We start from the raw sequence: 130913 nt of genomic DNA on the forward strand, positions 1-130913 counted from the left end.
AGCAAGATGTTCACTTACCCCCAAAAACTTCTGTAAAAACTTATGTGGACATACAAGGGAGACTACAGTGGTGCTGCCGGCCTTCACATAGCTGAGCTCAAGAAAGGCGTTGACCTGACAGCAGGTGTGGTACTAGCCAAACCTACACAGCGTCACCTTATTCCCTGGAGGAGGACAGAGGGAGAAAGAGGCTAAATTTAAGGAAGATGAAGCAGGACAATGCTTCAAAGACAGACATAACTGTGGGTGCAGCACACAGAATGTGAGCTGTAATGCAGGTTTATAATGTGTGTTTGTTGAGCCTATATTCTTGCACTTTGATTAGAACTCAAGTAAAGTAGACTACACACATAAGACTGACCAATAAGCACCGTTCAAACTTAGTGGGCATGTTCTGTTTGTGTTCTCACCTTCACAAACACAGAATCAGCGTCATACTTTACAGCATCCCTCTCTCTAACAGGAAGCAGCGATCTTCCCCTCATCGCCCTCCTCCTCTCTGCAGAAACAAAACACTGTGTAAACTCCACCTGTTCGCCGCGTGTATTTCAACTTGTGGTGTTCTTGTGTCTCCGTGGTACCATTTAAATCCATGTTTGTGGCTTAAACATTAAACACACTAATATCTGTTTTCCATTATCAAGACAACAATACATTGACAGATTTTTTTATTATGTGCACAATATCTTTCCAAGGTCATGGAGAAAATGTAGCTAAAGAGGGGCTACAATTTTTCATATATTTTGATTACATTGACGGCCATTTTGATTAAAGTCTTAGAGTTGTATCAATTCAGTGGGCAAGTCCAGCTTTTTTCAGTTGAGACAACTGTCCAAAGTTAAGCCTTTTTTGTCCCGGCATCACTTCGAGATTTTAATCCATGCTTATATCACAGCTCGTTTAGATTACTGCAATGCACTTCATGTTGGTCTTAGCCAGAAGTCATTCACTCAACTACAGCTGGTTCAAAATGCTGCTGCTCGACTTTTAACTGGTACCAAAAAACGAGAGCGCATCACCCCGGTTTTAGCATCTATTCATTGGCTCCCAGTTCGTTTTCGGATTGATTTTAAAGTTCTTCTCTTTGTTTTAAAATGTTTTCATGGTCTTGCCCCTCAGTATCTGTCTGACCTGCTTCAGCCGTACGCTCCCTCACGCTCCCTCAGGTCAGCAGATCAGTTATTGTTAGTCGTCCCAAAGACGAAGAGGAAGTCGAGAGGGGACCGAGCTTTTTCAGTTGCTGCCCCAAAACTCTGGAATGAGTTGCCCTTGCACATTAGGCAGGTCGACTCACTTCCTGTTTTTAAATTTTTTCTCTTTGACTTTTAACTCAGTTTGAGATGCTGGCTTTTATTGTTGTCTTCTATAACTGTTTTGTGTTAATATGTGTGTGTACAGCACTTTGGCCAACTCTGTTGTTTTAAAGTGCTCTATAAATAAAGTTGAGTTGAGTTGAGTTGAGTTGTAGTGAGGCTAATATTAGTAAAATATCCTAAAGCTGCAGCCCTTTATTCTCACAATTATATTAAACAGTAACAAACTACACACCTCGTCTGGTGAATCTGCTGCTGTGGTTTGGGAGTCTGACTAATACAAGGGTCTCCTCGAGGTTTGAGCTCCCTTACAGTCTACTTCCATTCTCCTCAAGTCTTCATCTCGGGACGCACCATCTCTGTTGGATTCTCACTGTTATGGGGCCCTTTAACACAATAATAACAACAAATGTGTAAAAACCCACTTAGAGAAAATTACATGTAGGCTATGTAATTAAATGATATCAATGCTAACACTGGGTCCTATGGTAACCTATTAGTTTTCCTTCGCGGGTTATACAACAGACTGAAATTAATTCTGATTACTCTATATGACCTACAAAAGCAAACCAGACCATTGTATTATATCTAGCCATTCCTCACTGGTGGGCGGTTCTACCTTTAACCATGTTCTTTTGATGTTTTTTTTTACTTGCTGCTAGCAGTATACCAAGTAATGTTTTGTTGTTACTGTTCCAATTTTCCAACAACATATCACCCAGATACACAGTTTCACATTTAAAAGAGATGTTTACACCAAATACGTTCCTTATATGTTTATGGATCTCTTCCCAATAACTTCTAATGACCTGGCAGTTCCAGAAAATATGCACGTGATCGGCTCCATTGGTCCCACAGAGTCACCAGCAGGCATCACCGCCGCCCTGGTGTCGTTTCTGGATGGGTGTAACAAAAAATCTCACAACATTCTTCCAGTAAAACTTGCACCATGTGTTTGACCCTGTTGAAATCCACTGAAGCTGGCATACTCTCTCCCAACTCTCCACAGAAATTACTGCATTTCCTTCTGTTTCCCACCTTTTCTTTACATACTCTGTACTATCATCTTTAGAATGTTGGATGCCATTATACAGTCTGGATTTAATTTTATTGCCTGTTTGGGACTAATAATAGAAATACCTGCAGGAGCCCTGATTCACCTTTTCCCAGACCCTCTTTCAAGTTTTGGTTAAAATAGTGTCTGACTTGCAAATACCTATAGAGGTCATCTTTACCCAACCCATATTCATTCTGTAGACCCTCAAATCTCTGGAATGCCCCCTTGTGGACAAACGAATAGTAATTAGTTAGACCATTTGAGATCCAGGTTTTAAATCTGTCATAATTTTTATTTGGTGCAAAATCTGAATCGTAAGCGCACCACCTCAGAATTTTAGATGAGTCTCCTAATCCGCAAATTATAACTATTTCCTGCCAAGATTGTCAGACATAAGAACATCTGAAACCTTCAGTTTATCTTGCAATTTGTTGTCTGCTAATAAGGCTGTTATTGGTACTCGTTTTATCATCGTGCCTTCCATTTCCTTCCATCCCGCAGTATATGTTGGTGAGCATAGGCAAACTATTGGCCTCAGTTGAGCTGGATAGTAGTAATCTTGTAGACGTGGAAGGCCCATTCCACCCTCTTCTTTTCTCAATTTCTTAATTGAGTTTTATATTTAATTATGGCCCTTTTCCCTTGCCATACATATCTTCGTGGATACTTTTTAAACTCATTTATTTTGTGTTGCAGTTATCTTTACCGGTTTATGTTGTTTATGTTCAGTGTTGTAACAATGTTTAATGCTGACTTCGTGGCCAGGTCTCTCTTGCAATAAAACTTCTACTTGAGTACCCCAAGGTTTTAAGTTTGAAATTTAAAGTATGAGTCCCCAGCATTTAGAAACTATTGGATGCTAACTCGCATATATTGGGCCATTAGCATTATTAGCATAATTAGCATTAATTAGGATAATCACATATACGGACAATATTTCAGCAACTGCTTGGCCGATTTGGACAATACTGAAGTGGTTTTTGGGATTATAAAGGATGCTGAATCCATTTCTGATATTTTCAAAATGGCTGTTTAAGCCAGAAGTGGCCATATTTCAACTCCGGGTGGGCCAATTTTGATGAATGTTTGAGTTGATTTTGAGGTAATTAACAGATATTTATACGTTAGACCTGCATTTCAGGATCAAAAGAGCTCATTTTTGTGAATGTTGAGATGTAATATTTACATTTGTAATATTAAAAAAAAAATTGTTGTGCAACATTGTGTCGTTGACCTGTGTCATTGATGCCGTGGTTACTGCAGCGGACAAAACAGCTTTTTATACATGGATTATCATCTAAATACAAGTAAGTTGATCAAATAACACATAACCATGATTACAGCGTGTATGTAGGGCCTATTTAATAAAAAAAAAAATATATAATATCTCTATACTACTTAACCATAATACTTCTTTCTAGGTTTGGGTTGAATGGCCTGCACAGTCCAGTGCGAACAACAAAAGCAACATTATCTCATGTCTGCTGCTGACGTAAGCCGTCACATTTTACATGCGTTACATCCAGATAAGAGCTTTTTGCATCTTATATGACTAAACAAACCAATGTGACAGTGATAGCAGTAAACTTCAATTTGAATGTGGTGTGAGGACACAGGGAATGGTTGTTTCATGGACACACTGGCCTTTCATTTCATTTCAATATGGGTCAACACAACACAACAGGAACTAAAAGACTCACGAGTTGCTGTTTTTTGACTTGTGTGGATCACAAGCTTCACTAAATTCATGAAAAATTCATGAAACTAAATTCATGAAAAATTCACAAAAATTCAATTCATTAAATTGTTCTGCAACTTTTATTTGAGAAAAGTGGGAAATCAAAACTTATTGTGTTCAATAAAAGGTTTCAAATTATACTGACAAATGGTTTCTCGGGACAACCGTGGTTTACACAGACAAAAACAGTTGAAAACAGAGCTGTTTAAAATTGATTTAGGATGTGCTGTCAGTTAACTTTGGCAACATTTAACATAAATGTAACATTACATGTGCCTTTCCCTTTGTTTCTCTGTCTGATTATGTTCACAGTGCATACCCATCGAACATCTACAATGTACTAAGGCAATGAATTTAGATGCTATACACCATTAAAAGTCATTGATCCCAGATGAGCACCCAGGAGTGGGAGTGTTTCTTTGGTCAAGGGCGGTGGAGGTAAAACACTCTATAAAGAGATGCACTCACATTTCCCCATCCATCCACCTAATACCTGCAGGAGAGCTTTATTTACTTGGTGAGTTTTTATCAGATTAAAAAAACATTAACATAAACTAGAAAGTGTGTATTTGGTGTTTAATCATGTGAACTACTAAACAAAAGGGTTACAATTTTGTCAAATAGATATTTTTAACAGATGAGGAAATATTTTTTTATACAAAATATTTTAAGCTTATCATGAGCTCAATATTTTACATATAAGTCGTATGTTGGTCATGTTAATAAACTTCAAAAACCATGACACTTTAATAATTTTACTTACCTTCTACTGCATTTTGTTGCTGATTGTTTTGAGATCCACAACACAACATACTGAAACAATATTCGCCTGTCAAATCATTATGACACAGACAATCGAGTCTTACAGTCAGTTACTTAAATGTATGCTAAATGTACTGTGCACTTCATAATGCATCACTGTTCTTTCTTTAGCTTTGGGCCATGGCACGCTTCATCCATCTCTCACTGCTGCTGGGTATGTTTCATCCGACTTTCTCTGACTCAGGGATCGCTACTGTGGACCCCAGTGGTAAAGTATAAAATATAATTCTTTTGCAGTATCTTTATTTACCGTAGGATTCAGCTTTCAAAACCACTAATACATTAAAAAAAAAAATCTTTTGAAATATGATAGAGGAAGATAAAAAAAAGGCTCTTAAAGGTGTCCTGTACTTGTCCATGACTTAAAAACCTCTTTAGATTTGAAGGAATAAAAACAGCATCTAAATACGCAAGATATCTGCAGGAATTGCCATTTGGACCAAATGGAGTAGGTTTCATTAATATTTTATTTTATTTGACTCTTACATAATGCTCCCTGATAGTCAAATGCATCATATTTTTGGGCTTCATGTGAAAAAAATTGTTTGAATTTTTATACATTGGGGCAACTTTGTAGAAACTAACGAGAGTGGCAAACAGAGAAGAGGGGTGCAGTTCACGTATCAGCGTCTGTGGATTTTGTTGAAACATGGAACATAGAAAACAGAAGTCAGTTTGTACAGATAGGTCATTACAAGTCAACATGTCTCAACATTAACCTAACCCTAAACCAGAAAACACTATAGACGCTCTGATTTTTTTTATTGTTTTAACCGTTTGGTTCCCTCTCACTGTGTTCCTTCTGTTCTTATTTTGTTTCTTTAGTTGTTTTAATAATGTAAAGTGACTTTGAGTATCAATGAAAAGCGCTATGTAAATAAAATTTACTATAATTATTATTATTATTATTACTGTGCACTCGTATAACTATATATGTACTATTGTGTTGAAGTATGGGGAAATACCTACAGGACCACACTACAAAGGATATGCACACTGCAAAAAGAGCAGTTAGGATAATAAATCATGCAGGGTATCATGAGCATACAAATCTTTGAAATTTATGGACAATGTCCACTTTAAAACTGCACAAACTATGTTTAAAGTAAAAAATAATGCAGTACCAAACAATTTACAAAATTGATATTAGCTAAATTCAGATTGGTTTCTCTAACTACGTTGTTTGTTTACCTTGTTTCTTAAAAATAAACTTTCAGTGTCACCTTTTTTTTGCAAAATGATGCAGGTCTCACGTTCTACTGTGAACCGAAAAGCTGGATTGACGCCCTGGAGCATTGTCACAAAGATAATTTCTCCCTGGTTGAGATCTATAACCAGACTATGCTGGATGAAGTGAAGTGTCTCCTGAAAGGTAAAAATGGAGGGATGAAGGATGGGGTTTGGATCGGTATGGAGCGCTCCATCTTTGGCTGCAACCCGCCCTGGATGTGGATTTCAGGCTTAGAAGTTGGAACATGCCCTAACAAGACAGACAACTTTCCTGTTGACCATCATAACAATCACTGTGGAAAGATCATGCCAGACCAATTCGAATTGCTGGATGCCTGGTGCCATGCCAAGCTGCCCTTCATCTGCCAAAGTCAGCCGATTGATTCAAAACACGATCCGACATGAGACTTTTTTACATTGCATCTTTTTTTTTTCACTTCCAGGTTCTGATGTTCCCAACAAAAAGCCCTGCTGTTATTAAGTTCCTTCTTCTTCTGCAAAAGATGCCACCTGAAAACTGTTTAAGTTTTCCAAGTTTACAACACAAATGTTCTGTTCACTGTATGTCTCTTTTACTCAGCAGATAATACTAAAGACTGAGTGGTGTTCTGGAAACTACGCTAGCCATTCCAATATTTCTTTAAAAGAGGGGGTATTATGCTGTTTCACATTTGAAGACATATATATAATGTTACAATGTTGGATGTCCAAACTAAATGTGGGTGAAGTTTCAAACCTGTAGGTAAAAGTATATTGGAGGAATCCACGGTTAAGAAAGTCTCAGTCTGCAGGCTGCTGTGAACGCTCGCTTTCAGACAGACTTCTTCAGACGATTCTCTTAATGATGTCATAATGTGGAGGACCTCTATATTTGGGCATCTGCCCAAAACACAGCAGAACCTCCTGCCGGACACACCCACCCAGCAGCTCAGTCTGACTAGGACACTTTTTTCACTCCACCACTCACCTCAACGGCTCTGCTCTTTGAGTTGGTTAAAAATGTCTTGGACAAAGTGTTTCTTGGGCTGTGAAGGAAAGATATCAGTGTTTACTTTTCCAAAGGACAAGAGCACCAGCCATTATTTCAAATCGAAAAACTGAAGTTTACTATTTGCTGACAGTTCTGTAACATGGCCTCAGGGTAAATAACACAGAGTTCCGCCCCTCAGCAGGCTTTGGGGAGCTGGCCAATCAGAAGAAAGTTGGATTGTAGGGGCGGGGTTTGTTAAAGGGACAGAGCTGGCTGAGTCGTTTCAGGCAGAGGCTGTATGAGGGCCTGCACAGACAAAGGAGGTTTTTAACTGTAAATTATGCTAAGCTACTCCACAGGTATCACAGAGTGAAATATGAAGCTTGAAATTAGCATAACACCCCACTTTTCAGATCCTTTTTTATTGAATACCGAGCTTTTGTTTTTTGCATTCACTTGTTATTGCTCTTTTTAAAAAATGACTGATTTGCTCTGCTTCACTGTAAAATCAATCTGTATGTTAAAGTGTTGTAAGAAATATAATCCTGTTCCTCTTCTTATTTGGGTTAATGCATGTTTATTTGTCAAAATGTAATAAAAATTCAGACTTGAGGATGTCTCCTCATAATTTCCAAGGAAATTACTGAAAACTATTATATTTGTAGGAGAGCAGGACTACATAGTAGTATAAAGAAATAATAATTCAATCATTGACTTATATATTTCTGCAGTATTAATGGTATTAACATGATAGTTTTACAATATAACTACAAAGAACTGAAGAGCTGAACAGGCGGCTGTGCCTCAGTGGAAGAGTCGGTCCTCTCCCAAATGAATGGTTGGCGGTTCGGTCTAAATGTCGAAGTAGACTGAACCCAAATTTCTTTCGAAGGTGCAGCCATCAGCGAATGAACAAGCATGAAGGGTTTAGTCCTGACTGGAGATTTGCACTTTGCACAGTAGCCTCTGCCAAAAGTGTGTGAAAGGGTGTGAATGTGACACGTAGTGTAAAAGTGCTTTGAGTGGTCAGAAGAAGGCTGGAAAGGCGCTAAATAAGTGCAGTCCATATAATAGACACAAGCACACACGCGCAAACACACAAAGATGGCCTTAATCCCAGTGTCATCTTTTTTACAGATAAAAATCAAGTTCATTGCATGAATTCCAGATGGTGACATGAAAATCTAAAACGGAGACATAAAATCAATTTTGCATTGATGAATTGTTGCAGTAGAGTACAAAAGCACAAATGTAACCAAAGACACATAAACTGCAGAAACAATAAGAGTAAAGCTTCAAAAATAAAGTTTATCATTCACCCATAACGTCACTTTGCACCCTGATGTCTCTTTTTAAACCTTGAATTCAAAGAAGATCAAAAGTACCTCTCACAGCTTTTCACTGACACAATATCACCCATTAAATTGCCGTGTGGGCGCTCCTCTGCCCGGCCTCGCAGGTTGTTTGACGGACCGGATTGGCTCATCTACTTCATACTGAAATACAGTATGAGCTTTAGTCATTATGAGTCAAAGTCAGATTTTTCTTAGTGTGATCTTCCTCAAAATCCTCACATCTAAATAAAAAATCAAAGCTGGACGAACCAAATGTATGTAAACTAAGGCGCTTATTTCAAGACATGAGTAATAATCTAATATTGCAGATTTGCATAAACTCAGCTGTTCCACAATGCATAGAAATAAATGCAATTTATAATGTCTACTAAGTGAAAATGATTGTTGTATCACTTGAAGGAGTTTCTTTCTGGTGAGTGTTTTCAGTTCACTGATCATCACTCGAGTTCTGTTAAGATATAACAGAGCAGGCAGTACTTCATATATAGTGACACTAGTTTCATGATGCAATCCAACCCAAACTCACTCATCCTCCTGGGTCATTTCTCTAAGGCACTCCTTTAAGTTCTCCACCCGGTCTCTATTGTTTTCTTCAGCAGTCTGTATTGTCTGCTCCAGCAGCCGCTGCACAACTTCCAGTCCGCCCACCTTTGGCTCGTTGTGATGGTAGAGATACCGGCTCAGCTGATTGTCATGGCAGTCCGGGGAGAGTAAGCCACACAGAAAGCGCAGGAACATGTCGTAGTGGCCCAGCGGGGAGCTGACGGTTCGCACCACGGCACACTGGACCAGGCCGGCTGCTGATTTAATCTGAACCTTGGATGCGAAGATCTTGGGCATGTGCAACCCCCCGGAGTCCAGAACGTTCTTAGACTCTGTGCGGAACATCGTGAAGACGTACAGAGCCGCCATGAACTCCTGGAGGACAGATGACAAAGAAGAGATTTTTTAGATGTTTTTTATTGAAAACCCGGTGAAATTATTGCTTTACTTAACTTCTATCCTGTTCACTCTTGATATACAGTATATGTCTTTAGTATTGTTATATCAAATTAAATAACTCTCCATCTCTCTAAATTTTTCAAGTACACACCTTAGGGGGGAATTCATTCGGCCGCCGATAGCACCATAAATTGCGCATCATCTGCACCCACTATCTGCTCCGTCTCAAGGTCCGATTCACAAAGCAAATTGCACTAATGATATTCAAGCGCAAACACGCCCATAAGATGACTTGTCTGATTGTGAAGAGAAGCTGTCTGCACCTCCTCTCTCTGCTGCGCGGTGCTGTGCTCTCAGGCATCAGTTGAGCACACTGACGGATCTCAACTCCATAACTCAATATATTATCAACAGATTGTTTTTAAAGACAAATACATTTTTTGATCACACAAATCATGATCATCGGAAACTCTGCTCTAATAATACTGCGCCACAGTTACCACCAACTCTCTGCATGCGGTAATATCTTCTCTCTAACTGCCCGGTGCTGTAAGCGTTGGCATTTTTGAATTAGGTGCTTTTTGCCATGAGGTTCATTTACAGTTGAACAGTTGAATTTGCCTTGAATGTTTGCATAATGACTGATTTAAATACGCGGCAAAAGACGGAACACAGAGACACTGTTAGCTCTGCAGCGCACTTTGGGGTGCATTCAACCCTCTGCGTGCGCTTGGAGAATGAGGCTTTTTGTGTCATTTGCACAGGTTTTGCGGGCACGAAAGCAGCTCAATCCTTTAGTGAATAAGGCCCTGAGTGTATAAAGAAATTATCAAATACCATCTGATTTGGAGCATCTAGCTAAACCTGCCTATAAAATAAAACCACTCTTGATGTCACGGTTTAGAGGGCAAAACTTCCAAAGACTTTAGTTGAGGTCTACTCTCCCGTGTCCTTTTTCCTCCTCATCTACTAACATTGTCAGGGAGGTTCAGGTGGAGGGTCTGGACCACTTCATCATTAAGACCCATCCAATCCTGGGAAGGATTTTAACAGTTTAAAACAACCCAGCACACATATCTAGTTTTATTCTGAAATACATCCCATCAGCGGAGGGAGAAGCTCTCACTTTCATTTCACTGTCATTAAGAGCGGCAAAACTTGTTTTTGTGTAGCTTCATCTGAGCAAGGTTCAAAGTCAGCTCAGGCCAGAGATGACGGGAAATTATAACACTCTTGTTATATTTGAACTGATCACATGGTCACATTACCTGAAAGGTGAGATGTATAAAGCAGAATGTTCTCCTCCCATCTGAGGCTGCAGTGGGGAGCTCAGTGCACAGGCCGGAAAACACTGTCACCTCTGTCAGCTTCAGACCGCACTCCTTCACGTCGTCCTCGAAGAACACACTGGTGTTCCTCTCCAGCATCTTAAAGGCCATCTTCCCCATCTTGGTCAACAGGCTCTTGTCCTCACTCGACCATTTCTGGTTGGAAAGAGGACATAAAATGGAAGACTCGACTTTGAAGTTGTGCTGTTTATTAGTTTTTCTTGAAATGCATATTACTGAAGTTTGACAGGGGGCAAAAATCATAAATTTATTTTGGTACTAAATACAAGTAATTAAGTTAACAAAAAAGCCAAGTTTAAATGGACATTACCAGTTCATTTTCTCCCTTTCCGTAGTAGAACTGCAGCCTGCGATTGGTCTGGACGATCAAAATGCTGACGTAGAATGGTGTCAGCCTGGGCGGGTGCGCCCCATAGCCATGATAACGGAAGCAGCGCTCAAACACGGTGGCCAACATCCAGCAGACGAAGGGTTGGCGAGCGAGCATGCTCAGTGTCGGTAGAAGCTTATAGTGCGCAATGATTTTTGCTGTTAGCTCTGCATTGCTAAAGCGCTTCTTTAGGTAGTCATCTTTCATCTCATCACTGGAGAAAAGAGGGAAAGGGAATGATTTAATTGGACTGAAAATGAAACCGGTTAGAACCATTAAAACGGTGTATAAACAGGATGTGATTGAAGTCGACAAACAAAGCTAAAAACAGTACATGTTCATAAACTTAAACACACACACAAAATTTAACAGGACGGACACAAAGTACACACACACCTAAAGCCTTGGATTTCTGTGACGAAGTCAATGAATTGGGATGGTATTTGTGAGACAGCCGCTCGTCTCCCCAGGATCCACACGCGGGCGCCTCGAAGCACAGTGCCACGGATGATGTTTACTATCAGGACGTCAGGATGTGCTTGGGTGTAATTGTCATCAATTACTGGAGCCTTCTGAAGAGAAAAAACACATAATATAGACAAATATATCACTTTCTTGCCAACAAAAAATGTCTCTTTTTTTATCAGTTACAATTGACTATTATTAAAATTTGAGTTAACTGAGATAGTTCACTGTGGAAGTGCTGTCAACATGTGCAAAGTGAAGATTTTCAACATTATATGGTTGGTTAAATTTGAATTCAGTCTCTCGATGTTTGATGGTTAAAATATGCATGCTCTCTGCAGGTGTGTCTGTGTGCAGATAGCATACCTCCCAGTCCAGAGAAGTTTGGTAACAATCAAATGACTCCATGATGACGAGAAATTTACAGCCATCTTCCTCCAGGAATTTCATGTCTTTGCACTCGGGATAATAATATTCTATCACTTCCGTGATGGACATCATCTGTGGAGGGTCTTTCTTTCGCAGAAGCCAGAAACTTCTGAAGGAAAGCTTGATGACAAACTGTAGATCCTAAGCAAGAACAGGGGGAGAAAAGAGTCGTCATTTGGAGCAGGGCAGGTAGAGTACTTTTGGTTTTGTACGAGTTTTAAACTGACATTAGATTTTTTTTAATCACCTTATTTGCGCGAAGCTCTGCCCAATCCAGGGAGAATTTCCCCACAGACACAGACATGCCAATTCCTGGAATCCCAGTGGTCACCACCGTCCTCACCGGTGTACCATCCTCTTTCTGAAGTCGGAAAAGATTGTTCACGCCAACGAAGGTGTCAGAGCTGGGGACCTGGAGAGGTGACGGAGGATGGAGTCGATACTCGTGGGAGGGGTCGACTCCTCCATAACCACAGGTGGAAATCTGTGGCTCAACGTAGATGGTGTCTAGAAGATTCTGCTTTCCGGCACGAACGACCCCCTCACGGATGACTTGGTGTTTTCTGATCAAGTACTGCTTCAGATGATAACGAATCAAAGCTAATGGAGGAGAAAGAAGAAGAGAAGAGCAAAAAAAGATTTAATAGATCCTTCACTTATATTCTTGAACCAGTTCCTACTGTTCCTAAGTGTTATTTAACACAATGATGACATCTAAATTGTTGCCTAAAAATTTGCATGGTGCATTTGGGACTGCATTATAAGGGCCCGATCAGACAGAACGCATTTTAGCAGATGGGGGCGGCTTTTCTGTCACTGTTTTCATTGCGCTGCTTTTGCGCTGCAGAGTGCCTCGCATTTTTCTGCTCGCGCCTCGCGTTTTTGAGGAAACGCTCCGAGCGACACGAGTTGAAAAACATTCAACTCAAAGCAGAAAAGCACCCGACGTCATGGGCGTTTTTTTTCATTGTCCAATCGGATGAAAGGAGAGGCGGGTCTTCTGTCAGTAGACAATATAACGGTTAATGACAGCTAATGATTCGGGGGTTGCCTTAACAACAGTAGAAAAAAAAGGCGCAGCGAGCTGCTCTTTTTTTAAACCGTAGGCTTCAACAAAAAAGGCAGTGCGGTGTGCCTCACGTTTTACAGCCTGCAAAATGCGCTCTGTCCGATCAGGCCCTAAAACACTTTTTGTTTGGAAGAAAATATATAAACCGATACATTTTGATTAATTTTAGACCAGTTGGAGAAAGCAGTCAATGCCTGTTTAAATGGCGTTTTGTGGAAATAACATGCATATGTAACAAAATGTACATTTTATTTAACTAGCTCAGACTTTTTAGTTTACAGAGTTTACTTGCCTCTCTTGCACTTATTCCGCAGTTCTTCTGCCTCCTCTTTCTTGCCGATACTGTCAAGGGTACTTATCGTATGCAACAGAGAACGATCCACTCCTGCAAAACAACATTTTTAAAATGATTTAGCATTAAATAGCCAGTCCAGCCAGTGCGTCAAGGACTGTAGCCTCTATATATGGGGCACCTGCTCTACCAACTGAGCTAAACCAGCGCCCCAGAAAAAAAGTGACTTTTTAAACCTATCATGGTCACAAAGTGTCCACTTCACAATCTCCAAAGTCACACACTTGGTTCTCTACATGTTGAGCACTAATTGTCCCATCCATACTTTATGTAATATAAGTATGTTTTCTTACCAAGGATCTCAAGGATCCTGTCCACAAAATCAAGAATGTCTCCCTCCATCACCTGCTGCAGGGTTATGCTTGACTCCCATTGATAAAACCACATCTTAAATTTGAACAGCTCTTCCTTGGTGAGGCCTGACACCATATCCTGGATACTCTGCAGACAAAAAAAACACAACTTAACATGCTGTCATGCAGAAATGATGCAGGCACTGTTTGGACTATCATTTTTTTTACCCTTTAAAAAAAAAAAAAGGGGAATGGTATAGGTGATGCATTGTCAGGTCAAAATAGGTCCTGAGTCTAAATCAAGAACTTCTGTGAAGAACAGATAAGAAAACATATGGCAGAACAACTGTGCCGTACCAACCTTGAATATATGGGACAGGTCCTGCTCTGGGTGTAGTCTGCCCGGTTGGCTGTTCTCATCAGTCTGCATTGGGTCATCCAGTTCAACAGGCTCAGGTGGTTCTGGGGAATGAGTTAGCAAAACTTCATCCATATCCTCCACTTCGTCTGCTTCAGAACAATCTTCCAGATCAGTAGAGCTGAAAGACAACGGGAACCCCGGGGGTTAGCTGGGACAGACTGCAAATATCATCCAAGGATCACCATGATGTTTTGTCGCATTTTGACTCATGTTAAACACAATTCTGTATGTACATATAAGCTTCAAATTTAAGACACCCACCTAAAGACTGTTTAAATATAGTACGACACACTAGTGCAAACAATTACACCACATTGTGTGGGTGGCTGTGGCTCAGTGGTAGAGTCGGTTGACTCTCAATAGGAAGGTTGGGGGTTCAATCCGTGACTGCCTTGGGCAAGACACTGGACCCCAAATTGGTCCCGAAGTCATAGCCTTCGTTGTGTGAATGGGCATGTCATGGAATCCTGATTGGAGATTGGCACTTAGGCCTTTGGCATTACATTTTTATGGGTCATCTACGTATATTATGGCATCTATTTTCCTGTCAAAATGTATGATACTAAAGTTTATGACATAAATGGGCACGAACAAAACAGTATAAAATTAACATAGGTATTGCCTCACATAGGTCAGATTTATCACAGACAGTGTATGCATTTATCTGTGTGTGTGTGGGTCCTCCACCTGGTTTCAATGACAACAGCTCCTGGTAGTTTGGTCTGCTGAGTGGTCATGGTGTAGAGGGTCTCTGGAGAATCTGGGCGATTCATCTGCAACCTGGCAAAAAAAGGGACGTTATCTACCTGGTAAGATCTAGTTAACCTGCTATAAGCAATGTCTAAATCATTAAAAGCAACCTCTGACTTAAAAATGGATGCAGTTTAATTAGATGCTTGGAAAACTGGTGAACAAAATCAATAAAAAAACAACAACAGAATATTGTCATTAATCCTTTCCTTATCATGCACCAGTTACAAAAACATCAGCACTAAGAGCGGCAGGTCTTGAAGCTGTCTGTTATGACAATATTGTTAATCTCAAGAGAGAAACCCGACAAACTTGGATATCCCTAACTATGAACTGATTTTACATTTTTCATTAGTAGACCATGGTTCTCTGTGCACAAGCACGCATCTCTAACAGCTTTGAAACTCTACTGAAAATAGACTGTACCCAGTACCCAGACACAGTACCCTGTTGCTTCTTGAGAAGTAAATTGGGGTAGTACGACAGGACAGGGAGACGGGCAGGCCTCAGCAACCTCTTCTTCTTGTTCCACTTCCTCCACATATTTCTCCTCTTCCTCCTCCTCCTGCATCTCATCACTGTCACTCTTCATTGATCCATAGCTGGAGGGAGGCCTCTTCAACTTATTCTTCTCCTCCTCCTCCTCGTCCTCCTCATACTCCTGTCTTAGGATGCTGAGGGAACAAAAAGGTGGTGTTAGTATGCAGGGGGTTTTGATTGTGTATCAATTTGTCTAGTTGTTAAATGATTACCAATAATATTCAACTGAATATGTATATTTAAGAATAAAGATGGACAATTGGATAATTCAGGTAGTTCATCACAGACTGACGGGGTACTTTGACAAGTTACAGTTAATGTGACTCTGGTGCTATACACCTGCATAAGTAATAAGTAGTTAACAGTCGACACAGCTGTCTGAGACAATTGGGTCATTTAAACAACTTTATTAACCGACGGAAGTACGGTAGCTTTGCTTGTCAAAATGTGTACAACGCGTTCTTACAGTGACAGAACTAAAGATGGCAGAACTACTGACTACACCTACCTTTCCACTTCTGTGTCCGGGTTCATGTCTCTGGTTTATGCAGACTCACACACCGTAGCAGTGAAATCGACTTTTAAAGTCTCAATCTTACCTATCGCCGATATGTTACATCCAAAATATGAATCCACAATGCTTACGTTACTTTTAAATACAGGCTGTTACTCTGCGCGGTTAACTTCGTGTTATGCTAACATTAACTACTTCTTAAGATAAACATGATGGCCTAGTGAAATACACGAACGTATTAAATATTAACGTTTCCTAGAAAACAACAGATACAATTTGAACTCATAGATAAAACTATGAATTGTGGAGATTATGATCCCGCTCATCCATCTTGCTCCGTTTTGTTAGCGCCTATCGTACACTTTCGGTTTCGGGTCTGTAGCTTATCGGTCAACAAGCAACAGTACGACTTCCGGACTATCCTTCAGAATAAAATCATAACGTCCACAAATGTAAAGCCTAGTTGTAGACCTTTTTATATGTATACATTAATGGTAATGTAAACATCCACAAGCAGTCGGGAAAACATACATTATGTATCAAAATACCTATCCTTAACTTTGCATCATTGTAGCATTTAAAACAAAAACCAGAACACTTTATCTGTGTTCAATAATCAGCTACATCCTTTTTTAAATGTAATTGCGCATATGAGATATCAAATTACTTTGTCCCAAGAGCTTTATGTTTTTTTACCTACACAGCTAGATATTCAATGTGAGAACAGGTGAGAATGCAGGCAGTTTGAGCATTAATTGTACAAATACAGTAGTTGTTATGCACTTTGATTTGCTGCATTATCAAAACTCCACATTTAATATAATGCACATTATTGTCATCTTTATTATTTACATCAACCAGTAGTCTAGGTTTTGATATGCTAGGCTTAAAGATGAAGTTTACATTCTTTACACTACAAAAACTGAAAAATTAAAAATATTTTATATTTTGAAAGTTTGAGGCGATTACCGGAAGTCCTACGAAGTCCTGAAGTGACATATTTTCACGTGCTGTCTGAACACCAACAGTTTGAAAAGGTCTGGTCTGATATATTTTGCGAAATGGATCAACTCTAACTGTAATGGTATAACTTAATAGGTTATTAAATTTCCTTTCATTTAATAAAATGTATATTACCACTATTTTTGTTTTGGTCTTTGGAGTCAATTCCCAGTGGCTCTTCAGATCTACTGTCAAAGTAGTTTTATAGTGTCGTCCTACATAATAAATATGTTAGCATTAATGTATGTCATTGTAATAAGTGTGTTTATGTGTGGGCCTCTCTTTTGAACAGGTGAGCCCAAAGGAACTTGAACCTTTCTATAACCTACAGTACCATACCATAGAGCCAACTCTGAACAGGTCAAAAGCTCAATTAGCAGGCTTTACCGCAATGTGTCATTTAAATATTTTTTATTGACAAACATGTAAATATAATACAGAGAAAAATAAAGGCAGATTAAAAGAAGATTGTAAAAAGTCCTGATAGACAACAATAAAAATGAAATTGCCTTTGTGAAGGCAAAAAAAAGTTTAAAAAAAAAGTATGATTAAGTACAACTGTAGATGATCAAAACATCAGTCCTCACACCTTCATCCTGCTCATCATCTGTGGACAAAAACAAAACAAAAACAGTTTAAACTTCAATTACATTTCTAAACAACATCAATATGACATTTAGTTTAATAGTTTAAGCTGAAACCACATGCTGCCGAGTTTAGTGTTATATAGAGACATGCAGACACCCTTTGGTTGTAATAAGAATTGAACACATCGTGAGTTATTTTTGCAAAACGTGACAACCACCAGCCAGTCAGTCAGTGTCCAGAAACAAACCCCCCAAAACTAAATTACAATAACTTTTATTAAACAATTGTGACCTTTTAAGACTTCCAGCAAGATTTTTCTCATTTATAGTCACGTGCTTCTGAAAAAACAGTGTCCAAATTCAGCGGTTACAGAGATGAATTGACTGAAAACATTTCAAGTAAGTCCTCTTTCACCTTATTTCTTTTTAAAAGTTAATAAAAGGTACACTTGTGCAATTCTAATTCAATGTAACACAATAATCCTGCAATAAATCCTGCCTTGCATTTTCTTTACTAGGCATTACTAGGGAAGTGGTGCATGATGCAACTGTTAAACCCATTTGTAAAGTCAAAATGTTTATGGAATTGGAGTCCTTGTAATAAAAATGTTTTTAAAGTGGATATGCTTATATTTTATCTACCTTCAGCAAGCAATGAAATGACTGAGCATACATTACTATTAAAATACCCTTTGGAGCTTTGACCATTAACTCAGCTGTATAGAGCTGTATAGGTACAACACATATACACAGTGCAACAATGAGACCTCATGATGTACATGTCTTCAGAGAGATTTTCCATCATACCTGCTGCAACTACACAACAAGCAGCATTCATGCATATGCAGATGATGAAACCTCCACAGCCTACCTTAAAAATCCTTAATTGTGTCCTTTAAAACCCCGAATGGATTTGTCTATGTGTCGGTGTTTACCTTGCGAGCACTTGAAGTCAGTCCAGGAGACTTAGCCGTCCTGCTGGCTGCTCGTGGAGACTTCCTCTGTCCTTTGGTTGACACCTGGGGTGACTTAAAGCTGCCAGGTCTGCCTCCTCGCACCACCCCAGCACGAGAATTTCCAGAAGGTATGTTCTCCTGGCACCGGCGTGCAGATGTCTGAGCAGGCGACTTCTTTGAGCTTTTGCCTGGAGATTTTCGGGTCGAGCTGCGCAGTTTGTTCAGCCCTTTCTTTAGGTAGTTGCTGTTTTTAGGGGTGTTGTCGATGCTGAACATCATTGACTGTCTCCGGTCAGCCTAGGATAATTATTTAAGTAAAAATATTAGAGAAGCACGATATACAAGTGATTCTATTTCTAGAGTGTGTGGAAATTTTACACTCACTGGACTGAGGGCAGGCTGGAGCTGAGAGCTGGAGGGTCCGCTGATAACGTTCCTGTTTTTGGGAGTGAGGGGACGGGGGAAGCAGCTGGCCTTCACCTTTTTCTGTAGGATGGAATCAGGAAAAAATACAAGTTAGAAAAAGTGAAAGAAAAGAAAAGAGTGTATCATATAAGCTGCTAGCCTTCTATCAACATACTTTAGTTAGCAAAAACGAAATTATAAACGCTAAACTTCAATTTTACCATTACAAATAAATTAGATTAAACAAAAAAGTATCAACACAAGATTAAACAAGTATTCCCATGTGTGCTGATGCAAACCAACCTCAGGTGACATTTGATGAACAGACAGAGTAGATGCAGACCGCTTTGAGCCTTTCGGACTTCTCAGCTGGGAGGAGCTGATGGGTTTTGAAGGCAGTTGTCCTGGCATCAAAGACAGACGATGAGAGCGAGTACTGGCTGCAGCACCGGAGTGTCCCACCATGAGGGAGTGCCGATGGGAGGTGAGTGAGTCTTGCAGCTGGCCAGGCATCATGGATGCCCGGCGGATTGTGTCAGATGGGTCACCCGAACGGAGTTCTTCATCTGTGAAACGTAATGTGCCACCGAGGAGAGTCTAGAGGAACAGACAGAGAAACAATTGTCTTAAAAGCTGCTGTTAAAATATTTCAGCATTTCTTGGGCAAGAGACTGAACCCAAAAATCAACTATAAATGAATGTCTCTAATGTGTAAGGGCAACTGCATGCCTGTTCTGTGTGTGAGTGCCCCTCTCCACTAACCTCAGACTCCACAGGGTAGCTGCTCTTTAGATGAGGGAGGCAGGCCTTGTTCCTGGCCTGGAGCTCAGCAATCCTCATCCAGTCATCAGGTCCACCGTCAGGTTCGTTCTCTGTCCCCACACAGAATGTACTCGTGGCTAAAGACAAACAGGCATACAAAAAAAAGAGGAACAAGTTACACTCAAAACCCATCACTATTCCTTATCTACAATTAATTACCATTTTTTTATAACGTATTAGTAAGGTTTCCCCACAAACATTAACAAATCAGCATTCAGTCAAGGCATTCAAGAGTTTAATGTTATTTTTTTTAGGAGAATCACTTCTAGCACAGTCAACTAATTTAGAGGGAATATTTTGGGGTGTTAGCATCTTACTGACCAAAAAATTGATAATGAAAATCATGGTTAGTTGCAGCCCTAGCTTCATGTTACCACCATACAGTGGTGTCTACTTACGCTGTGAGTGGATCGTGCTTCGTCTGTACCCTGGAAGACCGATAAGCTGGTCACTGGCAGTGCCGGTCATTCTGGCAGGCGTGTCAAAAAGCTCTACAGACACAGGTCGTGCAGAGAGGTTTGGTTGGGAGCGAGCCGAAGCCAGACTGTAGAAAGTCTCATCAGCTTCACCGCCGCCTGGGGTTTTCTACAGATCAGAGTTTAACAGTCACTTGTGGTTGGATCATAAAGCATTCGGAGTGTGGATGTTTGGAAAGGGTAAGTTAAAACATTTAGGTTCAGTTTTTTACTGTGCTAAAGGTAACTGAGAGCAGTGCTGGCTGCTTGCAACAACCAGAATAGTACACAGCTTTATAGTAAAAACTGTGTTGATATAACAGTTAAATATTAGACAGACAATGGGCCTCATTTACAAACAGTGCGTACGCACGAATCTGTGCGTGAACTTTGCGTACGCACGATTGACGCACAAATCTTGGATTCATCAATTTGTTCTTACCTACATTTCTTCATACTCTGCGAACAAATTTAGAACTCCCTCAGACCATGCGTACGCAACAAATGATGAAAGAAATGTCCTAGGAAATGTTAACACACACCCTTTTAACTAAATGCATATTATGTTAAAACTTTATTTATTGAAAAAAAAAGGCTTTAATAGACAACAATAATTGAATTTACTAATGTATGGACCTTATATAGAGAAATAGAGGCGTGGCAGTATGCTGATTGCAGATCGCGGACACGCGCCTGTCAATTTAGAATGGTTCTGATTTACTAACATACACACGGTGGTGAGAACAAAATTGGTCGGTACGCACGTGTCATAAATCCGCCAGTGATTTTGCACAACTACTTATTTTATGCGGAGAGTAAGAACATTTCTGCGCAGATATTAGTGAATGAGGCCAATTGTCCTAGTTAAAAAAGACATGTTGATCATTCAAATATAACCATTTCAACTGTGTGTTATTGTGCAAAACATGCAGAAAGTGTGCAAGTGATTTTCCTCCACCTTGGTCATGGTGATGTTAATAACCTGCGTGGTCCTGCGACGCTTGACAGATGAAGTCGGGTTTTTCCGGGCTGAATCCAGTTCCATTTTATGCTCTGTACTGGTCCTGGGGGATGAAATGCATAACAATAATCTCATTTGTAGAGTATGAATAAAAACAGCAATTTATTTAAGACTGTTATAACAGTGTGACAAACCTGTTGATCTGTCTGTTGTTTATTGGCGTAAAGTACAGGGTTTCCAGTGACTCAGCCTGTAGACCACAACGTTTGGCTGCCAAGCGCTCAGAACTGCGAACAAGCGGTGTGCTTGATTCAGGTGCGGAAAGTTTCCTGGAAAAGTTGGGAGACAGAGCATTGTTGGAGATTACAACCATAAGGTATTCCAAATATGCTTTTAATCGATTAACTGTTACTTTTCTGAGATGTGTATTACCTTGTGGTGTTCAGAGAGTCATCCAGAGAGCTCTGGTCCAGGCTGTCCGAGCTCATGGTCCTCTTCACTTCTGCTCTAGTATGAACACTTGACTGTCCACTGGGAACCTCAAAGTGACACGACTCTGTTGCACTTCTCTCATTCCCATAGATCTTGTTCTGTGCCCGCAGGTTACGGTCAGCAAAGGCCAGCTATGGTGAAAAGATACAGTGATGAAGATCAGCGCTACAGTTATGTGTTTATGCTCAGTTCTAGTGTTTCAATAAACAATACCAACCTGTGCTTCCAAACTGGTCACCATGCTCACAAGTTTCTTCTCATTGGTTTGGACCTTTTCCAAATCCAGTTGAAGGATCTTGTTCTCCATGGTAATAGCCTTTACTTCACGCTCTTTAACCTCTAAGGAATTCTGGAGTTCGACAACCTGCTCTTGGCTCTCCTTGAGAAGCTGCTTCTTGCTATTGTAAAAGCTCACTGCCTTCTCCATCTGTTGCATTGTGATAAAACAAATCTCAATTGTTGTTACTGGTCAAGAGTACGAAACAAAACGAAACGAAAGGAATAGATCAGAATCAATCATATGTATGTACAGAGTTACAGGTCGTGAATTGTGTTTGTGGTCACACCAACCTGCGCTTTGTAGTGTTCAGCAGCCTCTGATTTAGCCGAGAGCTGTTCCTGCAGGCCTCTCTTCAGCGTCTCAAATTCAACAGCTTTTTCTTTCTCTTTCAACAGTTTCTCCCTCTCCATTTTCAGCATTTCCAGCTCTTGCTGTAACACTGATTCCAGTTTAAGGGAGGCTACGTTCTCCTTCTCTATGGCTTGTTTGGCTTGAGCAAGTGTCTCCTTTTCAAAGAGTGTGGCTTCAAGTTGTGTCTTAAGAGCTTTCTCATCCATTTCTTGCTGAAATATCCTGGCCACAAGTGCTTCTTTTTCCTGAACAAGAGTCTCCTTTTCCTTAAAAGTAACAACCTGCTGCTCCTGTGCAGCTTGGGTCTCTGTTTTTACTGAGACAAGCTGAATCTGAAGGAGGTCAATCTGCTGGGAAGCCTCGCGCTGAGTTTGAAGTAGCATCTGCTCTTTAGCCAGAAGTTTAAGAGAAATGGTTTCCACCTCTGCTTTCAGATCCTGGATCTCATGTTGAAGAACATCTGTCTGTTTGGAGCTCTCCTCCTTTACCTCGGCCAGCATTTGCTTATTGGCTTCAGCTTCCTCTTTAGCTTTATGAACCAAGCTAGCTTGAGCAGCAACCTCTTCTCTGAGATTGGTCAGATTTTGGTCTTTGTCAGCTACAAGTGTGTTGATGGCAGACAGCTTCTCCTCAGCTGTGAGAAGGAGACTGTCTTTCTCAATCTGAGATTCGTTTAGCTTGTGAATCTCTTCTTCACACAAATTGATCTGTTTTTGCAGAATCTCCACTTGTTTGACCTTCTCCTGTAGGTTTTGAAGTGCCTCCCTCTGCTGAGTATTTTCTTGTTGTTGTTGAGCCAACAGATCTTCTTTGGATCGCATATCCTCCTCAGTCTTCCTCAGTGAGGAGCCAAGAGAGTCCACCTGCGTCTTTAAACTTTTGATCTCTTGATGGAGCAGATCAGACTGCTCTGAGCCGTCAGTCTTCAGCTTTGTCATCTGTTCCTCTTTAGCTCTGATCTCCTCTTTTATCTTCTTCACCTCCTCTTCAGAAGCAGAAAGCTGCTGCTGCAGAAGCTCCTTCTGATGAGCGCTTTCCTTCTCCTGTTTGGATAGCACAGCCAGCTGAGTCTTCATCTGCTCTTCGGCCTTTATGAGAGACTCACCCATATTAGTAAGTTGGTTTTTTAGACATTGTTTCTCTTGCTGAAGCATGTCTGAATGTTTGGAGCCCTCTTGTTTGAGTGTGACCATCTGCTCCTCTTTAGTCTGGATCTGCTCCTTAAGCCCTCTCATTTCCTCTTCAGAGGATGTCATCATGTTTTGAAATTTGCCTTTTTCTTGAGAAATCTCAAATTCTTTCTGAGTCAGCAGGTTTTCTTTAGCCTGAACCTGCTCATTTGTAGTTTTCAAAGATTCACTCAAACGGTTTACTTGGTCCCTCAGAGTTTGGATCTCATTCTGAAGTTCCTGAGACTCCTTGTCACTCTCTGTCTTTAGGTTGTCTACCACAGTCTCTTTAGTTTGGATCTCCACCCTCAGCCGATTAACCTCCCCCTCAAGAACTGCACTGTGCTTTTTAAGTGCCTCAATCTGCAAAGCACTCTCCTGCTCCTGCTTGGCAATCATATCATCTTTGGCCTGAACCTGGTTCTTGGCGATCTCAAGAGAATTGCTCACACTTTTTATTTGTATATTCAGATTTTCAATCTCCTGCTGCAGCCCTTCGGAGTATCTAGAGGACTCAGTCTTCAACAGAATTAACTGTTCCTCCTTTGCACGAATATCCCCATTTAGCCTCTTCGCCTCATCTTGAGATGCTACCATTTGTACCTGGAGTGCCTCCATATCCTGAGTGCTCTGAAGTTGCTTTTCAGCAAACAGATTTTCCCTGGATTGCAAATTTTCCTCAGAATTCCTAAGAGAGGAACTTAGACTCTCAACCTGTTTCTTTAAATTTTGGATCTCTTGATGTAGTAGTTCTGTCTGTTCTGAGCTGTCACTCTTCAACAGAATCAGCTGATCCTCTTTAGCTTGGATCTCCTCTTTCATCTTCCTCACCTCCTCCTCAGAAGCTGACAGCAGCTCCTTCTGATGAGCACACTCTTCCTCCTGTTTCGAAAGCACAGCCAAGTGAGTCTGAACCTGCTCCTCAGCCTTTGTCAGAGACTCACCCATATTAGCTAGTTGTTCTTTCAGACATTTGATCTCTTGCTGTAGCACGTCAGATTGTTTTGAGCCCTCCTGTTTTAATGTAGTTAGATGTTCCTCTTTAGTCTGTATCTGCTCCCTAAGGCTTCTTATTTCCTCTTCAGAGGTTGTCATCATGTTTTGAAATGTATCCTTTTCCTGAGAAATCTCTATTTCTTTCTGAGTCAGCAGATTTTCTTTAGCCTGAACCTGATCCATTGAAGTCTTCAAAGATTCGTTCAAACTTTGTACTTGGTGTCCAAGAGTTTGGATCTCATTCTGTAGAGCTTCAGAGTGGGAAGAGGACTCGGTTTTGAGCAGAATTAATTGTTCCTCCTTAGCATGAATATCTGCATTTAACCTCTTCGCCTCATCCTGTGAAGCTACCACCTGTGCTTGGAGTGCTTCCATATCCTGAGTGCTCTGCAGTTGCTGCTCAGCAAACAGATTTTCCTTGGATTGCAAATTTTCCTCAGAATTCCTAAGAGAGGAACTTAGACTCTCAACCTGTTTCTTTAAATTTTGGATCTCTTGATGTAGTAGTTCTGTCTGCTCTGAGCTGTCACTCTTCAGCAGAATCAGCTGATCCTCTTTAGCTTGGATCTCCTCTTTCATCTTCCTCATCTCCTCCCCAGAAGCTGACAGCATCTCCTTCTGCTGAGCACTGTCTTCCTCCTGTTTCGAAAGCACAGCCAGTTGAGTCTGAACCTGCTTCTCAGCCTTTGTCAGAGACTCACCCACATTAGCTAGTTGTTCTTTCAGACATTTGATCTCTTGCTGTAGCACATCAGATTGTTTTGAGCCCTCCTGTTTTAATGTAGTTAGATGTTCCTCTTTAGTCTGTATCTGCTCCCTAAGGCTTCTTATTTCCTCTTCAGAGGTTGTCATCATGTTTTGAAACTTATCCTTTTCCTGAGAAATCTGTATTTCTTTCTGAGTCAGCAGGTTTTCTTTAGCCTGCACCTGCTCCGTTGAAATCTTCAAAGATTCATTCAAACTTTGTACTTGGTCGCAAAGAGTTTGGATCTCATTCTGTAGAACTTCAGAGTGGGAAGAGGACTCAGTTTTGAGCAGAATTAACTGTTCCTCCTTAGCCTGAATCTCTGTATTTAGCTTCTTCACGTCATCTTGTGAAGCTACCACCTGTGCTTGGAGTGCCTCCATATCTTGAGTGCTCTGCAGTTGCTGCTCGGCAAACAGATTTTCCATGGATTGCAAACTCTCTTCAGCTCCCCTGAGAGAAGAACTAAGACTCTCAACCTCTTTCTTTAAATCTTGGATCTCTTGATGTAATAGATCTGACTGCTCTGAACTTTGTTTTTTCAACATGTTCATCTGTTCCTCTTTGGACTGAATGTCTTCCTTCATGTTCTTTGCCATCTCTTCAGAAGCAGACAGTTGCTGCTGCAGGAGCTCTGTCTGAAAGGCCTTTTCCTGCTCCTGCTTCATTAGCATAGCCTCCTGTGTCTGAACTTTTTCCTCAGCATTTCTAAGAGCGTTATTCAGACTTTCTAGTTGGCCTTTTAGAGCTTCAATCTCGTGCTCCAGTAATTCCGACTGTCGGGAGCTGTCACTCTTTAGAATAAGAAGCTGCTCATTTTTAACCTGAATCACTTGGTTTAACCTCTGAATCTCCTCTTCACAAGTGGCAATCTGTTGTTGGAGCACCTCCCTGTGTTGGATATTCTCTTGTTGGGTTTTAGCCAGTTGGTCTTGCTTAAGTTGAATATCCTGCTCAGCCTGTTTCAGAGTAGAGCCAAGGTCTTCCATTTTGACAGTCATGGTGTGGATTGTGTTATTAAGAATTTCTTGCTCATTCGACTTCTCCAGAAGTAATTTGGCAAGCATTTCCTCTTTGGCTTGAATTTCATTTTTGGATTGTTTGGTTTCATCTCTGAGAATGTGAACTTCTTCCCCGAGACTGTGAATATGTTGGTCTTTATCAGCCAAGAGAGAACTGGCAGCAGAAAGCTTTGTCTCAAGATCTTTTACCTTTTCCTCAGTCTGATGAAGAAGGTCTTCCTTCTCTTTCTTAATTTCCTTTAGTTCTTTAACGTCTTGTTCACAGGCAGCTATATGCTGTTGTAGTATGGTCATCTGCTCCAATTTCTGCTGCTCAGCTTGCTCAAGTTGGAGCTTGAGATGCTGGATCTCTTGCTGGAGGACGGCTCTCTGTTCTGTGATCTCCTTTTGCAACTTATTTAAAACTTCATCCTTAGCTTGAATCATGTTATCTGTTTGGGACTTCTGTTGATTCAAGAGATCTTTCTGTTGAATAATTTCTTGCTGATACCCTTCCAGCTGCTGTTTTTTGGCCTGAATCTCCACCTCAGCCTCTTTCAGGGAGCAAACTGCGCTCTCCAGCTCATTCTTCAAACCGTTAATCTCAGTCTCAAACTTTTCTCTCTGGCAGTTTAGGAAAAGAAGACAATAAGTAAAATATTTGTAATTATTTATAGAATTAAGTTGTATAATACAATTGTCAGCTTTTACATAGAATTAAGGACTTTACCTCTATCACAGGCCCCATGTTCTCGCCTACTTCTTCCTTAGTGGCTCTGCTTATTTCATCCTCCAAACAGGAAATCTTTCCCTGGAGGATCTGAATTTGTTCAGTCAGCAGCTCCTGCGAAACAGGGAGGATCATAGTAAAGAAAAGTAAAACAACAAGAGTAATGGAGAAATAGAGTGATTCCATTCAACACAGAACTGTTTGTGGAAGACAGTCCAATACTTAAAATTTTGCCTTTCTTCCAATTTATTTTCTTTAAATTAGGGATGCACGATATTAACGGCACGTTATCGGTATCGGCCGACATTGGCTTAAAAATGAACACGCCGATATCCGCCGATATAATTAACTATATATATATATATATATATATATATATATTTATTATACATTATATATAATTATAACCTTTAAAATAATGGGCTGCTGCATACTTGATTAAACGCCCGACCTCGGCGCAATGTCCCCGGAGCAGCGTGATGACATCACGTGTGTCGACATCACGTGTGTCTACCTGCAGCATGTGAGAGTTAGAAGCCAAAATTTCCGTGGTGTGGAAGTTTCCGAAATAGATAGCAAAACTATTTGCAATGACTGCTCAGCTTCGGTGATGCAATGAGGAACCAAGGCAAAGTCTTTCAACACTACAAACTTGATTAACCATCTCAAGACCCGTCACCCCGACCGTTGTAACAAATGTGATAAGAGTATAAGAGAGTTGATGATCTCTGCAATTAGGTGTGCGGGGAAAAATATCAGTATCGGTTATCAGCTAAATGAGTTGTAAAAAATCGGCGTACAGGATATCGGCAAAAAATCCAATATCATGCATCCCTACTTTAAATCATATTTCCACTCGGTTTTATCCAACCAAATAATTTAAGATAACTTGGGCATTTCTGCACACCTAACCCTTGTTACATGTCTGACTAATATTATAACAAATCATTGTTATACACAACAAAATAGTTTTTTTGAACAATATCTAGTTCTAATTTGTTCAATATGAATCACTGTGCAGGTGTTAAAACAACCTCTGTTGGGAGGACGTATCTACCTTTTGAGCTGTAGCTTGGCTGAGTTCAGACTCTAGGTGGCCTTTGTTGATCCTCCAGTCCTCCTGAGCAGATGCTTGGGTTTCTGTCAGCCTGCCAACTTCTGCCTCAAAGATGGCCAGCTGTGAACACACTGCTCTCATCTGCATGCATTATATAAAGACAACAATTAGAGTCTGTAATAAGGTTTGAATTTCAACATTAACACATCTGAGGGTAACTACTAGTGCTGAACCCACTTAGACTTGACACTACCAGTATGTCCTTATGATTCGATTTTGAGGAAGTCTACTCATGTTGAAACTGACTGACACTGATATCTAATGCCCACATAAATGAGAAGTCAAAGATTGCATTTAGCAGAGACAAACTTTGGATTTGTCATGTGATTACCTGTGAAGAGAGCACACCATTTTCTTCTGTCAGCTCATCCACTTTGCGCTCCATAAGTGAAGAAGAACTCTTGAAGTCTTTGTTTTGCTTTAAGATCTCATTGAGACGCAACTGTAACCTGAGACATCAAGCAAAGCAAATCAGTGGTTTTAGTTATGAAATTATGTTTTCCTGAAAAGAACACACAAGTTCCAATTTGTACACAGGCAAAATCTGTTGATAAAATAACATTCTCAGACACTTGTTAATCATTTTAAAATAGACAAAAGCAGTCTGAGAAAAAAAATGGGAAGGTGTCACAGCATAGAAGTAAATATAATTCATAAACTCAACACACATATTTGGTGCAAAATGTGGTATTAAATAAAAAACTGGGTACTTACGTGTTGTTCTTGTTCTCAAGCTCATTGATTTGATCCCTGATAACCTGCTCCTGATCACCTTGCTCCTCTTTCAGCTTATCCAGGCGATACTGCAACTGGTTAATCTGGGACTCTGAAGGAAACAAAGTATGGAACAGAGTTTAATTTGAAGAGAAGAGTTAAATAAACTTAAATAAATAACATGCCAAAAGTTCCATCTATTTTTCTCATCAACATAACGGACAATGATTTTATCCAAAGATTATAAATGTTCTACCTCTCTGTACAATGAGTGCAAGCTTGCTGGCCAGCTCCCTCTCCAACCCATCTCTGTAATCTCTCTCCTTGATCATCTGTCGTTGCATCTTCCTCAGCTGAAATTTAGGTGTGTTCATGATATCCTGCAGAGGAGACCTGCTGTGAAAATAAAAGCAGATCAAACAATATAAGATATTGACCTAAGTTTGGACTAAAGTTGCCCACATGAGTTTCTTATTCACGTCTGATGAACACAATGAGTTTTAAGCTGGAAAAATGTTGGTCTACATTTATACCTGACTGAAGAAGAAGCCACAGTTTGCATGTCCACAAATGTGACTTTCTGTGTGCGGGAGAACATGGGGGACTCATCATCTGAGAGCGACAACACAGTCGACACACTGGAGGTAGAGGTGGTTGCTGATCGCTCAAATACTTCACGGGACACAGGTAAATCTGAAAATCACGGCGAGATACTTTTAGACATATTTACAGCATGCGTAAAATTAACACAAAAAAGCTTTTGTTACACAGGTACATTGCATTTGTGACACCATACGCTTATGACTTACATCTCTTTGCCAAATACGCATCAAGTCCTTTGCTCAGATAAACACAGCCGTCGCTCTCCATCACAAAGGAAGTAGTTAGGTTTGCTATCTCTCGCTGAAGAATAAGAAGTTCATACAAGTAAATTATGGCAACACAACACATGTTGAATGAAATTTCATGCAGGAAGTCACAGAACAGCTCTCTGCTTACCTCCACATTGCAGTCCAACATGTTAAGAGTGCAGCGGTCATTCATTATGTCATGGTATACCAGCAACAAAAGCACCTGGTGGTATCACAAAGAATGAGTCAGAATGGGTCCATGTTTGTGTTTACCTTCATATAATTTCTCTCTTTGCCATTTACCTTTGCAACTTCTACTGTTAGTTTGATTCCATCTCTTATGTTGTCCCAAGATACTGAAGTGCCTTTGGTTGCACTGAATCTGCAATCTCCTGATAAGCAAAATAGACAAAGAAATGTTCATTCTCAAAACAGTGCAGAATTTAAAATCTACCTGAGCAAATTAACAAAAAGGAAAAAGGCACACTCGTGGTGTGTTACTTATACCCTGACTTCATGATCTGGCATCTTTACAGGTGCAACAGGTCACACGCCAGACCACACCCAAATGTGATGTGAGGTGTGGTGAGAGGTGCAACTGATCCGAAATTTTCAAACAGGGGATGTCAGTGAAAAACTATTAATTACCATAATTCTGGGTTTCAGCTTTCTCCAAGCTACTCACAGTGAACTTCTTAGAAATACCAAATGCTTTAGCAGTCATGTAAATCCTTTCCTAACACAAACACAGCAAGGAGAAGGGAGGAAAGGTCCCGCACTATGCCAAAAAAATTGTAAGACTCTTATATAAAACTTAAGACTTTTTTTAACATAAAGCCCAGACTTAAATTCACACTTTTATGAACAAAAGCCAATATCTGATGAAATTTCAAAAAGACAGAAAAACTCACTTTCAATAAAATCTGCAATGATTTTGAAGCGATCCTCAGCAGAAATACTGAAACAGGAGTTGTGTTCCTTTTTCCTGAGACACACAGAATGAAACAATAAAATGGAGGTTTAATACAGGGTATTGCTATATGTTCAAGAAGCCATGGACAGGAGAAGTGAGTTTATAATGTAGCTCAACAGTCATTGACCTTTACTTGTTTACACAGGCCAAGCATTTCAACACTTTGCTGCTACTTACAGCATAAAGACGACTTTGAGTAAGATTGTCCCATCTTGTAAGTCATCAATCGTTAATTCTCGGTTGGACAGTTCTATGCTGTTAACCTGCAACAAAAAAATAATAATAAGTTGGTTAAATAAGGCGGCAGATTACTAATAAGCCTTGCTGGATCCATTTGCAAAATATAAATAAACGTCACGATCACTTACCCAGCCGAGAAGAGCCTGAACACCCAAGTTCTTCGCCATTTTAGTTGACCCTTTATCTCAAAGGGATTTCAACCTGGAAACAAAAACAGTAAGTCTGAGAAAGAGTAGCTAACGTCATGCAGCTAAGGAATGAGCACACCCTGTTTACTGTGAAGAACTCCCTAACGTCAACATATTTTTCATCCACAACCAGCTGTGATAATTAAGAAATAAAGTGTAACATCGCCCTCCCTATGTCCCTTTTAATTAACATACCAAATTTTAGGTTAATATTGGTGTTGACCTATATTTTTTGGCTAACAGTTACCGTTACCATAACGCTTACTCTTAACTGTGTGATAAATTAGCGAGTGCTGTTCAATTCGTAAAAACAAACATGAAAAAAGATTGCTTCAAAACACTGACTCACCTTAAAAGCAGAAAAAAAAACTCGGTCCAGTTTTTCTGTATCGCATAAAATCGAGCAGCTCTGTCGACTGACTTCTGCTACGAAATAAACAGTCCCATGCCACACCAGACAAATTTCAAAAGGGTTGCTGAAGATTAAACCAGCCAATCCGTTCTCACGAATCGACGCGTCTCGAAATAGGCGAAGTTGATTGGTTCAAAAGCCGGAAGTGTACTACGCTCTTACTCTCGGGTGCGCTCGGTTTTGATTCAGGCAGAGAAGGGGCGCTCGAACAAAGTCTAAAATGCACTTAGTTTTCACAATTGTTCATCAATACATTTATTTTAGTTCTGTATTGTTTTTTTTGTTTGCGTCAGTCCGGTTGCAGTGGGTGAAATCTTTTTGAATATTAGCTCTGATTGTTGACTTCGGCCAACGGGATGAAATACGGCATATGCCGGAATATAGATAAAATGGTTACTTGCAGTCAAGAGAACTCTCACAAACAAACCTATTTAACAAAACTATTTGTTGTTGTTGTTTTTAATCACAGCGAGAAAATGCTAACCACTAACTACGGTTAATTTTATTGTATCTATATATCGGTAGATAAGGTTCAACATCAACCTAACTACAAATCCCATGATGTATCGGTTCGTTGCCTTGGAAACAAGTGTTTGTCTCATCGATGGGTAAATGATAAGCTAATGTTATATCAAAACACGGCTATCTAGATAACATAAGCTTAGAAGGGTGTTACTATTATCAATTGCACCTTAGTTTGATGGTAAGTGTTTGATGTGTGCTACAGGTCAACAGTTTATTGACGTTGGTAACTGAAACAGTTTATGGTCGCTGCATGAAAGGACAGGATAGGTTAAACGTATGTTTGGTAATATATGATACAAGAGAAAATAAATTGTATTCAAGCTTTTTGGGTTTTTTTGAAGGGACAGTTAAATGAAATTACTGTGTTTTTTTTGTTTTACTGGGTTTATTTACTATATGTTTGCATTACAGGTGTTAATATGTATGGAGCTCCAGTGGATCTATCTTTTAAAAACATCATCAACTTGGCAGGTAAGTACTCTCTGTCATATTCCTCTAAGGTTTTCAGTCTCTACACATGGCACGTTACTTTATTGTTTATATGGACTGTCTTTGCTGTAATGTCTGCATATTAGAAGATTCTGTGTACTTATGTGCTTGTGTAACTAATCATATGATAGGCACACCTTATAAAGAAATTTTCAGTGTATCCATGTAGGCTATATAGTTTGTGATAACCTTGTACATAAAGACTGTAAATGTTCTTCTTTAACATGATAATGTTGCTACCAAATCAACTCAAGATTGACGTAGATGGCTTTTAAACAGTGTGCAGCAAATATGTATTTATTGTACAGGCATTTATTTTACGTTGCTTGTGGTCTCAGAAGCATGGACAGAGGAACCAAGCAGCGGCCTGCGACCTTCAAAAAGAAATTCAGAAATGAAGTACGAAAGCCGCTCCCTGCGTCTCAGTAACAACAACATCACTGACCTTCATGACCTCCAGATGACTGTCAGCCACTTCCTGGTTGAGCCATCACAGCTCGCCTGGCTTGATCTTTCGTTCAATAAAATCTCACACATTGATCAAGTAAGCCTCCGCTCTCAATTGCTTTGACCAGTGGCTAATTTGTGTTCCCTCTTACAGTCACAGAACACCTACAATATGTTTGTGCCTATGTTCTAGGTTTTGTACGAGCTGCACGAACTGCGTGTGTTGTATCTTCACGGCAACAGCATTTTTATTCTGTCAGAGGTGGACAGGCTGGGAGTGCTCCCACATCTACACACCATCACGCTGCATGGAAATGTCATAGAAACCAACAAGGTGTACAGGTGGAGACTAACACAATCATACTTAGCTGTGAAATGTTTGCACACAAGATAATTTTCTTCGAAGCTACTGTTGAGTGGTTCTTTATTATTTTGCGACCAAAAGCATTAATCTAAAACTGCTAATAGTTTGTTGAGTACAGAAAGGAACCAACACAAAGTAAACACCTCATACGGTCATACACTTCCTATGTGTCGAGTGAAGGTTCAAGTGACATTGCATCTATGTGAGGCACGAAAGCTTGGCAAGCATGTAGGTAGATAACACTTCAACAGGTGCTTAGCTGCAGAACAAGTTCATATTACATATCCTAGTCTGCGTGGCAACACTGGTTACAAACACACACACACACACACACACACACACACACACAGGAAGAAGAGAAGAAAGGCTGTTAGTGAAAAAGTCTTAGTTTGAGTGTAACACCAGTAAAGACATCAGGTATTGGACCTTCTCAATATTCAATTTCAATTTTATATGTAGACACATGCAAAATTTATTTCTTTTTATTTCTCATTCTTGAATATGTATTTCTAAATCTAGGAATCGTGTGATTTCTGCTTTGCCTGGGTTAAAGACCATGGACTTCAGTGCTGTGACTCGCCAGGAGCGAGTCCTGGCAAAGATTTGGTATCACAGCAACAGCCGCAGAAGAGCCAGCAGGGAGACTCTCCATTGACTGCTGGCTCCATCATGGTGTGTTGGGGTTATCGTGCAGTTTTTGGTGCTTATTTCTGGTGTTAATTATTATTGGCAGATATCGTTTTCTGATTGGATTGTCCAAAAATAAGTAATCAAAACTTACGTCAATAAAGGTGTCTGATATATTGGCTCTGATTTGCTGTAAATTAACAGATATTGTTGCAGATGTTGATATGGTTTTTGAAATAATTTCAGTATTGTTCTGGGATATGTTACAACAAAGTTGCGGTTATTAATTAACCAGTTATTAATGTTAATTACTGACTGTGTATCATCACTGATCTGATGACTTTTCAGGTATTAGCATGGGAATGGTTCATTTAATAAGGCACGTGACTGTTTATGTTGAAAATCTTTAATGAATTAATTAAACCAAAAACAAACAAAAAATAAACAGAAAATCTTAAAACTTTTTGGTACTAGCCTAAGATATAACAAACATATTTCAGGTAGTATAACACATCTGAGTAACATACAAAACAGAAAAAATGCCAAAAACCCATTGCAAAAAGCTCAAATCAATTGCGCGGTTGAAATAATCACAGCCTTGCAGATCATCCCTTCTTAGAGACTCAAGAGCGACTCACTGTGCTCCCTGCCCACGCGTACAGTCACATGCTCTCCTCTTAAGAGCAAATATACATTTAAAAAACACAAATAAATAATCACAAAAAGGTCTCGGATCATTTTATCTGCGGTGGTACGTAGATTGTTAACGCTCTCTCACTCTGCTACGGTTAGTTTCTGATTAATATGGAAAACTCAATCATATAGCAATCTGATAAGCTTCGTTGAGAAGCTCACAAACTCAAGCCTTTAAAAGTGTTCTTGTGTTTCATAAAAACTTCTGTCATCACCACAAGATCTTAGCCAATCCTGACCAACAAACTCTCAACAAAAAGCAGAACTTCATACAATCCATCATCTGTTTTATATTCAATCAGAAAATTCTGTACAAAGGCATGAATATTTGATAATCCTCCCTGCACCCTCCACACACCCGCCCCCTTCTTCTCTGTATGCTGCTATTAAATACGTGAAGCTCTTTGATTGATTTAAAGAGTCTGCCAACTCATTTTGTTAGTGCTAGAAAACTGCAGAGGACACATTACTGTCTGTAAACTTGAAACTTCTGCCCCAAGAAAGCTCCATTGTTTCCCACCCCCAAGTGACATCAGCAGGCCCACCTAGCACCCCCACCTCCTTGCTTGTGTTTGCATCCTCACCCACCAGAGGACACCAGTCATTGACAGGTCACTTATGATTTGGCCTCAACTGGAATAACAGATTACATAGTGGACAACATATAACCAACCAGCCGTGTTTCACTGTCACTTTTTAAACACTGTTACAGTGAAATTTCAATGAAATTTATTAAGTTATGTTAGGTTGTAGTGAAACACGGGTCTTGGTGCAGGATGACACCAGAAATGTATTACAACCACCTTAATTATGATGGCATCTTAACAATAAAATAAGACATTTTTTAGCTTGTTTAAGCTCCAAATTTAGACATGTTCTGCTGCTGTGCAAGGAGAGTGACTGAGGGATGAGCAGTGTCATTCCAGTATGACAGAACAGGGTTAGAGACATATTAAGTGCAAACGTCAAGTTGTGTTATGCGTTTAAATACTCAAACATTGCGCTCACACCTATGGCACTGTTATAATTTCCTTCTTCCATGCCAGGGAGTTTCCTCATTTCTCTTGTTCCAGTAGATTGAATCAAGTATATACACCCATAACCAATGCCTTGTGCTCAAAGTCCTACCGCTCTGGAGAACAGTCTTGGGTGTGAAGCTAGCCTCTCTTTCCTGAGTACACAGCCTAGGGAAAAAATAAAGACACTGAAACGGCCCTTAAAACCGTTGATAAAATGATTAAAGAGATCACCAGGGGACGATGAATGAGGATTTTTCCACAGCTGGTTCTGACAAAGCCTGTGATCCACACGTTGCATACAGCGGAGGCCTTGTTGTAAAAATGACATCACACCTTAAAACCACATCTACAGCAGACCGCCCTCCATTGCTCATAGTTACAATTTTTTGCTGACCCATGATTAAATACACTAAAGGACAGCCATAGGGTGCAATCCTACATCGTCTCTTGTCTTTGTAGCAGTTAGAGGCAGAGCTAAGAAGCAAAATGACCAAGATGCTTTAATATAGGTGGGCTGGAGGGTGAGGATGCAGAAGTGACACAGAGAGAGCAGGATGGGAGGAATAGTATGCAGGCCAGAATCAAGGAATCAAGGAATGGCAAACTGGACCACCAGGTCTTCTTTAGCATCCACTTTGATTTGAGAAATTGCACTGTAAGCGTATGCAGCTATCTTGGACACCTGCAAAGAAAGGTGGACAAAAATAGCATCAACAGAAAAGCATTAGACATCTTTAAAATCTATTTTAAACCACACATTTAGTTGTACCCTCACACAGCTACATATGTGGCATACTGCTTTCAGAAGAGAGGCTCTCTGATGCTAAATGTAGCCAACAAGAAAACAACACATACCAACATACTGCATCTGCCAAATGTGCTGGTGTATAATTTACCTGCTGAACATCTGAGTATGGCACCAGGTCACTTGCAAGCACTTGGTGGGGCTGGCTGGTGAGGGAGGGGAGAGCAAGGGCTTTCTTTTGGGGCAGACTGTTGCTTAACACAGCCAGCTTTGTACTGAAACAAAGGGAAACCACAAGGTTACGAGAGCTAAGCTTAGCTGTAGTTCATCACATTACATTGTCTCTTAAACCTGACTGTTGTGTCTTTAGAACCTGCAGTAAAATCTGCACCTGTATTTCAGCCTAAACATACAGAAGCTGCTGTGTCTGGTAGAAAACTAGTCAGTAGGTGTATCTGAGGTATAAGGCAAAGTTGGAGAGGCTGATGTTGCTGCAATTTTTTCTGTTGAATAACTTCCCTTATCACCTTCTCCAGAAATTTCCAACATAGTTAACAGTTATATTCTTCCCAGGATTATTTTAAGCCAACAACAACACAGGTTCCCCCAGTAATCAGTACATGCCTTCTGTTTTAAACATGGCTAACTTTAAAACAATATGTTATTCATCCAGAAATGTCTTTCCTGTAGTCCTGTACATTAATAGCAGAAATATAAAAGCCATCTCATGTCCATACAGAGACCCACAACCTTCCCATATCTATACACAGAAAACTAAACACAAAACTGCAGTAGAGCAACAGCCTTCCACAACAAATATTACGCAACTGCTCACCCACATACCTGTATTGCCGAGCTTTGTCCATGTATTCATGCTGCTCCATCATGACAGAGTCGGCTGCTGAGACATCAATGATGTTCCTTAAAATATAATTACACATTAATTACTGCTTTAGTATCAGGGGCACACACTTAACCTGGCTTGTCTATGGATACATGAAGGAATGTCTCACTGTGCTGTCTTGGTGAGGATGGATGTAAGGAGGGCCTGTTCATCTGTCCGCGCTGAGGGGACACTGGTAGTGTTCCAGTCAGTCCCATTTGGGGGTTTGCTGACAGGAGGGGGGATCAGCGGCTTACGTTCTTCATGGTCCTACAACATGTCAACCAGTCCATTAATAACAAAAAAATTATCATGAGTGTTGGATCATGATAGTTTAAGAGGGTATGTTACAGTTGTGTGTCAATTCAATATAGCAGATATAAATATCAAAGAATGTGACAAAAGATTAAGATATCAAGTCAACAACCATAGTGATGCACTTCTCTACAGCACTGGTGCGAACATGTTACATTCCTTTCAAACACTGCTTAACCCAAACACCAACCCTCACCCAATCTATAATCAGAATCAGCTAACAGCTAAAACCAACAGTTATCTGTAATCCAACACTAGACTACTTGTTTCCAGTAATATTGGACTTCTAAGTGGATCACTAAAACTAGAACAAATCAATTTCACACTGATTTAAACCAAAAAATTTCCTTTGGTTTATCTGATGATTATCTTACAAATAAGACAAATTTTGAATTATCAGGCTGGTTATTATTATTAGTAGTATTTGAGTATAACATCGAAGCAAATTAAATGTTTTTCTACAATCATTAAACTATTATTATGATACGATCAAGTGCATTTTAGGGAGGCTATTGTGCATAAAAGAAGAACTGCCTTGTTTCCGCACACTAAAAATAGCTCGGGATCTTGACGGTCATATGGAAAAACACACAAGATCATGTTATCCAGAATATCAGTCACTTACTTTCCACTTGAGTATTCAATTAAGTTCTTTTAAATCTGTTCTGTACAGATCGCTTTTAAACAACTTTGCTTTCAGTAAATAATGTAAGTAAGCCATAAATTATGATGTCCTGCTAATGTGGACGTAGCAAAATAGGATGCATTATGTACATTTATTTTTCATAACATGCTTCTTAGCCTTCAGATCTGTACAAATCTTGCCCATCGTCTTATCTTTAATCGGTTTTACATTGAGGAGCTAACTTCAAAGCCTGTCTTGGGCCTTTCCCCAAGGCTCAGACTAGCAAGCTAAAGCTACTTGTTTTAGGTGACATATCATTTTAACTACAATAAAAAAGACCTATTGGTTACGTTGTCATACATTACTTGAATGCTGTATATATATGTGAAATGTCCCCGATGAATAAAACAATGCAACGTAGTTTGTTTGTCAGTAAAAAAAACACACATTAAACAGGACAGTTTTAGCTAGCTAGCAGCTAACTACCTGCTCGGGGGTCTCGTTCTCGCTGCTGTAACAGCAACCCATGACAGCGTCCGAGGGGCGGTACTATACAACCCCAGCTTCCCTGTTCTCCGTCAGAAACGAGCCGCGTTTATCTTCTCCAAAAAACATAAAACTTATCTCCTGATTCGATTCACTTTAGCTTCATCTAAAAGTAGGAAGCTACTGACAACAGCAGCTCCTTGGACGAGCTATCACATGACAGCAGCACTGGTGCAACAACACAACGACCACTTCCGGTTTTTCAGAAGCAGCTGTGGCCTTCGTCACATGACGGGGGACTTTTCAAACGTGAGCTTTGTAAATAAATAAAAAACACAGAGCCAAAAAGACAGGGTTAATAATAAAGTCCATTTTTTATTTTAAAAATAACTATGATGTTACTGCCAAAAGTCGTTTAAAAGCAGATTTGTAGTGTGTGTCTTTCCAAATTGAATTATGATCAAACTACAAAACCACAAAAAACGAACTGAATATGTTATTCAAACAAAGAAGAAGTGGTTGGCTTCTTTTCCTGGACATATAATGACACAAACCTGGACATAGCAGGGTACATACACAATATACATTAGTGGGTGAATCCATCATCCAATTTTTGCTCCAGGGTAATTGAACCATGCTCGCAGAGTGTTAGAATTTGCTGCATTAACATGCAAGTATATTTATATCTGTTCAAGTGTAGTTAAGGCTGTCCATTTGTTGATACCAGGTCTGAACACCCTCAAAGTGACAATTCTACCTGCCAATGCAGTTAGGCCTATCTCTGTTCTTTTTTTCTCTGAAATAGGGTCAATTCATAATATGATAGTGCTGAGCAAAATCCAGCGGGAGCAGGATGAGGCATGTTTCTCCCTTTACAAAGATGAAAGGGTCTCTGACACCCTCTGGCTGATTAAGATGACAGAGTAACACACACACACACACACACTCACACACACACACACACACAAACACACAGTGCTTCTTTGACACACTGCACTTACATTTCATTTCCAGAAGCTAATATCACAATACAGATTGTAATGTTTTTCAAAGGCCCTGATACATCAAAACAGCACTCTATTCTCACTGCAATTACAAATCCATTGGATACACTGTGTCCTAGTCCTGCTTTACACAGTAAAATGTACACCAATTATTTTACCACATTACTTTTTCTTTTTTGTTTCTGCCAAACAAGCTACAATACATTAAAGCCAAACACCAAAAACAAAGTGTATGCCCCCTCTGGCACTGTGAAATGTGGAGGGAGACATTAGTCTGATGGGGAGGGATGATGACTGGGAGGCGCCTGCCCTCTCATTAACCCCCCGTTTCCTCCACACCTCTTTGTTTACACCTTGAGGCCGGTCAAGTCCAGGCAGAAGTGTGGCAGCTCAGCAGACCTCGCTCCGTTCTTATCTGAACAACAAAATGTTTGTTTCTGTGCTCAGCTTTGTTTTGCTCTTTGGAGTTTCTTATGCGTCTGACACCGTTGCTCCAGTGCCACCGTCACTCGGGTTCAGCTCCTCGGTCCGCTCGGTGTGTAAACCCATCCCGAGCACCCTGTCTCTGTGCCACGGGATCGGCTACAGGCACATGCGGATCCCCAACTTGCTCGGCCATGACACCCTGAGGGAGGCCCAGCAGCAGTCGGCGGCCTGGCTGCCTCTCATCTCTAAGCTGTGCCACCGGGACACCAAGAAGTTCCTGTGCTCGCTGTTCGCTCCGGTGTGTCTCCCGGAGCTCAGCGGACCTGTGAGCCCCTGCAGGAGTCTTTGCGAAGCGGTGCGGGACGGCTGTGTGCCCGTGATGAGCGCGTTTGGGTTCCCCTGGCCAGAGATGTTCAACTGCAGCCGGTTCCCGCGCGGGACAGAGCTCTGTATCATGGCAAGTGGAGAGCACGAGGAGCGAACGGCTGAGGAGGTCAAGCACGAGGAGGCGTTGAAAGGTCAGAGGACAGATTATTAAAATTTTCACTCCTCACATTTTTTGAGTAAATTACTGCACATATTTTACTTTCTTAACGTTTTATAATAATTATCATTATAGTGACACTCACAAAAACATTTACTTACATATTTGGGCCATTTGTCTTAAGCAGTATCCTTATAATATTGCATGTATCCTGCTTCACTGCTTAGGCCCTAAAAGTCACAATGCTACCGCAGTCAGACTCTCAAAGTGTACTAAAGCACTAAACAATTATATATTAATGCTATATATTAATACACAATTAAGATTATGACTAATATCATCCTATTGGTGTGACAATACATTGGTCACAATTCATGAATAACCAAATTATATGCATTATCAAAAGTGTTTGTTTGTGTTATACTTGTCTAAACATATTTGCCAGTTTATCTATAATGAGTATTGTAAATCTTTGATATTGATTACAGTGTGACTCAACCATTCAAAATCATTATGGCTGTAGTACAAATCACATTTCTTAATGGCCTATGGTTTTGTTTCATCTACCATACCTTTTGTTATATTTACAACTTATTTTCTTTTCCTGAAATCAGTTGAGTTTAACTGAGTCTAATCCTAACTTATCATAAAGTTGTTTTGCATGCCTTAAACCTGGAGTTTGCACACGCTCCTATCATCCCCTCTCCGTTCCATCCCCCCAGGCAGTGTTATCTGTGATGCCTGCAGTCTGGCTGCTGAAGGAGAGACAGACATCCAGGAAAACTTCTGCCAAAGTCCATATTGTGAGAACAAATTTGAGTATTTCCAGATTTATCAGAATAATGGCGAAGAACACAGCAATAAGCTTCTTTGTTATTACATACCAGACCAACTGTAGAACAGATAATAACAGAGATAGAGAGGCTGGTTTACAATGTGTCTGAAATGGCACCTGATAAAGTGAAGTCTTCTGTCTCTTTCGCAGCATTTAAAATGCGTCTGGGCAGTGTGTCAACAGTGGGAGGGGACCGTCAGCTGGTTCCAATGGCTCGCAGCCGCATCCTGAGGTGGGCTGGGGGAGGTGCAGAGAGGGCAGAAGGGATTGGAGGCGCAATGGCACACAATGCTCTGTGGCTCCAAGAAGGAGGCACCTGTACTTGTCCTGGTCTAGACTCTGCAGAGATAAATGAAGACAGAGGGTTGGAGGAGGACCAGATGGACAAGAGACAAGGAAAAGAAGGAGGAAAGGAGGGGAATGGGGCACCGGGGGGATGGTACCTGGCCCTGGCTCAGGCTGAAGAGGGAAGACTGGTGCTGACTCGACTGGTAAGGTGGAACAGAGGGGACAAAGAGCTGAAGAAGTTCATCAGAGCTCTCCTTAAACAGTCCTGTCCTGAGATGTAGACCAGGAGTTATCGCCCATCACTGTCCTGCCAAATGGACGTTTAATGTTCAAAGCATCTTTACAGTAATGTACTCAGGATGTGTTACCAAAGAATGAGTGAGGAACTGATCAGGAACTTACTGTTACACAACACTGAGTCAATCAAATGGATACAGATGATTAGATGTGATGTGATGTAAATTAACATATTTCTTATAGTTGTAAATCTGCATGGGGCCACTTTCTTAATGAATTATTATTTTCCTTTAAATCAAACATATGCAGTTATGGTAATGCATTGTTAAAAAAAAAGTTAGTACACATGGCATGCAAAGGTTGGCATGAATCCAACTTGACCAATATGTGTGCATGTCTTGTTTTTTGGGGGGTATTTTTGTGTACATTTGTGTTTATAGAAGAGAACGTGTAACCCTTAAATCGAGGTGAGGAGTAGTTTTAGTAATAATTGCAGCGGTGAAGGAAGATCTCATCACAGGATTTCTATTGAAGCATCATGTTTGGGTTGGAGCAGTGTAATTGTTGGTATTGCTATAATGATAAATTACATGTTTTCATATACTGCTTTTTTATCACAACATTGTAATACTTGTAGTGTACACAGTGAATATAGCAAACCCTACAAGGTTTTTCTTGGACTTATTTTGGAAATCTGATGTGAAAAATAAATCATTTAGATCAGTTTCTCCTCTATTTTTGCATGTTATGGCATTTTGTAACTTAAATGATTCTACTTTAGGTTTTAAATGTTTAATGAGCAAAGACTACACCGATAAAGGTGTGCAATTCAAATATGTTATTTTATAAGATGAATGGCAGGGATCAAAATAACGGTTGGCTTTTGTTGGGGTTATTCTGGATCATTCCATCATGACTCAGCTAAGAAAGAAATTTGATTCCTCACAAGCAAACACAGACACACACCTGTTGACGTTAACTTGATATATCAAATATCTGTTTCACACTGCTTATCTCTGTCTCACCATCTCTGCTACTATCCACAGTATCAAACCTGTTCTAAATATCTGGAAAAGGGCTGTTTGATCTAAGATGACAGTTGTTTACTAGCTATAGCGTTAGTCATGATACTGTTAATAGTTGGTAATTGTAAATGAATACAGGACAAACACTGTCATGCACGTGATGCATGAATTATTCATACCACCAGGTCTTTTACCTTCTCTTACACACACATGCCTCTCTGTCTTTCTGCACTCACCACATCTCACCTCAGCTGGACTGCCATTTTCATCTTGTTCGCCAAACCAGGTGAGTACATCCGTTTTTTTATAGACTTTTAGACACTTCATTTTGATGCAAATATCTTGTCATAGCATCTGTTAGACAGCTGAGTCTAGAGTTACTTGAGGCAGGCACAGAGGTAGATTAGCATAGCACTTCCTGTGTCCTATAAAGGAGAACTAAAGAATAAAGGATTGCTCCTGTGTATATCTCATCTTGCACTAATCATAGTCAGAAAATTTAATGTTTGATTTTAATAGTCAGTTTCAGGGTGTTCTGAGTATTCCTAAATCTACCCCACTAGGATGTATACTTTTTACTTTTTTGACGTATTTGTATAAATAACAGATCTTGTGAGTGATCTTTCTGACTAGCTGATTTTTAGACTAGCTGCAGAGCGTTTGGTACCACAGGAAGAGTTGTGGAGTCATGATGGCTGACATTCATGAAGTTCTTCACATGGTTATGAGGAATTTTCCCATGAAAATGTTGACAAACTGATACCTGCTAATGATCATGATCATTGTATTAAACAGTATGTCAGTATCAGTATAGATATAAGTACAGTACATGTTTTAGATCAAAGGTTTTGCACCTACAATACAGAATGGTAGTACAGTGTAAGAGACCAATGATCCATTTGGGTGTGTGTGTTTCTTTATACAAGCTAGGATGGTGTCTCCTGCTATCGCTCTGGCCTTCATCCCACTCCTGCTGACGCTGCTCATCAGGTACCGGTACTATTTTGTGCTCTTCTATCGGGCGGTCCTGGTCAGAGTATGGAAGGACTGTGTTACTGGCCTGAGCAGAGAGGAGCGAGCCTTCCAGTATGTTCTCACTCATGCCACCCCTGGAGACCCTGACAGCATTCTGGACGCCTTCGATGTCTGGTGCAGTAAGGTGGAGTTCATCAGCAACATCGGGCCTAAAAAAGGTGGGGAGATAATACACCAAAAATGAATTATTATAAGTATTTGATTTTACATGTTTGGTTCTTATGTGAGTAGGGAAGATCCTGGACCGGCTGCTGATGGAGCAGAGTCCTCTGACAGTGCTGGAGCTGGGTGCCCACTGTGGGTACAGCACTGTGCGGATTGCCCGGGCTCTGCCTCTGGGTGCCAGGCTTTACAGCATTGAGATGGACCAGAGGAACGCTGCCATCGCTGAGAAAGTCATCCGCTTGGCAGGGTTTGACGATGACACGGTGAGAGAGCAGAAACATGTAACCTACTTATTAAAATGTAACATCTGTCCAGTACAGTTTTTAATAAAAGCCCCAGGGGCAATTAGAAATGTAACACATCAGAGTGGCAACATAAATCTTCCAGGCTTAATTTAAAAAGAATATGTATCCAAAAGTCACAGTACCAGAATAGGAATATGGGGTGGCACATTGGGGGGCCCATTCTAGGCCATGCCACCACCTGGACATGCCCCTGAAAAGCCCTTAATGACCTACCCAACTCTGGAGCACTTGTATTTCATGTATTATGTTTGCAGTTTAACACCTTTGTGACATCCATGCTGTGTGTTCTGCAGGTGGAGCTCATTGTGAATCCTTCTGATGAGGTCATCCCTCTGCTGCGGTCTGACTACGGTTTGGAAAGGCTGGATTTTGTCTTCATGGACCACTGGAAGAAATGTTACGCCCCAGATTTACAGGTGACAAGAATATATCATAAGAAAGGATAATTAGAATTTGGGTTAATTCCATTAAGTTCAGTGCTACAAGTTGTAGCCTGTTTCTTTAAATAAAGTTCTGAGCTTTCCTATTGTTTTTTGGTCATGATACTACCTGTGTGTGTGTTACAGACGCTGGAGGGCTCTGGACTTCTGGGAAAAGGGTCAATGATCGTGGCCGACAACGTGCTGTTTCCCGGGGCTCCAAAGTTCCTCAGACACATTCGCAAGAGCGGCCTGTATGAGTGGAAGGTCCATCGGGCCACACTGGAGTACAGCAAAGGCATCAGGGACGGGATGGCCGAGCTGGTGTACCAGGGGATCAAGTAGATCATGCAGCTGCGATATCACACAAAGTTACATTTACCCGATTCCACACTTCACAAAGCATTTTTTCTTAACTCAAGCACAAGAACTGCATGGTTGTCTTTCAAGATAGCACACTGGTAGTGCCCTCTTCTGGAAAAACAAAGAATTGTCAGGAAAAGAAATTGTAACCAAATGTGCAACAAAACTAACTTTATTTAGCTTCCGGGGTCCTTGTCATCACCCCTGTCATATGTTATTGTTCCTATTTCTATCATAAATAACTTGATTATTTAAACAATCCTGCCAAATATGAAAAAAAGCCTACAAGAGAAAATGAATTCCAATGTTATGCAAATTAACCGAAATAAAATCTTTTTCGCAAGTTTATAATAAATGTCCTTAATGTTCAAGTTTAATGCTGAATGCTGTTGTATGTAACAGTTACCTGTTTAAATCTTTCCTGATATGTTGAATTACCCAGATTAAATTGTGGACACTGGCACTACCAAATGAGGCATTTTACCAACACCTAATTCAGAATACAACAACATTGTTTTTTCATTTAGAAATAGCATCTACCTAAACACACACCACTTTCTACCATGTTACACTTTACAGTTTTTATTATTAATGACCTCAACTGTAAAAAAAAAACAGTACAATGTCATGGTTTTCATGAAAAGTATTTAATTTAATACAACTATTCAAGGCATCTGTTCATTACAATACAAATAATCAAAGCTTTTGTAAGCAATCCTGTCAGTTAAACATGATTGAAGTTGGATCTAAACTGTGTGTGTTCATATTTCAATCAACACTTTTCAGTGGTAACTGCTGTTTTTAGATTAAAACATAATATAAAGCATTACATGAACATAATGCTTTTATAAAAAACATTATGTATGAAACAAAAGACTAACAGAGTACACAACCCACATATGAATCAGAATTTGATTACATCGTAAAGTGTCTATAATGCTCCCTTATAGGTAACAAATTATTTAGCTGACTGAACTGTTGCCTGTGCTCAGTCAGCTAATCGGAGGCGCTCTGAGAAGTGGCACATGACTCAAGATATGACATGGTTAAAGTTTAAATGAGAGATGACTGGATTGATATCTGCTGCTACCACTGTGTGGGTGTGTGTCCAACTGGTTAACAATCTTTAGGAGCTTGTGTGTATGTGTGTCCATCATAGATCCAGAGGCTCACACAAAGAAAAGACAAACAACAGGACATGTGCCTTGGTGTCTGAACATGCTGGTATTCTAACTAAAACACTTGTGACAATGTGAATGTGTGCAGGGTAGCAACATTCACAGCCATGTCTAACAACTTCCAAAGCCCTTAAAGCTACCTCCCTCTGAAGGATAACATGCTTTTGTTTACCTTTATTGTTATCCTGTTTCCACGAATAAAAAAATATACTTGTATCCAAGACTGACGGGAGGGCAGTCATCTTTTAGGTCAGGAGCAGAAATCCATTGCCAGACAGCTTGATGGAGACTAACATTGTCTTTTGTCTTAAATCATCCATTGGTCTTGGTCTTGGTCTGGTCCCTCCATGTCCACCTGACAGAAAGAGACAGAGCCAGATTAAAGACAAGTATTTTTCTGATTAAGGGGCTAAAAGGAAGCAAAAAAAGGAAGAATACTTTGCATCATTATGAGTTATTTCAGTGTCTTAAATAAGAAAATACTATTTTAACCAAGTTCAAGTCGGGGGATTTAAAAAGGGCGGCTTAATCATTTGAATTCCCACCTCTCAAGAACTTAAGGTAAATGACATGGTGGCAAATTTTACACTCCAGTTGACCCGTGATATTTAATGCACTGCTGTATAGCCTGCCAGCCAGGGAAAACATAAAACACCTCATTGATTTCCCCATCATCAGGTGACTCATTGTAGTCGTTCATTTCATCCATGTCCTGCATGTCTTCTTCATCTTCCGAGTCTTCCTCGCTGTCCTCCTCATCCTCGTCATCCTCCTCTTCCTCTTCATCATATCCTGCCTGCACCACAGTAAAGGCAAATGATAGATGGAGACAGCCATGTTATTTTGTTGGTTTATATTGGAACGATGGACTTCAACATTTCTTTCAACTTAAAGGCTACACACCGAGACGTCAAAAATAGGTTTCCCAATAGGCATCAGGTTGTTGTCTTTCTCAGCAATGCTCTGCAGCTGTAGTTGAGACAGAGGGACAGATGAAAACACGAGTATAAAGAGAGTGACAACAAGAATGTGTCTCAGCGGCAGAGGTGTTTACCCATGTTTGGTGCTGCTGCTCCTGTTGGTGCAGCTCGGTCTCGTCCACACAGGGTCGGTCCAGGTTGAACCATAACGATTCCGTTATCCGGGGGAATAAAGAGGGGAACAACGTGGACATGTCTGACACACAGGGAAAACAACAAGCTCTGTAAGAACCAGCAAATCTGTCTGTGTACGTTCGGTAACACTTCGGCTACTAGTAGCTCAAACACAAAAAATAAACCGAAATTCGGGCATTCACAGAAGAAAAGGGGCCACAATGTGTGTGCCGAAGTTACTGTAATACCCAATAGCACAAACACAATTTATAACGAAACGGGACAGGTGGAGGGACACAGTAAGTAAACGTAACTTTCAGTACAATTTTCAGACTTACTTTTTATTTTTACAACATTAACAGTCTAAAATGTAATGTCACCTTTCAAAAGAAAATATGCAATTATTCACCAGTAAAAACTAAAGTGTAAATACCTGCCTATCCGTCGCTCAAGTTTCACAAATTTTCAAAATAAATATCACCGGAAGTCGATGGTGTTCATCTTTAGCTTTTTCCGGGGTCCTCTCGTCTGGTGTCATTTAACAAAGGTTCCGCATGGGTAGCGGTCTTTTTGCTGCAGTTTATTAATCCAGTCTATGTGCTGCATTAATTAATTCATTAGAGCCAAGAAACTGAAGCAAAAATAAGATTTTATTTGGTCCAGTGGTTTGATAGGGATGTAAAAAAACAAAAAAAACAAAAACAAACTATACATAGATAAAAAATATTCTTTGATGTAATTTGTTGTATAAATGGCGATAGATCAGCAGTGAGGTAACCATAGTAAATGTTATACAAGTGCATATATGATTGGCTACATGTTTTGTACTTATTTAATACATTTTATTGTAAATCAACGTAAATCACCATGACTGTTCTTTTTAAGTATAAGGAAGTGAATTGAAGCTGGTGCCAAGATATTATAATAAGGAAAGATGCTGAAGGATAAGAAATTCAAAACCCTTATTTCTATAACTCCACAGTGGAATGAAAAAATGAGACAGCTGCTGTTAAAATGTTTATTAACTTTTACATCCCATGTGATCTGAGACATTCACTACAATTTACAACCCACTTCAACATGCTTGTAATGTCTAAGTTTCTGTTGAATCAGATGACCAACAATACAGTTGCTGCAGAAACTTATCTTAATTGCCAGCTTTTGACTCATTTTATAGCCTTGTGGGTCACACTGCCATTTTACACCAAATGTCCACAGTGTGTGCGTAAGAAAGAGCAGTGTGGACCTTGAAATAAGACGACCTTCCTCACACGAAGACGTAATAAAACAGATTTTCACACACACACACACACACACTCTCTCTCTCTTTCCTGCTCCTGCTCCCTATCACACACATGCAGACACACAGACTCGTGAGGCAGACTTTGGACTTTGGAAACATATTAATTGAGCTTGCGTCAAGTTTTCACAGTTTATTAGGGGCAACCTTATTTTCTGTCACACTCAACTCACACGTTCATACACACATACACAGATAAATCTTGAGAAGTGTGTAAGAGGTGACGGGAGATTCCGATTTGAAGGAACCCTCTTGGTATCATCACAGAAACAAGGTATAGTACTATTTTTTTTTTTTTATGCTAGTAAAAATCTTTTCATCGGTCTATAGATTAGTTGAGATGAGGTTATTGTAGTGGAAGTTTGTTTTTTTATGTATTTATAATGCTTTCCAAATGTATTATATGGATCTGTGCAATATATGTTTGTGGTTTTTCACTGGAATGTTCTCTTGTCTACATGTGGATTGTGTTTTGTCTTTAATTTACTGATCCTACTGTATTGGCAGTGAAGTGTGTGCAGCATTGCAGTCCAAGACAAATTTCCTTAATGGGACAATAAAGTGTATCGTATCGTATAGTATTGTATTCATAGTTGCTTTACATTGTATTTTCTTTGCTGTTGTCACCCCATGTTTCCTATTTGCCACATGGAGAGGTGAAAGAGACAAATGGAGAACAAGAAGGGTAGAGAAGGAAACAAAAACCTTTACTCCAGGTGGAAGCCATCAAGTTCAGATACATTTTAGTCTTTTAAAATAAGTTGTCATGTTTTAGTGTGTCTTTAGTTGATTCAGAGAAAATGTCAGATTAGGCTTCCGGTGATGGCAGCGCAGACACACGCGGTGAGACCAGCTCCCCTACTAATCCAGTAGAGTAAAGTTGGAAATATATTTACAGATTCGGCTTTCTTGGATCAATAACTCTGCAGCGAAACATTGCTTATATTAAAACAACACGTGATAAGTACCGCACTAAGGCAGACAGTAAACTACAACCTCATTTTCCTCCGGGCTGTATAACTTAAGTTGGCGTTTATGCAAAAACTGCTGTCAGACTCTGACAGCAGTTTGACAGCAGTTTCCGAGCTCTACGGGACCAAAAACTGCCCACACTCTCCAACTCAGTGGAAAAACTCGTCAGCGATACCAGCGCTCTTGGTCATCGGGTGAAAACCCTTGAATGTAACCATGCCAGTCACAAAGGAAGCTTAAACTTCCAACATGGATGAGGAGTAAACCAGGGTGGAGGCCTAAAATAGATGGCTTGGATGAGGACCATCAGCAATTGAACGCCCTCTCACCCTACGCATCAGCGACGCCCCGGGAAAGGCGGCCTCCCGCTGACCATTGTGATCCGTCTCCTTCGCTTCTCAGACACGGTAAGGATCTTTCATGCGGCGCGGGAGAAAGAGTCACTCCTGTATGGCAGTTCAAAAATCATGATATTCCGAGACATGTCCACGATGCTGTAGAAAGAAGAAGGAAGGCGTTCGCTCCACTCAAAAAGCAGCTCCATGCAAAAAACATAGCCTTCCGGCTGCTACATCCAACAAACCTGAGCATGGACCTCCCAGAGGGGAGACGCACTTCCAGCTGCCCGCAGTCCGCAGAAAACTAGCTGAAGAAACACCACCCTGACGTGCTGGCTTGATCGCATGACTGCCGACCTGTTTCTAATACTGGCAAGTTTAAAGTAAGTAACTGTGTCCCAAAATGAACACTTGAATTGCACCGGTCCTACTCACATATTGTAAACAACTGTATAACGGGTCACTTTGGAATGTTTACCTAGGCGGGGAGATGCTCGCGCATGCGCGCAACACTGAGCACCTCGCTTGAGCTCAGAAATTTCCCACAGACTGCATAGCGCAAACCTTCTGGGTTGTTTAAGTGTAGGCCTGCATTTGTTAACCTACTCATCTGTTCTATACGCAGTGTTTAGTTGCAGCGTCAAAAGAGTGACTGTGGCTTGGTTTGTGTTAGTCAAGCCGCCTCTATTATTATTTATTCGTTTGTTTGTTCATTTATTTCTCCTTCCTGAGCTCAACTATGTGCGTCTCAGTAACCCTCAGTTAACATGACTAACCTGATTTTGACATGTTTAGGGAGTGCCAAATTTAATTTGTTTGCAGGTGCAAGCTCATGTGATACACCCTTGTTCAGCAATAGAGTAGTCTATTATCGCGTTAGGAAGATTTGGGGTTAAACACACACATATATATCTATTTTTTTTAAATTGCTGACTTCAAACTGGTAGCTGCTTGGAGGGAAACACATAAAACACTACATGAATATTCATTCTACTCGCATGCGCATAATTCTTATTCCAGAATTGACATTTTTTTTGTTCATGTTGAAAAAATCCATCTTATAAGTTCATGTGAATACCTATCTATGACTCATTCAGACCATGCCCCTCTCATGCTCCATTTAGCACATAATAATACGTCAAGGAGTTTAAGACTATGGCAATTCCCCATACACCTGGAAAATCAATAGGGCCAGATGGCTTCCCTATGGACTTCTATAAAGTTTTTGCATTTGATCTTATTACACCACTGATAGATATGTTCAAACATGCAGTGGAGGTTGGCCAGTTACCTAAAACATTGGAACATGCCCTCATCACAGTTCTACCAAAACCAGACAAGGACCCCAAATTGTGTGGATCCTATAGGCCAATTTCCCTCCTCTCATCAGAAGTCAAGATATTTAGCAAGGTTATAGCCACTAGATTGGAGAATGTAATATCAACCTTATAAATAAGGATCAGACTGGTTTTATTCCAAACCGTTTTTCCTCTGATAAAATACGTAGATTTCTAAATATAATTCATTGTGCTAAAGATATCGACACCCCAGTAGTCGCTCTTTCATTAGACGCCGAAAAGGCATTTGATCGCTTAGAATGGCACTTTCTTTTTGCAGTTTTAAAAAAATGAATTTTGGGCCAAATCTAATACAATTAGTACAAATACTCTATTTCAATCCATCAGCAATGATTCAAACAAATGCTAATATATCATCTCCTTTCCCCTTTTTGCGTGGCACACGTCAGGGTTGTCCCTTGTCCCCCCTACTCTTCACGTTGGTAATCGAACCTCTCACAATAGCTATAAGAGCCCACCCTGCTGTAGAAGGTGTCGTGGTGGAGTAGGAGAAGCACGTTATCTCGCTATATGCTGATGACATAATACTGTATCTGACAAATACGACATCATCACTTCCTGCCCTCTGCAATTTATTAGACGAATATAGTTGTATCTCTGGTTAGTAAGTAAATACAAATAACAGTGTGATGTTGCCTCTCAACAATGCTGCTCAAGAATTACCTAGAGATCTATCTATACCTATAAAAGACTCATGTCCCTTACAGAAAACAGAGCTCTCAAGGCAAGGGTTGGATGGGAAATGGACATTGGTGAGATGGGAGTTGCTTTGTGATAGCGCTCAATCTTTCTCCTATAACAGTTGACACAAACTATCACAGCTTAATCTCATACACAGGACTTATTATACCCATGAACGCCTTCATAAAATAAGTAGCAGCTATTCAGAACACTGCCCCAGATGTAAAGTTGAAATAGGGTGTCTCATACATATGTTTGGACATGTAGATGCCTGGACTGGCTATCGGTTCTGGACATCATTAAAAAGGTGGTAGGGTGAAGATCCCAACCAACAAGAGGTTGATACTGCTTGGAGACTACTCAGTCTTACCAATCAGTTTGAGAGGAAATATTCGCTTTATTAGACTAGCCCTAATTGCGGCCAATAAATGTATAGCTATTCGCTAGAAGGATGAGGAGCCCCCTACTGTGTCCCTGTGGCTCAAAGAGCTGTCATCATACCTATCTTCAGAAAAGATTATGTTTAATCTCAGGAAGAAACCGTTTCTTTTTAACAAATGCTGGGGTGACTTCGTAACCTTTTTACAAGATAGATCTTCTGTTAATGTCCAGAGTCAGACATGAAGCTACTTTGCAGGCCTGTTCTGAGACCTTATTTGGTCGTACCCACCGCAACTTATGGTTAAAAGTTTAATATCATAACCTGTGTTCATAGCATGTCTAGCTCTTGAACTTAAATCATTTGACACCTTTTATTTCATCCACATTTATTTTTATAATTTTTAGTATTTATTTCATTATTTTTATTTTTTTCTCTTTTTCTTTCACTTTTTATTCTTCTGATGTGTGTGTCTGTTACAGGGAATACTTTACTCTGGGGGATGAGGGGTGGGCGGGTTGTTCATGTTTGATACTATTTGTACTGTACAGAATGTTCCCTATCTTTGTATGGGGGGAAAATGAAAACTCAATAAATATATTGTTCAAAAAAAAGAAAGAAAAGAAAATGTCAAATTACGGAATAAAGCAAAGTTTGCAAACAACATTCTTGTAAAGGAACAAAGTTGTCTGTTTATTATGTGTGCTCTACCACGTGTCTTCAAAAAGTAGCACCAGTTTAGGGGAACCCCCAGTTAAGTCAACACACAGGCTCAATAGTATAAAAGTGACAGGGGGCAAAGAAACCTACTATGTGGGTCATACTCAGGTTACAGGTATGTTGGTTGTGAATCTTTTTTTTTCTGGATAGTTTTCTTGATAATCTTATCACTGCCTTCCTGCTGCAGCACCATGTGGGTTGTCCCAGCCTTGCTGCTAGCCCTCTCCAGTGGAGCTCTTTCTCTGGACAAACTCGATATGTGTATGGACGCCAAACACCACAAAGTGTCCCCTGGCCCTGAGGGAAAACTCTACCTTCAGGTGATACATACTAATGACTTTAGACATTAAAGATTTTTTTAAATCATATTGTATGAAAAGTTTTTTTTTGTAATCTCAGCAGCATAAATTGACCCCCTCTTTACTTGTTCTTTTTCCAGTGTGCTCCATGGGAAGCTAATGCGTGTTGTACGGCCAACACCACCGAAGAAGCCCACGAAGATAACTCCTACCTGTACAACTTCAACTGGAATCACTGCGGTGCCATGAGCGAAAATTGCAAGAAACATTTCGTCCAGGACACTTGCTTCTACGAGTGCTCACCACACTTGGGACCCTGGATACAAAAGGTGTGTACTTTGCATTTCCCTCTGTGTCTCTTGTATGTTTGTGCTTTCAACACTAGATGGCAGCAGGAGAGGTAGAAAGGGCAGAACTTACACAGCATGTTGCTGTTAGCCTATGTAATTACAGTTATAAAACGATAAGCAGCTAATTACTTTTTATGAAGATGGACTTTGTAATGCTCACCTGATGGATCTGAGTATTAAAACTGCAAGGGCCACTATTTCGACAAATGTGACTCTTATGGATCATACAAACTAGCCAACTGTGTGTGCATGTGTGTGTGTAGGTGGATCAGAGCTGGCGTAAGGAGCGTATTTTGGATGTGCCCCTGTGTAAGGAGGACTGCCATGAATGGTGGGAAGACTGCAAGAATGAGCTAACCTGCAAGACTGATTGGCACCACGGATGGGACTGGAGCTCAGGTATGCATAAAAAAACACACACAGACACACACACATAGACACACACATCCCACAGAAAGTGAAATGTAAAGTTGTATCCACAAAAAATATGTCTTATCAATTTAGGAAATGCTCTACTCCAGTTAGGTCCACTCAGGTAGGCATTGTTTTAATTATGAAATCAACCAAAACAACACTTAGTTTTAATGTTAAAAACCATCCATTAAAAGAAACGATTGAGTCGGTCAGTAGTACTTGGCTGTGATCTCCTTATTATTAGCCTGTGTAGTCTGTACTCGCTAGCAATCAAGCTAGTCTAATTTTCATTCAAACATCGTTTCCTGCATCATGCAGGGCAACTTACAAATAAGCAATTCATTTCTTAAGCAGGTGGTTACATTTTGCATGGTTTTGGTTTAGTTTTGAGTTTTAGTCATCTCTTTATAGCCCTTTTTTTTAAAAACGTGATGTTTACTGTATCTCTGTATTACTGCAGTGTGTTTTTTCCCGTTAAAATAAAAGTTTAAATCAGTCAATTAAAACATTTTGATTGGGAAATAAGAAGCTGCATAAACACTGCTGCACTGAAGAGGCAAAATACATCTTTATCACCTCCCTGACCCTGGATTAGTAGACATATGCACGTGTGTTTGAAATACAGTGTGGTTTATTTTAATAAATACTGATCATCTGGTGATACAATTTATAGAGCTTGAACCATGCCACATTCATTAAGTGTACATGTTGGAAAAGTATGATCTTTTTCAATGCAATTAAATTGCATCCTTCCTGATTGTCTTTCTCAAAGAATCAAAACAACTGAACACTGACTGAGTGCACTACATTCATTAAAAACATGTCAAATCTTTTTATTTTTTGGTTTTTGCCTTTGTTTGACAGGACAGCTGAAGATAGACAGGAAATGTTGGGAATAGAGGGTGGGGGATGACATGCACCAAATGATCAGCAGACCGGAAGTTGAACCTGCAATCAGTGCGATGAGGACTATGGCCTCTGTACATGGCCCGCGCTACCAACTGAGCTAAACCAGCACTCCAAAACATGTCAAATCTGTGGTTTCTTCGTGGAATAATGTGGTTCAGTAGAAGACAAACAGTTTGCATGTTATCAACATCATGTGTGATTATGGATGGCGGCGGACTGACAACGTCAGGGTGGGAAAAAAGTGCATGTTGGTGGCGCAAGTGCCATTTTTTAAGCTTGAGCCCCTGCCCGCATAAATGTCCGTGCACGGCCCTGCCTTTTTGTACAAGTTTTCTGACACGAAAAAACAAAAACTTTTTAAGATGTGCACACTCATAAACGCATAGATATCTTCCATGAAACAGTTTTTTTCCTACTTGCCAGGCAGTCACTGAATATATTTACATCAAATCCAATCATACATAAAATAACAGTTGTTTGATGCAGAATCTAATCCCCTGCTCAACCCCAAAACTCTCTATCTCTCTCCCTCTCTTTTGCAGGTGTTAACATGTGCCCTGAAGGCGCCAAATGCAGAAAGTGGACCGATGTATACCCCACACCCAAAGATATGTGTGAACAAATCTGGTCCAACTCCTACCTTTACACCACCCACTCCAAAACCTCAGGCCGCTGCATGCAGATGTGGTTCAATGGGACAAACCCCAACAAGAAGGTAGCAGACTACTACCTCAACAGCGCACAGCAGCACCAAAGCTTTGCCCTGATAACACTCTTCCTGGCTTTCACATCTTTCTCTGTGATGATGTAGTAACATTTGGCTGAACCTGTATTAATGCAGAGTTACCATTAAACTTATTTCAAATGCTTTCCTGTCTCTTGTCCTTTTTAAAGTTATTTTATTCTTTCCATATTGTTTTTTCGTATAGTTTCATTTCTAGCCAATCATAAAGCTTCTGTCTATTATGCTGTGATCATTTGCTACACTGACAACTACACATGTTTAAATAGTGTGAATAAATTGGAAACAAATACACAAAAAAAGGGAAAATAGATCACTTCCAATATCGATATCGAGGCGGCACAGCAGTTTTTATCCTGGAAAGTTAAGCAGATTTTAAATTTGGGTGAAAAAATAACATAAGACTTGTGCATGTTGACATGGCATGAAGGATACTGCAACATACTGTATTACTGCACAGCTCTGGAATGACATTATCCTAATTGCAAACTTCGGATCAGTTTAATACCTCCCTCATAACCTCAACAGCCGGTGAAACTGACCCAGGAAAAGTATTTCTCTACACTAGGCCCCAGAGATCACATCATCACATGACCGCTATGGGCCAGCTAGCGGTTATAGTGGGCCCCACTGCTCGGTAATTATGGAGTTCCAGTCCCCTGAGTGTGTGTGTGTGTGTGTGTGTGTGTGTGTGTGTGTGTGTGTGTGTCAGAGGGTGGAAAGGACGGAGAGAGAGTCAGGGTGTGTTAATGTCTATCTTCACATCTCTCTATGTTTAAGTGTGTATTTGTGTCACACAATCTCTATGTGTGTGTGTGTGTGTGTGTGTGTCAATGCCACGTCTGAATGTTTCGCCACGTGATTGGTGAGCTGGTTTGGTGTGACCAGAGTAGACCATGACTGATCGGAGATAAGTCTGATATTAAGCCACTTTTGTGCACTCTGTAGTTTTATAAGGAAAATGAAATAAAAACACAGAGACACAACTGATGCAGTCAAGAAGATATGGTCTCCTGACAGAGATCAGAGGTGTGAAAGCGTTGCTACACTTCTTACCCTGATGGTAACATCCTCCCTGATGATAGCACTTAATATAGCAAGTTCAGCTGTGAACCCCAGAATAGTTTTGCAAGTGTCATTTCTGTAGTCCACAACAAATTAAATGCTTAATAATGTTGGTGCTAAATGCTAGTTTTGTATTATTTTCTCACCTAAGTGCAAAATATAAATCCATTTCCCAAATTAACATAATATATTTATAGCTATTTTGAATGATGGACACTAGCTGATATTAACCTTCCATGCTAGCTTGCTTATCAGATACTTAATAATATATTTATAGTATACTGAATACTTTTTCAGTGTCCAATGTCCAATGAGAGAAACAGATTAGCATCCTTGGATGTTACTGATTCTTGGTTGCTGTTATGAACAGTATTAACCAGTCAGAAACTGGATCAAAGCAGCATGCTAAAAGTTATGCTAACATGCTAACTCTCCACTTAGATACTGAAAGCTGAATGTTTCTCAAGTAGGGTCAGTGAGGCTGGAAAAGTGAAGCTAACTTCAAAAGCTAACTCTGACATGTCCTTAGAGCACAGCCTCAGTACAATGATCTAAATTAACCCTGTCACTCACAAAAAAACAGCCGCTGAATTTGGGAACAGGAAAGATAGCCTAGGTGATTTATAGGCAACCACACTGCCTGTTGTTTGTACTCACCCTTAGGCCCAACTCAAATTTTCTGTTCATTGTTTGTCCATCCAACAATACAGCTTTTGGGTTTGTAATGAGCATTGCAGCCTCACTGCTTTCAACAGGGGCAGGCGATTGTGGTAACATGCAGTAAGAAAATGTGCTTTTCTGGCAAAGTAGTTTTATAATGACGTGACATCTAGTAGCACACTTTTACGATCACTGCATGCAGACATATTGTTAAGCCACACACTTTTACAGTCTTTTTACACTCAACTTACACACACACACACACACAGACACACATGAGTACACAGTGTGATGCCATAGCCTGAAATAGCATTGGGATGGCTGCTGTCCCTCTGGCTATTAATACTCAGCTTTTCTGAGGTCATAGGCAACACAAACCACCCTGCCCAACACTCGCTTTCTCTCTCTCCCTCACTGTAATTCTACCTTGCTCTGTCTTTGTATGTATGAGTGCATCCATGCCACATTTAGGAGTCAGAGTTTTGGTAGACAACTTAAAAAAAAGGCTTAAGTCAGAATAATGTGCAGTAGTCTTTAAATGATGGGTTGGCTGTTTCCTGTGTTTTGCCAGCTAAAGGTGGACCGTTACACCTTGTGGGAGTGTGTGTGTGTGTGTGTGTGTGTGTGTGTGTGTGTGTGTGTGTGTGTGTGTGTGTGTGTGTGTGTATGTGGGGGCATGTGTGAGTGGTCTGGAAAAGAAATGATTGCATAAACGGATTGGCAATTGTGTTGAGAAATCACCACAGCCTGGCCTCCTCCATGGCAGCAGGTCACACTGATATTCAAAGAAGAAAGGCTGCTGGCATTAGTGAAGGCTTTGACCATGAAGGCTACGACTTAGAGCAATGAAATAAGAGTTAAATGGGAGGAAACAATGTCATTTTGGAGGATTTGTACATTTCAATAGCTCCAATAGCTTTAATTTCACACTGGTAGCTTTAATCCATGCGGTTGGATTTAACTAAAACCTCATTTTATTTCATAAAGTTTAAGCCTACTTACAGCTATTAAACCACAGAAAATTGAGACTATGCCAAGATTTGTTTGATACTCCACAAAGGAGGGAGCAGAACTCAATTCCCACTCTTCAGGTTTGTGGAAGTACTTGGATTGTACGATTGTGTATAACTAGTGATACCCTTTAAAAAAACCCAACTCAGTTCCAAGCAAAAGTCCTACACTGAAAGTGTGACCAAGAAGTAAAAGTAAAAGTAGTCATAATGCTCAGTGGCTGCTGTCAGAGAGTGATCTGTTTATATAGCTTACATAATATCGTAGGATTAATATTATAGATTTAGATCTACAGAATAGTTTATTTTAACTACTCTCTCAATCCGAAGCAATACATTATTTGCTGATCATACGTTTTGTATGTTTAATAAAGTAACTACTTGCTAAAAATAGATGGATAGATTATAAAGATGTACTGAAATAAAAAGTAAAATATGTCTCTTTGAATGAAGTATATATAGCATAAAATGGAAGTATGTCACTATGTAAGTGTACACGAGATAATTAAACGTAGCTATTCTTTCATCCCTACACAATTCATTTACTTTTCTTTTTCTCCATCCCTCCGTTCCCCCTCTCTCATTTTCTATTTATCCATCGCAGTATCTCTTTAACCCTCCATCCCTCCTGCACAGAGAACTGTCAAGTAAGCTTAAGATATACCTAAAAGGAAACACTGACTGGTTGATTTTGCCAATGAAACAAAATGTCTCGATTTAAATTCCTCAATACTCTGTTTTATTTTGAAAATTTAAACAGGAAGTCTTTCATATTGACACCATGTCGCTCCTGACGCGGGACGCCCCCACTGTTGCTCCCCGGTCTCCAGTGTGGATTTACATACCCTGATTTCCGTGGGACTGGGAAGTTAAAGAGGAGGGTAGCGAGACTTCCAGGAACTGAGGAAACAGCCGCAAACAACGTAATTTAACAAATGTACAACTTTTAGCCCCGTCGTCGGTTGTCTCGCGACTCCTTACCACCGCCGGAATACCGTTTACTCCACTTTATCCGCTCTCAGCGGGTTCTCCCTGGATTATTTACTAGTCTGGAGGAGGGCTGCGGGGTTTTCGGGGGAAGTCTGGAAGCAGCTCGAGTTGAAACCCGGTTTGAAGGGCTGTGGCCATGGCCGGGGGTGGTGGTGGTGGGGTTTCTCCGTTGGGGCCCGCGCCGCCGATGTGGTATCACCGGGACCTGAGTCGAGCAGCGGCCGAAGAGCTGCTGGCTAGAGCCGGGAGAGACGGCAGCTTCCTGGTGCGGGACAGCGAGAGTGTCAACGGGGCTTACGCTTTGTGTGTACTGTAAGTAACTTTATCGCAGAAAAGACACGCTTGAATGAACTCTTTACTCGTGTGTGCAACCTAGACAAGCTATTAACAACCAGAAGTTATGGTTTGGGCAACCTTTTACTTTAAATTGTATTTTAAAAGTGTATTAGTTAGGGTTAAAAGCTGGCAAGTGCCTCTTGGGAATATTTGTTAATAGCCTGAAAGTAATTTCTTTGTTTGTTGTTACTCTCTCTCTTAAAACGTATAACTATATAAACTTTCCCCTCAGCAGCAAACTGGCATCATTTGCTATTATATGAGTTGACATTGTATATGAAGCCTGCGTTACACAAGGTTTCAGCCAAACACATTTGTTTACTCTCTCCTGGAAGTCAGTGAGTGGCAGAAAGAGAGAGACTGTCTGTCTGCCCAGCAGTGAAACTCCAGCATGGCACACTACTTTAGGGCTGTCCCTGTCTGTCTTGTGTCTGATGTGGTTGCCTGCAGCGCCGTTTTTACAGGGCACTGGAGCTGGATGGTGGTGGAGGTAAATATAAGCATCTATGGGCTGGTGAGGCCTTGCTGATGTTTTAATTGAAGGCTCATGTAAGATGTGCGCAGCAGGGAAGCAGCTGGCTTTGTTGAGGAGTTACAAATAGTAACTATTCACACACAATCTATCGGAATAATGATGATAATCTGTATGTCAGGGCAGTGTTGACATTCATTTACACTAGGGGCATTATGCCACCAACTTCCTCAATGTTCACCAATCAACATAAACAAAGTCAGGCACTACATGCCTAACTGATAAAAAGAATATGTACCCATACTCCTGCCAATCAGATGATTAAGCTGCCACCAGTATTAGATACACTTGACAGTGACTCAGGCAAGTCAAATGAACCATGGAAAACAGATGCTGAATTCATAAACAACTAAAATACATTGTGTGCCTTCCTCTATGTACATCCATAAAAAGTTAAACAGATGCAACGACGAATGATTGTGCATGTGTAGTAAATAAAAGGCCAATGCCATGCTTGTGACACAGTTCCCCAAACATTGACTCGATCAACATTACATCCCCTGTCTGATATTTACCCCATGCCGAGTTCACTGTGTGTGTGTGTGTGTGTGTGTGTGTGTACTTGATGACACTTTTTATAGAATACATTTATTATCAGTCTGACCTCACCATGCAGAAGTCCTTTAACTCTGCCAGTACTTTACTCGACTTGCCATACTAAAACCCAGAAAAAATAGGCCTGCATCCCATTTTGGCAGCTTTGCTGAATGCACCAGTATTTCAGTAGGTCACTCAATGCCAACAACATTCCTCACATCCATGCATCATCCGTTTCCGGATTTATTCCTGCCTCCACCTCTCCCTTCCTCTCCTCTTTCACCTTTCATGGACTTTATTTAACCTCAGAGAGTTTGCTTCACGATACTGTAATATAGATATGGGCAGGCTTCAGCCAAACTGTGCTTTAGAATTAAAGTTGTTGCTTTTTTACAAAGATGTTTAGTCTCAAAATTAAATAAATTAACATGGTCACGTTTACTGTTTAATGTCCCACTTTAACAAATTACCAATACCACTAGCTGTTATTATTCTGAATTAGCTGGATTTTTATTTATCTTTTTGGCGGTCATAGAGCAGGATAATGACACTTGTGTGGACTGTAAGTGCTATATCGTTTGTCTTATTACTCATTTCCTTTAGTAACGAGGAAAGACATGAGGATTTATTGTTGATATTCAAGCTTGAGAATTATGCAATACTAAAAGGCAGCGGTAACATTTACAGAAGTTGATATAAATGCAGCTTTGATAGCTAAACTTCAGTGATTTTAGACATGTATGTATGTAAGGCAGTTGTTCATGACACAGTTGTTTTCATTCAATACTCATCAACCCAGGCTGAAGTCAATAATCATTAGGATGTTAACTCCATCTGGTAACATTAAGAGAAAAAGACCTGCCAGTGAGGTGTCAGTGGGAATGTTATTGATAACCAGAGGGCACATATGGGGAATTCCTCTTGTCATTAAACCCTCTTGACATTTTCCTCTTTTCATGTGTAACCTTGTACTACAACAGAATTTACTTAACTATGAGATATTAATAAATTTGAGACTTTATACAACTAGGTATAGGCTTTGTAAATGAGCTGTTGGGATAAGTGCCTTTGTCCCTTAGAAATAAACATTAAAATATTATCTGAAAATATAGGCAAACCTTTGAAAACAAGTTGACTACCTGATATTCATCCAACTGGAATTGGTGGTAATAGGTAAAACCATAACCATTTTCTTCAGCTGACTAAATACCCAGTCACAGGTCATGCAGACCACTGCTGTTAGCTCACTATAACAGTAACAAGCTGTCTGTCTTCATGAATTATGTCTTTGAGAACAGGTTCTCCCAGTATTTCACAACAGCCCCTGAAGCTGCAGAGGAAAAGATGACATGGTCAAGCATTGTAATCTCTGTCTCGTGCACTTAGATATTACTGGCTAAATAATGCATTTCCAGGAAGTACAATCTGAATCACCAGAAGCATGAAAATGTTCCAGACAGTGTCAAACTGGTTTTTAGTCATGGTACTAGATACTCGAGATTCAGGAGGATGCGTTTACTGAGGCTTATGAATGTTAAAGGAAACAAATTGTGCATTTGAAAATTAATTAATTGAGCGAAAATAATGATCTTAATTACAAAGTTTCACACACATTTCTGCAATTATATGAAACATTTTGTCAATTGTATGTTTTCTAATTTGGAATGACAGCACATGAGGTGTTTTATACTGGATCACTTGTAGTCAGACTGTCTTTGCCCAGAGGACTACAAGATGGCACAGTGGATGCTCGGGTCATAATTGGGTCAGTGTGGTAATTTAACGAAAAACAGGCTTAATTTCCCTGCATAAATCAGGTGACCTCTTTTACGTCCCTGCACACAAACCTCACACATTCAGATTTTTTTCAACTTGAACCCGTCTACTAGACTGGGATTTTTGTTGAGCTGGCCCTTGTGACTTCTATAAAGCAACATTTGCACTTCCTTTTTGTGTTTCGGACGCGTTTCCACTCTGTTGTTGTCTGAGAATAGGCTGGTGTGAAAAGTGTTTGTTTGTGTTGGTGACTCTAAAGAAGCTGCCCGGGACTGACTCTAGGTCAGGGTCGGCTTGTCTCTTAGGCCTTTCACTTCCTCTTTAAGAACTTTTCAGTATGCAGACTTTAAGGTCTGTGTGTCTGCATGTGAGCTTTAAGTTGCTCACACGTTTTTTAGGAAGTGGCCACTTGGACAGGCTTACCATTTTGGATTGCGAAGGTTTACAGTTAAAGGTGATTGAATTCTGTGTTTAGTATCTGCGTGCTATAGGTCCTATATACAATAGGACATACATTCTCCGTCATTTATGTCCTGCTTCAGTTGCCGCACTTTTAGATTCCAACGGGACAGATGCCAACCATCAGGTGACGCCACATGTTTGTTAAGCTTATATTGTATGCGTTACTTGGACAGCTTCAGAGATATTGTCTTCTGTTTTTCCTCTCAGGAAGGTGTTCTTTAGTATCAGTGGAGCACGTCGAAACATGTCAGGGGTTCAGGCATGACCCTGTGTGTTTGAAACCTAGAAAACATTCCTCACCAGGAAGGAAACGAGAGGTGAAATATCAATACACTTGCGTTCTGTAAGGTAACAATGCAAACTGAGACAGAGAGAAGTAAGCACATATTACTTGAATAAGCATGAAGAACACAGACCAATGAAACAGGCAGATAGAGGATGCAATATATAGCCTTGTAGTATTTTATCACAATATATTGAAATGTAATGTTTCCATTTGAGTGTGTTTAAATGCACACTGGTTACTGAGCGTGTGGGGACAACACCGAGCTGCTGCATTTGGAGGCAGCGGAGACTGAAAGAAAGAGGAGGTGGCACTAAGACAGGACAGAGGGAGTCAGTGATGCAGCCATTTCCCTCAGCACACTATTGTTGACAACACACACACTCACATACTGTATGCTTTGGGTCTATGTCCATCCCATAATAAACCTCTCCCTCCTTCCCCGTCTCCCTCCCCCTGCTATAACTTTGCTGCTTCTGAAACAATAGTATTTACTCCACAGGCCTGCGGAGAATCTCCCCAGCTGCCAACAGGAAGACAAAAACACACAGAGGCACAGACGCACACACATTAATGCACAGTGCCATTGGACCTACAATGCATTGTGTTTATAATGTGATGGGACTCAATGTAGATAGGAGGCCGGACAGACAAAAGCAACTGTTCATCTCGCTGACTTGTGTTTACTGCCAAACCTCGAGAGGAGCAAATATTTATCAAGTTAATGCTGTTAGTGAGACCAACTGCTGTGGACATGATTTATGGAGCTATTAATAGCATCAATCTAATAAATGTGCAGCATTTAAATCAATATGACATGACAACTTCTGCTCTCAGTGCGCTGGTGGTTTAATCCGTTATCATTTAACAGTGATGCTACAGGTTCAAATCTGCGTCAAGGAGATCTGTGTTGCATGTTTTCAGATAATGTTAAAAAAAAAACACACATAAAAAGAAAGTTAATGTCTTGTTATCAGAATGAGTACAGCAGGAATTAGAAGTAGCTACGCTGTCAAAACATAACTGCCTCTATTTCCTCTTACCAAGGAAATACTCCAAAGGTTAAAACAGTCATAACACATTTACAATACATTATAAGTAATCTACAGATACACTGGCGATAGTTAGTTATAATCAGACTTTGGTACAACCTTGTGGCATGTCAAACTCCCTATTTAGTATTAAATAGATTGTCTAATGTCCATTTTTTGCGGTACTAGTGAGATTCAAAACTTGGTTGATCATCCGACACCTCAAGCAGCTTCAAACCAATGTTGAGCCCTACTTTGATGCCTTGTGTTTCAAACAACAAATGCAGGTTCAGTGCGTATCACTGTGTCTGTCTGAGAGTGTAATGAGTAACATCATCCTTTTTAAAGTCAAATTAAATGTGACACTTCTGCTCAAAAACTGGTATTTCTTCTTATTTATTATGTTTATTCCAACAGAATTAAGTTGTGTTTTTTTTTGGGAGGGACAGAAATAATCCTCTCTTAGTTTGCTTTAGAACACACTTTTATATTTCAGTCCAGTCCATGTTTTAGTTCCTGTGGGACACTGACCTGGAAAGACCGGAAAAACAGCTGAGCTGGACAGGGCAGGATGAACACCCGGCATGGATCTCCCCCTCCCTTAGTTTAAACATGCACACATGCTGTAAAGAGGCACAGTCAGAGCTAAAGTAAAAGCAGTACTTCAATGTTTTTGCATTTCCTTACATCCTCACACCCACGTATCTCAACAGATGCGCAACCATGACACACACACAGACATACAGTGTATAGTACACATAAACAGAAATGGACCACAACATTTGCTTTGCAAATTGAACATTTTGCGTCCGGTCCACTGAACAGAAGGGCAGACATGAAAATCATTAAACTCCAGCATGTGGCTGCAGGCGTGTAGTGACGGCTGTGCCATCACAATGTCAGAGCATTGATCTGCAGTTGGTTGTGGGCAAAATACGCTTGTGGTTCAATCAGAGATGAAATTTTGTTCACAGTTTTTGACTGAAGGAAGCTGGGAGACATTCAAGGAAGGACTAGATTATATGTCTCATTGTTGCTTTATTTAAATGTATAAAATATGTAATTAATACCTTAATGCCGCTCTGTTCTGCTCTACTGTATCATACTACTGTAAGGATAAAGCCCGCTCACAACTGTGACAGACAGCAACAGGTTGAAGCTACAGGGTGTAAACCCCCCTCACTCTCATGAATGCATACACACACCCCTATCCAGTGAGGTCAAGTTCAAGAGTGTGTGTGAATGTCTGACTTTTTGTTGAGCTAAACAATAGTCTAAAAGTCTCTTCTTCTTTCCTCTTACCTCCCTCATTTGCTCCAAATATCTGAGTGACTCCTTTTTTTATGTCACGTTTGTCTTTCTGTATGTCTGCTCTCACCTCATACCACTGTTTCTTTCTGTCTCTGCAGGTTTCAGAAGCATGTCCACACATACAGAATCCTCCCAGATGAAGAAGGATTTCTGGCTGTACAGGTAACAGAGAAGACCCTCACGCCCTCACCCACACACACTCGGAGTCGCACACACACACGGCTAAAGGTTAAGTGCGTGCAGCAAAAACTGTATTTGCTTCAGTAGCAGCTGGCAGGCAGGGATGCTTTTGTTGGCGCTGAGCTCTCTCACTCACTCAAACACACACACATACAATCATACAGCAGCCTCTTTGTGCGTCATGCCCAACAGCTGTGAAGTCCCCACCACGAACAACCACACACACACACACACACACATACATGAAATGGTGCTTCAGACCGTCCGTGTGGCCTCATCGCAGACATCTGTGTCCCTGCTGTGTGATTTTTAGGCTCTTAGCTCTAACATTGAAGAGAGTCTAATTTAGCTTCCTGGAGTGGAACATCTTTGGAAGCAGCCTTTACCAAAACATCTCTTCCTGGTGTGAATTATATTTAGACTACTGGGTCACATTTGCTTACCCAACCTTAAATTTAGAACAATAGGGGGGCCACTAGAGATTTCAGGAACAAGACGACTTGCTGCCAAGATGTTTGAATATAATTGTTATGTTCACTGTGGAAAAAAAAAACCTCTTCCTCTGTCTCTTCCCTCCTCTTCCTCTCCGTCAGACATCTCAGGGCGTGCAGCCTAAGCGGTTTAAGACGTTACCAGAGTTGGTGTCGTTGTACCTGCAGCCCAGCCAGGGTCTGGTCACCACCCTGCTGTTCCCTGTGGACAGAGAGGAAACAGCTGTGAGCGATGACAGGGACTATTCAGGTATCTATAGAGCCCAAACTTTCACTTTTGATTATCCTGCAATTGTGTCATGTTGACTTTACTTTTCTGTGATTGGTAGATGGGGAGGATGAGAAGCCACCCCTCCCCCCTCGCTCCGCCTCCACCTCCACTCCCCCTGGACCAGATACACCCACTGAAAGGTACAGAGTCCACAAGAGGACTCATTCTCTTGTGTCCCCGTTAAAATATGATTTATAAGCGCTGAGAATCAAGTCACAATCTACCTGCTGGGCTTCTTAACCCACTCACACACACAAGCGTACAACCATAACACACACACGCACACGCACACACGCACACACACACAGAGGAAGGATGTTGCTTCACTGGCATGTCAGCGCTGTTTGTAGAGATAACAAGCAAAGCTATTATTGATAATGTTCAAAAACGAATACTCTCACTTTCACAGTTTCTGACTTATGACAAGCACACACACACACACACACACACACACACACACACACACACACATGCAGCATACTGTTAACAGAGTGACATATTAATATAAAAACAGAAAAAATTAATGTTTCACACTTGTATGTTAATTAGTGAGCACACACACTTATTAATAATTTCCTCTCCTTGCTTGCCCACCTCCATCTACATACAGAAACAGAAAGTCACATCCTGTTACCGTGTTAGTTTCAGATGATAATGATGGTGGGGGCTGTGGTGTGTTGGTGTTTATATGTGAGTGTATATTAATGAAAAAGTCACTGCCTTTGCTCCAACTATTTTGATGGGGATTTGTTGGCTGTGTTCAAGGTTCTGAAATTTTCGCAGGCAAAAGTTTCTTTCATTTTTACAAGATGTAACTAATCAACTAAATGTAAAATTCTCCCCAAAACATAAAAGTAGTCAGAAGAATTAGTGCATTGACCTTTGTCACAGTATTATCTGAATCAACATCCTCCTTCTAGTCACAGGGGTCCTTGTTTATCAGATTGCTATGGAACGATGCAGTTATGGAAATCAAGTCGTGACACTTCCTGTACACGCTTCTTAAAATTCTCAGAAACTACTGATATGAATGCAAAAACACGTCAAAGATCAGCCATAGCAAATGAAGATATATTTTTCTTTTACACTTTACACAGAGCAATTAGCTGTTTTGCAGACTTGTGGAGGTTGGTTTATTTAGCTCGCTATGAAGTCTGTCAGAAAAAACAAATAAAGCTAGCATTTGAATTATCTGTCAGCAGTGTTTCTATAAGCAAAGAGCTAACTAGCTTGTTGAGGTAAAGGTGGTTGGGAAGGGTGTAGGGGGCCGGAGGCATCCTGCTGGCTGGGTTAAAGGGCCAGTTCGCCGATTTTCAACCTCAGTCCTATCATGCTATTATGGGGAGCTAATGCCATTATGGGAGAGAAAAAAAAACAATTTCCCTCTGTGCCTTTGGAGGACGCTATCCGCCTCTGCCAGGCTACGTAAATCGCGCCATCTGGCAGAGGCCAGGGAGCTTGCTACACTACACTTCCTCAAACGCCTGCCTCCGATATAATCTCTGCTTCCGTGAGGTGCCTTGAATTGCTACCTGCTCTCCTGTTTTCCCTCCCAGACCTTCCAAATTTATAAATAAGTCATGTCTCGTTCAAAATCACCAGGTTTGAAATATAGACTGAAGTCCCCAAGTTTTTTCCACCGGTACATTCTTTTCGTATTTCCGATTCTGTACCACTCTGAGCTTCTCTCGCTGGGCTTCCTTTCAGAGGGAGGGGCGCAAGGCACGCTGGGTGTTGTAGAATGGGCGAAACCACGAGCTGTTTGTACAACTTTCTCCACAGCTATTGTGCCAATTGTAAATATTATTGCTTCTATCGATTACAGAGAACACCAGCTTTGACTGACGGTGGCTTTTTCCGGGGGCGAATTGCTCCTTTAAGCAAGTTTTTTTTGACTGTCTGTGTCTGTGGGTGGCAGGGCAGTCATAAGTCAGCCCCTGTTTTGGAGGAAGTGGGGGTTACTAAAAATCCTGACTGCACAGATGCGGTGCTAACAGATTTACACTCCACTATGAAGTCCATAATAGTCTTTTTCTGGTCCAAGGGATATTATTTTTGTGCAATTTTGAAACTGAAATATCAGCTGAAACTTTAAACACTTGTGTGACTTGGGTAATATAATAGCATAAAATGTATAGTCTATAGCAGGTCGACAACAAAAAGACAGAACGGACAAAAAATACAGCAAGACATCACTCGAAAGCTTTAGGTAGGACTTAAAGATTGCAGCTTTATTGCAGTGCAATAACACTGACAATGCAGGTCATGTCTGAATATAATGTCACACATCAAATCCCAATGTCATTGTTATTTTTAGCTAAAAAAGGTAGTCGTGTGGTAGTGCACGTAGTGAAGGAGGTTGAAGATACTCATTGGACTTTATTTGATTTTGTTTCAGTTCTCCAGCAGCTAACGGCCTGAGCACCATCTCCCACGAGTACCTGAAGGGCAGCTATGCTCTGGACCTTGAAGCAGTCAAACAGGGAGCCTGCTCCCTACCTCACCTCAACAAGACACTAGTGGCCTCCTGCAAACGCCTTAATGGGTAAGAAGGACACAGAAGAACTATCAATGGAAGGAGCAACAGTCTAAACACCAGCCTGCTTCCTCCACACACCTTTTGTTTTGGTCACTTGGCACATGTTGCACATTCAAACATTGTGATAAGTCAGAGAAAATATACTTAAATAAAAAACAAGCTTCAAAATCAACTTTTATTCATATTGCAGCTCTGCATGCACTCATTAATATAGTAGATCACTTTTTCTTTAAAGATAGACTTTAATGAAGAGGAAGACATGAGAAGGATGTTTAAGGTTTGAGACAACTAGCTCGCTCTCTATTTCCTCATTCAGGGAGGTGGACAAGGTTCTGTCAGGCCTCGAGATCCTGTCTAAAGTGTTTGATCAGCAGAGTGCGTTCATGGTCTCCAAGATGATCCAGCAGGTACGCATCTTTGCACCATTTATGTGTGGAAGCAAACAAATGTCTTCTGTCCTCCTTGACATGTCTAACAACTTAACTGTGCTGGTTTTTAAGCCCTTCTATGCATGTCTGCTGTACAGTACATTATGTATGTATGTATAGTAAGTATGTACTATATGTACTGTATGTTGACACAACACCACCAGTCTGTGTGCATTACCCGGTGGTGAGGCAGCAGTTATGAGCAGCTGTTTGAAACCTCAATTATGAATTTCCTGCAGAATAGAGATAAAAGTTCAAACCACTTCCAGTTAATTCTCTCTTCTCTTTTCACGTCATTATAAAATGTGACATCTCATCACATCTCGTACTGATCACGGGAACATTACCACACACAGATGATGAAATATGTGACATAATGTCCTTAAAGCTGCAGTTGGTGAGATAGAGAAGAGAGCCGACTTTGCTTCAAAATTTGAAAGATTACAACCTCCAGGTCCCTCCCCCTCTCTCAGCGGCGCTCAGTCCTGCCTCCAAAGCCCTCCCCGCAGAGGAGGCTGTCATGCGCGCAGGCTAGTAACCACAGCAACTGAAGGAGCCAGATATACAATATGTAAAAACTTGAAATGACAACAACCGCAGCCGTTGTATTACACCAACACTGTCAAAGCAGATACACATCAAACCAGCGGCAAAACCACCAGCACTTAGTGCCATCTAAGCAGTAACACATTGATGTTGGCACACAGAACTATCAGGAGAAAGTCTGAAACGGTCACACTGCCTGGACACTTCACAGAGATATTTTCAGCCACACTGCCATGAAACAACGCTGAACAGTAGCCACATTGAGAACAAGCTAACGTTAGCCCGACTGCAGCACCAGCGTAACACAATGTCACAGTAACCGCAGACATCTTAGCAATGTGACACAAATACAGCAGAAATGAAGCTGGGGTAATTACATGTCGAGCAGAACTGTCTAACTCAGGATCGCTTTTTAATCCTTTCAGGTGCTGTAGCTCTCTCCACCTCGGAAATGCTGCTCCAATGTTTACGCTTGCTTGCTTTTTGTCTCGGTCCAACTCTTACTTTTTAGCTTGCTTTTCCTCATTAGTCTTCCTCAGTTTAACAGTTCTGTAGTGTAAGCCACAGTTGGCAATGGAGGGATGGGCAGTTTTTTCATACCCGGTGGTTGTTTTTTATTTGCCTTTGTGGACACAAACCGGCTGACGCTGCGCACAATGAAGAAATTGAGCTTGACCGTGTGAGCATGCGCAGAGAAGTGGTGCTGCGCAGCGTGTGATTGACAGCAGCCTGAGAGACTGCTCGGCTCTGATTGGTTGATGTGTTTCGGGAGCGTTGGATTCTTACAAATGCCATCAGGAGCAGTAGGAGGAGCCAGAGGAACATGATTTTTACAGATTATCTCTCTCATGTACTACTGCATGTTTAAAGTGACAGTTTGAGCAAATATGACAAAAAGTTAGTTTTAATTATGTTACCTACTACAGCTTTAAGTAACAAGTCAAAACTTCTCTTTAATCTTAATAAAGCGCCTCGTGTACAGAGCAGCCAATCAGATCAAGTAACAGAGATTCCACAACAAGTTCATAAAAACAGGAAGAGAGACTTAGTTTAATTTGTTCCATCTGTTATTGGATTTAACACATAGTGTAACCTATACACACATACATGCACCATGCATACCAACACACTAATGTGTGTCATGAGGAACAGCCTTCCTTTTTCTCCAGGGTCTTCTTAGGACAGACTGACTCAGCCACACTAGAGTTGTATATATACTGTATATAGCTCTTTACGTAATGTATCACAAGGAAACACTCGTCTTTTATGCATGTGAGGTCTTATTTCTTCCTCCAATAGTTGTTTGTTAACACTGGTTAATACGTGATGGGATGTATGAGTCCAGCAGGGATCTGTTCTTTTAAGTGGTTTTAATCATTTCGATTTAAAACATATTAATGTGGCAGACAGGAGGCATTCTGCTTTTGAGAAATACCTCATTAATAACTGTCGCCATCAGCACAGTAGTCACTTCAGTTGTCAAGCAAACACAACATGTGCTTCTATGTTTGAATAAAACCTGATTTATGTATACATTGGCGGCTTGTTATGCTGCACTTTGTGTGTGCAGTGCAATCTTACATGCTGCACCTCTTTTCTTTTTTCATTTGTGTCCTAATGCAATGTGTAATTCAATTAAACGCAATCTTAAAAGCTGTTGTTGCATCCCTTTTAAACAGACCTATGTCATTCCCTTGAATGGGTTCTCACAGTGTTTTTTTCCTCCATCAGTCGGTGAATCAGGGTGGAGACCAGGAGCTGGAAAACCTTGTGACCAAGCTGGCAATTCTCAAAGACCTACTGTCCTCAATAGAGAAAAAGGTACCTAATAAATTATACTCAGTCATGTGTCGGCATGCACCCTCACACATGATCACTTCTGCTCCCACACACACAAACGCAGACAGCTGCTGGTCGGGGGTGGTTAGTTTAGATAACCCTCGCAGTATGATGGATCATCTGTCAAGAGGCCCTGCTCGCTGCTTGTGCAGCCCAGCATGATGACTCCAGGCTGGTGTGTGTGTGTTTGTGTGTGTTACAAAGTGAAGGAGAGCCCCTTTTCTTTTTGACACACGACTCAATAGAGAGCAACGGAGGGATTTAGCAACATATTTGGACAGAGCAGCCGTTTGTCCAGGTTTGACATACAGCCCTTAAAAAGTGTTTTCATAATAAAGCTATAACTGCAAAAAGCACAGAAAACCAGAAAATGAAACTCTTTGCTATTATCCCTACTTTGCATATAGAGTCTGCCATGTTTAAGGTCACACCATTTCAACTTGAACTTTATATGTAAGGAGGGGCTTCGGTGGCCTGGGAAGGAAATTACCTCAGTGCAATCAAGCTTCATGTCTTGGCTCGTGTGATGTCATGGCTCCACCTTCTCTGCTCCTGTTAGGTCACATCCAGGAAATGGGAAACTGTTTCCTTTCAAACACCAACACAGACAATCCATTTTATCTGCTTGTGTCTCTGTTTCTTTCCTTTTGTGTGTGATCTTTCACATTTTTATTGTTTTCTCCCTCTTTTCCTTTTTGTCACCTCAGGCTCTGAAAGCTCTACAGGACATGAGTTTGTCCTCTCCATGCTCCCCTCCTCCTTTCTCCATGCGTCACAGCAAAGCCATCCCCGTGCAGGCCTTTGAGGTATGTGTTAAATCGTCACACGCGCACACACACAAACATACACAAGCACACAATGATTAAATGCTGTAGGTTGATGGTCAGTATGAAGGAAGTGATGATGGCATCATCTGATCCTAGCTTTTGGTCTTTTCAGGAAGTGCAAGTATTTCTTTAATCGTGGGAAGGGTGAGGTGAAAAAAATCTGCATTTGCGTAATATTAAAGACCAGCTTAGTCAGCAAAATACATTAAATTACTTAAAAATCCTCCCAAGGCATCTCCTCCTTCTCCCTCGTTAAAAATTCCTGAATCTGCATAGTCCCCACCAATGACTTTATATATAACTGAACGACACATCTCCATCTGCTCTCATTGTATGGAATTGATGCCAAAATAGCCTCGAGATAGGTGCTGCCATTTTGCAATGGTGACATCATTTGGAGCCAGAGTCTGCACAGTAGAGATTGGCGGGTGTCACCAACATAGCTAATTCCGCTAACCAAAGCACACACTTAAATTACCAAAAAAAATCAGAATCCGGCAAGTTTAAAAGCAGAACAGCTTCTTGTGTTGGTCTGAAGCAGACGTTCACAGGTATAGAAACTTCAATGACTGTAGTGATTGTTTTAGTTCCGTTTACTCTCGCTGTTTGTCCTCTACTCTGCTAATCCGGAACAGATCGGTTACAGGAGCCGTATTTGTTAACAGAGCTGTCAATCATCCTTTTGACAGGATCAAATAACTAATTAAAAATGAACTTGCTGGAAAAATTAACACTTGGAATTATATCAGCATGATAAGAACTAACTATAATGACAGAAACCATGTCTGAGAATCATTTATTTGGTGTGTATTTTGATTTTATAGTTTGACTCATGTCCCACCTGTTAACATGGAGGAGGCGGGCTTTATTACCTATAATGCAGCCACTCAGCAGGGGGAGCTCAAAATGTTTTGGCTTCACTTTCAGGGAGCTGTAATGTCATCCATCTTTTTATACAGTTTATGGTCCCCACCCACTATGTACATTTCCAACTGCCCCCTCCATCACGAAAACAAAACACGTCTCTGCCATCGTTTAGTGGCAACTTGTCGAAACCTAGCTAGCTAACGTTAACGTTAGTAGTCAGCAGTGAGTTTGCAAAAATCACGATGACGGTTACAGCCTGCCCCCCCCCCCCTTGCCGAAGTGGTTGCCATAGGTTACACATAATGATGCATAGCGTCACCCCGTCCATTAACAGGATTGGCTCCTTAGGTTTGTGACGTCTCTGTGTATGACCGATGTGTATTGGTTGGCCAATATCACAGATTTATCTGTATTTTAATATATGTTTTATAATATGTGCTGATATGATTTTTTTTTAATACACAACTCAACTACACTCTGTAGTTTGTCCAGCACAGTGCATTCCCCTCCATAGTTTAAAATACTGTCTTTTCATCACTTTTTTTTTCAGATTCAGACCAAAGGGCAATTCAGTTTTTAGATTCTGCAGAGTCCGCAGCACATGTTGCAGAGCTTCACAGCTGAGCTGACAGTGATCCACGCTAGAATTAATTGACAATATGTAATAATGTTTGATATTCTATAATACATTTTATTTTTAAAGAAAGAACCCTTCAGAGTAACTTTCCATAATCATATTGTTGCAGAATTGGTGCACAATTTAGTTAGATAGGTTTTATTCTATAGATTTATTCTATCCCAAAAATTCACTCTATCAGCCGGCATGTTTGTAATCATTGAATTTTCTCAAAAACCCCATATCGGTTGGGCTTTACTTTCATGTTTTTAACGACAGGAATACAGAGATAGAGGATATTCTTAATCATATTGATTGTAGTTAACTTTCAGGGAGAGGTGGATTTGCTTCAGAGAAGACAGACTGAACCTGAATTACATAACGAGCAGGTGGTGAATTTAAATAATCCTCCGCACACCCTTCATGTGAGACCAAATGAATGCTTGTTATTCACTTCCTGTTACAGCATCAGTGGCTTTTTGTAGTGTATTTGTTGATCATCTGATTCAGAGTGAAAGTATTGAGTAAGAAAAGAGGCGAAGAAAAGGCTGAGAGGAAAGAAGAAATGAACTATTTCATTTATTAGCTGTCAGCACACAGCATGCTGCGGGGTGGTTCAACAGCTTCCTGTTACACAGTAACATAAAGGATGTTACGATTAGGAGACAGTTTTCCGATGTGGTACCTGATTCATCCACTGGCACACACAAACAGACCCCACCGTGTTTATGCATGGTATGACTTAAAATCAGAACGCATCTCTTCCTTCCTGTTTATATTTTCATACACAAAAGGTCCACTTTCTCACATGACTGGAAAATTTGACAGTTTTGTGACAAACGGCGTCTCCAGTAGAGAGCATCAGGACATTGTACTTGCTGGTTTTTGCTTTCATATTTCTAATCTTGTTGACTTCATGTAACTGACTGTTAGTGACTCAGGAGCTTGTGTTCTGTTAAGGGAGGGAGTGCTGATGAGTCCACTTCTTTAACTTTGGAGACCCCTTGTGGAGTGAGGATTTCAGTAGAGCGCCCTGTAGTCACATTCACTTTTATAAATGCACTACAAGCAGCCCCAGTTTCTCTAAGTGTGTGTCCTTCTCCCCTGATTCTCTGCAGGTGAAGCTGGATGTTTACCTGGCCGAGCTGACAAAGATCGGAAAGAGTCAGAAGTACACTCTGTCTGTGGACGTGGAGGGAGGACGACTGGTTGTGATGAAGAAGGTGAAGGACAGCCAAGAGGACTGGACCACCTTCACACATGACAAAAGTGAGAACTTAGTCAAAAATCAACATTAAATAATCCCTGTGTTTTCTGAACGGTGAGATGAATGATCAGCGTTTCCCACAGGAAACTGTTGAGCAGAATTCTGTAACAGGGATTGAGAAACCAAGACAGTGACGCGTCGTTTGCAGATGACGCCCTAGACAAAAGCCAAATTCATTAGTTATATGGCAGTTTTTTAGGTGTAATCCTGCCTCTACTCTTTTACCTGTTATTAAAAAATTTTTTTATCCCACCTTGAAAACTGTTTTCAGAGCAGTGGAATAAATGTATTTCAGGATAAAGCCCTATAGCTGGTATCTGCCTGAGATGCATTTGTGGTAAAGACATACAAAAGTACGTGATGATTTATAAGCAACTTTGAAAACCTTGTCCTTTTTGTCTCTCACGTTTTTTCCCATGCCTTTTCATTGTTCTCCTTCCTTAACTTCAACCGTCTTCAACCCTTGCAATCTACTCCTTGACCTTGCTTTTCCCTCTCCTGCCTCTCTCCCACTCCTTATCTCTGACCCTCTGTCTCCTGTCTCTGTCTATTTTGTCTGTCTCAGTCCGTCAGCTGATCAAGTCTCAGCGGGTGCAGAATAAACTGGGCATTGTTTTTGAGAAGGAGAAGGACAAGAGCCAGAGGAAAGACTTCATCTTTGCTAGTGCCAAGGTCTACGCACGCACACGCACGCACGCACACACACAAACACAGCATATATTTTTGAATCTAAGATCACACAGTCTTCAACAGTAACTCAACTGACAAACGTAACAGAGGTTGCACACATTCATATTCAAGCTGACCAGGAAATACTCTCAAATTTCCCCTTTTATTTGTTTATTCATAATCAGATGAAAGACACTAGCAGGGTCAGGATTTGTAACACACACCAATACACAAATCTCTCTTCAGTTTCTCGTGAAACTCTTCCTGCCATGTGATTTTTGACTCTGGGTTGCTGTTTCTCCGTAGAATTTTGACTGAAAAGAGTTGTCTGCGCACAATGCTGTTTAATATAAACATAAAAACAGACTTATTGTTAATCATTTCTTCAGTAGCAGCTTCCACTCACTCATGTTTGTGTGTGTATCTGTGTGTTTCAGAAGCGGGAGGCATTTTGCCAGCTGCTGCAGCTGATGAAGAACAAACATTCCAACCAGGACGAGCCAGACATGATCTCCATCTTCATAGGCACCTGGAACATGGGTAAGACACACACACACTTGCGTTATCTAACACATACTGACTTATCATAGCTTTCCATATGTTGCATTGAGAAGTAACACAAATGCATGTCGTCTGTAGGCTCAGTGCCTTCTCCTAAGTCTGTGGCCTCGTGGGTGTTGTGTCGCGGCCTCGGGAAGACCCTAGACGAGATGACGGTCACCATCCCTCATGACCTGTACGTGTTTGGAAGCCAAGAAAACTCTGTGTGCGATCGGGAGTGGGTGGAGTCGCTCCGTGCCATGTTGAAAGAACAGACAGAACTGGATTATAAACCGGTGAGCAAAGCAAAGCAAAGCAAAACAAATGTTATGTTAAATGTCACATTCTTTTTTTGTGTTTTTTGTGCATGCGCATACCTTGAGTTGAAGTTGAGGCAAATATGAGGAAACAGAGCTGTTATTTTTGTGCAGTGTGAGCTTGAACATGTTTTCTTATTGTTTGTTGTTCTTGTTGGTTGTAGATCGCAGTGCAAACTCTGTGGAACATAAAAATTGCTGTGTTGGTGAAGCCTGAACATGAGAACCGGATCAGCCATGTGGGGATGTCCAGTGTCAAGACGGGCATTGCCAACACGCTCGGTAACATCAGAATTCAGTCTTTATTCCTCAATCCTCAAAAAAGATTAACTTCACAATTACACACTGATGTTTGGTGTTAACAAAAGGGCAATCTACTAAAATCGACCTTGTTGTTGTTGAAAATACTGCAAGTCATTTGTATATTACGAGGGATGCAAGACTTATGTACTGCAAATAGGATACCACTTGATATTTTCACATGTGGGTACATAAATGTATCAGCACATGTTGTCATATCAATATGATAAGTGTAATTAGAAACAATAAAAATGATTGGTCATTTATTTGGTATTGGTTTTTAGTTTGTTTTTCTGTTTTGATCGTCTCCTAGGTAACAAAGGAGCGGTGGGTGTGTCCTTCATGTTCAACGGGACGTCCTTTGGCTTTGTGAATTGTCACCTGACATCAGGGAATGAGAAGATTGCCCGGTACACACCACACTCCTACACACATAACAGTAGAGCTGTTTGATTTCAGTCTCATATTTTATTTTTTAACCCTTTAATTCCAGTATCACCTTGAGACACCTGTTTTAGAAATCATCTCCTACACAAACAGTCATTACTCTTTTACGACCCTCTGTCTCTCACAGGAGAAACCAGAACTACTTAGATATCCTCCGCCTGCTGTCGTTAGGAGACAAACAGCTGAGCTCCTTCGACATCTCACTGCGCTTCACACACCTCTTCTGGCTGGGAGACCTCAACTACAGGCTGGATATGGACATACAGGTAGAGCTCATTACACACACTTAAGAGACATGTTGAAATGCAGAAATGCAAGGTTTGGCTGACAGCTTGTTTCTCTGTTGTGTCTGCGTGCAGGAGATTTTAAACTACATTAACAGGAAGGAGTTTGATCCCCTGTTGAAGGTGGACCAGCTCAACCTGGAGCGGGAGAAGAACAAAGTCTTTTTACGCTTCGGTTAGTAGAAAAAGAAAGACGCATGTTGGAAATTATAAATTGCTTTGAGCTTCTACTCTTTGACCTGCTACAAGGTCTAACGAGTGAATGTGTGTCTACTTGTTTGCAGCGGAGGAGGAGATCTCATTCCCACCCACCTACCGTTATGAACGTGGCTCAAGGGATACATACGTTTGGCAGAAGCAAAAGGCCACAGGGGTATGTGTTTACTCGAGCCTTCTCTGACAACTTTTTCTTCCTCTTCTTGTGAGCTTTTCTGATAATTCTGTGTCTTCTTCTTGTGTTTCTGTCTCAGATGAGGACTAATGTTCCGTCCTGGTGTGACAGGATCCTGTGGAAGTCATACCCAGAAACACACATTGTCTGCAACTCCTATGGTGAGACAAATCAAGTGACCAACAATTGTTTCAATGGAGATTCCTTTTTTTTCATACAGCAATTATTACAATTGATCAACAAGGAGACTTAAAGCGACAGTAGTAGTACATTATTTCATAAGAATTAGGTTAAAATACATTTTGATCATTGCATTTCCCTAACAATATTAAATTGATATTATGTTGATTGCTGATCTGTGACTGTGAGCGCCCGCCCCTTTGTATTTAGTTTGTTAAAAAATCAATCCTGTCTGAATCAAACAACCAATCAGGGTTAGCTTTCCACGTAAGTAACCAATCACAGCGACTCTGTACAAACTAGTGTCAACTGGCTTCCACGTGAGTTGTGTCAGCAGCGCGCACGCAGAGGTTGTGTCACTCAGGAGCTATGGCAACTTACCGTAAATTTCCTGTACCTCCTTTGCCGACAACGGCATATACTGCTAAAGAAGCAAAAAGAAGGAGAACCTTGGAGGAGAAAAAAGCCACAAAGAGAGCCCTAAATAAAAAGTGGGATCAGACGAGTGTAAGGGGATGAAGAGTGAAGCGATGCAGAGGTTGCCTTCTTCCTTCTTGACAGGTAATAGTAGCTCTTACGGTAACAGCTAATGGTAGCACTAAGCTCCAACACCTAGAGGTAAAAAGGTGGTCCACACCAAGAATCATAACAGTGATGATAACTTTAGTAGTAGTTTTGGAATAAACAGCATCTCTGCTCCCTCTCCTTGCCTCGGCGCACAACGGCTGCGTGGCACACACCAGTTGCAAAATGCGCATGCATGTTTGGGAATGTTTTTCACATTGTAATGTTCATGTTGCTTACTGCCACTTTAAATATTGGCTTTTTTGTTTGTCAGGCTGTACAGACGATATCGTGACCAGTGATCATTCCCCCGTGTTTGCTACCTTCGAGGTTGGAGTGACTTCCCAGTTTGTCTCCAAGAAAGGTACGAGTGGATTAACTTAAATCCTTTAGTAAATACTTTTCTTTGTTTTCTTGTCCCTCTCCTTCCAGCTCAAACCAGACAGTTTGTGATAAACTCCAGTAGTCTGGTCGGTGACTCACAGCTGAACACAGACCAGAAATAGGCATTGAGTTGAGCTGAACAGAGGAAAAACAAACAGCAGCCTGTTGCTCATTCTCCATCGTCATTCATACTTTGCTCTGTATTTGTGTGTTTCGTCTTCACTCTTTCTTTCACTGAGCAAAATGTCACGCTTACAAGTGAATTACTATTCTCCTCCACCTACTTACATTTTTCTCTCTTATTTTCCATCCCTTTCTTCCTCCAACCCCCCATCCCTCCTGGCGTCCTGTTTCTGTGCAGGTCTGCCAAAGTCTTCCGAGCAGGCCTACATTGAGTTTGAGAGCATCGAGGCCATAGTGAAGACTGCGAGCAGAACCAAGTTCTTCATTGAATTCTACTCCACGTGTCTAGAAGGTGAGACAAACATCCACCAAAATCCTCCAGAAGCTCCAGCACAGACAGGGTGGATGTAATAAAATTGTATCTGTTTCTTTTTTTGTACCTTTCTCCCTCCCTCCCTATCTCAGGCAGTCAGTATACCTTTAAGCTAGAATCCATGTTTGACCTGTGCTGCATCCCCACCGCCTGTTCACCACATACTTTTGAATGATATGCACTAGAAAAATCTCCCTCCTCTTCCTCCCTCCTTCCCACCTCCTTTCCTTTGTCTCCTCTCCCACCCACCCTGCCCTGCATCTCTCTCTCTCTCCCTCCCTCTCTCATCTGTAGAGTTTAAGAAGAGTTACGAAAACGACAGTCAGAGCAGCGACAACGTCAACTTCCTGCGCGTGGGCTGGTCCAACAAGCAGCTAACGACACTCAAACCTCTTCTATCAGAGATCGAATACCTGCAGGACCAACATCTGCTGCTCACTGTGAAATCGCTGGATGGATACGAGTCCTACGGTATAAAGAGAGTTTCTGTTTGTGGTTTGGACACACTGTTCTTAGATGATGACATGCGGACCTTTGTTTTATTACCCCTGATAGGAGAGTGTGTGTTGGCGCTGAAGTCTATGATTGGCAGCACAGCACAGCAGTTCCACACCTACCTGTCCCACCGTGGCGAGGAAACAGGAAACATCAGGGGGTCCATGAGGGTCAGAGTGCCCTCTGAGAGGATGGGAACCAGGGAGAGACTCTATGGTAATGTAACAGAATATCGATGTAGGACAATATTGCTTAAAGGGAAATCCAACTAAGATGAAATATCTTTCATAAGGGAATGTTTGCTTATGTTTGGCTGGACAGGATATTTCTTCTGTGAGTCATTTTTTACAAGTGTTTCACTTGTTTTAAGAGTTTATTTCTATTACTTATATTTATTTGAACTTAAATTAGCAATAGATGTAAAATTTCTGCACATTTTCTTACATAGTAAGCAAATAGTTCCTAAAAAATTTTTTTGCGTCAAGAAAAATTTACTTGTTTATAGTGTAATTGCACTTGTCATGAGATATACTGTATAACCTAAAAAAATAAAGCCTTACTTGAAAATGATGATACTAGCTTTTGCTAAAATTTTTTTTTTAGCTTTTTACCTTTAGTCAACAGGATAGCTGTAGAGAGACAGGAAATGTGGGGAAGAGAGAGTAAGGGATGACATGCACAAAATGATCGGCAGACCGGGAGTCAAGCCTGCGATCAGTGCGTCGAGGGCTGTAGACGGGGCGTCTGCTCTACCAACTGAGCTAAATCAGCGCCCCAGCTTTTGCTATTTTTAATCGAATTTTCCTACATGAGAAAATTTAAAATGTTAAATTTTCAAATGTCTGAAACACCTTAAACAGTTTGTAGTTTGGAAGCATTAGCTTTAAAATATCTGTGGGTTCTTTGACACCAGATACTTTTAGTTTGTAGTTTAGTTAACAAGTGCTTTTTTTGTCCTCTTCATGGATAGTTGTGCTTATTTAAGTGATATTTTCAGTTTTTCTTGTGTTTGCCACTAATTTAAAAGTCTTAACGATTCTATTGTTGTATTTCAGAGTGGATCAGTGTGGACAAGGACGAGACAGGAGGACCTAAAGGGAAATCCACTTTGGTATCCAGAGTGGGGCATGAATATGTCAAGTCAGTCCACTCTACTCATTCAATACTGCAATTTATTTAGTTTTCAGTAAAATGCAAAAAGCTTTAATCCTGTATGCTGATGCGCTCCATATTTACCTTGATTGAGTGATATTACACCAGAGATGTTTACACAGCTATAATGTGTTCTGGATACAGGCCATCTGTGGTTCGTAAACAGCTTGGTGAACTCGGAAAGGTCAGCGAGGAGGGAGAAAGGAACAGCAAGGAGGAAACTGCTGCAAGGTACAGGAGATTTAAACACACCAGAGTTCACCAAAATAAAAAATGCATTAGACATTCTTGATGTGGAAATATGAACAGAGCATTTGAACACATCAAAAAGTAAAACCCCTGTAGGCCATCAAACACCTGTTCTGTTTCTTTGTCAAGGCCTAAACAGGAAGCACCAGACGGTGATCCATCCATCTGCAAGAACAGCTACAATAATCCCGCCTACTACATCCTGGAGGGCGTCCCTAACCAGTCAGCAGCGGCTCTTTCACCTGAGCTTCTCCCATCTCCTACCTCTGTGAACCCTCAGGGGGCTAAACCCCCTCCTCCCTCTGCTGTAGCTCGAACCAAGCCTCCCTTTGTGGCCTCAGGGCCCTTGCACACGCGCCGGCCCATGACGGGGCACCCAGTGCGTGCTATAAGTGAGGAAGGCTCCTCAGAGGACGATGGAGGCACCGCTGCAGCAGGAGCACAGGGGGTTGGTGTCGGAACAACGGTCGGGAGCACACTGAATCGACCCCCTCCGGACTTCCCCCCTCCTCCTCTCCCTAAGGGAGCACTGGAGATGGTTGTAGAGGCCCCCTTCCCCAAGCCTCGCCCTATTTACCCAGACCTAGCTGAGGTCAGGATCCCAGCAGCCAGTCCTGCCGCACCGTTAGCTCTTGGAGATGGTTTTAGACGAGGAGGAGGAGGGGGAGGAGTTGGTGGAGGGGCGTTAGACGACCAGTCGTGTTCTGTTCTTCAGATGGCAAAGACACTGAGTGAGACGGAGTTTCCCGGGCAGCCTCCACGCGCTCCATCTGCACCACCGCCTCTCAGAGGGCAGCCGATGGGCTTAGGTCTGGAAGCCTGCCGCACATTTCCACCGAGAAATCCCATCCCAGAGAGTATCGCAGAGGACATGCCTGAAGAGGTGGGCACTTCACTTACATTTACATTCATTATTACCAATAAACTATTGATTATTGATGCTCTGGCAGTGACAGGGGGTGAAGCTTGAGTGTTATGGTATGTTTCTGTAGAAGGTTTCAGTTGATCCTGTGTTTCATTTCCCCTATGCAGGCACTTTGGGGCAGCAGCAGCTCATCTTTGTCGGTAGGGGAGTCTTCAGTGGGGGAGTGGCTGCAGAGACTGGGACTGGAGAGGTATGAGCAGGGTCTGCTACACAACGGCTGGGACGACCTGGAGTTCCTCAGGTACATACACTCAGACAGTTTTTCTTGATTATACTCTTCTGATCTGTAGGTTTTGTTTGAAACTGTCACTTCTGTTTCAGCTTTTCTCATATCTCTTGATGTTTTTTCAGTGACATAACAGAGGAGGACCTGGAGGAGGCAGGAGTGCACGACCTCGCCCACAAGCGAATCCTGCTGGAGAGCCTCAGGCAGCAGCAACAGCAGCAACAGAAATAAACTCTTTCAAACTGGTCTATGACTGGTCCAAACCAGTCCTGGTTCCACACCAGGTCACAAGAGGCCAAAATCCCAGCTGAACTTGAACTGAACTGAGCTGAGCTGGACCGTGCCATTTGATGCCAGACTGTGCCTTCTAAAAAGAGAATTTGCACTCCATTTGTACTTTCAAAAAACACTTGTTGAACCACCATCCTTTTTTTTCACATGTACTGTATGTGTGTTGTCGTTGTCGTGCAGGTTGCCTTATTTAATGATAATCATTTCAAACATCACTACATAACCCTCAGCTCTAAACCTAGTGAGAGGATGCGGGATGAGATCGTGTTAATTTACGACTCACGTGTGGAGCAACTGATGCCTTAATTTCGCGTTTGTGTTGACCATCAGACCATCACATTAGAGCGTGTTCTCTTCTCATTGTCCTTGTTCAAGACCCCTCAGAGGGATGTTTGTAAGAGTCCAGAGGCTTGTGAACACACTACCTGTGTTTTGCAGTTCAGAGTCTGCTAATCGTGCTTCAGGTTTAACCCAACAAATGGTAACAATTGGGTAACTTTGCTTTATGAGAGCACTTAAGTGATGTCAGCTCACAGCTCGGGGCGGAGTCGCACTTGTTTCTGTGATGGATGCAGACAGGAAGTGGTGACAGGAGAGGAGCTTAAGTCTCGTTTCTAAAATATTTGTACTTTTGTGATGACATTTAGGCCGCTATTGTTTGTTGGCATTTATGTCTCAGTGTCTCTGCATGTATTTATAGTTTTATGTTTTAATGATAAAGGGAATATGGAGCAAACCAACCAAACCAGTCCAGCTCAAACTGCTCATATAACACACACGCATATAAAAACTCATATTTCATTCATTCAACGACTGTGTTAGACCTCAGCTGCCCCTGGTATGTTTTGTACACAGTCAGCACAGTCAGTTTTTGGTTGGGAAAATCAAGTAGCAACAAAATTAACATGCAGTAATAAATGCTGCACCTTAGTGTAATTTCACTCTGAGGTTTCTCATGCCCACACTTTATTTGTCCATTGTCATTAATTTTCGGTTAACAGGAGAAGACAAATCTAATTGTAGTATTATAAGATCCACTTTTCATGGGTCACATTTCATGTTAAAGTGTGTGAGTGGAGCAGTGTTCAGGGAATTGGTTAACATAGCCAAAAAGATTCATTAATGCTCACTCTGCTCAAGCCTTTGTATCGTCATCGTCTTGGAGAAACAAAACATTATGTTCCTGTAATATAGTCTAGAAATGTTTCTTATTTTGCTGTTTGTTGCTTGTTTTTGTTACATCACTAGAAACATGACCTGGTGTGATAAGATGTCACCTCTCATAACCAATTTAAAACAGTCAAGTCAGGTTTCTGCAGGACACAGGTGATGTAAGGGCTCTTGTTGTTCCCCGGTTAAACCAGCAGGAGGTGCTGCTACTCCGTAAACCTCGACCGTAGATGCTCAGTGGAACTTTTAGGAGACACAATCAAGTCATGTTCAGTGACGCGAGTTATACTCAATGGTTTGTTGATATGTTGTTAAGAAATCTGAGAGTTAGCTTGCCTGTTAGTGGTCAGACTGCCTTTATTTGTTCTTAATTCAAATCCTGCCTTCTCCTCTGCCTGTGAGACTAGAAACTAAGCCTGTTAGCCACATTACTGATGTTTTAAGAGAAGCTGACATCAAAACTTTAAATGAATGTGTTGCATTATCTGGACTAAATATGATGAAATTATTTTAACTGTTTCATTCATGTCTGAAAAAGATTCCCCGCTCTTTCATCCTGATTATGTTGCTGCCAGTTACTTGCCTTTTGTGTTACGTGTCGTACAATGTGTCTCATCTTTTAACAGCCATAATGAGGAGGATGTGAATCTACTTTTCAGACGTGTCAAACCTAATTTCTAAGCCTTTTTGGCCTTTTCAGTGTTCTCGTTATGTGTGTGTGAGTGTGTGTTTGTGATTGTATTTGAGTGCATGGGTGAAAAAACAGACGTGTTGTTTTCTCTGACACACTCCGTTTTATGTCGTCCCTTCATGTAGTCTCTCTTCTGTTGGTCATGTTAAGTTAATGTAAGTCGTTTGCCCATGTAATATTTTTTTTTTCAATTAAAATTTAACATCTTTCCTTAATTTAAGGATTCACTTTTTTCTTCTTTATCGCCTGCAGGGAGAGCTGAGAGGATGAGACAGTTAAGGGCCGTGAGCTGTAGACCTGCCTCAATATAGGAAAGGGGAGAAGTGTACGGTAAAACTGGAATGAGTGACAGCCCTATAAGTGATCATGAAATTAGCTTTGAAAGTCACACAACACACTCACCACTCTGTTCACACACAAGAAACCAGGTCATTAAACGCATCACGTAGTGCTTCCATAATGTAGATTTATTAGAATATTCAGAGTAGTGCTATAACCTCTCATTCACTTGAGCGTCTGTCGATTCGTAGCCTTCATGGACGTGTTGGTCTGCGAGACGGGCGCTCTGCAATGAAATCAATCTGTAAAGCAACATAAGAGAAAAAAAAAAAGAGCTACCTAATATTTATATTACTAATTACGGAATTTACAGTCACAAAATTTCAAAGAAATCCGTGGGTTTCTCACTGACATATTAAAGAATATTAATAAATACATGTTTTTTTCCCTTTTTTTGAGATTCCTGGAGTAAACACTACCCCGAAAACTCGCCTCGGAAATCAGTCTCATTTCAGTGATTTGCCACGAAATAAAATAGGGATGATACACGGGAAACTTAGCAAGGATGCTGTCTGCATCTCTCTCTGCGTTGCCAACGTCTCACAGTCTTGAGCTGCATTACGGAGGAAGATCGCCCCGTATTTGTCGGCATTGTGGTTAGAGTTCATGAAACTGATTTAAGAGTCAGTTTGGGTGATGAGTTGTTCTTCTAGATACCACAGAACTAGGTGACAGTTTCCATCAGTCCAGCAGGAGAATCGTCCAAAAACTCTAGTACCATGATACCGGCAGCACAAGTCAGTTACGGTTAGATTTGTCTCTTTGCCTTGCTGCGTTTTAACAAAGTGTCCACTGTTTGGTGGAAAGGGGAATGATGGGACACGGAGAGAGAGAGTGAAGAAATGGGGACCATAGAGCCTTAGGGGTTGGGGATTGGAAGGGGGAGTCAGGACTTGATACAGTAAAGAAAGAGGAGGTGAACCGGGGAGGTGTCTGGTCCGGACCCGGCTGCTCTAATTGGATTTCTGGGTGCTCCGCTCAGCTCGGCAAAGAGATTTAAGGGGACCCTGTTTTCTTCTGGTGGGACTCTGTGTGTCGGGGGGCTTAGAGGAAGTTGTGCTTGAGGGTAAAAGTTTTGTTTCCCCAGCAGAGACCGGAGCGTGATGTTTGGATTTCTGCTTTAAATTTGTACCTGACCGCCATGCAAGGACGGGGTTTGTTGCAATGCAGTGAGTGTGGGAATGTGAGTTTGAGAGAGACAGAAGAGACAAAAGGAAAAGAGATGTGGATGTGTTGTGTATATGTTTCTTAAGTGTTTATCAGTCAGAGCAAATTCGGCTACACACAGGTTAAGTCTTGTTGGAAGGAAAGTGACCATGTCCTGGTAGAGTTTTGCATGTTCCAAGATATTTTGGGGTGTCAGCTAGTGACCAGATTTTATCTGAGAATCAGTGAAGAAAGGAGGGCCGTGTTGAACTATTTCAGACAAGAACCGGTGAATTCAGCATTATTACGTGCCAGTCCAGACTCTCCCATCAAAAGCCAGAAACTCCTCACTGCTCCAGTCGTACCACATAATGTCTGGTTCTCTTTTCTCTTCCTCTGTGCTTCAGAACAGGTTCGTCTTGATGGCTGGGTTGGGTTTTCTGTGGAAGGAGGACAGTACTCCGGCGAAGGGCCCAGTCATACTGTCCGCCGGCTGCCAGGCCTTCAGGATCTCCTGAGTCTGGATGGCGGGCTGGGCCACGGCCGGGTTGGACGGCCCCAGGCTAGACCAGCTTGGCGGCTTCAGCCCCTGGAGGACCGGAGAGCTGGAGGTGTTAGAGTAGCCGCTGTTGACAGGAGCCGGGCTGGGGCTCAGGCTGGCGGGGCTGCCCAGGTTCCCGTTGGCCGAGCCGGTCAGCGAGGCCGTGCTGTCAGGTGTGGGGCTGCAGGTGGATTCTTTGGACTCGTCGTCGTCTGATGAAGATCTTGGCTCTCCGCTCTTCTTCCCTCCAGAGCTGCTGCTGCTGCCAGTGGGCCCCCCTGAGCTGTTGGCTTTGGCGTTGGCTGCACGCTCCTGCTTACGAAATTTGGCACGCCTGTTCTGAAACCAAACCTGTTCGACACAGAGGTACAATTAATATCTAATTAATGACGGCATGAAATACATAATAAATAACATTATAAGGAAAAAAATGTTTTCCTGTGCTGAAGTTGTATTTGGTGTGTTCTGTCTGACTCTTTTTTTCAGGTCAAAGTAGAAGAATGAAAGCCTGATCCTCTCACCTGTACCCGGGCCTCGGTCAGGTCTATCTTCAGTGCCAGCTCCTCTCGGGTGTAGATGTCCGGGTAGTGCGTCTCTGCAAACACCCGCTCCAGCTCCTTCAGCTGGGAGCTGGTGAAGGTGGTCCTGATGCGCCGCTGCTTCCTCTTCTCGTTCAGGCCAGAGGGGTCCGAGAAAAACTTGTAAGGGACTGAGAGAGAAAATATATCTGTTTAGATGTGGAAAGACAGGATTCAGTATGGAGTAACTGAAAGCAGAGGTAACAGAGAATACACAGAGAGGCCCTGCTTTAATGAAGCAGGGTGTTTTATCAAATCAAATATTTTAAAATTTTTTTAAAAAAGCAACTTTTACAAAAGATAATCAGGAAGTCTTTCCCTTTTTAGATAAATTATAATACGCAGTTTTTCCTCAATTAACAAGTGGCTGAGTTTTGTACAGTAACTAATCTGCGGAGAGCACAAACATTGGTTTATAAATTGATTGCATTGTGTTTACAGTCAGTAAGGACTGAAAACAGAGTGACAAAATATGCACGCCTGACATTGTGCGCTGAAGTCCAAGAAATATCAAAATGTTAAAAAGACAATACCTTTTATTGTCCATTCCCCAAGCTGGTTAATTCAACCCCTTTTTGTTTTTATTACATTTTACCTGAAACATTTTCCTGTTAGACACAATGTTGAATTAGATGTCTGGCCCTCTAAAATAATTTAGCCCAATAAATTATAAGATTAAAAACTAATATAATTTGGTTCTTTATTTAGATGATTTTCAAAATGTTTAACAATAAAAGACCACTCTTCATTTTTGATGCAGCCAGTGTATCTTAAACAGTACAATTACTATATAGGCTACAACAAAAAGTAAATGTGTGTAAAATGTATATAGGACACATTACACAAAGCAAGCATTTTAGGCCTGTCAACATTTAGTCGAAAGATAATCACAAAAAATGCATGTTGAGATTAAAATTTCTAATTTCATTAAAATGTAAGAATAGTTGCTAAATAATTATGTTTGCAGGTAAAATAAAACAATTGAATTGAATGTTCGGTGGGCCTGTACGGCCACAGGTTTGTGTGCTTGGGATTCGTCGAGGATGATATGGCAAGCTGTCAACCTTGCATTTTAATACGACGATGTATAATCGTTAGTTGTTTTATCCTTATCATTTTTAATCGTTAGATTTGTTCTTATTATTAATTTATGCAGTTTTTCACATTTAGCATTTTCTATGCTTTTAGCTTGTCATTTAAAAATGTAATTACATTAAAATGTAAATTATTACACTGCTTTAGCATGCAAATGTCTCTCTACATGAAGTATTTTTTGCCGTTATTAAATTCAAAATCAATGAAGTCTAAACAAATGTAAATCCGTAAAACTGTTAAGGCCTAATATTGTGTAGATGATTTTATCGTCTATTACAGAAAAATAGAGTCGACCATTATTTTATTTGCATTTACGCCCTATTTTCTTTCTACATGTAGAGTTATGAACAAAACAGTTAAAGTCAGACGAAATGATTGAGACATCACAGCTTTTTCTCCTCGTTTTTTGAAATTATAATAAGCCGATGAACGAGAATTCCCTCATCCCAACAGAGATGAGGAGACAGCCGTAGACCTTGAGAAGAATAGAATTAAAGGCCCCTGTACCTGAGGAGTAAGGTGTGGGCTGGTGCTCTCGCAGGGCTCCCAGGGTGCAGCTGGCCGTGCTGAGCGGGGTGCAGCCCGGGTTGGAGAAGGGTCCGCTCCGGATCGGGTTGTACTGGAAGGAGCTGGCCTGGCTGCACGAGCTGAAGTCCGCGTAGGCCGACGCTTCCATGGCTGCCATGCAGGAGTCATAGGAGTTCAGGTAGGAGTAATCCATCTTATACATGGAGATGTGCCGGTGCAAACACCGGGCTGCCAAAGAAATGACGAGGGAAACTAGGATTCAGGGAGGCTCGGGTGTGTCTTCAGCTGCCTTTTACTTCAGGAGATGGAGATGATTTTGTTGAACCCAGTCACAGTTGGTCCGTTCTTCCAAAAGTCCTGTCAGCTTCTTGTTGTCTGTCTCACTGTCACGAGGATGTTTTCTCAGTAAATAATCCAGATGTTTTCGCTTTTCTCTTTTCAGCTTCTCTTTCTTCACTTTCCTCTGTTTTTTTTCTTAAGTCTCCGGCTTTCTTTTCTCTGTATGGTCTCCTCCTCAGTTTTCCTCCTCTGGACTGCAGTTCACGCTCTGCTCTCGCGCTCCGTTTGACAGCGCTCTGCGGCTCGCGCGGTGTTTATAATAAACTTGGCAGAGCGAGAGACAATAGCGAGGCGGTGGTCTAGTTTCCATGACAATGCCAGCAGTGAGTGAGCGTGGACACGGCCGCCCCCCCCGACCCCCTCCCTCCCACCGCTCACTGCACCGCCCACGCGCTCCAGAGCATCACGAGCTTGCAGGTGTCAACAGAGTTAAATAATGAGTCTAAAAACCAGCGACTTCTTCGTTTAAACAGTTATAAGGCAATTATGGTGAGTCAAGTCTCCTATCTTAGCCCAAATATGACCGAAATAAAGCGTCAATTTAACAAAATTCCTTCCAAAAAACTGGAATGCGTTTCTTGGAAATTTTCTCAACTCGGACTCGGATCAATTTCAGCCAAAAAAGGGAAATTATTGCGTATTTTCTCTCTCTCAATTAGTTTAATTTACGATATCTCCCCTTTTATTCCACTATAACGAAGAGACGCAGCTGTGATTCATTCAAGCTAATTAGCCGCATGCTAATGCAGGGTCACGGCCTCAAAACCTTCAAAACTGCTCACGAACCATTTCCGGTTTATTATATTTAATTTATGGCGTTTCTATCTTTTTAAATAGTTTACCTATGAATTCAGACAGAATCGGGCCTGAGTATGACTTTGAGGGGATTCAGAATATGGATGTGACCTTATCCAAAATATCAAGAAATGAACCTAAGCCTGTAGAGATTTCAAAGAAGTGAATATAAAGAAGCAATGTTTATAGAAGCGCGCGGTTTATGGTTTATATTTGTCCGATATTGGAAACATCTGTAAACACTACTCAAAGTGAAATGTGTGATTATTTCTCGAAATTCTTATATGCGATAAATTCAAGCCAAAACATTGTAATCTTTTACTAATCTATTAACCTGTGACGTACAGCCTACAATGTATGAGCAGGTGGAGATTAAGCCCCAAATAGTTATGCTCCATATCCGGTCATATCGGGTCGTTTCACTGCTCCTCAAACGGCTCGTGGAAACAAGTGCAGCTCCGCCACAGAAGTCTTTATGTGGGGGGAAACGTCCAGATGTGACGGTGATTGCTGAGATTAAAAGCTTTGATTTGATTCCGATCACTTTTACGGAGATGTCACCAGAGTGAGCGTCAGTTTGATGTATAGGACGAGAGAGGGAGCTGGCTGCGGAGACAACTGAGCCACCGCGACAGGCTAACCATAAACGCATTGACGCTTCATAAATTGGTTTAAGTTTATTGTTCGGTGTCATACAATGTGATAAGTCATATCCCACACGGCCCCTACACACACACACACACACACACACATACTGAGGGCTGAATCCGGCAAGCAAGCAAGCGCTCTGTGCAGTTTCCAAATCTGGTGCTTTTTAGAAACCTAACTGCTGCTCGCTGCATTATAGCCTCTGTTCATTAAATTAACAGGCTTTTTATAATGTGGATAAATTTCACCAAATACCCACAAACCGAACATTACGTTGTACGGGCACGCGAGAAATTAATTAAGTTTAGTTTGTGCACGCGCGCAACAGGGCTCAAAGTGCGCGCTCTTATCTGACCAGAGGCTGCATGGTGATGCTCCTTAATATCATTACGCCACCAAACGTGCGCGCATGCGTGCATTTGCCGTGCTGTACTCGCTTAAAGTACAAATAAGTATTAATAATAAGATTTGTTTAAAGCGTTTATTGTGTGGTTGGTGAGAGCTGCAGGATTTTTCGGGGCGGGGCGGCGCGCGGAGCTGCTGTTGTTACAGTTGTTCGTCTCGTGCTGATGTTGGCTCGCGGTGAACGTCACTCATGTCTGCGGCAAGGCCAGATACACGTCCCAGTCTTACGTGGGGATTTAAAGATAATTCCCTCTGAACAGAATAAAACTATATTTAAATATACCCTAGTGTGGGTGTAATTTTGACGGCACAGGCATGTCTAGGTATTAATGAGCTTATAAATCTGCTCCAATGTGTAGTCTTTTTTCATCTATGTGTAATTCTATTAATAATTTATTTGTACAAAATATTTACCCTAATTAATGCTTCAATTTGCGTAAATTGTTGTTGGACCTGAATGCACCTCTTCTGTAAAGATGATGTTATTTTGTGCGACTACCTGCCCTGAATTTTAGCAACTCGGCACGCTAAACTTTTTAGGCTATACGTTTATTATATATGTATTTTATTTTTGCATTAAAGTCTCTATGTTTTGACTCTTAAAAATGAGGTTATTTTGATGCTACATTGAATCATAAATACCACATAGGCCTACCCATTATTTACCCTGTCTGAATGGACTCAAAGACACCAATTTACAATAGGTTTTTGTATTTGAAAAAAACATCACATATCCATAATTATCAGTCCAAGCTTTTCAAAATAAAATTACCACAAAAAATATCCCTGCATAATGACCTAGGTCTAGTAGTAAGTTACAATGCAACATGGATATAAAACGATAATAAACCTATTATTTAAGCTAATTATAATAGATATACATTTATCAAGACTTTTAATGTCTCAGGCTTTGCCTGAAGCAGTCAGCTCCCAGGCCAGGCCGTCTGTTGTGTGTCCTCGTCCCGTCTGCTGGGTTCAGAGGTGAGTTTACAGAGAAACTTAAACTGTTTCAAAGTTAAACTCTGCAGCCAGTTTCGGCCTCCCAAAAAAGAAAGAGCATCCAGGAGCGACCCTAGCTCTCCCGCTTTTAAGCATTTAAACTTTAATCCCTTCAAAGAGGGGAGCGGTCTCTTCCAGGCCACTAATCCGCCCTATAGTGCTCCTGCGCAGGGGGAGACTTCTGCTCTGCGGAGGCTTTAACTTTGGACTTTTACATTCATGGGGGCGATTGGACGGAAACAGTTACGGGGATCTTTGGCATTCATGACGTCTGAGTCAACAGAGGGGGACACAATGGTCCCCTAGAGGCTCCTGAGGGCCCCTGAGAGAGGGACCCCGACTATAGGGATTATCGGCCCATGGAGGACTGGGGTGTATAGGGGGACTCTTAACTTATGCTGCCCTTCTCTCAGAGTTATGATTGAGTGGGCATTAAAATGCCAATTCATATTTTCTGTGATAATGTTGTGCCACTGACTGAAAATTACTGTCGATGGAACACACATTTGTTCCCCTTTCTGCTCCCAATCTTTCCAGCTTCTGTTAGTTAGCTGTTTGTGATGCTCTGCCATCCAAACACACTGACTGCGGGGCTGCACCGGGACTGGCCCTAACGAAGCGAGAAGGGTATCAGTGTGGCGTTTGTGGTTGTTCAGACTGCTCTCTGTGATGGATGGTCTTGATGGAGAGATGGAGAGGTGTATTGATGGAGACAGGGGGGGGGATAAGGGATGAGTAAAGGATGGGACAGCGGCGACACTGGCTGAAAGAAAAGCCACGCGGGAGGCCCAGCCCGGTATCTGTCCCGGGACACGCGGTGGTGGTCTGAAAACCGAGTGAAGCTGTCAGTCAGAGAGAGAGAGAGAGAGCCTGCCGGGTCCATCCATCACGAGAGCTCAGAGAGGAGCATGTTTCCCCCGCGTGCAGAAAGCTGGTTTCTGCTTCAGACTGAGGCTGCTATTGATCATGAGGGCTGGATAGTAACCTCCTCATTATTCATAACCTGCGGAGAGTGAAGGCTGATGTTTTAATATTTTATTAATAGTTAATTAAAGTCGGTGATACTGGTTCAATTGTGTTTAAAGAAAGTCAAACTTATTTTTATATTTTGCTGCTACAAAATAGAATACATCAGTCCAAGGCCTTAAGTTGAGTCTGTCGGAGAGACTGCGGACTGTGTCCCAATTAACCCTCCACGGCTGCTTGATTTCTTTCTATTACATTTATACATTTAAGTTAACGTGAAAATTCAACACATTTCTGCTTTTTAAAAATTCTAATTATCAGTTGTAACAACTGAGCTAAGGTTACAGGTGAATTAAAATTCTGACTTTTATGTAAATCATGCTATAAATTATTTCAAATTAAATGACATGCATTAACTTTAAATCAGTATTCTGTAAATAGTTCAAATTGATCGAATATTCGAATTATTTGCCCTAACACGCGCGCCTCTGGACCAGGATGGAAAGAGTGCAAAAGTATGTTTTCGTTATAACTGAATAAATTTGATATTATTTAATCTCATAATAACAGTTTATATTATTTAAATTCTAAATTCTATGTAAATCTGCCGTCCTTGATGATTTTAAAACTGAATAGTTATTATTGATTAGGATTACCCATAATTCTTTGTGATTCGTTACAACTTCCTCCTAAATCTGCTGCCCGTGTTAGAGCCAACAGGCCCGTGTGGTCTGCACAGCCGAGCAGTGTCACTAAAATGTGTCTTGTCATCGCCCCTCTTCAGACCCTCTTCCCTCCGAGGTGGATTTCAATGCGCATAAAATAAAATCAGAAATCACAGATCCCGCCGTTAACATGGGCCTGCGTCTGTGCAGCAGCACAGGCTGGCGCTGCATTAGATTTGCGCGGTGATGGATGAGAGACGGTGCGGGAGGGAGGGTGGTGGTGGTCCCCGGGGCCGGGGGTGGTGGTCCCGTCGGTGCGCCTGTCCCCGCGTTTCAATCCCCAATTACCGGAATGTACCGTGACGCTCCGGCTGGAGACGACGGCGCGCGTCTAACCGGGTTAGAGACGAGGAGCAACAGCACCCAGTGTGATGTGAGATACACTCAGCTCCTCCTGTAGCGTTGATGCACATGATCCAGATCAGCTGGTGGAGCATTTCTGCTGGAGGGGAATGACATAAACACTGACTTAAACATAGGGAACACTTTAAAAGGTTCCTTTAAAGAACTTGTTTTTTTCAGAGTTACCCGCAGTGTGCCATTTCTGTGGATCAGCTCTACCTGGGCCAAAGCGCATCACCTGAGAAGTTAAAGGCGTCATTAAAATGAATCTAAACATTCTGATGAAAAAGCATAGAAACAAAAGCAAGACCTGAAATTTAAATCGTTCTCTTGTTCTTTATTAGACATGTAAATCTCATCATATTGCACAATTTTTCATGAACAGTGTTATTACAAGTTATTCATAAAACGTGCACACAAGCTAAATATATCCTCATTGAGCGCCTTAGAGAAACCACTGTGCCCATGAAAATGTGACACAATCCAAGTGCAACACAGTAATGACATAAAATAATTGTCCAGCACAAAGGCTGGAGTTTTTTCCCCTCAAAATGTGCCCATTAAACTAACCCATCAAATTCCACTCATGCTGTTGTAAATCTGCTCTAACATCAGTCAAACCCGCATCAGCAGCCAGGACATGACGCACAGCAGCTGCGGTGATTCTCATGCTGCGTACATCTCTCCACTGCGGCACCAGACCTGTATTACCCTAATGGATAGCGGCATGTTACTTAAAAAAGAAGCTTTTTAGGATAAAAACCAGGTCCCGGGAGACCACAGTACACACACGCTCACACTCACACACACACGCACGCGCGCGCACGCCACAGCTGGAGCGGCGAGGGATGGCCGCGCGCAGGAGAGCTTCTCCAAACACGCTAATTAGATCTCGAGCTCTGGCCCCGCGCTCTGAAAGCAGCCCAGCGGCGGGGCGCGCGGAGCTGTGGAAAGTTAATTGAATTAAATTCCCTCTAAACTAATTAGGCTGCAATCTGCCACGCGAGCTGTCCCTGAGCAAGGTTCGAATTAGGCGGAATGGATTTGTTCCTTTTCTTTAAAAGAAAGGAGGACAGACTGGTGTGTTTTTGGTGGGGTCCTTTATGCGTCTTTTATGCTAATTCTCCCAGGGGACTGTCACGTGATTGCCTTGCGGTAACCGGACGGCATCCGGTGTGTGTGTACCCCCCCCCCCCCCCCCCCACGGTCCCCCGGTCCATCCCCAAATCCACCTTAAGTTAACACGAGGGCCGAGTCTCTTTCAAACATGTAACATAAAAGTGCAGGCTGTTTTGCCTGCAACTGTGCTGCTCCCCAGCTGCATGAATGAGGAGCATCTTTAAAGGCAACGCAGAGAGGAGCACTGAGGGAGGTAATGGAGGTGAAATCGATCGCTTTCCTGGGGGAGCACAATGAGGAAGGAGAGAGAGGGAGGGATGAGAGGAGTGCAGAGGGACACGGATGAAAATCCCCCGTTAAGAGCAGGGACAGATATGATAATGGGAGAGCCGCTAGTAGTCGTTCATCATTCAGCACCTCCACCTGGCTGCTGCTGCTGCTGCTGCTGCACAGCAACTGCACGGGAATCTAACACACCCAAACACACATATTTATTCATAGGCAGCAGAACAGGAGCAGATCTCACACATTACTCAAGTGGGTGCACAAAGAGGTAGGCTTCATGGTCAATCACAGTACTGTGTGAGAGCTGCACTGCTGTTAGAAAACTCTCTTCTTGTGACCAAATCTGGGAAACTCATAGGGCAAATTGGGCTCCGGACTTTATTAGACAGCAGACAGGGCAGAGATGAGAGGGGGAGACAGCTGGTGAATGACCAGCTGCAACAGAGGTTCCCAGTCTGAAGAAGAGCCAGGGACGTTGCTGTTCAGTTCTTTAAACCCCTAAACACCATTATTATTTGTAGTTTGGTCCTTACCCGTTTCTTAAGGATAATTTTCACCACTAAATGGCAATTTTAACTTTGGTTGGAATTCGACTAATGTAGTCCATATTCACGATCAAACTAGGAATAGGAGTTAAATTGGGGGCTAAGGTAGCACCACCCAGGCACTGGTTGGTGTCTGTGTTTGAGGTATAAACAGTATAATGAAGCTTAATATAGAAGAACTACTAATACTTATCTCATCGCTCTGATACCTTGAACTCTCCCCCATTTTTTTCTATCAGCAGCAGAAGGTGGAGGAGAAGGGTGCACCAGGACAAGAGGAAGACAGACAGACACACAGATGGACAGGAGAGGAAGAGGTAAGGACTAACAGAAAAAGGTGGAGGAGAGGGAGAAGACGAGCATCAGGCATAAGGGAGGATGGCGGAGGGAGGAGGAGGAGGTGAGGGAAATGCAGCGAGATAGAGTGAGAGGGAGGTTAGGACGATGGAGGGCCAGGTTTCTGTTTCTCTATAATCTAATCAGAGAAATGGCAGCAGTCAGAAATAGCCTGACGGACAGACTAAGAGCCTCTTCTCTTTCTCCTCCTCCTCTTATTCTCGTCTTCCTCCTCGGGGAGGGTAAATGGATACACACGTGCACACACGCATGCACGCACACACGGCAGCTTGACTTCCTAAAACCATAAAGTGCAGATGTGTGAGAGGGTTTGGAGGAGATGGGAAAAGCCTTGAGGTATCATAGCAGAACCTGATCTACTGTCCAGATGCAGCCACAAAAAAAGACTGTTACTTCTTTTCCCTGTTGATGTGTGAGAGTTTATCACGTGCAGATAACATTTCAAGTATTTGACACTTTGTCTCCAAACTACATGAAAAACAGCCACAGATCATTCTTGGAGGTAGTTGGCAGACAAAAATCACGCTCTACACTCAAGAACAACACATGAATAAAGAGAATAGAGCGGCATAGTTGAACCAAACAGCGGCGAAATACACAAAATGTAATGCACTGTTCTACCAAGGCACACTGATAAAGTGGATCCAGGTAAAAGCCACCATCCTTTATCGATTCCCATTATTAAAACTATACACATCACAAAGGAGATGGGAAATTAATAGAGTTTTTCAAAGGTTTTTGAGCTTTGAGAGGATTTTTTGAAGAAAATTGGGACTGCATGTACCATTTATTTTACTCACTGATTCATCTGTTATCTTTTCAATTAATCAAATAGATAATAAAATGTAAGGAAATAATAAAAAGTGCCATTTCAAATTGCAAGAGCGCCAAGTACCATCTTAAAAAACACAAAGATGTGCATTTACATGGATATAAAACAAGAGTTAACAGTTTTTTGGCATGTATGCCTGAAATTTGAAATTAAGGACAGATTTAATGTCAATTATTGGCTGACTTAACATTTCAGTGCTACAGAAATCTGCTGTAATAGGGGATGATGTAAAAACAACAGTGACCCCTTTATTTTTTTAAGAGACAGCTGTAGATGTGAGTAAAACAGGCTAAATGTGTGTGTGTTGTTGTTGGGGGGTCCAGGCAGAGCACAGTAAGTGAATGTGTCTCTTTTCTGCATGCTAATCCCTCCCCATAGGGAACACATTCCTGCTGTGTGTGTGTGTGAGATGTCCCCAACATTTCACTGGCATTTACTGCGCTGCATTCCCTCCCAGCGTTCGACACAAACCCCCACATAGAGCAGAATTCCAAGGAAATTCCTCTGTCATGTTGCTTCACAAGGTGGACAAGCGTTATTGTTGCAGAATTCCCACCCAGGCTCTGGTCTCTCCCTCACACGCACACACACATTCATCCATCCATCAGGAGTGTCAGCGCAGCACAAACAGAACAATAAACAGAGGAATCCCCCTTGTTGTTGTGATGATTTTATTTACACGTTGGAGGTTGGGATACAAGAGTGAAAAATGCGGCTAGCTTACATTTGGCTGTTGAAACATTTATGGAACACTTTGAATATTATTTCTTTACGACTCTAAATTTCTCTTAATGTCAGACAGACTAGGCTGCACAGCACCAGAGCACGCCGTCGTGACGGACGAGACTTGTTCACATTTACATGCATCAACAGACACAATTCACATGGCAGTTATATTACCCATCATTCAACGGGCTGCTTTACATTTCTGCTTGGTGTTTCATTCTTTACTAAAATGAAATGAAGAAGCAGGTTGTGTTTACAAGCATTTATCAGTGAAGCTCTGCTGGTGAGGAAATGTGCATTAAAGTGAACACACAGGCAATAATCTGAGGCAAACTGTCTTTGGTCGTTATACTTCCTGTTCCTTGGCAAAACATTTGATATTTAAGAGATGAAATTCTTCTATTTAAAGTTCTTCTATAAACATCTATTTCTCTATTAAAATTCTCCCTCTCTGACACACAGCAGCGTTACTACCCTTCATCCTTCTATTAGCATTCTAAATTTCTATTAACTTACATAAATATCTTTAATAAATATTTAATATATCTGTTTTCAGAGTCCTACACTATAAAGTGAACATTAATCACACAGTGGCGTCTACATGCGTGAGGCGTGAGTTTTTTAATCTGATGTGGTGGCTTTTATTCACAGATGATGAAATGTTTGATGATGCTAAAGCGGCACAGGACACTCAAGCCTCTATGCTACTTTTATAACCACACATGGAGCATGTTTCCCCTCCTGATATCAAGTCCAAACTGATATGAAAGTCTGTTGTAACTGAATGTAAAGGTCCAGTTGTAGATTAACTTATAGTGACAGCACGTCGTTGGCAGATAGTGTACTGCATATAAATACTGCACGTGTGTACTGAAACAGAGAGGCAGTGATGTGTTATCAGAGGTACTTTTATTGGTAACAAGAACCATCCATCCTCCTCACACTGATGATGATGATGATGATGATGATGTGATGTGTGCGTGGCAGTGTACATATGTGCATACATATCTGTGTTTCTTTGTTAGTGTTCAGGGCTGAGTGGTGGGCGGATGTCCAGCGTTCTCGACGAGCTGTCCTCTCCCAGCACCTCGAGGCGCAGGCTTGGCGCACTCCGCTCCTCCTCCTTCTCTGATTGGACGGACAGACGCAGGGTGCAGCCTTTGGGCAGCAGCTCCTGCTCGTACGCGGCCGCTAACTGGTTGACGACCCGCCGCTCAACCTGAGGGATCGGAGACGAGGTCAGTGGAACCGCAGAGTTTATTTGCCTTTTAAACTCGTGTTTATTCAAAACCTTTGAAGGCTTTAAAAATGTAAGTATTTTAAAAGACTTTTCAGACAACTAAGCACTCTTTGTGTTACCTCATGTTTGATTGATCGTGCTCCGTAATGCATGTTATAACCGCCCGCCAACAGGTCCAGAACGGGACGATCCCACTGAAGAGTGATGTCATGGCGCTGCTTAGCCTAAAGACAGGACAGGCGAAAAAAGGTGATAAGAATGCAAGCGTCAGTAGAGATTACAAAAAGTCTAAACAGAAGGAGGATGGTCGGATGATGAGGAGTAATGAGTAAAGAGATGGTGTGAAAGAGACAGTGTGCAGAGAGGAGATGCTGTCACGCAGCCTGTCTGACAGCGCTAATCAACAGGCTCTTAATGTGTTTTAATCAAACACCAGTCAATAGCAGCAAGCAGGGCTGCTCATTGAGCTGCTCCATTCAATAAATACAGTGTCATGTTTTAGTCCAGAGATGTAAGCACTAATATCACAGCAGAACTAATCCCACATTAAAGGCCATAATGAGAGCACTAAACATTTCAATTATCTAATATAAGGGAGTGACAAACAAAGGACTCGTGAGGGTTCTGTAATAATGAGATTTCTGCTGTAAACATGGCTGCCACATAAACACAGACAAGTCATTATAGAGACACACTTAAACATGAATACATAAAGCAAACAGCAGCATTCAAAAGACAGACGTATGCACAGTGAGAGTCATGAGTCAGGTCCCCATCAGTCCCCTGCAGGCTGTCAGGACAGCAGCTGTAATATTAATGATTAAATATTGATGAAGGCTCCACATGTTAAACACTGTAATCACATTATAGTGAGTAGTAGTGGCACATATTATTGATCTGAGAGGGTTCCTGCACAGCTCAGCGGCTGCAGGTCGGGCCTCTCCGTTGTACTGGAGGACATCCATGATGTAGACGTAGGGTGCAGTGAAGATGGGGCTCTCAGATACACCCAGAGAGGCTTTGAGAGAATAAATGACAAACAGTACACTCTAAAACAACAATGTGACTAGCCAGTTGGAGCTAAAGTCTCATATCTTGATGCTTTATAAAGCAGGGTTTGTTTCATTGATAAAATAGTAACAGGCTGGAGGTGTTTACTATTTCTTACATAATGGCAAACTTCAATGAGCAGAAACTATGTTGTTAATATAATAATAATTAATATAACATAGAGTACTAAGAGTACCTTTTTGGCCCAGAAGCTGAGCTCTTTGCTGACCAGCTGCAGCAGCTCAGAGTGACAGAACGGCAGGAAGTACACGATCTCATTGATCCGACCGAGAAACTCGTCCCTCCTAAAATGAGACTGGGGAGGGACCAAAGGCTTAACAACGACAACCAAAGCAAACACAGCACTTGTCTGTAATTATGTGGATTTTACCTGCACATGCGTGTGTGTGATTAAGTGAAGCAGTTACCTTGAGGATAGGTCGAATCACAGATTCTTTAAACTGTCGGGAGATTTTGATGTCATCACCTTTCTGTACATCCTCTGAGGAAAAGAATAACATCAACATTAATTTAACTTTTAAATATGATTATCACAGTGTAGCACCACATCCATATAGAGAGTCCATACCATACCTTACATCATATTATCTAGCCCTTTTTTTAAGCTACAGCACCTGATAAAAATGATATATAATAAATCAGAATGGGCTTTAATAAGTACTCAGAAACCAACTCACGATATGAAACTGTGCTTTTGTTTCATAAATACCATCTGTGAATTCAAGTTCAGCTATAACGTTTGATAAGTAACAAATGAGAGTCAGTGTGAGTCACCTGTTTGACTCTTGAAGTATGTAGGCCTATATGCTCGTGTGTTTCCCTCACCCAGTTTGTCGGCCAGCTTCCTGCGGCTGACCTGCTCAGCCTCCTGGCGGAGCTGCAGCGCCTGCTCTGCGATTTCATCACTTGCAACATTAGATGTCATGATGAAGATGGCATCTTTGCATTCGATGGTCTTCCCCTTACCGTCTGTGAGACGACCCTGAAAGAGGAGAGAACAGCAGGAATAAAAGAGAGAGAGAGACTAATTCATTATTTGCAAATGTTTAAGGGAACAGATCGCAGGATGAAAAGTAACCTCACAATGGTAATATATTTATCCTCTTGTGTTTGTATACTCACCTCATCAAAGAGCTGCAGCATGATGGTAAGAACATCAGGGTGGGCTTTGTCTACTTCATCAAATAGGACAACAGCGTTGGGACACGCCTTCAACAGCTTGGTCAGCTGACCGCCTTCCTCGTGACCCACGTAACCGGGCGGGGAGCCGATGAATTTCGCCACCTGAGAGATGAAGAGGGCGCACAAGGAGTCAAAATAAGTATTCAATCAAAATGAAATGGACCTGCAACGCTTTCTGTTACTGCAAACTATGCAGAAAATGTAGAAAAAGTTAACCCGAGAATAAAAAATCCTTGAGGAGAAATGATTAGATTAACTGTTTAACATACTGAACTCTAGTTCACTGATTAAACATATTCATCATCAAAGCTTCACAAAGAGAGCAGAGTGAGGCAAAAACAACATTAATTCTGGTTTATGAATCCATTAGGAGTACATAAACAGAATTAATCCAATACGTCATTGCAGCACAGTAACGGATGCTTTGAAATGAAGGAACCCCTTTTGTCTGATTTTCACACAGTATGATTCAGCGTTCAAACACGTTGGCTGCCTCCTGACTTCACACTCCAGTATTTAAAAGAGATAAACAGCTTCTTACCTCGTGTTTTTCCTGGAACTCGGACATGTCCATACGGATAAAACCCTGCAATCACATGATGGATTTAACCTCTCAGAGAGGCACAACATGATACTGTATCAGTGTGTATTTTCCTGTTGGCCGTGCAATTAATTGTTACCATAGAAACCAGCACAAATTGAATTTTCTTTCATTTCTTCAGGGTGGGAAGAGCCACTAAATTAAATGTCTGTGTGTTTTATATCTATGAGAGGGCCTGTTTTCCTCCCCATTGACTGTTAAAAAATGTGTGTGTGTGTGTGTGTGTGTGAAATGCTACATGACATACCTTTTTGATGTCTTTGTGCATGTAGCGAGCCACCTGTTTGGCCAACTCAGTCTTTCCTGTGGAATGAGCCATGAATGGTTACACAAACCAGAGACATCATTTAATAATTTAGTTTTTAAAATATAAAAAAAAATCAGCGCGCAGAGATTTCAGGAAGTCATATCAGACATCAACACCTCCCTCTTTGCTCCTCTACGTGTTGGCCTGAACCTCAGTGCCTCCCTCTTCAGAGCTTTCAGTCATCTCCTGCTCTCCACAAGCACCACGTTTGTCACTAAAATATTCTGCATATAAATGCTCATATATGATATTGATGTCTGGTGTTTGGTATGCATACGGGTATGATGTGTGTGTGACAGAGACAGTGTGTGTGCCTGTGTCTTGTTGCTGTGTTTAATATTGATGTCTCATGGCCACTGTTTGTCGCTGAAGGCAACAGAGAATATGAACACCGTCTCTCCTTCATCTATCTCTCTGGCCTGTCATTTCACCATCTCCCTCTTTTTAGCCCTCGATCTGGCCCTTGATATCTCTCCGTCTCCTTCTTTCCTTCAATCTGAAATACAAACTACACACACACACTTCTTGTTTTTGCATCTCTTTGAAAACATTTATGCTTATCTCTAAATTAAGGATATCCTTATCAGATTTTGTCCTTCAAAATAAAATTTACTGATTCGGAGAAGAATCGAACTTATATTTTCTGACACAATCCGATAATAGACATCCTGAATCCATCTGAACAGTGTCCTGCAGGGGTTTAAATGCACAGATAGAGGACTTTGGACAGTCACAGTTAATCCCCACTGTCCCCCGTGGATTTCATTAATTATAACTGCTGTTGTTTTGTTTGGGTTGCTTCACTCTCATTGCACTCTCACTGCAGCAGAAAGTGGTTTTAGTGTTTTAAAGAGCAATTTTTTTTCAACAGTTTTTGGAGCTATATAAAACTACACATCACTCTTATCTAAATTCATACTGTATTTATCATATACAAAGTGTGAGTAATCTAAACAGTGAACGTATAAGACATCCAAAAAGGCTACTCCACCCCTAAACAAAACCATCATCCACAGGGATCTGCTTTTATAATAATTAGTTCCTTCTGACCTGACTAAAGTAGACTGGACATGCTGCATACCTATACCCATGCTTTTTTTTATAACTCTGTTATTAAATGTACAATATTATACAACAGTTTGTTCCGACCAAGTAATCTGATTGGATAGGAGGCATTTAATGAGTGCTGATATAGAGTACAACATCACTGTGACTTTAAAAAGTAAACCGTTGTTGACATCACTCCTCCCATATGATATTGCTTAAGTATCAGTTTAGCAGACTAAACATTACTAGCCAAGACAAAGAACTAGGAATTGTAAGTCAAATCTCAATTTTATCAGTGATTAACTTTATTACCGCTAAGAGGGTTAATTGAGAAACAAGCCAGTCAGAGCCTTTGTGGAGGGGAGCTATATTTGTTGACACTTCCCGAGAATGTTCCTGAGCTGAGGAGCTCAGGCTATGAAGAACAGCAGGTCAACAAATAGATCTATCACATATGAATATGTTCTTCTTTTCCAATCCTGCCCCTGCCCACATACCGTGCCTGTTTAATTTAATGACACTAGAAACTTAGCTAATGTTAGTCCTGTTCTCAGCCTGGTTTAGCAGACAGATTAGCTTACGAAGTGTTGAAACCGCAGCCTGCCAAATCTTCTCAGTCTTTGTCTCGAGCATGTTAAAAAGAACCAAGTTTTATTTTTGAATTAAAATCAATTTGATATTTTCCAGTGTGGCGCGTGCTTCTGTGCTCTTCCGTCTCTTCTGTAGACAGGCAGGAGGAGAGTTCACTCAACATGCTTTCACTAAACTTCAGAAACTTCACTTACTCAAGTGTTCTGTTTATTTTGGCAGCGACTTTAAGAAAACTGAAGAGGTTCGCTGTCACTTCATGAGATCAAACTGGCGAGGAAATGTCGGGCGTGAAAGATGAGAGAGTGAATTACCGATTCCTGATGAGCCGAGGAAGAGGAAGACGAGAGGATGCTCTTCGTCGTACCAACCGTTTTCCTTCCTCCTGATGGCTGGAGGGAGAAAGAAAGAAGGGCTTTTATTTCAGTCATTTGCATTTGTTGACTCTGCGTTTGCAACAATTATTCTAAGTTTCACCCGGCTGAACCGAGGTGACCTGAGGGCGGCGGGTATCCCAGAAACTATGATAAAAGAGCAAGAGAGCGGGGATGAGAAAGGGGTCAGAGACATTTGGTGGAGAAAAAAAAGAGAAAGAAGAGAGAAAACAGAGCAGGAGAGCAAGATGAGAGACCTCCAGAAAGCTACCCACGATGCCTCTCTTCCCCCCTCAGTCAGTGGGGCCATTAGCCAGCGGTAATTGTGTTAGCCTCCCTGGCGCGGCCATGGCGAAATCAGTTTAGCATGGATCGCAGCCTCACACACACACAGACACACACGCTTGCTTAAAGAGGAGTGCCTACCCAACCCTGCCATCACCCCAGCAACCAAACACACACACATACACAAAGACAAGATGATGAGGTGGGTCGGAGGGGAGGAAAGAGTGTATTTGGCCCTGGTTTCAGAAGCAGACACAAGCACAAACTCATCAAAATGTGAAGCTGCTGAGAGGCCGGGGCCAAAACCAGAGCTCCACAATCGATACGCAGGTATAGGAAACAATTGTGTGTATCCTCCTGACTGTGTCTTTCATTAAAGTTAGTATTTAAATCTTGATGAAGCCGACACAAAAAAAAGACCACAGTTCCCTTTGTGAGCCTCAACCTCAAAGTGATGCAGGTAGACATGCTGCTGCAGAGCTGCTACACCGGTCATCATGACCATTCATAGGGCTTTGACACGGTGTGATCAGTCTTACAGTGTGGTGGTCAGTCCGCAGGCTCCTGTAAGTCTACAGCTTCTTTAGAGATTGTAAATATTTTAAATGCAAAAAATGTATGTAAAAAATAAATGTGAAAAATATATACGAAATCTAAAAATAGATATTACAAGTACAGCATAATGATGAGTTAATCCTCAATAGACTATGGTTATTTTCTCATTATGAGTGTGCAACTTGTAATAATCATTTTCAGTGTGAATGTCACGTTAAAACTGCTACATCAGCTAAGTTTGAACACTGTGAAGTGGTCTTCATGGAAGAGTTGCAGCCAAAAAGCCACACCTCCGACATGGAAACAAGGCCAAGCGACTCAACATAGGAACTGGTGTGCAGAAAAATGGCAGCATGTGCTCTGGACTGATGAGTCAAAATGTGAAATATTTGGCTGTAGCAGGAGGCAGTTTGTTCGCCCGAAGGGCTGGAGAGCGCTACAATAATGAGTGTCAGCAGGCAACAGTGAAGGTTCCTTGCAAGTTTGGGGCTGCATTTCTGCAAATGGAGTTGGAGATTTGGTCAGGATTGATGGTGCCCTCAATGCTAAGAAATACAGGCAGATACTTATCCATCATGCAATAGCCAATGTCATTAAGAAGTATCTTCAGCATAATGAGAACAAGAAGTCCTGGAAGTGATAGCATGGCCCCCACAGAGCCCTGATCTCAACATCATCGAGTCTGTCTGGGATTATATGAAGAGACAGACGGAAAACTGCAACTTAAAACTGAAATCCTTCAAAAACTGTGTGCAAGTGTACCTAGAAGAATTGATGCTGTTTTGAAGGCAAAGGATAGTCACACCAAATATTGATTTGAAGCCGTATCTGTCTTTTTTTACAAGGTTTTCTCACTTCTCTGATTCACTTAACTAATGCCACATGGGGCGCTGGCTTAGCCCTGTGGTACAGCAGCGACCCCATGCATGAGGCAAAAGTCCTCGACGCACCGATTGCATGTTCGACACCCGGTCTGCTGATCATTTGATGCATGTCTTCCCCTCACTCTCTACTACCCACACTTCCTGTCTCTCTTCAGTTACCCTATATAATAAAAGGCAAAAAATATTCTGTCCAACTTCTCCCTGCTCACTCTTTGCGATCTGCTGCGGCTAAGAGGCTCCGTGTGTGATGCTGTGAGGCCAAAATACTTCCCGACAGACAAGAGATCTGAGTGTTAAGCTAGCTACTAATAGCTGATAATCATAAAGAACAGATGCTTGGCAGGAGGAGAGTGGGAGAGGCAGAACGAGGGAGGCAGAGAGATGGGGAGATGAGGGAAGCAGCGGCAGGAGGAGCACAGATAAGGAGAGGAAAGAGGAGTTAGGATGTAGGGGGAGATAAAGAGGGGAAAGAGAGGGGAGTGATGGAGATAAGGAGACGGAGAACGAGGTAGAGAAACAAACGAGTGTGTCAGAGATGGACACGGAGATGAATAGTGACAAGAGGGGCTCCAAAGCTCCGTCTGCTTTATCAACGGCCGTGTGAATGACAGCGTAACCTTCTGTGTGTTTTAGCTGATTGAGAGCGACTTTGACAGAAGGGCACACTGACATTTCTCAGAGGGCCCTGACAACAACAAGGAAAGGAAGGAGACACAAAACAAATGAAAGCTTGCTCTCTCTCTCTCACATGCATGCACACATACACACACACACACACACACATACAGGCGAAGAGCAGTGTGCACTGGGCAGGTCTGGTTGGCTCTAACATGATTACAGAGGGATGATTCTCTTCAATAACTCTTAGCCCTGAGAGCTAAACCTGGATCAATCTAACCTCCTTCCTGTATGTGCGTGTGTGTGTGTGTGTCAGTGTGTATCTTGCCTCAGGCCTGCTGTTCGTCATGAGGAGTTCAGGTGGAAACAGACATTTTGGAGACATGACAACACACAAATGATCAAATAAAAAATAAATAAAAACACTGAACTTTTAAAAAATATCTTCACTCAACTTCTAATCTGCACTAAAATGAGGACATCCATCTTTGATATATTAAGGTACACACACTGCAGATAATTAAGGGGGGACTGATCGGCTGATTAATCAGTGTCTTTTAGGTAATTAATCAAGGTTCTTAAATGTGATTAGCTCCAACTTCTCTGATATTTTTATCATTGCAAACTGAATTTGTTTGGGCTTTAGCCTGTTGGTCCAAAGAAAAAAGGAACATTTAAGAGGGACAGCAAAGAGGGACAAGAAACATGGAGAGAGAAGATTGCCTCGAACTGGAAATTGTAAAAGGGAGAGACAAGATCGGATCACATTGGCCTTGGCAGAATGGTTCCTGACCCATTCATGCCGATGAAGCCTGTGATCCCAAGACCTTTGTCGTGTGTCGTCACCACTTCTCAATTCAATCAATTAATTCAAACTGGGGATGTCTCAGTCATGTTTTGTCTATCACCAAAATGTCTCTATTTTCTGACAGTTCTTGGACTGAAATGTAAGAAAATAAAATGTACATTCAGCTCAGTTTCAGTCTTACCTTTTTTAATTTATAATTGTAAAAACATATAATAAATACAATATTAAAATAAGCTATAACACAGCTGTGTTGATTCTGATTGGTTAATTACGACATTCTGAGGTCTGTTATTTCTCGATAACAGACCGTTGCTATGAAGAACAGACCGTTGCTAGGGACACGGCTCCAATTACACAATCCGGAGGACTAACTGTAATCATATCAATCCACCGAAAGAAGTCCGGTAAATTTGACGTCAGTCTGTTTACAGAGGAAAAACAAAATAGAGACAAAACAGCGGAGAGAAAGCAATAATGGTTCAATGATGCAAAAACTGTAGTCTACGACAGCGAGATCTGCAAAACTGAAGACGGCACGTGAAGTAAACATCAAACAGAACACAGTACGGGATACGGCGGTGTTTAAAGACGGTGAATTGAAAAGAAAATGTCAACAGGCTCTGACAGGGACGAGACAGAAAGCCTTAATCGGGTACTGCACTGATTCCTGCGGTCCCGTTCACCTTGTCTTACTTCCATCATTGGAAATGTTTCCATTTAATGTGAGTAAAAACAGCTAGCTTAGCTCATTTTAAGAAGGCTGCAGAGTTAACCGTTGCTATGGACGCAGCTCTCACTGTGAGTGTAACAGACTATTTTTAAACTGAGACAGAAATATAATCATTTTTAAATTAATAAAATAATTTCCAAATCAATATTTTTTAAAGAAAATTAGCGTGTAATAAGTGAGATAATGTAGTGAGCAGGTTGGTATAGCGGAGGAACCCTGACAGGCTAAGACAAGACCTGCTCGCCCTGTCGTGGTTCTGTTCTGCTATAACAACCCGTTCACTATACATTATCCCTTATATGTGTGGCTCCTGCTATGACATAATCTGGTCACATGCTTTTCCCTCCTCTCTCTCTTTATCTTTACATCCTTCTCTCATTTGTTGGCTCATTATCTATAGTTTCCGCTCTCTCCTCATCTCTAAATCTCTAATTCCTCTCTCTGAGTGTTTGGCCCGTTCCTGCTCAGCTCACCTTTGATTAAAAAGAAAAGACAAAGACAAGTGTGTGTTCTGCCCCTCAGCCTCTTTTTAGGCACCTCACATGCTCTCTTTCTGTGTGTGTGTGTGTGTGTGTGTGATATATTCACTGTAATACTTCTGAGAGATCAATAAGCTGTTCCTTTATCACTGTGCTGATGTCTTCTATGGCTTTCAGGACAATTTGCCATGATAACAACAATCATTCATCACCTTGCCAAAGACAACAAGTCCCATGATTCCCTCTTTCTTCTTTGACTCACAGCGAAACCTACGCTGACACTTTAAACTTCTCTTCAAGTAGCATCTGTTTTTGTATTTTAGTTTACAGTCATGTATAGTTTGTATTTGCAGAAATGTATATTATATTTCATGAAGTCAAAAGGTAAGAGTTGTAAATAATAAGCGATTCTCCTGGTGATTATAAACCCTGCAGTATTCGCTCTCACATGAACATTACACATTATAATATCTGCTTGTAGCTTTGGGAGTGAGTTGATTATTTTCACAAATCTGTCTGAGGTCATAAAAATAACACACAGCCTCTTTCTTCACGGCCCAAACCTTTCTGAACACACACACACTCTCTCATCGGCGGATCAATACATGGCCTCCATGGATGCCTGGTGTAATATCAGCTCTTTACTGTCTGCTGTGTTATTGTGCTCTAACTCATCCTCCCTCCTCTTCCTCATGCATTACGCTCGCTCTCTCCGTCTTTCTGTCAGTGCTCCGAGCTCTCTGCTTCTCAGCTACTTCTCTGCTATCGTCTCCCATCAGCGTCGCCGTCTCTTTTCTGTGTCCCGCTGCCTCCGTTTGTTTTACCCCTGTCTCATCTGTTTTCCTCTTCCTGTCTCCATCACTTTGCCTTTTGCGTGTCCGTCCCTGACTCTTTGAATTTTAAAGGAAGGCAGGTGGACGGCCCCGGCATGGAGGAACGATGACGGGAGGATGCAAGAGGTGGAGGCCGCGAAGTGAAAGGACAGAAGGGTGAAGGAGAAAGAATATGTGTGATGAGGGGTTAGACAGAGAGATGGAGAGGAGGGAGAGCAGAAGGAGGAAGAGAAAAGAAGAGGAGGAGGGGTGGGGGGTCTGTAGTATGTCTCCTCTCTCTGTAATCGTGTTAACTGGCGGCTCCAAGCCTGGCCTCTTCAGCTGTCACACACACACTCACACACAAATACACACGCGCACACAGCACCTGTGTATGCCTGACAGACAGCTCATTCATCACAATTAACCAATTACAGCCTCCGCCGGTCTGTCTGAACCCGCCTACTGCGGGAGGGAACGGAGGAGAGAGAGAGGGAGGAAGAGGAGGGGAGTAAAAAACAGAAAGAAAAACAAAGAGGAGGACAGGGCTGCATGTGTTTATGCAGCATATGTTTATTGTGTGTGCATCCGTTTAGCTACAAATATAAAGCTCCTCATGTGTCTAAGCATTACCTGTGTGTGTCTTTTGTTTGTGCGTGTGTTTACCTGAGGCCACGGTATTGATGGCCCCCTCCTGTCCTATGATATGCTCCTTCAGCCTCCTCTCCAGGGGGAACCTCCTCCTCTCCTCTGCCTCCCGCCGAGCCTGCGCCTCCTGGAACTAGAGGAACAAACAGAAAACAGACGAGAATCAGGAGGAGAAAAGAGACATTTGAGGGAGTGTGGAGGGAAAAATGTAAGAGATTAACTGGGTTTTTATAAGCACCTTTACCAGCTCATCCCTACTACAAAGTCCCTTAAACAAGGAAGGACTTAACAGCGAAGCTCACCTTTCGACTGTTGTGCAAAGCCACGACTGAAAGCATCTAACACAGATGAATAAATGAAGCTGTTTATTCCACTATTACTTTCACAGCAAGTTTTCCCTTAATCAAAAAATGTTCTTTAGCAGTGGTTCTCAACTGGTCTCACCTCAGGACCCTCCACCTCCTCCTTTATGACAAATCAACGACCCAAATTTCTGAAATTTCTCAACCTCTCATATTTCTTTAATAAAAAAAGGTGCAGTTTGGACCTGAGATGGAACGAAACACCACATTATGTCAGCTTCACAAAACACAGCATTATAATAGTCAACCACAATGACCAGCAAGTAGCAGTGCGAGGAAAATATTCCCACTACAATTAATTCAATGAACAGCCTTCTACCAATAGAAATAAACTGAAAAAGTGCAACATAAATGCAACTACTGTAGGACTCATCAAGTTTCAAGAATGTAAATATAGCTGGGATTACACAATCAGTGGAGACATGGAGTGTGAATACACTACACTTCTACTGCACGCATGTCTTAGGAAACCCACGTCCTCCAAAATAAAAGCGCAGCATCGACTTTTTGCCACAACTTTTTTATTCTTTTCAAACACACATCTGGGACCCACTTTTGGGTCTCGACCCACCAGTTGAGAGCCCTGGTTTTATAGGATAGATGGTTTCACCAGTTGTAAAGACTTTAAAACCATTCAAGGGATATTTGTGATTTATGGTCATATAAATAAAAATGTACTTGACTCCAAAACAATTGGAATCCAGTAATCTCTATGCCTTCACTTGCATTTTTAAATTATGTCACACAGGAAATGTGTTCTTTGCCAAAACATTCAGTTAGATGTCCGGTAGAATTAAAGTTAGCCAAGGTAACACAAACATACGATAAAGTAATTCAGTGTCTGGATTTAAGTAGCTTTTTAATGACTTTCATAGAGACCTTTGTAGGGTATTTCACAGGTTAAAACTCCAAATGTCGCTTATACATAAATACCTGAAGTGTTTACAGTATTGCTTAACCTGATTTTTATTACTTGGATTAGCTGCTAAATAATCTATTTTTAGAAAAAAGTTTGGGTTTGAATATAATCTATACCAACAATAATCTTATAATAAGGCTGCACATTTTTATACTTTTAAAATGCATATCCTGTCTTTCTTTCTTCTCTTCCTAATACTCCGCTCACTCTGTACTCTAACTTCATCTGCACTCTGCCTTTGCCTCAATTTCTCTGACACGAGTTCCTTTTCTCTACTGGGTTGATCTCGCTTTCCTCTGCCCACATTTTTTCCTTCCCCTTATTTTCTGGTCTCATTTTCACACTTACTCCCCCCTTCGGTTTCTTTTCTCGTAAGCGCCCTATGCCTCATTCATCCTCTCCTCTTTGTCTCCTCAGACTCCAGGTTTCCCCCTGCAGTGGAGGCAGCCTGTTTATTCTCTCTCTCCATCTTGCTTAGCTCTGTCCTGCTGTCAAGCTGCGAGATAACTACGGAAACTCAGGTTTTATTTAAGAAACCAGCAGACCCCTTCGGTCAGCTGATTCTGCAGCATTGTTCAGCTTAAACCTTACCAAGATCCCTTAAACACAGACTTCCACACAATATCAACTACCCAAGAAAATATAAGTGTTTTAAATCATTTTTATATAACTGATTAAAATAAAGAACCTTTAAGAAGAAAAAAAAAGGTGAATCACAATATTAGAACTACAATTTAAGGTTATATCCATTATACCATCTAACAGTGTCCACATGTAGTAAGTAGATGTATAATCAAACTTCAGCACATATTAACCCCAGTTAACCTCTTCCAGCTTTCACAGCTTTAACCCTCAATAGCACCTGTCAGTCAGTCAGCAGCCTCTCTCAGCCCTCCTGAGGAGCATGCGTCTGTGTGCAGGAAGGCAAGTCAATGACACAGATGTCTGCGGGGTTAATTCTGCCGAGTCATTCAGTCCAAGCAACAGGAAACAACTGCAGTATCTGTGTATGATTGTGAATTAATGTGTCGTACCTTTCCCTCCCACTCCTGCAGGACTGCGCTCACGTCTCCCTCCTTAGCGTAGGCCCGAGCCGCGTGTCCCAAACCGTTGGTCTGCAGGGGGTTGGCACCTGTATGCAAGCAACACACACAGGATATACTTTAGAAAACAAGCATCAGATCATTTACGGGCACTTAAAAGAGCGACACACAGCGCCTCAACAGGAGGGTCAAGACGTCGATCGGGAGGATGAGGCGAGGGGTCAGAGGTCACATGGGTTCAGGGGTCGCTGCAGTAAAGCAGCAGAGCCATGCAGTGACCCTATGGGGGTTTTCATATCTGCAACGCGTGCCAATAACACTCTCTGACCCCTACACCCGCACACCAACACCCTGGGTTATTATACAATCTATACACGCTGCAGGTTGTTGCAGGTTGGGGGCCATTGAAGCACACAGGCACACTTCCACACAGCAGGAGGGGTCAAATGGAGGAAAGGTTTCGTTAAACAGAGGGGTCAGGGTATACATGAGGAGGAAACATGATGTTGCAGCACGTGTGAAGTGTGCCAGGACTGGACGGTGGTGGGCTTGTCAGTGAGGGTGGTTAGCAGTGCCTTCTGCCCTGACCTGTGCCACCACTGTCACCCATAAGCACGTGCCTCCACATGAAGCAGTGCATGTTTTCAGCACATCGACTACACATCAGACTTTTTCTTTTGCGAATTTAGACACATTCAGCAAACAGGTACCGACCTCCAGGAGAGGGCTCGGTATCAAACCTCAATATTTTTCTGGTGGTGACTAAAATGTGTCCATAGCACTAGCAAGTATTAAAAGAAAAGAAAAAAGGGTAGTGCATCTTTGTCTGATTATATTGTGCACTGATATAACTAACACAGCATATATAACTATAACACTGAAAATTTCCCAATTGTGGGATCAATAAAGGTTTTTTTTAATTCTTATTTTTGTGAAAAAAGAGAAAAGAATGAAACAATGAAATCAAAAAGGTACTCTGATTCCTCAGTGTCATTGTTGACACTGTGTTTCCACTTAAGCCTTTTTATTGTGAACGTCGGTACTGAATGCTTGATCAGATTTTCACTCTTTTGGCCTCTGATTTAAAATCCAAACTTTGCTGATTTTAGGCTGTTGTGTTTTTAGACAATGTTTGAGAATGTTTAACATTTGAGATGATCGAATTACTGACACACATGTCCATAATCTTTAAAGTAAGGTATGGATGGGAAGTATCATATCAAAGCCCAGGGATTGTATCAGGGCAATCAATATACAATGCTTCATCCCAGGTGTGAACATAATGCAACACTCCTCTGATACATGGATTTCTCAGGGGTAAGTCAAACGTTACAGGCAGCACTGGAGACTCAAAATTGATCTGTGATGAATGATCCGAGGTTAAGGGAAATTCATGGGAAAACATTGACTACTCTACTAGTTATGCTGTAATATCTCTGTTACGTGAATATAAGACGATAAGATTAAAACACTTTAAATGTTAGTCATTAAACTTTATATCTATATTTATTCTAAATGGATGCCAGGGCGTAATAAAGTCTTCAAAGTATTCTTTTAGCCGGTGAGGTAGAATAGTGCATTCACAGGTAGATTACCCAAGTTTATCTGGGTGAGCTCCCCTCAGAAAATCTGAAGCAGTGTTTACAATCAATACAGGTGCAGGTTGTTCCTGCTGCTGTGAGCAGCGACCGCAGAGACTAATAATCACTGTGATGATTATCGATAAACTCCTAAATTTTGTGACCTGCTCAAGAAGTTATCGATCCCGACAACAATACACCACTAAACCCCCCCCCCAAACCACCAAAAACAGGAGGGAGGAAAGCAATAAAGCACACACACACACACACACACTCTCACTCTCACTGTCACACACACACACACACACACACACACACAGACAGAGGACATAATAAATAGCATCATTTAGGGCTTTAATATCAGGCCAACCCTCTGGGCCATAGCACTTTATAACAGGATCAACACTAACGACACACACACACACACACACACACACACACACACACACACACACCCCAGCTGAACAGTGTCACACACACACACCCCAGCTGAACAGTGTCTCTCACACTCACACACACACACACACACACACACACACACACACACACACACACACTTGCATACACAGGATCCCTTCATTAGGAGTGCTTTAGTTATGCCTATTAGGAGTCCCCTCCTCTTTCCTATTTCCTCCTCCCTCTCTTTCACTGCAGCTGGTGGGAGAGAGCCCCTGCTGCTCTTTGTGCGTGTGCGTGTGTGTGTGTGTGTCCTTGTTTTTGCAATGCGTGCGCCCGTGAGCATGTGTGTCTCTTCTGGCCTGCTACCACCTACGGAGCGGTCCATTACCGAGTGCCCCCGGCCCTGGGCCTGATGTGGAGCCTGGGGAGGAGCTGGAGAGCCTCTGCAGGTAATGTGAGGGACTGTGGGCTGAGGAGAGGCCCGAGGGTGGGTCTGGAGACTGTGATGGATGGAGACGCGAGCGGAGGGCCGGCTAAGGCCAAAAGAGCAAAACCCACGGCTAGGAGAGTAACACAAACACAAGGGAAATAAGGTATAGGATACACACAACTTCGCACACGCAGAAGATGCACATACATGAGGGGAAGAGGACACACACACAAATCCTTGTGGATGTCCTGAAGCTGTGCGAGTTATATGATTTTTTGTGATGATGTAAAAAGAGATGGATTGGATGCTACACAAAGAGGAAAATGATTAAAGACAAAAGAAAAAGTCTTTAAACACGCATACTTTAACACACATGCACATGGACAGATGTGTTTGTGGTTGAGTGAATGTGATGTCATGATTGTTATTGGCTACGATGGTGGCGCCGACCGGGCAAAGGCCCAGCCGGGCGAGCAGAAACCCACCGCATCTTTAATCTGATTGTCTTATAACAAATGTCTCTGTTTTGTGAAATTTCTTACCTTTTTAATTCAAAAATGCGTCTGCAGAATATTTGATCGAGTTAGACGAAGTGATTTGTTTAAGCGTACAGAGTGCTCACAGATGCAGGGGTGAGACGGGCAGACAGGGCTTTGGATGCACCATCCATCATAAACATAAACAAGACATTAATACAGGATTGTGTGTGTGTCTGTGTGTGTGTACATAAAGATGTCAGTTGGGGTGTTTGATCCCCAAAAAATGGAGTGTTTTTAGATTAAAGACGGGACAGTCTAAAAAGCAACAACCACAAATGACCAAGTTATGATTCACAAAGACGTATAAACATATCAAAGTGATTAAAGCATGCATGAATATATGAATATTTTAATGAATGAAATGGAAGCTTGAGCGCACAAACACAGACATGCACTCGCACAAATACACGCTCACAAAAGGGCACACATCCTGCGATTGTGGAGTTACCCCAAGGGCATGCTCTGTGCGGAGGTCACAGTTCAACTAGGCCTGGCTTGTTTAAGAGCTGCTCGCCTGGAAACTGAGGGGGAGATCCTGCCCCGAGGGTCTTCCACTGTGCGTGTGGAGCTGAGTCAACGACAGGTGCGAGCGTAATGGGGGTGAATGGAGAGGGGGTATGAACGAGTGATCAATTTCAAATGAGCTTTGTAATACTGTTTATATTACTCAGGGGTAGAAGCGTTAAGATGAAGATACATGGAAGCTTTTTAAAGCTGAATGAGACGACACCGCCTGCAGCTCTGAAGGCAGAATGAGAACCATTTAGTTTGGGGAGCAGAGATGAAGGTAAGCCTGACGTGCCGTGATGAAACTAGGACCCCACAATGAGTCATTTGTTTTCCTCTAATTAACCATTTTTGTGCAGGAAATAAAAATGCAGACACGATCCTTTCCTATAATAGAAAACATGTGTCTTTGAGTAAAAGGTGTTCTTCCAAAATTGTAAATGTATTGTTCAGGACAAATTTGGCACAGCCTGATTTTTTTACCTCCACACTTACTAGTTAGATTTATTTCTTTGGTCTTTTGCCAAGCTCCACCAACTCAGAATTCTGTCCTGTAACGACCACATAAACATACAGGATCGATAACACAGCCTCCTTGGCAGAGGTATTAAACAAGCAAAGTAACGGTCAATTAAATATAACAGATAAAGACATCGTGTTGAACCACTGGGAGTTTTTCCTTCTGGTGGATAATATAATTGAGTTCTGTCAGTTTGTTTTATCTGAGACTGACCGAGTTCAAGTGACAGTTTTCCCCGCATGAGAAGCAAGTTTCATCTGAGCAAGGAGCCCAAAGCTTTTCTATTCCTCTTCCTACCTTTGTCTGTATCAGAGGCAGATGGAGCCCCTCAATGAAGTCAAATCAGGAGGAACCATCACAATGTTCACATGTGAATAGTCACTTCGCAGGACATGCTATGTTAAACTGAAAGACGTCATGCTCCAAATGTTTTGTATCTTGATGCATCAGGAAAACAAACCAGGTTCTCATTTTCAATGACTTGTGTAAAGAAAAAAAAAGTCTGTCTCGTGTTACATTAGTTCTGACCTTCAACAGTGCATAGGAAAGTGATCACATGGCATGCAGGGTGTGCGTGTTAACTGCGTGTAAACAAGCATGCAACATGATGTCGCAGATAAGGTCGGCTGGACGTTCGAGACAGGAGTTCAATTACACAAGGTGGCTTTTGAGTGAATGTATTCCCGTTATCAGCGGCCCTGCTCCCGGTGCCGGTTAACACTGTGGCTACATACACGGACTACTAACGAAGCATAGGTGCTGCAGAATGTTTAATTTCAGTGGCTTCACCTGCAGCGCATGTGTGGTGAAATGTTGTGAGTGACAGGTAGTAGGTGAGCTTTTGTTTCATGTCGTTACTTTCACAGGGCTCGCAGTGCAGATTAAAAATACCTTTGAGCATTGTTAGAGGATGCTAGGTAAATAACTCAACACAAGCCAATTTGTAAAGTTAATTTAGAAACGTGTAGCTCCACCTGAACTCTCTCCATCTGGTCTCACTGTACGAGAGACGCTGGCAGAGGGCCGAAACAAGTGTGGGAAAAAAAATATCTATAATAATATAAATGCAAAAAGTGCAAGTAACAAGCAATAGTCTATGTGAAGATATCTAGACCCTCAGAGGTGCCTTGTGGACTCGGAAAATGTGGTAAGGGATGGGGTGATAGTGTGTGATAGGGGGTGACGTACCAGCCTCTAGCAGCATGCGGACAGTGCGCGGGTCATCGGCCAGTGTGGCGTAGTGAAGCGCTGTGCAACCCCGAAAGCCGGCCCTGCTGCTGAGCCTGCTGCTGAACTCATCCTCTCTGGACACGAGGACTGTGAGGAGAGAGAGTGCCATGCATGGAGAGATGAGAAAGATTAGAAGCATTTGTAACTTTTACAAAAATTCCAAGTAAATATTTCTTAAGCTGAGCAGATGAGGAGGAGGAATTAACGAACAACTGTGTTTGGAAATGTTTGAGCCTTCTGGAAGAACTTTCTGTAATGTATTCACTGTCGATGGTGGGGCTCTACATCGTGTAGTAATGATAACACTGCAGACTACAAAATCATCCTTCCTGTTTCCATCTTTAGCACAGTTGTTCATTTCCACAGATTTAGCCTAAACTGTCCGACATGATAGGAATAATGTGTGTCGTGTTTTAGGGTCTCCTTTGCTTTGCTCCTTACTGATAATAGAGATAGTCTATCATTCTCTCCTTACTTAACTTTTTCATAAGAGCACTCATCTCGTGCCACTCCTCCATCATCCACTTTTATTTTTTCCGCCTCCTTCCTCTCCTCCTCGGTACCCATCAATTTCTTTCATCACTTGCGCGCTCTTCCTCCCTCCCTCCCTGCTCCCTCTATCCCAATAACTTTGTCTCATCCATTTCCTGACTTCCTCTCCCTCCCTAATCATCCCACCCATTTCCTTCAATCCCTCCCTCCCTCTATCACCCCTCTGAACATCCACATCTTCTTCCCTCTCCTCCATCTTTAACCTCTCCCTTACTCTGTCCGCCGCTCCTCCTTTCATTCCCCTCGCTTTCTTTCACTGCCTTCCTCCCTTTATTTTTGCTTCCTTCATCAGTCTTTCCCTTCCTCTATCCATCCCACTCTTTTTTTCTCTGGCAGTCGCTCTCTGCAGTGTGTGTGTGCGCGTATGTGTGTGAGTGAGAGAGAGAGACAGGGCGGGATAATCATAGCTAACCCAATAAAGCGTCGCACAGGCCCCCCTAGCCCATCCATCAGTGTGCGTCTGGGAAACGCTTCCCCACGCTACGCCGGCCCCACGTGGACCCAAACCTGACAGCCATATAAATGTCTGCAATATACATATCCCATATAAATATGTCGGCAGAAACCCAACACAGACCGGGGGGGTGAAGTGTGTGTGTTTGTGTGTGCAGCTTGGAAGAAAAACAAATAAAACACAGACTTCTTGTCACAGAACATATAAAATAAATAACACAGAAGAAATGAAACATGTACATATATGCAAATCTTTATGCAAATCATAACGTCTCATAATATCTGCTTCAACACTTAGGATTCATATGTGTAATATAGTAAACTACACACACAAACACACACACGAGATAAATGCACACACAGACACAAAGTGTTTCCTTCTTCACCTTCCAGTGAGTGGATGCCTTTCTCCCGCGAGGTGTCGTAAACGTTATTGAAGTGATCTCCGGCGTTCGGGTCGGCACCGGCTTCTAGCAGAACCTTCACCACACTGGAAAACAACAAAAGGCACACAATGGAAATGACTTGTATTAGACTGATGCACACATTCTCACAGACATGCCTTTCCACAGTAATAATCCAGTATTTGTTGCACCACTCCTTTAGTATATTATCAAGTCTACTGGTCAGAGATATGGATACAATCTTATTTGTTAATTGTGAATATTCATATGGACTTCATATCTTTCTAATGATAAGGCATTTTTTTCTGAGAATTCAGCTATGAAACTTACAAAGTATTTTTTTGTTGTTGTTGATTTTAGCGAATCCAGTGCCCCGTTTACATTTCCAGTTCAAGTGTAGTGGAATTTTAATGTTTAAAGGGCTGATAACAAATTAAGGTTCTTTCTTCTTTCAATGGTCCCGATGCCACGATGGTCTAATTTATCCAGATATATTTAAGGTATAGCTACCTCGCTATAAATAGAAACTATGACGGCTGACACAATTCTGCAGTTGATCTGATACCAAAACCAAGATTGGAAATGACTCAGATTACATGCAGCATTTATCAGAATTAAAAATATCTACATGTCCACCCATCCATTATCTATACTGCTTATCCTGTTCAGGGTTGCAGTGTGGCTGGAGCCTATCCCAGCTGTCATTGGGCGAGAGGTGGCGTACACCCTGGATTGATCGCCAGCCAATCACAGGGCTGACACACAGAGACAGACAACCTAACGAGCATGTCTTTGGACTGTGGGAGGAAGCCGGGGTACCCACACATGCACCTGGAGAACATGCAAACTCCACACAGGAAGGCCCACTATGTTCTAACAGGGATTCGAACCTAGAACCTTCTAGCTGTGAAGCGACATCGCTACCACTGCACCGCCGTGCAGCCCATATCGACATGTTTCAACAGAAAAAAATGATTAAATCCTAGATTTATTTATCTCTTATCTTTTTTCTGTACAGGATGTACTTTGTATCAATTGATTTCCGGGATGGAAAAAAATAGTAATGGAACATCTCTCTAATACCAGATGCCATAGAATTGATTGAAATGGCCCAAATCCTAATAAAGTTACCGGTAGATGTAGTCGGGTTACAGGGTTTAGGTTTGGGACTGGAGTAGGACTCTTCATGTCATTGACCTTTTAACAGTTTCTTTCATACTTACAACTTGAAAACCAACAAGTTACACACAGACCCAAATCTAATACCTGAACTGCCAATCACTCTTTCACTTGATTTACTCTTTCACGGGTACCATTTCTAGTCTGTCCCGCTGTGATGGATACACTCCAATGGCTGCTTCTGTCTTTTCTTCTTAACTCCACACTTGTCTGCTTGGTAACATGTACATATGTGCACATGGAAGGGGCAAGGGTCGGGTCTGTTTCCGGCACCATTTGAGCGGGGGGGGTCAGAGTGTTTGTGTGTAGCCCTTCATTGGAGCGTACCGCCTTATAGAACAAACACGAGAACCTCGGCAACACCACTCACTGTGACCCAGTGGACATTCCAGGTACCGTCTCTCCGTCTACAGAGCACACTTTACATTTACCACCATGGACGTGAGCTTTGGCTTTGACATTGAGACGCTGACTTGCGCATGAACACACACAAGAAGTCGTCAGCTAGTCTGTGCTGACTGAGAGCGAGGGCGATGGCCGAAACATGAACCCTGCCAGACCTCTGCTGGCTGTCATTAAACCTGTGACTGTGAACTGCAGACTGGGAGGGAGGGATGGATCCTTTTCAGAGAAATGGTTACAACAGGGGCCTGAAGAAGCTTAAATGGAGCTGAATTATTATTCATAGGAGTAGAGGCAGACTCATTTTTAAGAGCAACTACGTTTGACCACATTAACAGGCTACAGCTTCCCTCGTGTGCTCGTAAAAATGAGGAGATACAAGTTCGAGAATGATGACTGTAAACTGATATAAGACATTGTACTGCACTGTAAAGAAGCCTATTAGGCTGGCTTTACTGTATGTCACTAAACCAAACCTGACAGGCATACTGCAGCCTCAGTGCTGAAAAAGATGCATCTGGTAACACAAAGCATCTGCGTCACACACAAACACACAGGCCGGTTACATCCTGCTAGCTTCCCTAATTACACACGTTGATTTAGCTCGGTTACTACTTTCGCTGGCGGTTAAATTTATAATCTTGAAGATTTCAGGTTAGCTGTCTTTGGTGAGAAACGGTCATTGCGGGAGCACACTTCCCAGATATCCAAATTGTGTTGCATGTGTGATGCCACGGTTGGCTCCGGTTGTAACTCTGGATCTTCCTCGCTTTCCTTTTTAGACTGTTTGCCTTCATCGGAGCGTTCAATTTGTTTCTTTTTCTTTGGATTTTCGCATATTTTTGAAGTTGTATCTGTCGGCGTCGATCTTTTCTTTGTTTGTTCAGCCATAGCAGATTACTGTTTACTCGCAACACTTGCAGAGAGCGGAAAAGCAGCCGCTTAGCTCCGCCTTGCCTCTCTGGCAGACCAGCCACTGCTGGCTGATGGAAAACACGACACCAACACGTGATTTATGCATCTTAATGCAGATAAGCTTGAGATTTTGCTTCATGCAGATTTTGGTGGTTTGTGTCGTCACTACAGAACACATGTGTTCCTGTGGGAGAGCGAGGCTGAGAACGGCCTGGCCAGGTCTTTGTGTCTGACCTTGCCGAGGGGGCATAAAAGACTATCGGGGGGTCCCCTTTTGTTACTGTATCAGTGTGGCCAGGGGGGGCGGCAGGGGGGCCGTGACCCACAGAGGGCTCTCTTCTCACCCTCGCAAGCACTTCTACAAACACATGGGTGCATCCTCCGAGACACATACAGACACCACACAACCCCAAACTAAGGTTGGTCACAAGAGGCTGGGCAGGACTGTGTGAAGCAATGCGGCGGGCTGAAAAGGGTTAACGGCATCAGAAAGGTAAACATGGAGGGATAAAGAGAGGAAAACTGCAGAGAGGGAGGAGGAGAGGATGAAAGGAGGGAAGTGCAGCTACAAAGATGAAAGAGAGGGAGATTTAATTACACAGGATAGTGCTAAAACTAATGAGCTCTAGGAAACAGTTTATAGTTTTACTAATCAACTGATGATCAAGTGGCTAACTTTATTTGGGACGTTTAGGAGGAGAGCTGCAGCACTAATTTGAGGCCAAACTAAAGGCATGCAGAGGTTAATTAGGTTAAAGTCCCATTTTGAAGGACTAGGCCAAAAGCTAAAATTACACACTTCCTAATATGATCCTGTGGGAATCAAAACAATATTATCTGTAAGTTACAAGTTTGTTTTAATTCCGAGGCTTAAGAAAGACAAAATCTGCGCTAGCTGTTCAGCTGCCGCCTTTGTTTTTTTTCCGGTCTTGAGTCCATATTCCTGACACATAGACATTTAAGCCATTATAACAAAGTACAGTTGCTATTTGAGGTACATCTGAAGCAGCTAAGCATCTCCTTGCTTAACCACCATCCAACTGTTGTATGGAACCCTTGAAATAATCCACCGTCCACTTAACAAACAGGTGCTGAGGCTGCTAGTGTTAACCTTCCAGCTCGTGCCGGCAGGTGAGCAGTGTGACTGCAGAAGGCTGGTGTTAGTTTCCCGTCCTTGCCCCGGAGCGAAGACAGGAAACAGACACTTCCGTCTGTCCTGCGCTATAATGGACACCTGAGCCGAACTGACCATCCATGTCTCTGACCACCTGGCCCAGACGCTGGACCTCACTTGACCTTATCTCACCTCATGCACACCTGGGGTCAGATAGATGCCAGGAAGAGAGGTTAACAGCATTTAAGATACTTTTTCTTCTTTTTATTTCAGCTATAACCTGATTGGTCACTTACGTTGAATCGTGACCAGAGCATGATAATATTTCACTGAGAGCTCTCTAATCCCGATCCCGAAGCCATAATCCCTCTCCACATCTAAACTCCTCTCCTCTCTCCTTCCCAACGAGCCACTCATCCCTCCGCTTTCCCTCGTTTTGTCCCCCCCTCTCTCCCATCGTGTCGCTCGGCCGACAGGTCGGAACGGTCAACAGGCGTTACACTCGGCCGAGCGCTCATTGTGCACGTGAATGCGGCGAGGGAGGGATGGAGGGATTGTAAGAGAGATGGAGATGGGTATTGTGTGTTAAAGAGTGCAAACAGTGGGCCAGGCCCTGCGCCTCCCCGATTTAGCCCCACATCAAAGCTAAGCAAACACACGCCCCCGGAGTCTCACCCTTAATTCTTACACGCACCCCTCTACTCCACCCCTGATTCCCTCGCACAGCCGCACCTCAACCCCTGAACACAACAGAGGCCCGACGCTTCACCTAGAAACTCGGAGTTTTAACTTCTGCAACAGAAAAATATACACAGTGTGAGGGAGGGGGTGAAAGTAATTCAACAATAAGATCCATGCTGACATCCTAGCTACGGGCTAAACCTCTTTCATGACTGATGCTCCCTGTGTTTTCACTTATCGCCTGCAAATAAAGTTGTGTGTGGCTGAGTAATAGCCAGTTGGCTTCTAAGATATTTGGTATAAACTGCCCTCGTCTGAGTGCGTGTCTGTGTGCGTTCACACATGCATCCTCTCACTTGTGTGTGTGGATACGAGCGTGTGTCTGTGCTGTGACTGATGTGTGTGAACCGATGTTCTGTCTTCCCTGCAGCAGTGACGGCTCACTGGGGGGTTAGAGACGGGATTAAACACAGAGGAGTGTCACGGCCTCGCTGAGTTATAGCACTCATAACACACACACACACACACACACACACACACACACACACACACACACACACAAGAGACAAGTGCAGTGACACACACACAAACAGTGCATTCAGACACAAACACACATACAAATTAATATTGTATCCAGGAACACATTAAATGCATCAATATGTTACACACTAATTATTCAGGGTTTTTTGTATCTTAGGATGAGTTAAGGACCAGTCAATGAGCAGAGCTGAGTGAAACTAACAATTATTTTCATTAATGATTAATATCGTAACTGTTGCCATGATTGGTTGATAAATTATCATCAATAAAATTTAACTGAAATATTAAAAAATGTCATCAAAATATCTGCAAACCAAAGTCCACAATATCATGTTTAAGCAGAAATGTTCACATTTCAGGAGCTAAAAACAAGTTTGGCTTTATTTTCTTCATCATTAGAGGAGCAATCCGCCCCTGGAAAAAGTGGTGTTCTCTGTAATCGATAGAAGCAATAAGATTTGAAATTGGCGCCATAGCTGAGGAGAAAGTTGTACAGACAGCTTGTGGTTTCGCACATTCTACATTCCCACAACACCCAGCATGCATTGCGCCCCTCCACCTGAAAGGAACAGACCAGCGAGAGATGCTGGAGTGAAATACTACCGTTTTCGCTGCAGGCAACGGCTCAGAGCGGTACAGAATCTGAAATGCGACGAGAATATACCGGTCGATCGTCTAAAAAATCTTCTGCAGTCTACATTTCAAACGTGACGATTTTGAACGAGACATGACATCGGAGGCGGGCGTCCTAGATTGAGGAAGTGTAGTTTAGCTAGCTCCCTGACCTCCGCCAGATGACACGTTTTACATAGTCTGGCCATGATAGGACTGTGGTTGAAAATCGGCTAACTGGCCCTTCAAGTTGAACTATTAACTGATGGTATAAAAATGTTCTTCTTGTAGATCAACTAAATGATTAAGCTCTTCAGCAATTAAAATCTATTTATAGAAAATGAAAATAACCAACTAACCTTCATTATTATTATTATCTAACCCCTGCAATTAACACAAATTAGACACATATTAATACATAGAAACATGATTACACTCCTCACAGTTAGAGGAATTTGTTCTTCACGTCCAAGAAATGAGAGACGACAGTTTTAAGCTTAAATGTTAAAGATTTTCCCACTTAATCCAAACTATCTTACAAACTTAAATAACGGCACCATTGTAACCTTAACTTCACATAAGCTCATTTAAGCTATTTTCATATTCAAACTCCACATCATGCTTCTCACGGACACATACGGCCCTTAAACAAAAAGTGACCACACAGTCCTGATGGAGAAAATAAAAGGCCTGTAAATTGGATTTGGCCCGGCCTTAACCTCGGCCCCTCTCTGTGTCGTGTGTGTTCGGGGGGCCAGGAGGCTAATTTAATTTGTTGGACAGAGAGATGGGGGGAACGGGTAAAGACCGTCTGTCAGTCTGAAAGTCGCACTTTGCACTTCTGAAGACCTACAGTAACAACTCGAGCGGGGACGTGGATGACATATGCTCGCATGGTAACTCGTGCAGACAGCTGCGTGATACCAGAAACAATACATTACTGTAACATATGCTCACCAGGGAGGGCGTCTCGGAGCTGTAAAACACACACACATACACAAACCTGTGCTGTCGATTCATGGCAGCCACCATGAGAGCGGTCCAACCTAGACGGTGCCGGTGATTTGGGTCGACCCCTTCTTTTAACAGCCTGATGGGAAAAACAAACAAGTGGTTATAATTTGACATCATCTTTAACATCCACATATAGTAGAGGGGTCCCTAAACACCTCTCCTTATTGTAGTGGGATCAATATAGAAGTGATGCTGTTTTGTTTAGTATGTTAAAACACAGGATGATATAAAGATGCTAGAATAAAGATGTAGTCATACTTTAAAAAAAGAAAAGGATGATAATTAGAGTTCACAAATGTCTTTAAACACAGATTTGGCTTGCCAGCTGTTCACAGCTGCATCACAGATGTGCCTTGTTAGCCACACCTGGATGAAAACATGATCTCTGTCTTTATCTGAAGACATACACTCGCTCCTTGACCAGTTAATGTGTCTGTGTGTGTGTAAGCCAGGTGTGTGTAGGGTCTTCCGCCCCAGGGTAGACATCAGGTATTGGAGTGGCACAGTCCTTATAAGTGTGTGTGTGTGTGTGTGTGTGTTATCCGTCTGTCGTCTCTAATGCTGAGCAGGCAGACAGTGTGTGTGTTTACAGTCAACATAGTGGCCTCTGTCTGGTCTGCACTCAGCTCTGACGCTCGGTGGCTCTGTTTCCACTGCCTGGGCTGCATGTAGCATCACTGCAGGGAAAATGGCTCACGACTACAGCTACATCAGCTGTTTAGAAGTAAAGTCAATCTGAGCATTTTTTTTTTTACTACTTTTAACTTTACAAGAAGGTTAGGTTAAAGAACGGACATTATGGGAAGTAAATACTTTAGAATTTCACACAAACACACACATAGTAGATTTACTGTGCTCCATAAGGAAAGAAAGGGCGTAAGTCAAGTATGTTGACATTACACCCTTTTCTGTTCAAATTTTCTGTACATGTTTGACCAACGTATTTAACAACACTCCCCCAATTGTCCAGGAAATTTGGCCCACAGAAGTGTGAGAGAGACAGACAGCAAATGGTCAAGAAAACCTGTAAAACCTACAACGAAACCAAACTTAAGAAGGGGTTTCTCTACCTAAAAAATGTGGGTTTTACTGCGAGCTATAAGATCACAGAAACACAATGCTGTGCACAAGCTCGGCTGCAATACAAACTGAAAGGGGTATATTGATATCTTATCCAAAAAAATTCAAAACCTAAGAAACCCTGACTGAGAAGAAATATGAAGTAAAAGCAGCTTCCATCCCTAAAATTTCAGTGTACATTAAACATTTTCAGTGGAACCTGGATTTTATGATAACACCTGACAACTCAACTTTATATGCAACTTCTGTTGTTAAAATGCTGTCTCCAGATTATCAGAATAGGTTGGATTCAATTAAAATAAACACTACTGTCATCGCACAGAATAAAAGGTACTGAGACAAGGGAATCTAGCATCTATATTATAATATAAAATGTTAACTTTCACCACAGTTGTAACACAACCGCTGTTATAAAGCCTGTGTGAAACAAGACCTCTATCCTCTCCACTGCCTCAAAGCAGCAGACACACCCTGACACTCTACCACTTGTATAAACTAAACCAAAGCACTTAACACATCTGGGATCTGCTGGCTGTCTGTCTGGCTGACTGTCTCACTGCACTCTCACCTTCACCATCTGCCACAGGGCACAGGTAACCCAAGACAGCAAATGGAGACACACATGGATAAACACATGCATGCTGCGCTTTACATTTATACCAACTCCCCATAATACGCAAGCTGAAAATATAGACACTGTTGAATTTAGGCTCTGAGTGGCAGATTTTTACACCGATCCTGCAACCACCTGCTCCTCAGACACACAGACGGCTCTCTTCTGCCACCTGGTGGTTATTGGTATAACTACAACTACAGGTAATAAAGGCATGGTCTTTCATAACTGCAGATTATCCTGCCTGTTCTAGAAACTGTCCGTCAGCAGATTATCTGTGACTGATCCCAGTCTTTGACATCCAAACAAACTACAGGCAGAAGATGATGGACAATGTACAAGAGCTGCCAAACGCTCTCAAAAGGAAATCTTTGAAAAAAAAAGGTCCCTACTCTTTACAAACAACAGCCCATTACAGGTTGACAGTGACGTCATCCGGCATCACTTTGGAAATCACTTTAGATGGAACCACTTGTGGTTTATTTAATTTAAGTAAATGGAGTTAAACATAGAACAGGTATGGGTTGATCAATACAATCTGACATTTCCCGTTTAGCATTTTGATATTCAATATCCAAATTACTGGCAGGCGACATGGTGTCTAACAAAACATTATAAGTAATGTAAATATGATGGAAACATAAGTCATAATTTAGAACATTCACAAACATTGAATAATTTAACAATTACATATAACAACCTAAATCCTACACCTACATAACATCTAAGTGATATGGCATTAGTTTGACCAATATCACAAAGCCCTGCTTATTCCCTACTAATATAACTAAATAACACATAGGAATAAATACTGTAACTTTATAAATTGAAACTGAGAAGAACAAATCCTTCTTTCAGCAGTCATTTTCAGAAAATGTCTATCAGTTGATGTGTATACTGTATGTATTTAGTTTGAAAGTAGACAAGCATTACATATTGTAAACACAACAAGATCAAATGAAATCTTTATTCAGTATGTGTGTGTGTGAGTGTTACCTGTCCACATCTTGAGAGTTATTGGTCCTTGCTGCCTCAAGAAGAGCATCGCCTTGTTATTGCAAAAACAGAAAACAAATAAGACATTAAACAAGTAGAATGAAGACTACAGAAAATGTGATTAGCTCATTAGGGATGAGTAAATACTGTTTTTAACTGCCAAATCCAATTCCACAGTTTCTCCCCAACTCCAGTGACCACTATAACACTTTGCATTTTGTTTTTCAAATGTTGCTGGCCCTTAAATGTTATCAATTTACAATATTTCCCACACAAAACTCGTCCATGACTTATCACTCATAGACAAAGCGATAGAAAACACAATGTCAGTTGATTGGGCTTACCTTTGTTATCTGAATCTTTCTTCAGACAGAAAGCCACGGCTGCAGCAGAAAGAACACCGACAGAGGCCGCTCCTGCCCGGTTGGCTCCTCCACCTGCTCCCCGACCCTCACCTCCGCCGCTCTCCTCCCAGTATTGGTTATTGTCGCGCCCTCTGCTGGCCAGAGCCGCCCAGGAGCTGCGGCGGTTCTGCAGGCTGGACAGCCATCTAGGGGCGAGATGGTGGTACTGCACCGACGGGTTCACATTGGTACAACTACCTGCGGTTTCATCAGCCAGAATACCCCTTCTAGAGACCCGGGAGGTTGACACGATGGGGTTACGGTTTGTCTCCGCCGGTGTCTCGCGGATGCCCTGGCAAGCGGCACCGTTTGCGCTGGTCTGAAGCACGCGGCTGCACGGTGACAGGCTGCGCGACCTTCGCGCAATTAGCCTGGTGGGAACAGATGATAACATGGCGATAAACTCACCAAAAATGAAGCGGGGGGAGAAAATCTCAGTCTGTCAGTAATTCCAAGAGGAAACAGATAACCTACAGACCGGACCACTGCGTTATTATTGATGTAACAGCCGTTATATCTACATTTACAGGCAGCTAATCGCAACCATAGAGACGAAAACAACCGCTTCACCTCATCGTTGCATGGATGTCACCAGAACGTGCGGTGCATTCTGGGAAATGTTGTTTTACAGAAAATTTCTGTGTCATGCATACTTCCGCGTTCGCTTGAATCAAGTTGTGTTGTTATGGGGTACACAAGATAAATTGAGTATCATACATTTCCATCGAGTTTTGGGGCAATTTTGTCAAACAGTTTACATTTACTGGAATGCCTCGTGACAGAAAGGTTAAATGAAGCTTGCATTTGGTCATCTTGTGCGCATGCGTCGTGTTAGTGGTCGCAAACCGTTGCTTCTGAAGATTCTTGTATGATTTCTGTCATGTATTTTCTTCTTTAGAAGAGCATTAAACAGCGCATCCCGAAAATAAATTACATTTGTTTTGTTTTCTGGGCTTGGTATAGAAAACAAATGACAACCTGTTTTTTTCTGAATGTGCTTTGACAGTTTATCTTGGCCGGCAGATGGCGTTAAAGCACAGTGCAATTAGGTGGTTGAAGCTCCATAGCAGCTGCACAGGTAATTGCAGGGAAAATTCATGATTTCATCAAACGTCCGCAAAATGATCTCATGATATGATAGGTCTTATCTTTAATAGTATCTCTATTATCTGTAATTTGTGCATTTGTAATGTTAAGAGGGGTAAAGATAATTTGTGCATGCTCAGTGTATGAGATGTTATTACTGCAAAAGAGAGGACAAAGGATAAAAAGCATTTGTCATTGTGG

At 41.7% G+C, this 130913-nt stretch overlaps 11 protein-coding genes across 14 annotated transcripts; 5 read left to right on the forward strand and 6 right to left on the reverse strand.

Annotated features, from left to right (window-relative positions):
• Nucleotides 1-7536: 7536 nt before the first annotated feature.
• On the reverse strand, nucleotides 7537-16341 carry nlrc3l (NLR family, CARD domain containing 3-like). 2 transcript variants are annotated; one of them, XM_069667997.1, is made up of 12 exons: nucleotides 15974-16341; nucleotides 15372-15599; nucleotides 14863-14955; nucleotides 14116-14293; nucleotides 13755-13902; nucleotides 13402-13494; nucleotides 12288-12640; nucleotides 11978-12181; nucleotides 11543-11718; nucleotides 11087-11360; nucleotides 10786-10911; nucleotides 7537-9403 (listed from the first exon to the last, which is right to left on the reverse strand). In XM_069667997.1, exons 1-12 carry the CDS (start codon nucleotides 15997-15999, stop codon nucleotides 9008-9010), a joined length of 2295 nt encoding a protein of 764 aa, XP_069524098.1. In that variant the 5' UTR covers nucleotides 16000-16341; the 3' UTR covers nucleotides 7537-9007. The 2 variants fall into 2 exon arrangements, with proteins under 2 accessions (XP_069524098.1, XP_069524097.1); XM_069667996.1 differs by having other exon boundaries at nucleotides 10696-10911.
• A 1097-nt stretch (nucleotides 16342-17438) lies between these two features.
• On the reverse strand, nucleotides 17439-30831 carry LOC138596696 (nuclear mitotic apparatus protein 1-like). The gene is made up of 22 exons (XM_069667998.1): nucleotides 30764-30831; nucleotides 30525-30598; nucleotides 29917-30005; nucleotides 29762-29836; nucleotides 29572-29665; nucleotides 29296-29455; nucleotides 29019-29158; nucleotides 28763-28874; nucleotides 28380-28497; nucleotides 27989-28129; nucleotides 26932-27045; nucleotides 22230-26825; nucleotides 21877-22086; nucleotides 21600-21790; nucleotides 21362-21496; nucleotides 21165-21270; nucleotides 20150-20336; nucleotides 19692-19828; nucleotides 19233-19526; nucleotides 18909-19010; nucleotides 18504-18821; nucleotides 17439-17588 (listed from the first exon to the last, which is right to left on the reverse strand). Exons 1-22 carry the CDS (start codon nucleotides 30766-30768, stop codon nucleotides 17565-17567), a joined length of 7422 nt encoding a protein of 2473 aa, XP_069524099.1. The 5' UTR covers nucleotides 30769-30831; the 3' UTR covers nucleotides 17439-17564.
• A 1213-nt stretch (nucleotides 30832-32044) lies between these two features.
• Nucleotides 32045-33986, forward strand: lrrc51 (leucine rich repeat containing 51). The gene is made up of 5 exons (XM_069669076.1): nucleotides 32045-32129; nucleotides 32363-32422; nucleotides 32779-32984; nucleotides 33081-33229; nucleotides 33771-33986. Exons 2-5 carry the CDS (start codon nucleotides 32371-32373, stop codon nucleotides 33904-33906), a joined length of 543 nt encoding a protein of 180 aa, XP_069525177.1. The 5' UTR covers nucleotides 32045-32129; nucleotides 32363-32370; the 3' UTR covers nucleotides 33907-33986.
• A 288-nt stretch (nucleotides 33987-34274) lies between these two features.
• On the reverse strand, nucleotides 34275-38862 carry lamtor1 (late endosomal/lysosomal adaptor, MAPK and MTOR activator 1). The gene is made up of 5 exons (XM_069668470.1): nucleotides 38645-38862; nucleotides 37349-37488; nucleotides 37179-37256; nucleotides 36487-36610; nucleotides 34275-36272 (listed from the first exon to the last, which is right to left on the reverse strand). Exons 1-5 carry the CDS (start codon nucleotides 38684-38686, stop codon nucleotides 36180-36182), a joined length of 477 nt encoding a protein of 158 aa, XP_069524571.1. The 5' UTR covers nucleotides 38687-38862; the 3' UTR covers nucleotides 34275-36179.
• Nucleotides 38863-40075: 1213 nt separating this feature from the next.
• sfrp2l (secreted frizzled-related protein 2 like) lies at nucleotides 40076-41962 on the forward strand. The gene is made up of 3 exons (XM_069669105.1): nucleotides 40076-40592; nucleotides 41281-41361; nucleotides 41544-41962. Exons 1-3 carry the CDS (start codon nucleotides 40076-40078, stop codon nucleotides 41960-41962), a joined length of 1017 nt encoding a protein of 338 aa, XP_069525206.1.
• Nucleotides 41963-43874: 1912 nt separating this feature from the next.
• On the forward strand, nucleotides 43875-45212 carry tomt (transmembrane O-methyltransferase). The gene is made up of 4 exons (XM_069669107.1): nucleotides 43875-44136; nucleotides 44210-44406; nucleotides 44742-44864; nucleotides 45015-45212. The coding sequence occupies exons 1-4, from the start codon at nucleotides 43875-43877 to the stop codon at nucleotides 45210-45212; spliced, it is 780 nt and encodes a 259-aa protein (XP_069525208.1).
• Nucleotides 45213-45866: 654 nt separating this feature from the next.
• anapc15 (anaphase promoting complex subunit 15) lies at nucleotides 45867-47995 on the reverse strand. Its single transcript, XM_069668629.1, has 5 exons — nucleotides 47936-47995; nucleotides 47463-47584; nucleotides 47312-47377; nucleotides 47064-47204; nucleotides 45867-46763 (listed from the first exon to the last, which is right to left on the reverse strand). Exons 2-5 carry the CDS (start codon nucleotides 47580-47582, stop codon nucleotides 46716-46718), a joined length of 375 nt encoding a protein of 124 aa, XP_069524730.1. The 5' UTR covers nucleotides 47583-47584; nucleotides 47936-47995; the 3' UTR covers nucleotides 45867-46715.
• A 938-nt stretch (nucleotides 47996-48933) lies between these two features.
• On the forward strand, nucleotides 48934-56080 carry folr (folate receptor). 2 transcript variants are annotated; one of them, XM_069668515.1, is made up of 5 exons: nucleotides 48934-49076; nucleotides 53438-53570; nucleotides 53690-53878; nucleotides 54163-54298; nucleotides 55765-56080. In XM_069668515.1, exons 2-5 carry the CDS (start codon nucleotides 53442-53444, stop codon nucleotides 56031-56033), a joined length of 723 nt encoding a protein of 240 aa, XP_069524616.1. In that variant the 5' UTR covers nucleotides 48934-49076; nucleotides 53438-53441; the 3' UTR covers nucleotides 56034-56080. The 2 variants fall into 2 exon arrangements, with proteins under 2 accessions (XP_069524616.1, XP_069524615.1); XM_069668514.1 differs by lacking the exon at nucleotides 48934-49076 and adding an exon at nucleotides 50128-50495.
• Nucleotides 56081-59568: 3488 nt separating this feature from the next.
• Nucleotides 59569-85809, forward strand: inppl1a (inositol polyphosphate phosphatase-like 1a). Its single transcript, XM_069668513.1, has 27 exons — nucleotides 59569-60001; nucleotides 66056-66119; nucleotides 66731-66878; nucleotides 66958-67039; nucleotides 69298-69444; nucleotides 69755-69845; nucleotides 72144-72233; nucleotides 72959-73057; nucleotides 75680-75830; nucleotides 76394-76500; nucleotides 76935-77037; nucleotides 77137-77333; nucleotides 77519-77636; nucleotides 77968-78064; nucleotides 78229-78367; nucleotides 78461-78560; nucleotides 78670-78758; nucleotides 78856-78937; nucleotides 79795-79884; nucleotides 80266-80379; nucleotides 80695-80871; nucleotides 80956-81111; nucleotides 81951-82035; nucleotides 82192-82278; nucleotides 82426-83179; nucleotides 83329-83462; nucleotides 83573-85809. Exons 1-27 carry the CDS (start codon nucleotides 59826-59828, stop codon nucleotides 83676-83678), a joined length of 3783 nt encoding a protein of 1260 aa, XP_069524614.1. The 5' UTR covers nucleotides 59569-59825; the 3' UTR covers nucleotides 83679-85809.
• Nucleotides 85810-87487: 1678 nt separating this feature from the next.
• phox2a (paired like homeobox 2A) lies at nucleotides 87488-90028 on the reverse strand. Of its 2 annotated transcripts, none has more exons than XM_069669042.1 (3): nucleotides 89806-90028; nucleotides 88147-88334; nucleotides 87488-87976 (listed from the first exon to the last, which is right to left on the reverse strand). In XM_069669042.1, exons 1-3 carry the CDS (start codon nucleotides 90026-90028, stop codon nucleotides 87488-87490), a joined length of 900 nt encoding a protein of 299 aa, XP_069525143.1. The 2 variants fall into 2 exon arrangements, with proteins under 2 accessions (XP_069525143.1, XP_069525142.1); XM_069669041.1 differs by having other exon boundaries at nucleotides 87488-87992; nucleotides 88136-88334; nucleotides 89806-90019.
• Nucleotides 90029-98837: 8809 nt separating this feature from the next.
• On the reverse strand, nucleotides 98838-130196 carry clpb (ClpB family mitochondrial disaggregase). The gene is made up of 16 exons (XM_069668452.1): nucleotides 129567-130196; nucleotides 129223-129274; nucleotides 126523-126609; nucleotides 120059-120162; nucleotides 118626-118754; nucleotides 113454-113551; nucleotides 111157-111271; nucleotides 105260-105337; nucleotides 103251-103306; nucleotides 102944-102988; nucleotides 102343-102504; nucleotides 102046-102202; nucleotides 101628-101701; nucleotides 101396-101515; nucleotides 100269-100373; nucleotides 98838-100128 (listed from the first exon to the last, which is right to left on the reverse strand). The coding sequence occupies exons 1-16, from the start codon at nucleotides 130018-130020 to the stop codon at nucleotides 99931-99933; spliced, it is 2034 nt and encodes a 677-aa protein (XP_069524553.1). The 5' UTR covers nucleotides 130021-130196; the 3' UTR covers nucleotides 98838-99930.
• Between the last annotated feature and the right edge of the window lie 717 nt (nucleotides 130197-130913).

The sequence above is a fragment of the Semicossyphus pulcher genome, unplaced genomic scaffold, assembly GCF_022749685.1.
Source record: "Semicossyphus pulcher isolate SPU_LCO1_2020_fin unplaced genomic scaffold, fSemPul1.0.p SCAF_19, whole genome shotgun sequence".
Lineage (NCBI taxonomy): Eukaryota > Metazoa > Chordata > Actinopteri > Labriformes > Labridae > Semicossyphus > Semicossyphus pulcher.

Bases quoted from the DNA above. Each gene is read 5' to 3' on its own strand.
- nlrc3l (XM_069667996.1), bottom strand. From the start codon at position 15,999: ATGAACCCGGACACAGAAGTGGAAAG. The intron at 12,641-13,401 runs GCAAGTAAACTC...CTCCTCCATTAG, and splicing joins GCGGAATAAGTGCAAGAGAG to CTTTGATTCGTTATCATCTG. The intron at 12,182-12,287 runs GTGATTAAAAAA...GTTCTTGCTTAG, and splicing joins CAGAGCTTCGCGCAAATAAG to GATCTACAGTTTGTCATCAA.
- LOC138596696 (XM_069667998.1), bottom strand. The intron at 19,527-19,691 runs GTTAGTGGAGAG...CTGTTCCTCTAG, and splicing joins GCTACCCTGTGGAGTCTGAG to ACTCTCCTCGGTGGCACATT. The intron at 17,589-18,503 runs GTAAACACCGAC...TTTTGTCCACAG, and splicing joins TGACTTCAAGTGCTCGCAAG to ATGATGAGCAGGATGAAGGT.
- lrrc51 (XM_069669076.1), top strand. From the start codon at position 32,371: ATGTATGGAGCTCCAGTGGATCTATCTTTTAAAAACATCATCAACTTG. The intron at 32,423-32,778 runs GTAAGTACTCTC...TTGTGGTCTCAG, and splicing joins AAACATCATCAACTTGGCAG to AAGCATGGACAGAGGAACCA. The intron at 32,985-33,080 runs GTAAGCCTCCGC...CCTATGTTCTAG, and splicing joins AAATCTCACACATTGATCAA to GTTTTGTACGAGCTGCACGA.
- lamtor1 (XM_069668470.1), bottom strand. From the start codon at position 38,686: ATGGGTTGCTGTTACAGCAGCGAGAACGAGACCCCCGAGCAG. The intron at 36,611-37,178 runs GTATGTGGGTGA...CCTTTGTTTCAG, and splicing joins GACAAAGCTCGGCAATACAG to TACAAAGCTGGCTGTGTTAA. The intron at 36,273-36,486 runs GTAAATTATACA...CTTTCTTTGCAG, and splicing joins CATACTCAGATGTTCAGCAG to GTGTCCAAGATAGCTGCATA.
- sfrp2l (XM_069669105.1), top strand. From the start codon at position 40,076: ATGTTTGTTTCTGTGCTCAGCTTTGTTTTGCTCTTTGGAGTTTCTTAT. The intron at 40,593-41,280 runs GTCAGAGGACAG...CCATCCCCCCAG, and splicing joins GCACGAGGAGGCGTTGAAAG to GCAGTGTTATCTGTGATGCC. The intron at 41,362-41,543 runs GTGAGAACAAAT...TCTCTTTCGCAG, and splicing joins CTTCTGCCAAAGTCCATATT to CATTTAAAATGCGTCTGGGC.
- tomt (XM_069669107.1), top strand. From the start codon at position 43,875: ATGGTGTCTCCTGCTATCGCTCTGGCCTTCATCCCACTCCTGCTGACG. The intron at 44,407-44,741 runs GTGAGAGAGCAG...TGTGTTCTGCAG, and splicing joins CAGGGTTTGACGATGACACG to GTGGAGCTCATTGTGAATCC. The intron at 44,865-45,014 runs GTGACAAGAATA...TGTGTGTTACAG, and splicing joins GTTACGCCCCAGATTTACAG to ACGCTGGAGGGCTCTGGACT.
- anapc15 (XM_069668629.1), bottom strand. From the start codon at position 47,582: ATGTCCACGTTGTTCCCCTCTTTATTCCCCCGGATAACGGAATCGTTA. The intron at 47,378-47,462 runs GTAAACACCTCT...TCTCAACTACAG, and splicing joins AGCAGCAGCACCAAACATGG to CTGCAGAGCATTGCTGAGAA. The intron at 46,764-47,063 runs GTGTTTTATGTT...TCTTTCTGTCAG, and splicing joins ATGATGGGGAAATCAATGAG to GTGGACATGGAGGGACCAGA.
- folr (XM_069668514.1), top strand. From the start codon at position 50,458: ATGACTGCCGACCTGTTTCTAATACTGGCAAGTTTAAA. The intron at 50,496-53,437 runs GTAAGTAACTGT...TTCCTGCTGCAG, and splicing joins CTAATACTGGCAAGTTTAAA to CACCATGTGGGTTGTCCCAG. The intron at 53,879-54,162 runs GTGTGTACTTTG...GTGTGTGTGTAG, and splicing joins TGGGACCCTGGATACAAAAG to GTGGATCAGAGCTGGCGTAA.
- inppl1a (XM_069668513.1), top strand. From the start codon at position 59,826: ATGGCCGGGGGTGGTGGTGGTGGGGTTTCTCCGTTGGGGCCCGCGCCG. The intron at 78,561-78,669 runs GTTAGTAGAAAA...ACTTGTTTGCAG, and splicing joins CAAAGTCTTTTTACGCTTCG to CGGAGGAGGAGATCTCATTC. The intron at 83,463-83,572 runs GTACATACACTC...ATGTTTTTTCAG, and splicing joins GACGACCTGGAGTTCCTCAG to TGACATAACAGAGGAGGACC.
- phox2a (XM_069669041.1), bottom strand. From the start codon at position 90,019: ATGGATTACTCCTACCTGAACTCCTATGACTCCTGCATGGCAGCCATG. The intron at 88,335-89,805 runs GTACAGGGGCCT...TTTCTCTCTCAG, and splicing joins GCCCACACCTTACTCCTCAG to TCCCTTACAAGTTTTTCTCG. The intron at 87,993-88,135 runs AGGCTTTCATTC...ATATTAATTGTA, and splicing joins CGGGTACAGGTGAGAGGATC to CCTCTGTGTCGAACAGGTTT.
- clpb (XM_069668452.1), bottom strand. From the start codon at position 130,020: ATGTTATCATCTGTTCCCACCAGGCTAATTGCGCGAAGGTCGCGCAGC. The intron at 129,275-129,566 runs GTAAGCCCAATC...TGCAATAACAAG, and splicing joins GAAAGATTCAGATAACAAAG to GCGATGCTCTTCTTGAGGCA. The intron at 101,702-102,045 runs GTGAGGGAAACA...TCTTTTCCTCAG, and splicing joins GAAGCTGGCCGACAAACTGG to AGGATGTACAGAAAGGTGAT.